Source organism: Mugil cephalus, chromosome 10 (genome assembly GCF_022458985.1).
Source record: "Mugil cephalus isolate CIBA_MC_2020 chromosome 10, CIBA_Mcephalus_1.1, whole genome shotgun sequence".
NCBI lineage: Eukaryota > Metazoa > Chordata > Actinopteri > Mugiliformes > Mugilidae > Mugil > Mugil cephalus.
Window position 1 is genome coordinate 22240775 of NC_061779.1, and position 142441 is coordinate 22383215.

At 41.4% G+C, this 142441-nt stretch overlaps 9 protein-coding genes and 1 non-coding gene across 15 annotated transcripts in view; 3 read left to right on the forward strand and 7 right to left on the reverse strand.

Annotated features, from left to right (window-relative positions):
• Positions 1 to 525: 525 nt before the first annotated feature.
• Positions 526 to 16159, reverse strand: ticrr (TopBP1-interacting, checkpoint, and replication regulator). 2 transcript variants are annotated; one of them, XM_047597345.1, is made up of 21 exons: positions 15063 to 16159; positions 14664 to 14901; positions 13994 to 14226; positions 13142 to 13376; positions 10537 to 10675; positions 10221 to 10348; positions 9877 to 10080; positions 9533 to 9678; positions 9154 to 9254; positions 8926 to 9016; positions 8701 to 8783; positions 7593 to 7823; positions 7224 to 7311; positions 7015 to 7087; positions 5541 to 5672; positions 5295 to 5385; positions 5153 to 5211; positions 4592 to 4860; positions 2267 to 4415; positions 1870 to 1995; positions 526 to 1184 (listed from the first exon to the last, which is right to left on the reverse strand). In XM_047597345.1, exons 1-21 carry the CDS (start codon positions 15735 to 15737, stop codon positions 1063 to 1065), a joined length of 5613 nt encoding a protein of 1870 aa, XP_047453301.1. In that variant the 5' UTR covers positions 15738 to 16159; the 3' UTR covers positions 526 to 1062. The 2 variants fall into 2 exon arrangements, with proteins under 2 accessions (XP_047453301.1, XP_047453299.1); XM_047597343.1 differs by having other exon boundaries at positions 1870 to 1998.
• Positions 16160 to 17103: 944 nt separating this feature from the next.
• Positions 17104 to 19253, forward strand: LOC125015430. 2 transcript variants are annotated; one of them, XM_047597297.1, is made up of 3 exons: positions 17104 to 17209; positions 18108 to 18473; positions 18596 to 19253. In XM_047597297.1, the coding sequence occupies exons 2-3, from the start codon at positions 18236 to 18238 to the stop codon at positions 19138 to 19140; spliced, it is 783 nt and encodes a 260-aa protein (XP_047453253.1). In that variant the 5' UTR covers positions 17104 to 17209; positions 18108 to 18235; the 3' UTR covers positions 19141 to 19253. The 2 variants fall into 2 exon arrangements, with proteins under 2 accessions (XP_047453253.1, XP_047453251.1); XM_047597295.1 differs by lacking the exon at positions 17104 to 17209 and adding an exon at positions 17414 to 17858.
• Positions 19254 to 20205: 952 nt separating this feature from the next.
• On the forward strand, positions 20206 to 20277 carry trnad-guc. Its single transcript has one exon. It is a non-coding gene; the product is annotated as a tRNA-Asp (tRNA).
• Positions 20278 to 23155: 2878 nt separating this feature from the next.
• c10h11orf96 (chromosome 10 C11orf96 homolog) lies at positions 23156 to 24684 on the reverse strand. The gene has a single exon (XM_047597298.1). The coding sequence runs from the start codon at positions 24374 to 24376 to the stop codon at positions 23996 to 23998; it is 381 nt and encodes a 126-aa protein (XP_047453254.1). The 5' UTR covers positions 24377 to 24684; the 3' UTR covers positions 23156 to 23995.
• Positions 24685 to 39662: 14978 nt separating this feature from the next.
• alkbh3 (alkB homolog 3, alpha-ketoglutarate dependent dioxygenase) lies at positions 39663 to 49280 on the reverse strand. Of its 3 annotated transcripts, none has more exons than XM_047595297.1 (10): positions 49237 to 49280; positions 48305 to 48390; positions 47992 to 48101; positions 47861 to 47895; positions 47705 to 47752; positions 46855 to 46958; positions 44837 to 44925; positions 43752 to 43961; positions 42788 to 42886; positions 39663 to 40822 (listed from the first exon to the last, which is right to left on the reverse strand). In XM_047595297.1, the coding sequence occupies exons 2-10, from the start codon at positions 48378 to 48380 to the stop codon at positions 40697 to 40699; spliced, it is 897 nt and encodes a 298-aa protein (XP_047451253.1). In that variant the 5' UTR covers positions 48381 to 48390; positions 49237 to 49280; the 3' UTR covers positions 39663 to 40696. The 3 variants fall into 3 exon arrangements, with proteins under 3 accessions (XP_047451253.1, XP_047451254.1, XP_047451252.1); XM_047595298.1 differs by having other exon boundaries at positions 48314 to 48390; positions 49163 to 49254; XM_047595296.1 differs by having other exon boundaries at positions 49163 to 49254.
• A 937-nt stretch (positions 49281 to 50217) lies between these two features.
• hsd17b12a (hydroxysteroid (17-beta) dehydrogenase 12a) lies at positions 50218 to 67378 on the reverse strand. The gene is made up of 11 exons (XM_047596818.1): positions 67078 to 67378; positions 57930 to 57976; positions 56781 to 56856; positions 55088 to 55195; positions 54077 to 54141; positions 53834 to 53878; positions 53396 to 53430; positions 52542 to 52623; positions 52381 to 52446; positions 51665 to 51814; positions 50218 to 51370 (listed from the first exon to the last, which is right to left on the reverse strand). The coding sequence occupies exons 1-11, from the start codon at positions 67244 to 67246 to the stop codon at positions 51230 to 51232; spliced, it is 984 nt and encodes a 327-aa protein (XP_047452774.1). The 5' UTR covers positions 67247 to 67378; the 3' UTR covers positions 50218 to 51229.
• Positions 67379 to 116538: 49160 nt separating this feature from the next.
• api5 (apoptosis inhibitor 5) lies at positions 116539 to 124453 on the reverse strand. Its single transcript, XM_047597004.1, has 14 exons — positions 124132 to 124453; positions 123147 to 123308; positions 122930 to 123023; positions 122766 to 122831; positions 122453 to 122604; positions 121778 to 121984; positions 121226 to 121330; positions 120657 to 120746; positions 119977 to 120158; positions 119728 to 119821; positions 119561 to 119617; positions 118608 to 118687; positions 118304 to 118446; positions 116539 to 117175 (listed from the first exon to the last, which is right to left on the reverse strand). The coding sequence occupies exons 1-14, from the start codon at positions 124201 to 124203 to the stop codon at positions 117096 to 117098; spliced, it is 1584 nt and encodes a 527-aa protein (XP_047452960.1). The 5' UTR covers positions 124204 to 124453; the 3' UTR covers positions 116539 to 117095.
• Positions 124454 to 124921: 468 nt separating this feature from the next.
• samm50 (SAMM50 sorting and assembly machinery component) lies at positions 124922 to 132352 on the reverse strand. Its single transcript, XM_047595268.1, has 15 exons — positions 132187 to 132352; positions 130534 to 130641; positions 130227 to 130328; positions 130058 to 130145; positions 129315 to 129421; positions 128868 to 128998; positions 128572 to 128659; positions 128052 to 128180; positions 127808 to 127879; positions 127645 to 127731; positions 127249 to 127319; positions 126154 to 126221; positions 125910 to 126056; positions 125523 to 125664; positions 124922 to 125069 (listed from the first exon to the last, which is right to left on the reverse strand). The coding sequence occupies exons 1-15, from the start codon at positions 132205 to 132207 to the stop codon at positions 125024 to 125026; spliced, it is 1407 nt and encodes a 468-aa protein (XP_047451224.1). The 5' UTR covers positions 132208 to 132352; the 3' UTR covers positions 124922 to 125023.
• A 181-nt stretch (positions 132353 to 132533) lies between these two features.
• Positions 132534 to 134577, reverse strand: si:dkey-42p14.3 (EF-hand calcium-binding domain-containing protein 10). The gene is made up of 4 exons (XM_047597037.1): positions 134290 to 134577; positions 133406 to 133570; positions 133000 to 133090; positions 132534 to 132910 (listed from the first exon to the last, which is right to left on the reverse strand). The coding sequence occupies exons 1-4, from the start codon at positions 134390 to 134392 to the stop codon at positions 132865 to 132867; spliced, it is 405 nt and encodes a 134-aa protein (XP_047452993.1). The 5' UTR covers positions 134393 to 134577; the 3' UTR covers positions 132534 to 132864.
• Positions 134578 to 137628: 3051 nt separating this feature from the next.
• Positions 137629 to 142441, forward strand: part of tdg.2 (thymine DNA glycosylase, tandem duplicate 2) — a 5559-nt gene continuing 746 nt past the window's right edge. Inside the window, exons 1-10 of one of the 2 annotated variants that reach the window (XM_047597036.1) lie at positions 137629 to 137706; positions 137918 to 138011; positions 138866 to 139215; positions 139622 to 139821; positions 139977 to 140046; positions 140599 to 140734; positions 141733 to 141815; positions 141918 to 142012; positions 142098 to 142269; positions 142427 to 142441. The exon at positions 142427 to 142441 is cut by the window's right edge and continues 109 nt beyond it. In XM_047597036.1, coding sequence (XP_047452992.1) covers positions 137956 to 138011; positions 138866 to 139215; positions 139622 to 139821; positions 139977 to 140046; positions 140599 to 140734; positions 141733 to 141815; positions 141918 to 142012; positions 142098 to 142269; positions 142427 to 142441 — 1177 coding nt within the window. In that variant the 5' untranslated portion in view covers positions 137629 to 137706; positions 137918 to 137955. Of the gene's footprint in view, positions 137707 to 137734; positions 138012 to 138865; positions 139216 to 139621; positions 139822 to 139976; positions 140047 to 140598; positions 140735 to 141732; positions 141816 to 141917; positions 142013 to 142097; positions 142270 to 142426 lie in introns of those variants that run through there. The other variant, XM_047597035.1, reaches the window with a different exon arrangement.

Here is a 142441-nt window from a genome sequence, read left to right on the forward strand (position 1 = left end):
CAACACTGTCGCTGAGGCAGCGGGCACATTAACAAGTCTTTAAAACTAAGCTGAAGAATAAAATCTGCAGGAATGAACATTCATCGGTGGCACCGAATGTGCCAAAATCAAAGGTCATTTCAGGAGCAAGGTGGCAGAGCGCGAACGCTCGGTGTGTTTGACTATGAACACTAACACAAACACAGCACACCTGAGAGGTGTGTCCTCACCTCAGTCTACAGCAACCAACTGATAACTAATGGAGCTCTGATCCCACCAGTCAAGGGGTTTTAGAACTAGTTTCATCTGAACACATTTGATATTCACCAAATAAATTAAAATAACGCTCAATTCTGATCAGACGCTACAACTTAAAACTGCCAACTGAAAAGTTACAGCTTTCGAACACTGACCCAGAATTTTTGTGTTTACAGAGCAAAGATAAGAAGGATGCAGGCAGCTGATAAAACTGAAATGACGCACGTCACACACGTTCAGTCAATATTTACTCTCCCTGCTAGATTCATAAAGCATTAAACACTTTCAAATGATTAAGAAAATGGATATTTATTTACAAGACTTTGGCAACATAGAATATTTATAAAAATCAACCATTAGGTTTTTCCATTAAAAACAAATTCATGACAAGAACAAACTAATAAATACACACCAATAATATTTACATCAACAAGTTAAGGCTCAGACTTGATTGTAAAATAGCTGATTTGACTCACATTACCATTTTCTAAGGTTTTAGCTGCATAAAGAGCCAAAGCAGGAAATACGGCACATTTTAAATGATAAAACAATTAACAGTAACTGTAGATAATTCTTAATATCTGGCCAGAACTGCATTAATGTCAGTTCAGGTTTTAACCAAGCGATAATCTTAAAATGTCCAGATGAAAACAAAGGCACCAGTTGGAGTAGAAAATGTCAAGGTCAGCTGCATTGTCAGAGCAGTGAAAGGGACATTTATTCATCTACAAAACCTTTCAAGGGGCTGAAAGACGTCTTTCAGATATACCATCAAAAGGCTGACAACTTCAGAGTAAAACACATGAAGGGCAGTGTTTTTGCTGCTCATTGAATTAGTCTCTTCCTGCTGTAGGTCCTTCCAGTGTTCTGGCGTTTGATTGGCTGGCTGTAGGGAGACGGCTCAACTCCATCCACTTCCTCCGTCCTCCTCCCTGATGCCGATTCATCTACAACATGGAGTAAATAGTATGAAAGGCAAGTTAGCTTTCATTAAGAGCATTGATAAGTTTGTTGTATTTATCTGTGTCATACTTTACTTTATTTACATAGCACTTTCACACAGTTCCAAAGTACTTTACATAAAATTCCCAGACAATTGATAAAATGCAATAAATGAGAATCAAAGTACAAATAAAAGATAGAAGGAATGAGTTCAAACTATAAAACGTGTCATAAACTCTCAACCCAGGGCAAGGTAACATAATGAACCAGATATGATCCGGACATGAGCGTGTTAGAAAAGGCTTTTATAAATGAGGGAATCTTTAAAGGGGCTTTAAAACACATGGTTCCACATGTTAAGGGCAAATGTCGGCTTTATAGTTTGTGGAGGGAAGGTGTGAAGACCAAGATTAGAAGAGTGGAATGGATGAGTGGTTGAGTATGGAGCTAAAAGTCTGGTGACGGTCAAGGTCGTGTACTGTATTGACTAATTAATAATCTGGATGATTAGTGGCTGAAAAAGAGACTTGGAAATGTGCTGGGATCTAACTGTAGCCTTAAAGGACAATAAAATAAGTAAACAATTGAGCACTTAAGATCCAGCATTTCACATTTCAGGTTTAAACATGTAGCTCACAGACAGCTCCATTAATAAAAGGACAACTTATAAATGAACAACAAACAACTTACCTTGGAAATGTTGTTTTCTTTTACTAGCAGAACCTGTTTTGCCCTTGAACAGCAGTGGAGACTGAGTGAGGGCCAAAATACCACTGGCTGTGACCGGCTTTCTTTTCTTTGTGCTGGGAGGAGTTGCTACTGACAAAATATACAAAACAGACGAGAATAACCGACTTAAAATCACCCCTATTTTTTTGTGTCTTTATCAAACCTGTATTGAAAAACATCTGAGCTATATTCAGTTTTAAAATATCTTTTAAAAAATTCAATGACAAATTATTTACTTGCTCCCCCCCAAAACATCCTCTCAACATAATATTAAAATATCATTCAATTCAAGTTTATTTTTTGAACTAGTTTTTAAACTTGCTATACTGCATCACATAATGTGTAAACTATAACTTACCTGAATGGACGTCTCCACTTTCAGGAGCCCAGATCACTTCGTCCTCAGCTCTGGGAGGATCTGTGTCAGTGTTTTGAGGCAGTTTTTCCATCCAGTAAAAATCTTCTTCTCTCAGTGGAGAGAGAGGCGATGCTTGGGTTCCAGCTGCAAATGATGGTTTGGAAGTCAAAGCTAATATTTCAGCTTTGCTATCTGAAGGTATATCAGTATCCTCAGTGTCTTGTAACCTGCTAACTCCAAGTTCTGCTTCCTCCAGCAAGTCTTCCAGCTGAGGCTCCCCCTTCAGGACACGATCTTTGCCTGCAAGCACTCCAATGTGAGCTCTCTTCCTGCGAGGCCAGCTGTTGAGGTTGTCTGGGGTCACTTTCCCTACACTCTGAGGGGAAGGAGTCAGGGGAATGATGTCCGCAATTGCCACTGGAGACATTGTTTCCGCAGGATGACGTGTAGGGGTGTAGGACTGGCAAATGTAAGTCTGGACACTTCCACCCTTCCCAGGGGTGGCATGAGCACAGATAGATGGTGAAATGCAACCAGGCTCTCTGAGTTTAGAGAGCAAAGCCACGGGACTTTCCAGATGAGCTTTCATACCTACTAAAGGGCTTTGAGCACCTGATTGAGGACCATCTGAAGCAAAGTCACTTGAATTCATAGAATCAGTGCGTTTTATTTTGAGTCTGGGAAGACCAGATGTCTGCATTTCCATTTCTACTTGGTAGGTGAGAGATTTTGGAGTACCTGAGCCTTTTTGTCGGCCACGTCTCGCTGGGTCTCTTGGCGTTGAAAATTGAGGGGAACCATTTCCGTACCCTAGACGAGCAGCGGCCTCCCGTTGTTGGCGGTCAGGCGTCTTCCGGAAGCCATACGTTCGGCTGGTTGAGCCTTGGGATGGTACGGATGGTTTAGGAGAGACTGTGTTGGACAGAAAGTCTTCACTAGACACTGAAGGCTTCCTTGAAAAGCTAATGTTCATCTTAAGGCCTCCACTAAACTGGGCCTTCACAACTGCTGCCTCGACAATGTCAATGCTATCATCATCTGTGCTTTCTAAGTTGACACGAGAAGAGTCAAACTGTTGTGAATCCGCGTTGCAACTAGAGTCAGTTTCAGAGGAATGAGATGTTTCAGTCTGCTCCTCTTCTTTTTTATCTGAGCGCATGTTCTTTTCCACAAGTTCCCTGTTGTGAACAGATGCCGTGTTTAGTTTAGAGGCAAAACTCTCACTAGAATGGGATCTTAAGTTATGTCTGGTGGTCCTACCAGCTTGACCAGACACTGATCTTAACACTGGCTTTGCTGGAGACGTTCCCATAGTATCTAAACCTTCTGAAACAGTAGTGTCTCGTCGTGGTGTAAATACTGGCTTACATGGAGTTCTTCCAGAGCGAGTGGTCATTTGGTGGGAGGGACTTGGGATCTTAATTTGACTTTTAGTGTTACATTCAGTTGAGTTGTGGGGGTCTAGAGGTGGTGTGGACTGTGAAGGAGGTGTTTCTTGAGGGCACTCAGTGTCAGTTTTTCCAGATGTTTTCATCCAGACGTGAAGTTTTTCTGAGGACCTATTTACCTGTTCAGGCATCCTCACTAGGTTCACTTGACAAGTCTTTTCTGGAGTCTTGAAAATATGTCTTATAGTGTTTGTGCTTGTGGCAGGGCTGTTGGGGCTTTTCTGCAGTCTCAAAGAACTGCGAGTTGCCATAGAGGGTGATTCTGGTACTTTAAAAGTAGCAGCGCTCTCCACCACTCTGCGTTTCTGAGGAGAAGGAGACCAAGTGACACTTTTCTTGGGAGTCCTGGGAGTTGGGCTACTCAGTTGTAATTCAGAGGTGGAGCTGCACTCAATCAAAGCTTTGACTGGTGTCCTGAGAATGCCTTTCAGAGGGCTCATCACAAGGCTTTGCTTAGTAGGTGTCTCAACAACAAGAGACTTGCAGGCTGGAGATCTGAAAGGACTGCCCCTGAGAGCCATACCACGTCCACATGAGCCGCCTGCTACAGGGCTCTCTGCAACAGAGGAAACATGCCTGGATGAAGGTGGCGTTTGGGGAAGTTTAGGAGTTTGAGGCGTCCTGGGCGTCCTAGGAGTCCTGTTCCCAGTAGGAGCCCTCCCACGTTTCCCAGGTGACTTTGTTGGTGTCTTGTTTGGACTCTAAGAACGATAAAAGAAGGTATATGTATCTCATTATACAGCATATTAGGAGGACAAAAATAATTTGATAAATGCATGGCAATATATGCCATGCCATTTGCATTTTCCAGCAATTTCCAGAACTGTCATTTGAAAATATTGTGACAGATGTGTGTAGATTGCAAGTAAAAAGTTACCTCAAATACGCTGGAGTCTGTGAACAGCCGTGACCTGGTGGCCCTGTTTGCACGAGATTGGTCAGAAGGACGACTGGGGGAATCGGCAGCCCCGAAAAGAAGACGCATGGGAGACCGAACGGATTTCAGCTTCAATTCAGAGATACTGAGATTAAGTTGGGACGCAGAGAGAGCCTTGTCCAGGTTACGGGAACGAGGTTGAGAGCTTGAGTAGAAGGTGTTTGAATTTCTTCGAGCAAACTTCTTTGTTCGTGGGCTCCTTCTTAGGTCTGAAAAAAACCCAAAGCACAAACTCATGTAGTGGTGAAAATTGCACGTGCATATTCACTACGTCCAAAGAAAACAGGACTATTTGCATAATATAAATGGCAATAGGTTGTGATGTTTGTTGTCATAAGCTATATTCAACACTATTTATCACTAATTATCCTAGATTCCTGTTGCTTCAGAATCTTTTCTCCGTTCCAAAACCACCTTTATTGTGTACATACAAACAGTGATGCAGATCATAAATTGTTCATGCTCGTGAACTTCATGTGAAAATGGTTATAAGTAAAATACCTTCTCCAGGTTTTACGGGCGATTCTTCCACAATGCAATCTTCATTAAAGACCGATCTCCTACAAAAACATGTCAAAGTAACGTAAATCTTTAATTCACTAAATCATCAATAAGGAACGTTAACACAATGATGGTCACATACCGTCCCATTTTCTGCCTGTACAGGAGGCGACTGGACACTTGCTTGTGGGCAGGTGTCTCACAGACCTTATTTGTGAGAAGCCTGTGCCTCTCTGAAAGGAAGAGAATTTCCAAGTCACTACAACAGCCTTTTTTCAGTCAAGCATGTTTGTTTTTCCAATAAGCTGCTGAAAAACGAAATCTGATTACTCCGGTAGATTAAAGGTACCACATAAATAAATTCTTTTAGAAAACTGTATTCCTTCACCTTCAGATTCATGAGATCGCTTACGCTTGAGTCCCTCCACTGCAGACACAGACTGGCTCCTTGGCAGTTTGGCTTTCTTTGAGGGTGAAATAATCTCTTGGTTGAACAAGTTTCTTCTCACCTTGGTCACTTCTGTGGATCAATACAAGGTATTAGAGATCAGCCGGTATACCGGGACAATATCTGGCTTTGGCATTAGCCGATACATTCATTTTTTTTCCTAGCAAGATTTACAGAGGCATCCACAGGCAGCCCTATGCTACTGGAGATGCTGTGGACCCGTGTGGCACATACATTACCTTTCCCCCACTAGCAGAGGGCATGCAGCTGGAAAGAGGAAATGCTTGTGATTTAGCTTTTTTAACTGTTTATTTTGTATGCATAAGAGCATTGAATATTCTCTTGAATAAATGGTTATGTTTTCGGTTAAATTCAGACTCATAACATTTGATATCCTTGTGTCATTTTTATAATGTAAATGGAGAGAGAAAAAGCACAGAGAAAAACAGCTCAGAAAAATCAGCAGCACTTATCGGCCATTGTCCAAGGATGATGATAATAAAAAAAAACTAAGCAATCTTTAGTGCAATCTTTTCTCCCATGTCAGCGATGAAGCAACCTCTAACATGTCAGCGATGAAACAACCTCTAACATGTCAGCGATGAAGCAACCTCTAACATGTCAGCGATGAAACAACCTCTAACATGTCAGCGATGAAGCAACCTCTAACATGTCAGCGATGAAGCAACCTCTAACATGTCAGCGATGAAGCAACCTCTAACATGTCAGCGATGAAGCAACCTCTAACATGTCAGCGATGAAACAACCTCTAACATGTCAGCGATGAAACAACCTCTAACATGTCAGCGATGAAACAACCTCTAACATGTCAGCGATGAAGCAACCTCTAACATGTCAGCGATGAAGCAACCTCTAACATGTCAGCGATGAAGCAACCTCTAACATGTCAGCGATGAAGCAACCTCTAACATGTCAGCGATGAAACAACCTCTAACATGTCAGCGATGAAGCAACCTCTAACATGTCAGCGATGAAGCAACCTCTAACATGTCAGCGATGAAGCAACCTCTAACATGTCAGCGATGAAGCAACCTCTAACATGTCAGCGATGAAACAACTTTCCCATGTGAGCTTGAAGGGAAGATATAAGTGTATAGTTTTGCTTTTATATTAACAAAAGTATAGTGGCTTGACCTCTGAAAGAGTGTCCCTCTTATGATTAGCCACAAAGCTGCAAGTGATACAATGCATTAAGGGTCACCATTTTAATGGAAGGGTTTGAGGATGTTTTGGTCATAAACTGTGTAAAACTGTTAACAGCTGTTAACAGTCACTCTTTATATTTAAGGAGCATTTTTTTCCAGAGACAAAGCAAAGCTGCACATGTTAACTTTAATCTAAAGAAGCCAAGTGGTGATACGTGTGACCAGGTAAGGTGTAAATCAGGACATACCTTGTGTTTCTTGTTTCTGTGGTTGTGGTTCTGCAACAGTTTTCTCCACAGCAACACAGACTTTTGATCTAGACTAATGTAAATAAATGGGTATTTGAATTAGACAGCTAAAATAAACATTAATTGTATGTGTGACTTAAAACATTTTACAATAAACACATCTCAGGGTAATTTAAGCAGGATAATAATAAAACGATGAATCATCTTACAGCTCTTGCAGACTTTTTGGTTATCTCTATTTGGCGAAGACTCTGTGAGGATTCAGTCATACTGCGATGACGAGTCAACATCCCGCTCCTAAGGGAAAGAAAATTTAATTATGGATCTCAATATCAACGAGTATGAGTCAATAATTATGAATCCATTACAAAGACATTAAAACAGTATCAAATGTTTCTTTCATCTGCAGTACTACTTGTCTGGTAAGATTCAATTGAATATACATAGGACACAGATTCGATTGTTTTGTCGTGTGGCCAACTGAGTTATTGTTATGTGTCTTGATAATAGTAGGTATATAAAGTCAACCCATCAATCTCAAACCATGTCTTTCCAGTAAATGTACAGCCTTGCCTCACCTCCTTTTGTTGGCTGAGCGATTTCGCAGGTCCTGCAAGCAATCTTTGCCACCTGAAACCAAGCTGTGTACGGAGACGGAAGGTGACGAGGCTGACGGGGAAATGCTGTCCTTGGCAATTGACTCGTCGCTGAAGAAGTCAATGGGCAGAACAGCCACTAAAGCCTCAGGGAGCTGTGTGCCCAGGCTGTGGTAGATGTCTGCAAGCACTTTGGGGACAGAGGTCATGAACCTGCCATGTTGCAAGAAAGGTTGTTTTAAGATTCTTATAATTACAGATACAGTATATTTGGCTCCTTTACAATCCGCATTTCATCTTAACATTCAGCATAATTGCTATGATGCCCTAAGCTAGTACCAACTAATACCAAACCTGGCATTAGTTGTTTTCAGTCCACAAAAATTCAGGAAACAAATTGAACACTCTACATTCTTACAACTTAAACTCCACATGTGGCCTTTTCATTGACGCCTACAAATTAAATAATAAATAAATATTGCTTAGTCTTTTATATTTATTCTCATATCAGCAAATAAATATAATTTAGTGTATACAGTTGGGTTTCAATCTGACTTTGCTTGCTATCCCTTATAAAGTTTGGCTAGTTCAAAATATGTCTGCAGTCGATTCCTTTAGGTTTTGATCTACTCTCTTTAAATAATTGTAAATCTTTAAATCAAGAGCACAAACATCAGGTAATTTTTTTAATAGCGAACAACACAAATAGCTTCTTGTGCTATTTGAGTTGACTGTGCCATTTTCTTCATCAGGTTAGATTCAGAACAGAACAGGTGAGCAATTGGTATATGTGGAGGTTTCATGGACAAAACAGCGCAACCACGACATTGTTTGAAATCAGCAACATTATTTCAGATTTGTTATGAGACCATTGTGGAGCAAATTAGACCCTGACAGGCCACCACAGTGTTAACAATTGTATGAGAACCCCTGGAAGGTGTATCCCCCTATAACTTTTGCTATGATTGAAGAAGATCATCCATAATGAGTTATTAGACATTAACCGAAGTATGGGAACCATGGATTCCTCTTCATTTGTATGATGCTCAGGGGTAATACAAAATAAAGATAGAGTTTTTGCTGCACTTACCCTGGAAGGACATCATCTTGGAGGAACCTTGCAAGACAAACTGGGTCTTTTGTCAGGGAGATTATCCTGAGCATTTCAGCCGCCTAAAGAATACAGAAGGAAAAATTCAATAAGAAAAACAAAACAAACACAACACACAGATATTCTGTAGCTCATAAGTTGCACGTGAAAATGAAACAAACAAAGTAGAACCATAGAAAAAAGGACAAGTAACATGGCTCTTACCTCCTCTGCTACCTGATCGACATCAAGTGAGTCAGACATCTCCAAGGAAATTCTGCACAACTCGAGCCTCAACACCACCTGCAGCTGGCACCTAGATCAGACAGCCTGCGTTACCGACACTGACAAGTATTATAAATCTGACTTTATACCAGATTGCGTTACTGTTTTCAAGCAGAGGGGGAACATATGCATTCGTTTCTCATCAATGAAGGATTTGAATTCGCTCACTCTCTGACTTTGCTATCAGAATCATCAGCCATGCCATAGAGTTGTCTGATTGATTTGCTCGTCTTGAGGAGGTGCTGCTGGATAAACATCGAAGTCTTTACCTAAAAAACAAAAAACAAGACAGAAATGCAGTCACATGCAAATTATTTACTGTCAAATTGCTGCATTTGACTTTCATAATACAAACATTATCCATGATATTATTTCAATCCTATAACAAATGTGACATATAGTTCCGATCAAGCAATAAGCTATCAAGCTTTAACAATTTATCAAGTAATAACTTTTTTTTTTATGGACAACTGAAATCATAATGTACTGTGTGTAAGCAAAATGCATGTCCTGAACGGAAGTGATTATGAGTGGACAAGTATCTCACCTCAGGATCTGATTCAGCAGAAAAGAAAGTTTTCACAGCAGACAGAAGCTGCTGAACACCTGTCAGGACAGTCAAGTCTCTCTCTGCCAGAGCCTTTTCATAACTGGACTTCAAATGGGAGAGCAACTCTGCCTCACTAGTAAAACCTTGGCAAAGAGAGGGGGTGCATTACTTGATTTCGTAGCATATAAAATATGATATAATATAAAAAGAACAGTTTAATGTGCATTTAAAAAAAAAAGATATATATATATATATTTTTTTTTTGCTGTCTTGCTGAATTGATTATATTATACACAGTGAATATTTGAGCAGCTGTATTGTATGTCTTAATGGACACTAACTGATGGTGCTGGTCCTTCCAGATTTGTTCCTGTCACTTGACCGTCTCTTTCCTGGTTTGTCTGGCGGCCTCCCATCAGTCCCAAGCTGCTCAGCTTCAGCCTGGTTCTTTTGGGCTTTGACATTAAGGCGTGCCACATTCAGCATCTGCAGTGAACGGCTCATAGTCTTCATCTTCTGTTTCACAGGTGTTCGATGAGCGCCACCTATTGATCAAGGCAGTAAATGACAAAGAAAAAAAAGTCTACTGTTAAGTAAATGGCAACACAGGCAAAACAAATAAGTAGAAAAGAATAGTTGTGATTTCCAGAGATTTAAAATGTGACTTTTTATGGAGTTTGCTTACGTTTCTTGCCCCTCTTCTTGTCTGAGTCCTGGGATGTCTGGTACAGCTCAGCCAAACCACTGATCAGTTCCTGCTGCAAGACAGACAACTCCTCCTCTTCTCTCTGCTCTGGCACTGCCTGCAGCAACCTGTTCAACAATGTAATAATGACATAATGTGGTCTTTAATTATTTGTACTACACTTTCATTATTTGTACTACACTTTAAAACAAAACAGTGATTTCATTTAATAATATTAAACCTTTATATACACCTACTTTCAATAATGATATTTTTTATAGGAATAGAAAAATAGTGAAATTTGAACTAGCCGTACCTCATTGACTCCATTAGATGAGAGCTGACCCCTGACTGGTCAGACTGAGGGAACCAAGTCTCCAGTGTGCTTGTTGTCAGTGGACTATGGCTGAATTCCTGTAGAGCCCACTCAGGAACTGGATGATCATTAAGCTTTTCTGAGGAATAAACAAATGTAAACAAAAACACAGATGATGAAAATAAAAAGGGGGTGCCACTATTAAACAATATCCACTGCTTCAAGTAATAAATAAACCATAGTTTTGCTTTTTTAAAAACTCCACATGTTACTGTCATTTTTAAAACTACAATCAGCAGGTCACATCAAAAAGAAAAGAGAAGAGAAAGAATTATGGACCCTAAAAACAAGCAGCAGTGGACTACTGAGGAGACCCAGCTATCTGGTACTGTGGGCTTCATCCTAAGTCTAAGACAAGCCTATCGCACAAGCCAGAGTTTGAAAAAATACAAAAAAAGATGGCTGCTGCCAGCTACGACCGGACCCTGGACCAGCTTCTGAACAAACTTTTCTTCACTTTTGTTAACATTTTTACAGCATTTTTTAAATTTTGCCAATTTATTTATTTATTTATTTTTTTTTTTACTTCTGTGTGAATAAACACATTTGAAATGCAAAAAGCTCATTTTGGCTGTGTTTTCTTATGCCTCACTTAAACTTAGACTAAACTTTTTCAGCAACACTGACACACCTACACATAGTCAGGTAACCACCGAAAAGCAAACCGACTCTTTGGAGGTACCAGGTACCAGCACTGAACTAGCACTTGGTTCTTTTTGGTAGAAAAGGCATGCCCACTGGAGAGCTCGGAGAACCAGCATGAGGAATGAAAGGCACATAACTGCTTACTTGGAGATAAACAAATTTAATTTAAATGACTCAGTTCAGCATCTCAGCTAAGAGATCATTTCCTTAACTCTCTATTTAGACTCACCCATAAGGAATATATCTAGTACTTATTGGGTAATCACTTCTTTAACACCATCCTTAAGGTAAAGCTTGCTGATGCTGTACTGGACTTCACAATAGGAACTGGTCAGAACTGAGGGAAGGATCAATGCAGTCAGAGACCATGCACCAGAGTGAAGCAACATGAGGCCTGTTTTTTTTTTTCAGTATGACCATGACTTTAACAATACATTAAAGACTACACTGACTGACTTTTAGACAGCCTCTGATGCCTCTTATAGGCCACATAGTTCAGAGGGTTGTAACTCATTTCTAATTTCATTGTGTTTCAACAGCCACTTGGCCAAGAAAACTGGTTTCAAAGTGGCACCAACACTTTGCCGGACAGGAACCAAATACCACATATGCCAGGGGGATGACTCTGTTTGTCATGATCAATAAGCCCGCTATTATTTTGTGACTGCCCTTCTTCAAGTGAAGAACCATGTGCCTGCACTGTCCTTGACAGAAATTTAGAATATAGTAGAGAGAGCTTCAAAGACAATTCGAAGACAAGTGGAGATGTATGAATTGACATAATTGCATGGCTGTATGGTGGCTCTTTGGCCTGTGGAAAATTAAACTGGTTCTTAGAGGATTTGCAGGTTCATCCAAATCTAAACCTGCATGACCATCATCACAGAACTGATCGACTGAAGGGAGGACTAACTATTCACTTCAGTTTTCGTCTACAGATCTGTGAAGAAACCTTAACCTAAAACACAACAAGAAGCAATTTAACACATTTACCGTATTTTCCGCACTATAAGGCGCACCTAAAAACCTCCAATTTTCTCAAAAGCTGACAGCGCGCCTTATATATGGACCAATATTGAGCCACAACAGGTCTCGCAACTACGGTAAGCAGCCGCCGACTTCATTTTCCCCCGTAGAAGAAGAAGCACGCGGTGCATGCTGGGATATATGACTGCGCGAGGCGTGCCGTTTCATTTCCATTTGTGTGCTTATGTAAAGACCCCAAAATGGCTCCTATTAAGAGACACGCTTACGACGCAGAGTTTAAACTCAAGGCGATCAGTCACGTAGTAAAATACGGGAATAGAGCAGCAGCGAGAGAATTTAACATTAACGAATCAATGGTGCGGAAGTGGAGGAAGCAACAAGATGACCTGCGCCAAGTAAAGAGGACTAAACAGAGTTTCCGAGGGAACAAAGCGAGATGAGTGAACGGAGTTGTCAGAACGCTGGTTTGTAATCTATTAATAAAGTTTGACTGGCCTATCTGACTGTTTTTTTGACATTCCCTTTAGCGCAGTTCCATCTAATGGATGCATAACGTAACCCCAGCCTCTACTGTAGCGTCTATTCTATGCGCCGTATAATGCGGTGCAGCTTATATATGAACAAAGTTTTAAAATAGGCCATTCATTGAAGGTGCGCCTTATAATCCGGTGCGCTTTATAGTGTGGAAAATACGGTAATCTGAAAGAATTTGAGAGGATCTTCCACAGAGAATAGGATAAACTGTCTGAATCCAGGTGTGGAAAGTCTTACCTAAGACAAGTTTCTAATAACAATTCTATGGGGAAGACGGTGAAATATCACGTAATGCTCTAGATGACAATTTTTCTAATTTAACTCTATATATAGTGATACCACTTTGTGTGCCGAAATAGCATCCGGCTTTAATTCATACCGTTCACACTGTCACCATCATCCTCCATGATGTCGTACACAACTCCCAGAACACTGCTCACTACATCTGGCAGGTCAGCAGAGGTTTCAGTGGTTGCAGGGGCAATGATTTCTGTACTCAAGATCTGGTCAGGCTGAATGATAACAGGCTGGAGAATGGTGAGCAGAGCTGTACAATGTGACAGAGGGGTGAGGACTGCTGAGGACACCAGCCCATTGATATTAACCTCAGCTAGCTGGAAAACAAGCAAAAGATGAAACAGGGGCAAAATTAATGAATGCATACAGAAAACATGGAAAACGAAGATTAGTATCTCACATATCTTTGACTTGAAAATGACGCAGCTTTTTGAAAACTAGTTCATATTCCAACCAGCTTTCTTTTCCACAGCGAAAAATCTGTACAGCCCTTTCACCGCTCTATAATCCCTACAAACTGTTAAAAGTTTCACCCCTACAAACATGCATTAAATTAAAAACACTTCAAAATGAATTAACTTCAAGGTATTTCAAATGTATTATTATGGGATGATGGATTGACATTAGATTTGTTTGTCTGTCCTTCAAATTGCCTTCTTGTATTCTATGTTAGATGATTTTTATGCTTTTGATAAGCTGATGGTGGCATCTGAAAAATTTGGATTACCAAAATATGTATAATACACACATTTATCTTTACTATGTCAAACATTTGTTGAAACAGAAAGCACATTGTCACATGTTCTCCTTATGTGTACAAAAGAAATTGACACTGCAAGAGAGTATTTACTGTACTGTGTGAAAAATAAATACCCACATATGCATATGTGGGTATCTCTTGAATACAATAAAACTGCTGTGTTGGATGTCTCACCATGTGCAGAGCATGAGAAGACAGTTCCATTAAGAGATGCTGGAAAACTGCAGCTCCTTGTTCACCGCTATTAGAGCCCTGAAGCACCCATGACTCTGATGAGGTTTGTGCCAGTGATGAGGCATCCAAGTCCTGCAGCACTCCTTTGAGACACACTACAATAGACTCCGGGAGAAGCCGCTGGTTTCGAGAGACCGGCTCCATCGTGACACCACAGCTCTGCATCTCATGACCTGATTTGGTGACAAATAATACAACACAAATTAATATGGCATGACTTTTTCAGCTTTCATCTTTTAATGTGCTTAAAATTTCGCTTGACTGACATCCATGAATCATTTTCTCTATTGTGTTCAGTTCATATACATGAATTTGTAAAACACATAATGGTTAGTGGCACAGCTAAACATGGACTTAATTATTGCTTGGAAACAAAAAAGCATCATTAAAAGTTAACCTAGTTTTGAGTATGTATATTTTAGATTTTAGAAGTGTTGTAAAGCCTGCTACAGAGGTAGTTGTGATCAGCCTCAGTAAAAATGGAACATGACTATTAAGTCCAACTTTAGGGAAAAGGCTTGATTGAGTGGCATGACATCTCAAAGTCATTCCACAAATGTGAGAAATAGATTGACAAAAGAAGACTCTGAGATTATCTGTGCATACCAACCTTGCTCCCACTGCAGAACACCACCTACGACAGGAAAAACCAGGCGGTAGAGCCTTTCAGAAGACAGCATGTATCCAATACTGGACTTTACTGCAAAGGCCTCTCTCATGACTCCTGAGTCTTTCTTGTGATGGCAGGAGAGGTTCAACAGCGTGACCACAGGGATTACTCTGCCACCGACCTGAGCTAGGACCTCAGACAGCTTGTCAGAGCCAAGGTTGTCCTCATACCTCATAACCTGCAATAAAACAAAGGCAAAGCTTACAAGGGACTCGGTAGATGTTTATAGCTATTCCAAAATTCATACAACTGGTTAGTGTTTGTAGTAAAAGACTTAAGTTTGGGTTCATTTCTTAATTGTGCAACCTTTGAGGAGGTATCTTGTTGATTTTTGCTCACCTGGATATGAGATCTACTGTCGATCCAGTGGAGGACCACTTGTTGCTGGACCAGCATATCATGAAGTCCCTTGGATAAGATGTGATCTGTTACATCTGCTGGGAGGTCCTTGGCTCTGCTACATATGTAGTCCATAAGTTGAGTCCCAGAATGAGGACACTGTGACACAATAAACACCACATTCCTCCCTTTGCTTGAAATGTCATCTTCCTGTGACAAACTAGCCTTTACCCCACGGGTCACGTTCCTGGGCCTCAGGGACAGTTTGGTGGGAGAGGTGATGTCTGGTCTGTCCCACTGAAAGTCCAGCAGGGTTTCCTTTAGTGCGTTTTGAACTGAAGCAGACGGGTTGGATTGTTGCTTCGGTTGAGAAGCACACGTTTTATCCTTCACGTCAAATTTCGCTTCAAACTCTTGCTCAAAGTCCTCAAATGTTTTATGCCGCAGCTCCTTGAAGTCGGACACTCTTGATATGAGACTGGCATTACGACCAGTCTTGGACTGAAAGAATTTATGACCCCACCGCACTTTATCAAATCCATATTTGTAGCCGAAATGCAGAAGAATGTGTAATATTCCCCGTTTGACGAAATGATTCCTGACATCCAGTGGGTCGTCTGAATCGTAATCTCCACAATCCACATCGATAACAAAAACCAAGTTGTGTAAAGCCATACCGTTAACTGCAAGTCCTCGGTGACAGTCGGTGGCTCCGGAGCCCTTAACTCAGCGATATGCCATTTAAACGGGTCTGTCTCGGTCAAATGTAACCAAGCCCACAGCCACCAGCTTGGAGTGGTCCAGATGACTGTTCACTGTGTGTGGGCACGCAGACGCCATTTACAGTGAACGTTAGCCAACTTCATGTTTCTGCTAACAGCAGCTAACTATCATAACGAACGCTAGTTAACACAAGTTACAGGTTAGCTTCAGAAATACAACTGAGTAGCCTCCGGTAAGAAACAGCGTAAATAATTAACGAAATATGCACGCTTAAACGTACTTACGTACAAATAAAAGTACTTAAAGCGTCCATATAATGTCAGTCAAACACCTCAACTCAACATTTCGCCATTTTCTTGTCGCCGTCTCCTTAACCGTTGGCGCTCCTTGGCTGAGAGCCCTCCCCTTTCCTCTGATTGGTTACATCCTTCAACAACAGTAATCTCATTGGTCCAAATGTTGGATCAAGAGACCCTGACGTTATTTGTTTATTGGACAACAGTTCAATCAATCAAATCTGGACAAAACAAAACACAACAGGAGAGTGGCTAGGACTGATGATTGGCAGGCGCCGCTTCCTTTAAAAGTTAAAGCAAGTTGAACCATCACATACATAGGTTTTTACTACTACCGTTTAATACTATTGTTCAGAAGTAGTAAAAACCTACATGGTTAAATTCAAAATAATTTTTCAAGTATTGGTCATCTCTTCTAAGAAAGCCACCTGAACAAATAAATAATCCCATCCACTACAGCAAACACTAGAGGGGCAGAGGAGCTCATTCTCCAGCAGATTGATTAAACTCCGCTCCCACAGCGAATGCTACATCATTTATTTTATTCCTTACTCTATGCAGCTGTATAACAGCTTATGTTTTTGTAACAACTAAGCTACTATGACCAGGTAATATCCCTTGTGGATCTTTAAAGTCTGTCTAAGTCTTAGTCTAATTATGTAAATAAAGCCTCTGTGGAAGACTTGGTAATGGTTATTATCAGTAACTGGCTTGGTGAAGGGTGGTTGAGGAGAAGGCTGTGAAATGGATCAAATCTGCTATAAATTAAATATTGCACAAATCTTAATCTGCGTCTCAAACTGCTAGTGCAGTCTACTGCTGATAAAATCCAGATTTGCCAAGAACTGAATCAGTTGCTATATGTTTTGAATTGCTCTCTATGTGTTACTTGTATTTGATTCCCAAGAAAGGGTCTTATCGCCATCATTTTGTAAACAAGCAGGTGTAAAGTTCTGGAACCAACATGTGTGATGTCACACTGAGAACAGAACACACATTCTAAGAACTTTGCTCGGATATCACACACTACAAACAAGACAAGACATTGCATCTATCTACTTCTGATACAGAAACAACTCTGCAGATATCTGTGAGAGACAAGCCAAACTTTCTTTAGTTTAAACTCAGGTAAGTCTAGAGGCAGATACCGACTGAACACTGTCCACTCACAAATGACTTTCATGAAGGGAGATTACTGAATCACTGGTTCACTGTTAAATTAACACTCCTGTTTGCTTTTAACAAAGCTACACAACTACAATGACATTTTGCTATTTTATTAGATGTTAAGTGTGTTCAATAACGAAGCTGATACTGTTATGCTGTGAATTGTTTATTTACTGGTTTGACTTGAAACAATACCAGTTGTGGTACAGGTGATGTTACTGTTTTGCATTTTTCTTTTGCTCTGGCCCAGTAGCATCATCAGATTCTTACAACTCTACAGTAAATTTAAAAGTATTACCTATTACAAATTATACCAGTAAACCCTGAGGCTGCACATATATACTGCATTTATTTCGGATATTTTCAAGTTGGAGTCTGAGAAAGAGACCGAGGGTTTAAGAAGTCATCTTAGAAAAGCTGAGCAGCAGATCAAACAGCAGTTATACTATGAGAACTATGAGAGTGTGAATTAAGCATTCATGATGAAGACAGCCTGACTCTGACTGACACTTAAATAAGTTGTAGACAATACAATAATGTTTAAGAAGTTTATGTTTTGTCTTTTTAGTTCAAATGGACAGAGACGGATCCCGCATGAACTCCCTTGATGGTAAAAAACAGACTCATCATTTCACACGTACCTTTTTGATAAAAATCTAATCATTTATCACAACAAGTCACAATAAAGTCTTGGAACAATAGGTCACAACATGTGAACTTAGGAGACTCATCCAATCTATGGAATATTAATTTATTGATTAGTTTTTAATGAAAAGAACCATGTATAGGCTACTGAACAGTGTATGGATGATTTTTTTATCGTGTCAGAGGTAACACAACTATGTGAATGATCTTGCAGGAGACGAACACCTCCACCAGCTTGATTTGGTGGAGGCTGTTGCACAGAGCGGTAGGTTCCATGAAGAAGAGATCGCATGGCTGCGGTTCTTCATCAGTAATGGACAGGAGCATGAAGCCATCGCTTATATGAGGCATATTGTTGCTGAACGTGACTATGCCAACTATGACAGCGCTGTCTTTCTTGGAGACAATCTTGACAGTGAGGGTGAAGATCAAGAGACTGACGATGAAAGTTACACTGACAGCGAGGATGAAGCTCCAGTGTTTGCTCCTTTCTCAAGACCAGTGCCTGGTGGATACTATGAAGGGTCTGACATCTCTGACTGGGAAAGTGACACTGAAGAAGACCCAGAGTCAGGAGAAGGTAGCAAACACACACACACTGACAGTTAACAAAAAAGAACATTTTGTGTTTTTTTTTTTTGTTTTTTTTTTTGTTGTTTTTGTTTTTTTTATGAGAACGCAATTGTGTGAATGATCTTGCAGGAGAGGAACACCTCCATCGGCTTGACTTCGTGGAGGAAATTGCACGAAGTGGTCGGTTCAATGAAGGAGCGATGACATGGCTGCAGTTAGTTATGAGTCATGGACTGGAGTATGAAGCCGTGGCTTATTTGAGGAATTATATTGCTCAGCGTGACAACCTTGTCATTGTTGAGGAAGATCTTGACAGTGATGATGAAGATCAAGAGTCTGACGAGGAACTTCAGGGTTACATGTCTGACTGGGGAAGTGACAGCGACAACAGCACTGAACATGAAGCTCCAGCATTAGCTCCTTCCTCAAGCCGAGGGCCTGTAGGATCCCGGAGGAGGTTGAGAGAAGAGGAGAGTGATGACTGGACAAGCAGCAAGCAGTTCAGGTGCTGTAATGCAGTTCCTCAGGCTGTCTCCAGCAGTGACCCTGAAGAGAAAGACCCAGAGTCAGCGCCTTCCTCCAGACCAGTGGCCGAAAGCTCCAAAAAAAGAGCGAGAGATGAGGATGAAGAAGAAGAAGAAGATGGGAGCGATAGCAAACGGTTCAGACCCTGACAGAAGTCTGCTGCCAAACTTTACACCCCGTCTTCACAGAGACTTTCATTTCACTGTCTTTTAGTTCTTTTCCTTCTTGTGCAATTCTTCATAATAAAGAAATAAAAACCGCACATTTTTCTCATTTGGTTTTAGTGTCATTTCATATTTGGAAAAATATGTTGAATAAAGTGTTTGGGTTTCTGAGTGTTTAAGCAACACTGAAGAAGATCATCTCATCTCATCTCATCTCATCTCATCTCATCTCATCTCATCTCATCTCATCTCATCTCATCTCATCTCACATACCGCTTAATCCTCACTAGGGTCGTGCTGTCGGTTGCTGGAGCCTATCCCAGCTGGCATCAGGCGAGAGCCGGGGTACACCCTGGTAAGGTCGCCAGCCTATCCTATCACAGGGCTAACACAGAGACACACAAACATACGCAATCTCACCTACACCTAGGGTCAATTTAGAGTCACCAATCAGCCTAACGAGCATGTCTTTGGAGGTGGGAGGAAGCCAGAGTACCCAAAGAAAACCCACGCAGACACAGGGATGGGAGATCATCTGCTGAGAATTTCTGAGGCCAAACGATGAAATGTTTTGTGGGTGTAACTAAACCTGTCATCCAAAATTTTTTATATAAGAACTGTAGTACCCACAGCATCACAACTTCCCATAGTACATCTGTGTGTAAGTTTGATGAACTTGAGGCAGAAGTTAAAAGTTCCAGTTAAATCTCCAGTCATCACTCCCCTCTTCTTTCAACCTCCAGCTAGATAATTTTTCAGACTAACTGTGTGTAAAAGTACCATCTCTCACTAGGGCTGGTGGACAAACCAGAAAGTGAGCACTGGGAGGGGAGATCCAGCATCAGATTCTACAGCACCAGGGGGCGATGAAGAGCTAAGCAATACAGCTTTGATAGACACAGGCAGAGAGAGAGAGAGACCCATATGTGAGAGACCCATAGTGATATGAAAGACGCCTGCTGAACGTTCTGGACTTTGTTTTCTTTGACAGATTTTCTCTTCTCCAAGTCATGAGACCACGATTAGGTCGGTCAGGGTCATAGCCACCGCTCCTCGTTAGTATAGTGGACAGTATCTCCGCCTGTCACGCGGAAGACCGGGGTTCGATTCCCCGACGGGGAGACATCGCATTTTTACCTAATTTCCCCTCGGGAATGAATATAGTAATCTATCTATCTATAGTTTTGGTGTATGCAGCTGCCAAGATAACAGACAAAAATGCATACAAGTAATGGATGTACAAATATTGTGCGTACATGCATGATCTGTTACCACTGTTGGTTGTCTATGGGTGGCTCAATAGTGACCTCTGATAGCGTTATAAGGATTCATACATGCATAAGCAGAATCAGGGATGGTCGTGGTAATAGGAATTCAATTTTCTGTCCTTGAGAGCAGGATTTTCTGTATTATTTTATTTTTTAATTATTATTTCTTATTATTAGAGCTCCATCTTTACATCTCCTTGTCTGTCTGTAGGCAAGCCCTGGCTGCAATAACACATCTGAACAACTAGTGAATGAAACACAATCACTATTGGTGCCAACATCCCCAGATGAAGTATCTTAACAAAACTGGAAGTAGCCTATAGAGGTTTTTGCAGGTACTATTTATTTATTATTTTCTTTTTATGAAAAAATGAATACACTTAACCTAGCACAGATGTCTGATGCTCCACATCAGACCACTCAGGTTGAATCAGGGTGCTTGTGGATGTACATCAGATATCCATTGACATAAATGTCAGTAGATTCATAAAAATGCAATTAGGATGAGACGGAAACAACACAATGCCATGAACATGTTGCTTACCATAATTCTCTCCAGGCTGGGGGCGGAATCAATGAGCAGATGCTTTCAACTTGGCAGGGAGGACTCTTGTTCCAGAGCAAATATTCTAGCAGATATTATTCATACTGACCCCTCCAAGAGTGCACCTCACGAGAATAGCCTTTCCAAGATGCAAATGAAGTCTCTTTTACGTCACTCAAGTGGGACAGTCTTCATTTGGTGCCAAACCTTTTTTGATCTTAGTGATCATAAAAATAAACCCTATGTCTGTACAGACCAGTTTCCTGGCTGCTGTTTGTACTACAAACAAGGCAATGAACAAGCTTGGGTACATTTTCTTCTTGTCATGGGAACGTTTTATAATAGTGTGGACTTCGAAATTAATTTAATTTAATTTATTTAGGAAAACAGGTTGGACTCAGAATAAAATCACAATATAACAGACACATTCTATCATATAATATAAAATTGCATGCAGAACCCACGGGGAGTAGAAAATATATGGTCCTAAGAAATTAAAATGAATACATTAATATTGATAAATAAACTGGTAGGATAAAGTTTTACGTAAAAGCAAGCAGCTTATATTTTTGGGGCATTTCTTACATTCATCAGCTGTTTCTCTCCCTGAATACCCTGATGATTCATTATGTAACACTGTTTTAAGTTTTAAAGTTAATATGAGATGGAAATTAGAACTGCCCTTTCACGAATTAGAAAACTCTTATTAAGACTAATATTTAGAATTATGTCAATTTTACCCCTTACACTTTAAGTGCTGACTGCCAGACAACTTAATCAGATTTAGTAAAGTTGGAAGGTAATGGAATGGATTAAAACTCCTCACAAAGCCGGACTTCAAAGATCTTACTTTGAAACACTGACTACATAGTAGTCGGTATAGTTTTATTGGCTGTCTTGATGATATTGTTGGAAGCATATTTAAGCGTATTAATTTTTCTCCTGGGGTGTACCACATCCTTAATTGCACAATGTGCACTGCTCTCCAACATTCTTAAGTGGTCCATCCCAATCACTGAACAAGAAAAAATCTGTACTCTTACATTGGGATGAATAAAGGACAGTTCTGATTTCACTCTCATACGTCATTTAAAGTGAAAGCAGTGTTACACAATGAATCTTTAGGGCAACAAAACGAAACCAAAAAAAATTGTCTAAGGCAACATCATTACAAAAAGACAAGTAAAGAAAGTGGTTGAATTCTAATCAATCCTGTATCAGTGTTTCCTTTAAACAACTTAACTGCATCTGTTTTGCAGACAGAGAGTGAAACCAATTAAACAGGGAGTCTCCTCATACATAAGATTTGGTGCACACTCATTTATCTCCTCTGCAGGATGAAAAGTAGGCTGCTGAAGAAAGAGGGCAGAAAGCGGAGGAAGGAACTGAATCGGTGTCACACCAGCACATTTTGACAAATATGATTCTCTTATCCCTCTTAGCTGCGTATTCACTCTGTGGACGTGCTCAAGTGTGACAGCGCTACAAGTACCAGAATAACAGTGACTGATGTGAAGCGTTTGTGTGAGGGATGAGAGGAAAGATATTTTTCCATTTCCATTTGGCTGGACGACTGGAAGCAGTTGTGCTTTGTTGCTGCTGTTACATACACTAAAATATGAACGAGCAGAGGTGTGAGTGCATGTAAATGATGGAGAGGTGAACGTTACTCTGCGAGAAGTTATGGGATTTTCTGAACCTGTAAATGACCTCTTTGTGTCTCACAAATGCTGGTGTCACTCCGTGATTACATCTCCTCCCCACACACCCACCACAATCCAGCTCTTAAGTCATTATACACCAGAAGAGGACGTCTCTCTCTAATCTTGCAGATGTACTTCATTTTTAGTCAAACTGCATGAAATCAGGTTTTTTTTTTAATATAACCCCCACAGCAAGTTCTCCATCCACACCACGCACAAGGACAGAAGTTAGGGATCATGCGTTACTTGTCACCAAGTGGATTATTAGAGGAGGGTCATTAGCAACATGGCTGCAGTGGCTCTGTGTGTGTCTCCAGAGAACCTTTTCTCAAAGAGCATGGGGTAGTTGACGACATTACTAACGTTTATGTCACCAGCCAAGCAAGCACGCGGCACACACATGTCACGAATGTTGTGTGTGATCATGTGGTTCAGTACTCTTCAAGTACATTTGAACATTTTGAAAAGAAAGAAAAAGACTTAAATGTACTTGAAAATATTTATTAAAGTACATATGACAAACATAGATGTTTATATATAAAGTCAAATAAATTCAAAGTATAAAGGTTCTAATTTCTCTTTGAAAAAAGGTCTTTGAAAACCGAGGCGGCTTTAGAAGTCGACAAGAGTAGTACATCTACAACTCCACATGGTTATGAACAAAATATGAGAATAAATAAAGACATTTCGAAAGGCAATTCGTTTTGCTCAGGAATAGAAGCAATAGAGCAGAGATTTAATTTTCTGTGAGGCTGGAAAACAAGAGCTCCAACCTTTGACAAAGCTTTGTAATGACACTCCACTACTTCAGTGACGGCCAGGTCACGTCTGACGCTTTGCTTGGTCAAAGTATTAACAGTGTAGTAAGTCACAACACTAGCATTTTTAACCGTCCTTTCTATGAGGACTGGTCAAGTACAAAAATCTGGATTGAAAACAAAAATAACTATGCAGTTTCAAACTGGAAAAATATCAACTATTGTCCGTCTTTCAAGTTTTTCTTATAGACATCTACAGTAGAAAAGGAATACATTTGAAGAGTGGCGTGTTCAACACTGTGTCATCTGCTACCTTTACGCGCATATATGTACAGCAATATGACCAGCTCGCGGTAGAGATCTTCACAGAGACTCAGGAAGTGCACCTTCAAGCGCTATACTGTACGCTGACATGTTAGTACATGTATATTAAATGCACAGTCTCAGCAGCAGCTCACACACAGGCAGGCTGGCAGATGGGCCAGTTTGGTTCAGTTCAGTTGGCCTCCGTCTGAAGCGGCGCCAAGGTGAAGCGAAGAACATGGGCACCGGGAGAAGATGGGAACCTCACTGGGTGGAGTCGGAGTCGCTGGAGTCCAGGCTGGCATGTGTGGTAGTTGGGGTGCAGCTGTGATGGGCAGCTGGCGGGCAGTGGAGGGTCTGCGTGCTCCGCCTCAGGTTCTCCAAGGACTGCAGGAAGGAGCGGCGTGCCCTCTCCTCTTCCAGAGGTGAGGAACCTTCCTCCTCTACTTCAGCGATCTCGGCGAAGGTGACGGGTTGAGTTTTGAAGCGAGCTTCCCGAGGTCGGCGGGAGCGGCTCTTGCCCCTTGCTGGGCCCTTAGGGACAGGCAGCTGCTGGGGGAACTCCTCCATGGCAGAGGCCATATAGTGAGCCGGGAGAACGTGGAAACCAGAGGTTTCCATAACCATCTGACGCACAGCAGCCATGGTGGTAAAAGATGAAATTAAATGTGGTTGAAACAAACGTTAACACCAGGTGCAAAAAACGACTCAAACTTGGTGCCTTGTCCTGTTTCAGGAAAAATGTTTGTCTCAGGAGCAACAAGGCGAACGTCTGTCCAAAGTCAGGCCGAACGAGCACTCCACAAAGCCTTGAGCCACTTTCAAGCTTCACTGCTCAGCTTCTGCTCTTCACTCCGCAGTATGCTTCAACTCAGCTGCTGCCTGCTGTCTCTATCCTGCCTCTCGCTTTGTGCCTGTGAATCTCAGCCTGCCGAAGCTATTGCCACAAACAGCCCCGGCGATCTCTTTTATAGCAGCTCACAACCCACTCTCTCTCTCTCTCTCGCTCTCTCCCTCCTCCCTCTGCATGCCAGGTCCCTCCCACTCCCCTCCGTCACAGTTCCGGCCTCTGTAGCAGTCAGCCCCTCAAAATAAAAATATGAGAAGACAACATCAGTGTGTACACTGTGTGGGGGCCTTGAATATTTTGTGGTGGAGACATGTGTAGACACAGGGGGAGAAAGGGAGGGGGAGACAACTGAGACAGACAGAGACGATGGGGTAAAAAGACTTAAATGCCACGACGGTCCTTCAGGTTGTCGCTTGTTTATAACTGTATCTCTATTTCTAACTCCTGAAATGGCACCGTGTGTAAGTACACTGAGAGCCACTAGAAACCAGAGTCACACACTCTATTTAAACACACACCTGGTCAATAAAACCAGCTTCTCATATTTCACCGGCCAGCGGCTTTACTTGCCAAAGTAACTGTGAACTGATCATGTAGACATAGTCTGTACGGAGACTCAAACGAAAATGTTTAAAGAGGACCATTTCCCCTGAACTCACCCTGACAAGTGCAAAGCGTGGCAGCTTATGCTTACCGTGTTCATATTGTGTATATGTAAACACGAAAACAGGAGAGACAAACAGCGAAAGATATCACAGGCCCTGTGTTGATACAACAATCCCATCTCTTACCTTGTGACAGCCACATGTGTGTACTTACGCACACAGACCGAGCTACGTGTACTGTGGATTCACTCCATCCATCTGTAAAGAGTCACATTAGTTATTAGTATCAGGCTGTACATTTTTAAAATTAAGGTACAAGATTCCTGATATCATTATCAACTGAGGGTCATATGTTTCAATGCCACTGTTTTTAGTGGGGAAAAGTGGGGACGACCTAGATACACATTGCAAGAACTTGCAACATATTTTCTATATGTAATGCAAGCCATTTATGTTTTGACACATCAGTGCGGACACAAGTTGACATCTAATAAGTATTTCCATTAACATGTACGCCCATCAGACATAACATTATGACCACCTTCATAATATTGTGTAGGTCTCTCTTGTGTCTCAGTTGTGACTCACACTGAATGGACATGGACCTTCTGAGAGTGTCCTGTGATGACAACATAATGTTGCTAGTGGGGTCTTTGTGTCCTACGGGTTGAGGGGAGGGGCCTCTGTGGACTGGACTTGTTCTATGCATCCCATAGACAGCCAGTTGTAAGTCAGTTGTAAATTTTCCACACCTCGTGCTATATATATATACATATATATTTTTTTTTTATTTTATTATTATTTTTTTTTTGAGTTGTTCCTAAAGCATTTTTGTGTGTGTGTCTCTGTGTCAGGCTGCATCCTGCTGGGGATAGCTGCTGCCATCAAAGAGTGTCATTGCTATGAGGTGGGGGAGGTGGGGGAGGTGTGGGTGTCTGGTCTGGTCGGGTCTGGTCTGGTCTAGGTGGGTCTGTGTCTAAGTAACATTCACATGAATACTAGGTCCAAAAGTTTCCCAGCAGAACATTTAATTATCACAACATGGTCAATGTTATTCACTTCTCCAGTGGTTATAATGTTGCGGCTGATAAGTAATGTAAACAACCAAATCTTTGTGGCAACAATTAAAAATAAAATGTTCTTCCAAATTAATCTACAAGCTTTCAGAGTTTACTGGAATAGCAGACAGTGTTAGACAACATTCCCATGAGACATTTGGCATCCACCACGTTCATGGACAACCACAAAACACTGTTGTGCCACCAATGTTGAGTCCCACAGTGTGAGTTTCTGTTTCTCTTAAGGCTATTAATATATTATGTTTACTTCTTGATAACTGGGCTATGATCTCCCACACCAAATCCCTAATGAATACAAAAAGAAAAAAAAAAAGTCTTTCACAATAAACACAAGCAGTGATAGGGAGGTTTTGATTAGGGCTGTTGTCAAAGCAACATTCATCATTCTCAATATGGCTTGTTTCTGGTAGTCACCTTAATTAAGGATATTTAAAGTTACACAGTTCAAACTGAGTCCAGAGTTTTACAGAGACATCTCTAATAACACTAATCAGATCGACCATAGCACGCAATTTGTTAAAGAGCAGCAAACAAACACACTCTCGTACTGTAGGTCAACACACATGATAAAAGCCTGTCAGTGTCTGCAGGCAAGCTGAGAGTCTGTGAATTAATCTAATTGAGTATTGTGTTGAGCGTAAAAATGTGGAAGATAAATAAAAGCATTTGATACTGATTTTCTTCTTTTCTTCTTTCCTTCTTTTCTTCCTTTTTTAATTACTATCAACATATATTAGACATACATCAAACAACAGATAGATAAACGACAGATAAAAGACTGGAATCAAAATTATGTGTGCTTGTGTGCGTAGTAGTGATAACAGTGATAATCATATTTACAATTAAAACAATGAAAATATAGTAATATAGTGGTAATGGGAATTATAATAAGGCTTGTGGAAGTAATAACGGTAACTTCAATGACTGCAAAAATAGTAACAATAAAAATGATTCTGATAATAATAGTAAGAGGGAAGGAGGGAGGATGGATGAGGTGTGCGAGAAGTAGAGGATGCATAAAATGTAGCAGGCAAATTTAGATGCCTCAGGTCTCTACAACTGTCGGCCACCAACATTTATAACACTGCAATAATATTATCATCACCAACCTAACCTACACCGTTTCATCATGTGTAGGGAGAGTGGAATGATAATAGGTTCTCTGGCAAAACAAATGGATCAGTTGTTTTTTACCCCCTTGGATAGAAAATGAATGTTGACCAGATTTTTTTTACCTTTTTTTCTTTTTATTAATCCTGAGTGTGTGTGTGGGAGTGTGAGCATGTGTGTGGTAGGATATCTTTCTCTGTGAGGGGATGATGATGTTTCCAGTGAGATATAATCAGAGAGTAGGTTTTTCCAGTGAGCCAAGTGTAAGGTGATTTCCAGTTCATAAGCATGGTTTTCTTGGTGATGATTACGGCCACAAGGAGTCACAGTCTACTGTGTTCACTGTTGAAGTTGAATGATGAGAAGTTGCCTAGTAGGCAGAGTGATGGTAATATTGAGTGTTGATGATGATGCCATCCTCTCAAAACTGCTGTGAGTCGGTAGTATTATTATTTACACTGCTAATATTCCACTTTAAAAGCAACCGTTTAAACTTTAAAAGGCTGCTTTTGGCCGTAGTTACGCTAGTGGATAAAAATTATGTGGCCAGAAAAAAAAAGTGAATATCCCTGTTTGCGAATCAGAAAACAAGATGAGAGGCCACAGACGGTCACAGTCACAGGAAGTGAAAGTGAAAGTCGCAGGAGACCAGTAAACGGACTCATCAGCAGCCCGAGCATCAAGTCACGTCATCCCAACTGTGACAGTAATGACTAAATTTATCAGTGGCACCGATGACGGGGGCATGTCATTGTCATAGGTGGGATGGCTCGGTTATGTTCAGCCAGTAGATTGTTTGTTTTTACACACTTGACACAGGTCAAATGTTTAGTGATAAAAATCACTTCCCCCGTCATTCAGCTCATTTCTGAGTAATTCGAATGCTGTTGTCAGAAAAAGAAAGAAAAAAGAACAGCAGGAGAAATTTGTTATTTCACCATCTCTGTGAAAGTGCCTGTGCTTCGGGGCACTTTCACATTAACTGCACGCAGCAAGAGAAAAGAAAGCCAGGCCAATGCACCTCCGGGAACAGTTCCAACCGGATTAATCTTGTAGTATAAGACCCAGTTTGATTTATGCAAAGTCACGCTGCAGGCTCGTCACAGACGTCTCTTCACGGGTTGCTGCAGGTCACAGCTAGTGCTGTCACATACAGTAATGTCACAGGCAAAATCAAAGACTGATGCATGGTGAGGGGATAGTTCACTGCAAATTTCAACACTGTCTCAAAGACTGAAGACTAACAAATTAGTTTTATACATCATGTGTTTTGTTCCAGCACCAGTGTTTGAAATCCTCAAACTGCAGGATCATGTATGGTAAGTAAGTATGCCAATCAAAGCAATATTGTGTTTTCCCAATGTAAAATATTGACATTTTGCCGACTCTGGATGTTACACAACTGGAATCCGACTCCATAACTCCACACACAACCCTAACCCTCACCTAACTGACTGCCACCCATGCTTACTAATATTAACTCGTAGTATCATCCACAGGCACGTACCCCATGCATGTACGATCAGTCGCAATGAGGTGACACCTTTTCTGCACTGCAGGCGTTGCCCTCATGGGGTTTCCTCTGCCCTGGTTGCAGTGGTTTTAGGAGTGACGTTACACCTCAAAACAGCTCCCCTGTTCTGTCATGCATTCCACGGATGCCAACATAGGAGAGTAAGATGGAGGCCAGGTTTCTTGTCTCACACATAGAGCTTAGCAACACACACACACACACAGGCACGCACGCAGATTATGACTCCGGGATGTGAACACGCAAATACACCCTTGCTCTATTTTGGGAAGATCTAAGGTCATCTGTCAAACCAGCAGTTGCCAGTCAACTGACATCACAAGACACAACACTTTGTGTTCATGAGTGTGTGTGTGTGTAATGTGAAGGTGTCTTTGCATACAAACATGTTGCATGAGCAGGAATTGAGTAGGGCAAGAGCTGTGTGTGTGTGTGTGTGTGTCCTTGGGGATGACTTGTTTTCCTGAAAGACCCAGACAAGGCTGAATCATACGCGGTACACAAAGACACAGTTTGACAAAAACAACGGTCAGAAAACCTTTCGCCTCACATTTGTCCTCCAAGCCCTCAGTTTAATTTGAAACATGGCGGCTTCAAATGAGGTAAGGATGAAATGATGACAGAGGTGACAGAAGTGAGTCACCCCTCCTTGTGGCATTCACATTCTCGAAAGTGGGAATTTTTCAGAAAGTTCACTTTTCACGGATAACGGAAGTAAATTAATTTCTCTGAGGAAAGTAAGTTTGTGCGTTGCGATTTATTTGTGGGGTTTTTTTGTAACAGCATTGCATGCCTGAAGAAAATGTTGGTGTCCCTAATGGCTTCATCTTTTCACAACCGACAGTGTGTGCACACAACTTTGTGTCATAATAACTTGATAGTTGTATTTAAAGGCAGCATATATCTGATTTTTCACATTTTTCTTCCATGGGTTGAACTTTATGGTATATGTTAGAGAACTGATGTCAAACAGAGTTATCGAGACAAAATGTGAAGTGGTTTTGCTCAATTGACATGTGATTGGTGAATAACCACTGCCTCTTATCCTCCTCATGCCCAAAAAGGAGATTAGAGGTTGGTCAATACAACACAAATGATTTGTGGGTCTTGAATATTCAGCTAGATGTTAGTACTAAAATATAGCCAGTGCAGTTAATCATACCACAATGGCATAACCTATTCTCTATTTAGACTTAAAACAACAACAACAACAGCAGCACTGTTACACAAGTCATCCTGGGTGCTGCTTTTCTCTTTTCTTTTTCTGTATCCTGTATCCAACAGCTGATGGCATTTTGAGGAGAATACTTCCAGCAGAGAGCAAGGAGAGAGGACGCTGAGAAATAATCCTCTCCAATCCTCCTGTTAATCACCTACATCATCCTGGCTCCACCCCAAACACACACACTTGAAACAGTTTTCAATGGACTATTAACTGGGACACCTGAATTTTTTACTTTTTAACAGTGGATTTTTAAAACCAGATTTTGCAGTGATTCCAGACAAACGTACTATTACCGAGCACGGCAGTGTTTTATATAATTTGCCGCTTGATCCTGTTGTTTTACAGCACTTGCTTTATGGCTCGTTTATATGAGAGATTTATGAGAGATGCTAAATCTGTGGTAGCTTTTTAAAGGTGCACGTTAACATCCATTTCTAAATAAGAACTAAAGGTGATACAATGTGTGTATTAATATCACAGAACTGGTTGGGACCCACGGAAAGTCATGGATCGACTTTCATCAGGTCACACTTTATTGGTGTGTAAGTGCGCGTGTGTATGTGTGTAATGGTTATGTGGCAGGTAGAGTTACAAGGCTAAATACAATGGCTGCTAACTTTGTGATTTACATAGATGACACACCAGCAGAGACGTGAGCTACAACCACACGGTCTGTGTAAAGAGAAGTTATAACTCAAAGTGGACCTGAGAGAATCACTGCAACCAGAGATTTTATAGACTAATCACTCATAAATCTGCTAAACAAAAATCTATGGAGCGAGACCATAACTCTAAACATGACAGTAGTATCACAGAATTCATACCCCTCATTCCAAAAACAGCACGACTCTCCAGTCATTTAGATAAAGGCCTGATATTGTTGCTCAGTGGCTTAGAGGACGTTGGATATGAAATAGTCCAACTTAGTCAGGCGTCATTCTATGCACCAAACATCTGTTTAGTTTATTTCTTGTTCATTAACTTGTTTACACTGTAAGATATATAATATTTAAGGATAGATCCCCTTTATAGGTTTTGCAACAAGGTCAAAGGAGGCAGACTCACTAACGTTTTTGTATGTGTACACTGCTGACAGTAAGAATGAGAGAGAAAATGAAAGAAGCAGAAAGCGAGGGAAAGGCACCAAAAAGAAACATCATTCTGAACAGCAATCAAAATTGTAATAAGTAACTTATTAACTTATTTAAAATTTGGGAAGATCAGTGATTAGAGCATATTAGAATACATTTCTTTAGTTGGGTCTCCAGCACTTCCTGGATCAATTTACTAAATGAATGTACAGCATATTAAATCTTTTTTGTGACTGTTGGTTACATTAGTAACCCAGGGTGCAATGTCAGATAAACTGTAAACGTGGTCATGGAGATACACAGTTCAACAGTTCACTATGTTTACAGTGCTACAGTGCTGAGAGAGGAACCACAGAGCCAAAACTCCACGATCCTATATACGACAATGAGACGTGCTCCTGACACTGCGCTGTCCTTTGTCAATTCAACAATTGGCCACAACGCATAACAATAACCTTCTACAGAAATCATCAGAGTTTCATAAACACACATTAAACATGTGTGTAGTGTCATGGTAATTTATCCTTATAGCTTCAAGATGAGAGAAACTTTCTGGCATTATATCTGCAAAAGACGGAAAAAAAATCATTTCAAGTGACTTATAGCTACATATGTTGAAATTTAAGTTTAACATTAATAGTAGTCCACTGCACTTTTTGTATATATGCCAGTGCTTGTTTCTTTTTTATTCTATACCCTACACTTTTTACTCTTGCTATTTTTGCTGCTCTCTTATATGCCTTTGTAAACTGCAGTTTCTCCATTGTGAAACAAATCAAAATGTTCTTAAACCCATGTGTTGCCAATAAAATTTTAAACACTTACGCACGCAGACGCAGAAAGAAAGAAAGTTTATTATCCAGGTCCGCTGGGCCAAAAGGTGAGGTACACACCGCAGGCCACATTCCCGGACTGGCAAATCACCCTGAGCCCACCGTGATGGGACGCCCTCGATGCCATAGCAACCCAAATGTCAGGAGACTGCTGAAAGAAGGGGAAATAAAGGCAAGTCCCACAGTTCACGCACTGTACGGTTCTTACCCGCAAAGAACAATGTGTGCACAATCATTCCAGTCCAAGAAACAAACTCAAACCTGTGAACGTCAACACTATTTGGCAGACTGTCCTGCAGCTGAAGATGTGAAACGGATATACAATATGGACTCAATCTTAGAGACATATAGCAGATCTAATGCATTAAAATAATTGGCTCATCTAATATTAAGTGTTTATGTCAGGTTTACAGGTGCAGCCAGAGATTTATGAACTTTGGACAGTTGTTCTCTGCCTTCAGTCACTTCTTGGTTAAGCTAAACATCTGGGAAAGCAGCTATACTTTTAATAGTTGGCTGCCTCAAAAGGGGGTCATATTTATGGTGTTTTCAAGAAAAGTCCATATGAGCCCCGTTGTGGCATCCTCAATGCGTGGTCAGAAGTGAATGGTAAATCACTTTATTGTAATTTAGTAATGGAGTTTTCTTTGTAAGTTTATACGTCTAAGAAAAATGTGGATATCGAATGCCAAGCATTTTATGTACACAGCTCACTATGTCATAACCACAAGCTTGTGGGTTTCACTTAATGACAAAAAAACACGAGTGCGTTACATAGTATACTGATGACTGCATCGTGTCGTCTTGTTATTTTATTGTGGTTGTTTTATTGAACATGAACTCTGCATCAGGGAGCAGCGGAGGTAATGCTAAAAACAATAAACGGACATTTTCTGGGGACAGCCCGCTTCCTCTCCCCGCCATGTCTTGAGACTGAGTCAGTTAGACACTATAGGGACAACATGGTTATTTATAGACTGAGACTTGGAGACGCATTCCCATGCTGCAACAACACGGTGTCCGTTTATGTGCCCACGGTTAAACCATGTTTTAAGTCGGTCTCATATCCTCACAAGAAAGATTTGTATCCAGTATGCTGTGGAAAGGGATCTGCTGGTTAAAAAAAAAAAAAAAAAAAAAAAGCCGCTGTCAGCGGATCTGCATCTGTGAATTTCTGGTTACAAGGTTGCCACTTGAACCGCACACCTTGTATGGAGCACGTCAAAAGCACAGCAAAATGAATATGTATCTCTCAAAGTCCGTCTGTCATGTGTTAACACATTGGTGACGAATTACAATCAGTTGTAATGCTCTCAAGATGCCACTGATGACGTGTCTGTTAACATGAGATTAGCGCCAGCTGATAAAACTCACACAGGAAAGACGTGGCTGCTCAGAGCAGGGGGTGGATATTGAAAAACAGTGGGAGAGACACATAAAGACCAGCTGAGGTCATGTTTTCCATAATACCAAATTTAGAACAAACCACTGAAATGAAAATATGAAGAAATATTAAGAGACTTTTACCCCAAAACTAGGAAAGGCCGTTTCTTTTTGAGCATTATTGTGTGATTATTGCGTGCTTGTTAGTTTTCATAGATTGTATGCTTCTAACACTTCTACCAAGTGCAGGTTTAAGTTCACCCACCCCTCATTTATCAGAATGTGTAACTTTATCTACTGTTCTGGATGGCCCGGAAAAGTAAATTATATCAATAGAGATGCTTTTTTATTACAGGTGCTACCATTTGGTGAACACTGATCCAAAGTTATGGCACAGCACCACAATAATACAGTCAACTCAATTCAAAGGTCACCCACCTCCCCTGTTGAGTCCCTGCTCCTCCCTGTGCTGTTTACACACTACATCACGTAAAACAGCTACATGTTTGGAGAAGCGTGGACGCATGTTCACTGGGGCATACGTTTACACCTCAGTGGATGGAAGAAACATGGAATGAATATCCATCCCAAACCCTCACATTGAAGGAATAGCATTATGTAAGATGTGTTATGTTAAAAAGCAGAACTAATTTACAAAATAGACCTCGGTGTGTCTACTATATACATGATTACGGGCAACTAAATAACAGGGAAAGACTGTGATCTTAACTGCAGCAGTCTAGCCGTCAGTCTGTCTAGCGAAGAGATATATGGGGGAGAGACTCTCTCAGAGGCTGAGGCTTAGTTGGATAAAAGACGCGACAGAAGACAAAAGTGAAAGGTGGAAGATGAACGGGCTCTTCAGTGAAGAGAGTGGAAGGAGGACACATATTACAGGACAACTAACTGAAGCCATGAAGCCCAGGGGAGAAGAGGAGGGAGGGGAGGAGAGTGGATCTGGGAGGGTGAAGTGAATCGGTCAGCTTGTTCCCAGAGCAGCTTCCCAGCAAATCACAGCATGACTTCAGACTGCACTTACGGCAAAGACACACACAAAATGAGAAAACAGATACACGTGAATGTGTATATGGGTGCAGGTCTCTTTTGATTGCTTCAAATACAGCAATAGTTGCATAGTCTCTGGTGTTAAGATGTTACTGACCTACAAACTCACAGGCTGTTCTTCTCTTTATTGACGCTCTGCTATTGAACTTTATGGCAGTTTGTTTGACTTACGGTTTAGCATTACCAAGACTGACTTTGCTGCACCATCCAACCGGATCATACAACTGTTCAAACATCTGCAGCTATCCCACAACACAAACACAACTGCTTGGTTAAGGCTAGCCCTCACAGTACAGTTAAGGACTTCATAAATAATTGCCAGTTTCTTATCTTATCAACTAGTGATATAATATCTTCAAAATTAATTTGGCTTTATAAGAGCAGAAAATTTGGTAACTGTGACAGTTAAGAGATGTTAAAATGTTATACCCAGAATTGCATGTTAAAATTTCAATACCAGTATTATAGGTGTTTATAGTGACTTTTCAACCAACAGAGGACTGGTTTGAATCTCACTGGCAAATTCACTTCCGCTTATGTGACCAAAAAAAGGATTAGAACCTACAATACAGTTCCTACAGGACTGGAGTGTCACTGTAGTGGTGCAATCCAAATGCATTATTTTCAATGTTGTTTTCACCGTGTGCACTCAGCACACAGTCCAATAACTACACTGTAACATTGCTGATCATCCAGGAGAGAGGTGTAGTCAAGTCTGCGTGAACTGCAAAATGAGTAGTGGATATCGATGGCAAGTGAAATACAATCATATGCTGGTAAAAATGAAATACAAAGCTTTTATGATGCAGTGAAAACCATCCACGGCCCATGAAGCTGCTCAGTCTCCCCCCTGAAGTCTGACGACGGTACAACACTCATCAAGGACAAGAAGCTCATCACCAATAGATGGGCAGAACACTTTGAAGCCCTCTTGAAACAGCCCTGCCCAAACAGACCCGTCAGTCTTGGATGAGCTACCTATCCATCCCACCATCCAAGACCTCAATCTCCGCCAACCTTTGAAGAGGTTAAATATGCAGTAAGGTTTCTGAAGAACGACAAAAAACCCCTGGCCCTGATAGTGTCCCTGTGGAGATCTTCAAACAGAGAGGCTACCTCTGCACTCCATCTGCGCCAACAGCTTGGGCATTTCAACACTGGCTTTTTGCTGGCAAAGTCCTGACCAAAGTCATGCTATACAGACTGGTGAACAACATCATGGAGGAACTGCTGCCTGAACCACAGTGCGGGTTCAGAAGGAGCAGGAGCATTGTGGACATGGTGTTCACAGAAGTGCGGAGAACAACACCAGGACGTCTTCATAGCCTTCATTGACCTGTTGAAAGCCTTTGACACTGTCAACAGGGACAACAGGCTGCCCAAAAAAGTGTTTCAGTCTCCTCCAACAGTTCCACATGGGGATGATGGCACGTGTCACTGCTGGAGGACAGTAACATGAGCCATTCAGGGTGAGCACTGGTGTACGTCAGGGATGCGTCCTAGCTCCAGTTCTTTTTAACATATTCCTCCTGTGTGTGACAAGAAGGACAGTGGGTTTATTGTGGACTTTAGACTCGATGGAAATCTGTTCAACATCAGAAGTCTACAGGCGGTCACAAAAGTGACTTCCGAGCACATCATCGAGCTACAGTATGCACATGACTGTGCAGCACCGCAAGTTACCCTCACAGCTCCCGTAAGTGCCTATGGCAGGCTGGGTCTTTCTGTAAATGTAGAAAAGACTGAAGTACTGTATCATATAAAGACCAACTTAAAATCCTGATGAAAAAGTGCTGCTGGAGGACCCTGCCGTCAAATGCTCCACCTGACGGACGCTCTGACAAACTGGAGGGGGACCGAGGTGATCAACGGACCAGGAAAGGAGACACGAAGCTAGTAACACATCTACACCCCCACTCTGTGGCGTCACCTGTTCTGTCTGTGACAGACAGTGCAGATCATGGACTGATCTCTACAGTCACAATAGCTGTGGCCACAATAGCAGAGGCAGGGCGGTCATCATCAGACGCGATGGACAACCTAAGAGACAGGTAATTGTCTCTGTAGTTTCCATGCTAAACCCTTTTTTCTGCAGCATTATGTGACACCATTGTATCTATGTTTAGTATACATAGTTATACATCGATCATGTATAACATTATGACCATCTTCCTCATAATATTTAGGTTTCCCTTGTGTCTCCAAAATAGTTGTGCTTGTCACAGAATAGACATGGGCCTTCTGAGTGTGTCCTCTGTTGTCTGGTAACAGAATGTTGTTAGTGGGGGCCTTTGGGTCCTGTGGGATGAGGGGAGGGGCCATTGTGCATCATCCCACAGATACTTGATCAGAGTGGAATGTAGTGGATTTGGAGGTCAGGTCAACACCTTGCGCTGTTTTTCATGTTTTCTGAGTCGTTCCTAAACTGTTTTTGTGTGTGTGTCTGTATCAGACTGCATCCTGCTGGGGATGACTGTCATGTGCTACTGGGTGAGGGTGGCCTGGTCTGGGTGGGTGACACATGTATAAGTAACGTCCACACAAATGCCAGGTCCAAACATTTCCCAGCAGAGCACTGGATTGTGTTTATGTCTCCTGTCAGTGGTCATAGTATTATGACTCACAGGTGTATATTCTCTATTGGATTTATTTCAAAGAACGTGTGGACCAGGACTGGAATATTCAAAACAAAATATTCAAAACACTGCAATCAAACAAGGTTTATCACTTTACTCATTGTCTGCTCATGTGAGACTGGTGACTGGAAGTCAGGCGCCCACAGTAAAAACCCCAGGCAGGACTGGGAACGTCACTGGTCACATGGCTAACTGAGTCTGATTCACAGAGAGTCTCCAGTGGCTAAAGAGACAGATAAAATTAGTTAGCAGAAATCGCATCTCTGAGGGAGCTCCCGTAAATCCACATGTTTCCAGCTTTGCACAACAGGTGTTGGGATCTGGAAAGTGCAAACAGCGGCTTATACGGGAATGGCAGGCAGCTTGTCCGTTAGCTATCGTGTCACATTCCAAGTTCCTTTCCGGGCAGCCTGAAAAACACCAACAATAACAAGACTGAACTGGGAACAGGGACTGGCTATGGTAGAAGGTTCTGCTGCAGGAAACGCACTGGTTCAGGAACATTAAGATACTCTCCCAAACCCAAATCAAGCGTTCAGCCCAAACATGATTTGTGTTTAATGATGTGATGTTCCCTTCTTGTACAAAATGTCCCAATCTGTGCCTCTGGACATCTCCTCAACATCAGGCAGCCGTTCAAATCAGGCACAGCGTGGTGCATTTCTAGCCCGTATAGTAGCAACAAAAGGCCTTGGACCTATTATACAACCTGTTGCATTCACTGTGGGTTCTTCTCATTAAGTCACTCAATTCACACATGTTCGCACACATGCACACTTACACACAGAGGTCCCTCCACAGAAAGTGGAACTGCACAATGTGCATAAGTCCACAACCTCACCTATATACACAAAAATCTACTATTAGGTATTTTCTCAATACTTATGGCAAAAGCGTGAGGGGTAAAGAAACAAGATGTCGATGTTTGTGAATGAGGCAGTTGCCGGTAAGGAGTTTAGGAAAAGGTTGTGCTTTCGTGTAATACTTAAAACCATTAGAGGCCCAGCTTAAGGCAGGAGCCATGTAAAGCGGTCATGGACGTTGTCATGGTTACTGCGAGTGATGTACTGGTGGAAAGGTACATGGAAAATTGAGTTAAGCAAGTGCTGCACTGAATTTACAGTGTTTTGTCATTGTTGAGTGGTATTATGTCTGAGCCGTCTGTGTCCGTGGCCACATTACAGAGCAAAAACAGAGACAAAAAAAAGTTACTAGTAGGTTTTTATCGCCAGCAAGTGGTTCATAGCTTTGGTCTTGTGGGACTTTCCTTCCACTCCTTCACAAATCTTGGTCATTGGTCTCTGATGTCACTCTTGACAGTGTTAGCCTAAAATGGTACTCGACGCAAGCTATTGAGTGCCTGGTGGAAAACAGGATAAAGACAAGACTGAATGTACTTTTCAGAAAAGCAAAACAAAAAACATTTTGCTTTTTTCCAAAATCTATCCAAGCACTAAATTCAACTTGAAAAGATTTTTAACTCTTTGACTCTCATCTAAGGCTTCCTCCATTTTGCTGACTGTTGGGGACTCACTCTGCTCTGTTTAGCAAGCTGATTACATAACCACGCAATGATTTTCAGTCTTTAATCCATTTCATTTTGTCAAGCTCGCTTAGCTCTGGTACGGCTCTTTGCACTAGTCTTGGCTGTTAGAGCTCATGTTTACAAAGACCTTGTTTGATCTGCCAGACAGTTTGTTCCTGACAGCTTTTCTCCTCTGCGAGAAAGTAACACAAAACAACTTTCTTCCATTTCCCACTTAAATCAGAGGTGTCTATGCATTTACCAAGGACGTGTTTTGCTATATGAACTGTTTACTTAGAGCAATCCGTACCACATAAACAGCTATGTAGAGAGCAACTGTGATTGGACTTGCACCAGGAGGGTTGAGGTTACATATCCAGTGACCTGATGTCTAAATATACTCACATATAACATAACACCAGGAATCACCCCAGAGATGTAACATTAGTTTCTGCAACTCCACATTTTTTCACTTTAAGGTTTATCCCCAACCTTTCTCTGCACAATTTATGACCAAGTCGCATGTCCAACACACTGAAATAATCTTGCAGATCATCTGACTGTTTAATTACACATCTGACAGTGAATTTATGCCAAGGTGAAAATAAAACGGGATGGAAGTGTAGCACTGGATTTAGAAACAACCACAGTATCATCTGATTAAAAATGTTCCTCTAAACAATTTTATCACCTCTTTTGGGTGCCATTACAACACTGATAACACATTTTTTTTGCTTGCTGTGTTTTGCAAACAATATGATCACATTTCATTGGGTTTACATGACAAACTTGTTATTACATCTTGGTATGTGATACCTGACCCAAATAAAAGTGTGACCCTTCAGAGTCAACACTGGCAAAAATGAATGTTTCAAATTCTGTGTTACTGCCTGTAACGTACTATATAAGGTACATGGTCTTTTTTTTGGAGGCCTGTGTCACGTTAAAAAGCGTTTTGACATGTCGGGAACGAACAAGACAGACAGAACTGTTTCACACAAATTCTCTCCATTTATTTGTTTTCCAAAGAATAGTACTGATCAAAGTTTTAGATCTGGTGCTCATTTTGAAAGGGCAGCAGGCTCTGATATTATCAATAAACAGCCCAGAAACATGGAGAACTTGCATCCCAAACTACAACATACAATGTAATGTCCTACATTCAGGTTCCATTTAGAGACTAAAGTGAACTCTTCAAGAGACGAGTAGAGCAGCCACTCTGCTCCTTCACTTTTTACAGTAACTGCATCCTCCTAAAATACTTCCAAGTTAAACGAGACCAAATATCATTTCCATTTTACAACATTTTAACAAAAGACATTGTGGAACTGAGTTCAGTACTTTGTATCTCACTGATTTTAATAAAGAAACTATTTAGTGTAATTAGTTATATGTGTATACTTCCTAAACAGTTAATCAAAATAAAAGAAACTCACCAAGGCAATATTCATAATAGGAACATGCATGTTGTCTTGGATTTAATATCTAACAAACGGCCGTTATTATGGGAGCGTACCAATGCAAACAAAAAAGTATCACTGCTGATATCCCAACCAGGTTTCTGAAACTGGAGTTTGATTTAGCATCACTGAGAACTCTGAGCTCTCAGGCACAAACAGACTGACAGAAAACTTTTTCAAGTTGTGTTACTGTAGACTGAATAAATAAATAAAATCAGCCTGACCACAGCCGGACCCATTCTTCTGCTTAGCCTCTCTGAGAACACGGTTATGATATAATCATTAGTGTACCATTATAGTGAAATAATGAGTCGACGAATTCCGGTGGAACGGCAAACGTTCCTGTTTCAGTGTGAGGCAGCTGTTATTCAGTTTGTCGTCCGTGACTTTAATGTGCTTCCTGTCTTGTTTCAACAGCTGATATTGGTTACAAGCTCAGTGCGAAGCACAATGTTGTCCGCTCTACTTAGCCATGCTTTTCACAGTATCACCATTCACACTGTCCACATCTCAGATTATGAAAAGAAAGTCCTTCATTTTCTCCACCTTAAGTTCCTCACTGTGAGAGGACTTTACAGGTTCTTGGCTGTAAATCGCATCTTGGTACCCGGCCTGTGGCCCTCTGGCTCTGGGTAGATTGTCCTGAAGGTCAAGTTGATGCGTGGGCCCCTGTCATGGTATTCTTTAGCCACTTGATGCTAGTGGGGACACACAGACAGACTGATTATTACACTCACATATTTTGAAATATTTGTTGTTGTTTTTTATTAAGTTGGGAGGTTTGGCCATTTCAAATGTTCAATTCAGGATTAATGTCAGAAAATAGATATTTTATAGTTTATGTTCGTAACCAAGAACAAACTGCTGGAACGCTGCAAACTCTTGTTTAAGTTTCATCATTTGCTCTTTTTCAGCCTGGTCCGTGCATATTTTAGCCACAAACTACACCATTTCTTCACCTTCCACATACACGCTAAATCTGCCTTTGCAGCCTTTACTAAGCAGTGTTAAACAGTTATACAGTTTGTTGTGCAACAACATAGACAGTTGTTTTCTCCTCTGTCAACTTCAGCACATTCCCATGTCTGGACTTCGCACATAAAACTATGACTGCCTTGATTTACTTGAGTGTCTTGTGCCACACAAATACACACATCCCTCCTTCACCTACATCAGAAAAGGAGGGGAAGGGTTTTGCTTATCCAAAGCAGTGTCAAAGGACAGACTCCGGAACAGGGGGAAATAACCCTGTATCCATTTTCGAAGAAATGGAGCAATGGAGTATTTCAGCAGGGCTGACAGCTTAAGTTAAATATTTAGCACTCGCCTCCAAACTTCTCGGCCTGAGTTGGCTGGTTTTGTTAGGCCGACATGATTGCAATGACAGAGAGAGGATTAATGGCTGCAGTGTTCTTCTCTCTCTGGAAAGGTCTTTAAGAAGCAATAAAGCCTTTGTTGAGATACTTAGGAAGGTGTCGCCATAAAACACCTGTGACCTTTTTTTCTTTTAAGCTTAAACCTCTTTTTCACCGTCTCCATAGTTCCTTCTTACTTCACCCCTCCACTCTTTTGTTTATCTCTCACTATGTTCACTTTCTTTTTAGTAGGAGGGTACTGTGGCGTGAAAAGGCTCTACACGACCATATGATGACATTGGCGGCGCCATGTATAACATTCTTATAGGAATTGTGTTACATACTAGTGAATAAAACAAAGAACACATGTACATTCATGCTAAGTCGGTATTTTACTATAGTCACTGATGCTTTCCACTTTAAGAATACTAGACACTAAGGTATATGTATTTCCACAAGGGTCAATTTACAGCTGGTGGTGTACATGGTATACCTGCAAATAAGGCAGACTTAAGTAGTACGTCCTATTTTAGCTGTAACTTATGCTTTTATCTGCTTGGTCATAATGAAATTCAACCTATTCTAATATGAATAACAGTCGCTGCCTATCATCAACAGAAACTAGCTACACACTTACACTTTCTATTAAATGGGCTTTCCATTCATATACACGCGGCTGCTGTCCCTTATTGTAAAACAGATGACTTTCATTAAGCTGAAGCTCAGCTCTTCTCTCTAGGTCACTCTATATATCTTCCCCGTCTGTTAATCAGTGGAGGAAAACTGCCTTAAATGCCGGGTTGTGTGTGTTCAGCCAGAAGCACTCACAGGTAACAATGTTACGTCCAGTAGCAGTGTGCAGCAAGCTCTTAATGACACTGAGGATAAGCTGAGTGCATAGATTTTGACTAATAGGACTCAGATTTCACAAAAGGAGGCTAATGTATTATATCGTTAATTGTGGCAGCGAATGCAGCTCAACATCGGACGTTTTCAACCACTCTCAACCTTGGTGACAAAATACAGAAGTGGTTTGACCACGTAAGAGGTGATGACCTGAGCCTGCGGTGTGACGTCTTTTCAAGGAAATCTCTTGCGATGGTGGTGTGTGATTTATATACAAAAGCCCTAAAAAGTAATACTGTATTTTGTGTTGTGTAAAAACAGCAACCAACAACTAAAGAAGAAATTCTAAGAAAAAAAAAAAAAAAACTATTTCTGCCCATGTCTGTCCAGTGACTGATAGTTTTATGGATGTCTTTTTTGCCTTAACGGCCGGTCGCCTTTCTTTTGAGTGGTGGCGCCTACCTGCCAGTCGTCCTGTGTGGCTCCTTCCATCAGCAGGAGTGTGCCATGATTCAGAGGAACCCGAATGCGCTCCACGTAAGTGTAGTCACCAATTTCCTCCTAACACATAAACACAAGGAAAAGCACAATGTATCATCACAGGTGTATACACATACAGCACAACTATAAAGCATGGGTTGACAAAGAAACAGAAACAAAAACCCACAAACTAGTTGGATGCTGATTCTGTTACTAGTTGACTACTAAATCTTCATTCATCTCCTCTACATTGTGACTAATAAAGTCTGCTACCTAAGAACTGGATACTTTAACCACTAAAATAACCCACAGCTATGAAACACTGCTCTCTAAATCCTTAACTGAGACTAAACACAACAAGTGACTTTACCATCTATGTCAAGATTTCACTAGTGTTGACTGTAGTTCTGCACTACGCTGCACTCATCGTCCTCTTTGTATTGTATATGTAAGATTTTCAAAGGAACTTTGTTTTTCTCAAGCAGAGTGCAGGAGAGGCAGGAGATCCTTGAGTGGGAGCCAAATCCTACCACGCATTTAACTCAACTGAAAAACAAAGGGTCAGAAAGAGCGCCTGCAGGTTTTAGATGGCCAGAGCAAATATTCCATGAGACCACTTTAATGAACACTGGATTTATAGCAGCTTTTGTTTTATATATTATGTATTGTTCTATTTTTTGTTTCTTTAAAAGTGTCTTGTTTTCCACATCACGCTGCTCACATGTGCCTTTTAAATTGCCCCCCAGGGACAGATAAAGTTTTCTGAATTAGATTTTAAGGTCAAAATGAGAAAAACAACAAACTAGCCTCATTTCCTAAGACAATATCTTTAAGACATTAGTGTTTATAAGAAGTATTCTGTCTGTACCGCACGATACGGAGTCTTAACTTAAAAATAGAGAGATATACACAGAGAACGGGTTTTCATGCCCAACCACAGTCTCACCGGTGGAGGCTGCTTTCGAAGGCTGAACACTCTGGTGTCACCCAGACTGATGGAGGCAATGGTGGGCTTGGTCCCGAGGGAGGCCTCGTCATCGCTGTGCCAGCCGATGCTGTCGTGGCCATCGCGATACAAGTTACACAGCAGCGAGTTGAAGCTGAGTCCGCTCGCTTGACTCACTGTCTCCCGAAGGGTTGCCAGCAATGGATGCCACTATGAGGAAAAAGTGAGAAAAAGAAAAACTGCTCAGCAGATAATACTAGTAAGTATGAAAGACAAGCATACAGAGAAGAGACAAGTATAGACACAATCATTACATGAACAGAAGTTTCAGTATTTTTGCACTTACTAAGAAAATGATAAATTTTCTAATAAGCTGTTTATAGGCTTAGTGAATATGGCAATAATATTCCCCTTTACACGCAGAGGGAACAGATCCTCAAACACATTCTGGAGAAACAGGCCCCTTGTGATTTTTACAAACAAAGACAAATACAATGATAAATGTGCTGGCGTTCAATTCTTTCATTAAGTTTAAGAGCATTTGTGTTTGTGGGTTTTTTTTCTTCTGAACACACAGCTCGACCCACGGTTTGCATACTATTGGCTACTTGGTTTGAGTCTGACACCCAGAGTCTACCATACACAGGAAACATGTCTAAAGAGTGCTCCTCAAATCTAAATAATGTTAGCATAACGCATGTATTAATCAGAAAATATTACTCTATAAACGGGCCTTATTCAAATAATGTTGTTTACATGATGATGCAAATTAGATTTTTTTTATATAGTTGGAATAAAAATGGAAAATTACTGTACATGAGGTCTAACCTCAATTCATTCAAAATATATTTAAAAAAAAATCCATAGATACAACGCTGAAGGTAACTTCCTGTTAAAAGGGTTTTTCCTTGCCACCGTTGCCTTCAGGTTTGCTCTGGAAGTTTCAGGCTGGTTTTTGCATCTTGAGACAATTTGTATTGTTATTGATGCTATATAAATTAAATTGAATTGCACTGTACTCAACTGAATTGAAAAAGGTGTTTTACAGTACTATGTTCTCTTGAGTCTCAGTGCGGTTATCTGACCTGTGTGTTGGCAGCCATGGTGGAGCGAGCGTACGTATAGGGCAACTCTCCATACCAACAGGTGAGCCTGGGCTCCTGGTACGCCTCACCTGAACCACAACACACACAGACAAAATCAATACATCAGAAATAATAACATTTAGCTGAGAAACTCATGTCACAACATGGCAAGAGCCATGTAAATCAGTCATAGAGGTTGTCATGGTTACTGTGAGTGAAGGTACATGGAAAATTGAGTTAAGCAAGTTCTGCACTGAATTTACAGTGTTTTGTCATTGTCGAGTGGTATTATGTCTGCGCAGTCTGCGATCTTTGACACTGTGGGACTTCCCTTCCACTCCTTCACACGTGCTGGTCATCGCTCTCTGACGTCAGTCTTGACAGTGTTAGCCTAAAATGGTACTTGACGCAAGCTACTGAGTGCCTGGTAGAAAACAGGATAAAGACAAGACTGAATGTACTTTCCAGAAAAACAAAACAAAAAACAGTTTGTGTTTTTTGTCCACAAATCAAGTCCTCTGTCTATCCATGTACTTAATTCGACTTGATAAGATTTTTACTCTTTTTACTCTCCATACCAACAGGTGAGCCTGGGCTCCTGGTGTCCCTCACCTCAACCTAAACACACACACAGGGGGCTGGATATTGCTGAAAAATAATATTGAAAATCTATTCACGTAACAAAATGTGGGCAGCTGAGCGATACATCAGAATTAATAACATTTAGTTGAGAAACTCACGTCAGAATTAAACGCTCAAGATAAATGTTTATGAAGTCTGATTCCCTTACCTAGAAACCAGTGGATGTGGACAATTAATTAAAGCAATGACTTAAAACCTTATACCGGTCTCTACAATGGAACCATAACAGCCCTTTCAAAGGGGGGCGAAAACTGACACAGATCTATTCCTACTGCAGCAGAAAGTAACACAAATGTCTAAATTCAATTTCTGCCTCCCTGTCTTTTCCTGAGAGTCTGGGAGCATCTCTCTTTCTTTGCAAACAGCTAGCCTGCTTCCAAGAACCAATTCTATGCCATTAGTGTATTTTGGCCAGCCATCTGGTACGGGAACACGGTGAAACCAAAACAAACTGCCTGGGCAGCCATCACTTTTTATAGTACTGAATTATTTAGGGGCTCTTGAGCTAATATTTATAAATATGTGCAGTCATTTATCAACTTGCAAAAGCTTTGCACGCTCCATAAAAAGGCGCTTATCAGGGACCTTAACCCACCGGTCCTGAGACCAAATGGTCGGAAAAACTGAGTCACTGTATTAAAAGGTGGTTTTAAAGCAGGGGGGGATAAATCACGTGTGGAGGGACATATTGTCAAGTTAATGTTGATGCTCCACTTCTTCCTCAACTGTTCCCCAACCCAAACGTCACATGGACTTTGTTGACAAACTCTGGAGAGTGACCCACCGGGGATTACACAACCCGTCTCTGAGGTCAGTGTTTAGAAATCGAAGCCCCTTGTCTTCCTCATGCTGTTTGTCTGCTCTGGAGCTGTCACAGATTAACACACGAGCTGGATCTGAGCCAGCCGAGAGAAAAGGCTGATTCTGAAGCTTGGCCTCGTGTCAACATGCTCAAAGTGTACAGTCTGAGTACAATGTGTGGGTTTTCTTTCCTTTAAACAAACAATGCCAACTGTTTTTTGATCTTATGCACAAACTGCCATTGTGTGAAAAGAAGGAGCGGCTGCAGTCCCTTTTGGAGCAATTTGAACAATCTTCTGAAATTGTAGTGTACTGACTTGAAGAGAAAGTAATTAACAACATATTCTGCTGTAACATTTAATAATGTTTGGAGTCTTGTCATTATCTTGGTACTTTTTTTATCCGTTCCACAAAAATGACTCAGACATCATTACAATAAGAAGTAAAGCATGTACTGTGATAAAGGCAGAATTAAAATGAGCCCAACAGCAGCCCAGCTGCAGTGGGGAGATTTGTCACCTTCCTGTCTTTACGCCACGTGCTCACATTTCACACTCCTGACAGTATTTACCCACCCTGTCTGTAGTTACTCTTCTGGGACCAGGGGAGCTCTGCTAGCAGTTTGCTGAACATCCAGTCAGCCTCTTCTGGTGGGAGAAAGCCAGGCAGAAGCCGCAGTCTGGACAAATGGACAAAACATGCACACATAACAATAAGGTAAACATACATAATATACACAGTATGTGGCTAATTTGTTGTTTGTTCCTGCATCAATAAAATCCCTGGTTCGAGTATGTAAATCAACCATCTCCTGACATTTCTATTATACGGCAAAAGGCCCCGTCAAAGTAAATAACACACGCAAACAAAACTGACGTTAAAATTTACAGAAGAAAATACTTCAAGACATTTCTTTTCATTTTATTCTTCTTTTACTTCTTTAAGTGCTTAAAGTAACTAAATGGTAATGTATATTTGTAGCTATAAAAAAGTGGCAAGTGAAGTTGGGTGCATGAAATCAATACTTGCTTTTGTGATGACTGCCATCTAGTGGACTTAAAACTCAATCACAGATTCGTCTCAAATTCACTACAGACACCAGCCTGGTAATGTCCTCTCATTTCATCCTCTTTTCCATTTGATTTCACTCTTATTTATCTACACTTCACACTGAAATAAGTTTCCTCTTCACTGTTCTTCAGATCATTATGACCAAGGTGAAGTCGGGTGTTTATTAGAAACATCTATGGGTAGTAATCAACTGAAATTCAAAAGACAAGGATCTATTAACAGCCAGTTACTCACCTGTAATTGGAGGATTTTTTTATTATTCTGTTTTTGACTTTTTGGAAGAAATCCAAAATGTCATGTTGCCTTTGTTTCAGCTTTGTCTTTTGAATGCCCTCTTCTCCAAACTGCACTTACCTGGACACTCCTGATGGCCCATGACTGATCTCATAATCACCCGCCTGCCTGTCCAAAATGTTGGTTTATTAGTCATCTTGTGTGTAGTATACTTGATATTTTGTCACATGAAAGAAAATCTGATGACATCTAGTGAAGCCAGAAACTATGACTTACTCTATCACCTTCTCTGGTGGAACTTCTCTGGTCGGCTGTTACGAATGAAAGACAAATAGATAAGGAATTACCAAACATCCTAAAATTCATTTTGTTAACATGTAATGGTGATTCTGTTTTCTCATGTCTACCTTGGTTGGTTGGTGAAATTCAAAAGTCTTAGTTGTTTTCTGGGGACCACATCCCCAAGAACCAGAGGCTGCGTTGGCATTGTTAGACGGGTTGTTGTTTGGGATAGCACCTTTTTACAAAGAACAAAATGGGAACACATCACACAGGTTTGTAGCGATCAGTAAAATGTGTTTTACATGTTGATGTATTCAATTTAAAGACAAACAAATTGGCTATGGATATGTAAGTGTATTCAAACAACAATGCCTAATTCGGTGAGAGACATGCATAGGGAGCTGACCACTTCACAGTACAGATTACACCTTAAATCACCTGTTGTACCCGAGTGTTTTGGCAGCGGTTTGGCCCAGGAGCCCTGGACTCTGGCACGTTGGCGCTTATCCGACATCACATTACATCTTTCATGGGAGATAGAAAAGAAGCAGAACATTAACATGAGGAAAATTTCTCCACACAGAAAAAAAACAAAAACAAAACAAAGACAACTTTTTTTTTCCTAGATTTCTCTGTACACATTATAACATACAATCCAAACAATTTAACTAAACATCTAAAGGTCAGAACACCACCTTAGGATGTGTCTGTCTTCCATCCACAGACCAAACTTAGTAGTGGAAAGAAAAACACCAAAGAAGAAACTAGCATCTCAAACTAGCATCCATTCAAACTAGCGTAGGCTACGTGTTCTATTTTTCCTTCCCATGTGAATGTATCTCTATGAACGTTTTAGCATTTGGTTTTAGTACTTTAGTTTTGCAACCCCTTGTGACATTTAACCAGCCCTAATGTTAGTTATAATTGCTTTAACTGTTCCATTTAATGTAGTTTTCCAGATTTAGTGTTGCTTCTGTTTTCATCTTTAGTTAAATTTCTAGCTAGTAGCATTTCTGTAGTCGTAAACGTCTATTTGGTTTTAAGCTACAGTAAACTATGGAGTGGCTGAGTCTTCCTGAATTATTTCAGCACTGAGGTACTGTTTTCTGAAGCAATATCTAGCAAGTCTGACTGAATAGTCGGCTACCTACAGTATAAGTGACCACGTGAAGCAGCTAAACGTCTCAAAGTTAGCCTCCTCACATAAACACTTTGTAACTGCCGTCATCTATTTAAACAAACAAACAAACAAACAAAACGGTGACTAACACTAAATCAAAACTTCCAATGTCTTACCTAAGTGACTGCTAAACACAGAAACCCACCGGTTTGACAGCCATATTAGAGTGTTACAGAAAAATAAATCCTACCCGGAACTGAGATGCGAGTTCAGGGTTCCGGTCTATTGTTTTCCATGTGTCCCCATTTAGACTAAGACAGACTTTAATGATCCACAAGGGAAGTCGCCAGGTCATAGTAGCTTATTTGTTACAAAAAATGAGCTGTTGTACAGGTAGATAGAGTAAGGTGTAAAAAAAAGTTCTATAGTATTCAGTTTGGGAGCGGAGCTGAATCAGTCTGCTGGAGAATGAGCTCCTCTGCCGTTTATCCAGTGTCCTCCCGTCCTTCAGTTAGACAAACGTCTCCACTCCCTACGTCAATTTGTCGATCCTACTGATTTCTTTTTTGCTGGTACTACTCCCCCAACAAACCCAAAGTTTGTACAGGGCACTACAACAAGGCCCTTCTTGTACACCCCTCCAGTCCAGTCTGTTGTTCATGTAGACTCCCAGATATTTGTTTCAGTCCACTACTTCCACCACCAGGCCTTGGATGGGTGTTGACCAAACAACATTTGAGTACATTTACTGTTTATTGCTCAAGCTAAGCTTTGATGCAAGTGTGCTTGTAATGATTTAGTTTGCATTCAAGATTTTTCATTGAAAACACATGATCCATCTATGACATTAACCAGTATATACACTGCCTGGCCAAAAATAATCACCACCTGGATTTAACAAAGCAAATAGGTAGGAACCTCTGACTGGATAATCACTGCATGGGTCCAATGAAATATTACAATGTATGATCTTTTTTTTTTTGGTGGAGACTTTTTTTGTCAAGGCAGTTATTTGGAGTATAATGTTGTTGTCAGCTACAGATTGACTAGTAATGTGCTTCACAGACTTGACTTAACTTACTGAGAAGACACATGACTCATCTGCAGTGTATCCTTTACAAGACAAACGACAAACGCAACACATTCTATTTTTTTTTTTTTTTTATTAACAAAGAGTAGAAAACACAAGTTGTCAACAGCTGGATGAACACAAACTGTGTTTTTTTCCATGTAGCATTCAAATTTTTATTTGCAAGCATATAAAAGCATTCACTAAACCGCGCAGTTGAGGTCAGACAGCACAGGTCAGATCTTGTCATACAGGAACTGATATGGGAAACAACTAAAGAGGAGCACTTTCTCTTTCATACAACAAACAGCTGGTGGTTTGTGACCCAGTCAGCACATAATTCTTTAAACATAGCTGGTGATGTAAAATCTTTCTTTAAACGAGATTATTCGCCTTATCTGTGGAATCTTCTCAAAGAAAACGGAAAAAAATAGTACACCAAAAATATAACACCAATCACAGTAAATGAAATCACCAAGTACCCTTTCACGGAAACCGATTATTTCCAGCATTGGTGCCAGGAGAAAAGTACTTTACGACTAAGGCTTAGGATTGGCTTAGAAGAAGTGATACATTGGTGCAACAGCAACCCACCCCAAGGTGTCATTTTAAACACATTGTAAACATGCAATATCATAGAAAAGACAGAGGAAATATCAAATGCATGACAAGCAAGTAAACTGGCATGTTAGAAAGCAGATATTGCTATTATTAAATGTCTGATTTGTAAACAGGACCGGCTTGGGCTCGTGTGATCATACAAATATAAAATAAATAATTATATTATATATATGTAAAAAAAAAAAAAAAGATACCCGCCACCATTTTCCACTGCTTATAACAGCAGGGTTAACAAATCACTCTTTTTTTTTTGGTCATGTTATTGCTATCATCAGTGTCAGAGGCAAAAAAATATTAATGTCCTTTGCCAAGAGCAGCATTTTATTTTTGCATCACCTCCTGCCTTCTTTGGCCACTTCACAACCAAATAACCTTGGTTGTAATTTTAAACGCAAAGTCAGCACACATGATCTGACGTGTACTAAAAAGGCACAAAGGTGAAATCTAAGGCACGCCTGGAGGATCAATCCTACAAATACACGATCTCTTTCTTCCTTAAATGCTGCACTCAGTCAAAGCCGAGCAACCATGTGCATCACAGTTCACCATCCTCCTAGTCACTCTTCAAGTTGGTCCCATTCTTCTGCTCCCTCAGCCTCCTCCTGTGCAGGTATCCAGTACGCTGGAGACGGTTCATTCTGGCTCCAAAGAAGATGACAATTCTGCTCGGCACCAGCTTGGTGGTCAACCAACCCTATTATCAAAGACAATGGTGCATTCAATTAAATCTGTACCTTTCAGGGATCTATCTTTCAGTGGGAGCTGATAAGTAAAACGTTTGATGAAAACCACTTTTCATGTCAAGACAAACTGGTACTACAATAACTAATAGACAACAGATATTGACAATGCAAATGATATTTTGGGGTTTACCGACAGAGGGAAGTATCCATGAGTTGCTTAAATCAACTAATGAGCAAGATTGTTTTGTTTCTCATAAGAGCAACAAGATAATTGACAATGCAAATGATTATATTTGGGGTTTTACCATGACAGCATGGGGAAAGTAGCCATTGGTCTGGCTCTGCAGACCCACAGTGCTGAGCTCAGCTGCCACGTAGCGCTCTGGGGTGGGCTTGTCCAAGGTGGGCTTCCTGATGCGAGTCATTTTAGTGGCGACGAAGAAGGGAAGCACACTCTGCAGAAAGACAAACAATGAACATTGGAGATGAAAAAAAAAAATCCTCAGCTTAGCATAAAGTTTAATAAACTTGAATTAAATCAGCTAAATTTAAATGACACCACTGCAATGTCCACATAGTACATGAAGACATGCTACCAACTAGTTATGAAGTCACACTGATTTAAACTGAAACTCTCACACACTTTGACCACAAGGTGGCACATAGTAATTGTACTAGGTCACTAAAACAGAACACAATGTATCCATTTCACTGGCCTTCAAGGAAGGCTGGTTAAAATTTGATTTTGTAGTTTTCTTTAAATTAAATTGGGAAGTGAGCCAAGAAGCATAAGGGGAAACACTGTCACAGAGTCATCAGCCAATGTTTTGATAAAACCACAAAGACATAGTTAAATTCCACCACACCACACACTTACTGTAACTTAATTTGACTCTGATTTATGGTATCATCAAGTTAGGGTAGGGAAGCAATGCTGTAAAGTTGTTTGCTTCTTCTGGTTTCATTTATCATCTACAGCAGCTGAAAAAAAAATAAAAATCCCCACCGGCCCCCAACTCACCTGGATGATGATGCCCTGACGCCTGTACTCCTCCTGAAGGCCACGGGAGAAGAAGTCTACAAAGGCCTGCACACAGAAAGATAAAAGATTTAACACGACATGCTTTCCAGAAGGACTTCTTGCTTGTTTTCAAATAAAACACATCCAGATATCACACATACCTTGGTTGCAGAGTAGACTGTGAGCAGAGGGACGGGGTACATGCCGCTGGCAGAGGAGATGTTGAGGATGACACCTTTGGACCTGAGAAACACACAAAACTTGGCTTTTAGTTGAATAAATCAAGTTTCATAAGTTAAACAATCATCACAATTACGTTACAGGCGTTTCAATTCTATTTGGAGTTTTTCCACTTCAGAAAAGCCTGGTGAAATCCTCAGTTTCAACGCTGCTGCCACACCACCACAACTCCGCATCACGAGGCTTTCTTTGAGCACTGATCTCAGAACAGCGCATAAGTGTTTTTAGGTCCTATTTGTATTTCCCATCACATCCACCAACTTTCAATGATTTTCCAGACCAGTGGGAACCCTGTGTCTACACACATTTAGCACACTGACAAATACACACAAAGTGATACCGCACACACACACTAAAACAGTGTGATAGTGGCCGTGTGCGTTGCCATGGCAGCCTGTTGCTGCAGTGATGTAGTGGAGACGCTCCAGCCTCACACGGCACCAAATGTGCCTCGGCTGCTATTGGACGGCAGGAATCACATGGGAGCAGAGCAGCCAATCGGGTGGGAAGAACACTTTGTGTGAATTGAAAGCTTGTCAGCATTGCGAACAAAGGAGGAGAGGGGAAAAGATGCGGTGATGGAAAAGGCTCAGTGAGGATTTCTCGTCCCACTTCTCCATAACAGAGTCACCTTTCCCAAGTGTCGCCCCCCAAATACGGCTTTTGTTTGATTCTGAGATTCCCTGTTGGGCTCAGTGCCACCTTCTGCCGCTCACTACACTGATAATTGACTGCAGTCATGTCGCAAAACATGGAAGCCCATCATTTAACTCACCTGTCAGTCATTCTGGGCAGCACAAGACGGGTCATCTGAAAGAACAATAACACAGGCTCAGTAAACAACAATCACACAAACACAACTCATGGAGGGAAAACAAGGGGACAAGAGAACAGAGGAGGACTTTTATTTAAAAAAATAAAATAAAATAAAACAAGACTAAAAGTAAGAGGGAGAGAGAGCCAGAGACCAGAGGAGAGAGAGTTGCGTGGGTGGCATGTACAGACAGCGTTGGTGTAGTCCACCGTTGCTTTGGGAACAACTGAGACACTGCAGGTACCATGGTAGGAACAGCAGAAGAAGAGAATGAAAAAGATGAGGAAAACAACAGAAAGGGGGGGAAAGTGATAGACATGAACCAGCTTTAAACAAACAACTGGGGCCTAATAGAAATCAGAGTTAAATTATGAGGAGTCGTTTCAGAGATCAGCTCACCTGAAGCACTGAGGTCATGTTGACATTGATCATATTGGTGATGAACTGAAACACAGAAACATCAGTCAGATAAAAACTTAGGTACAAGATCAGATGTCTACCACATAAAAGCATAATTAGAAGCACAGTGGTGGTATACTGATGCCATAAAGAGGACACTTGTGTTTTGATGGTATCTCTACTTCAGTAACAGAAAAACAAGCATTAACACAGATTTTCCATCTACAAGTTAAGATTGCTCACATTGTCCAGATCAGGAATGTGGAGGAAGTACTCAGGGTAGGGATAAGACACGCCGACATTGTTGACTGTTGAAGACAAAAGGGAAGAAAAGAGCAATTACTCTACTGTTTTCATAAAGTAACACCGGGTTCTCTAACATATCTGCCACAAGGTGGCAGCAAAAGCAAACAAGCCAACATATCTTCCACACTAGACACAGCCACACCTTGCAACCAGTAGAGCATAACTGTTATCATAAAAAAAAAAAAAGAACAAAGAGTTCCTTAAATGCAGAACAGAAAAGTACATTGTGAACTCAAGTATGAAACATCTCCAAATGACATCAGCAGCTGACATTTTAGTGCATCTCCAAACACACGGCGTACATGGCGTACAAATAGTTTCAGGACAAAAACGGACAAGATGAGAGGAAGAGTGCCGATAGTTTGGTTAGACTGTCGTCACTGCCTCCACAAGGAACTTAAAAATGACCAGTCAGTAACAAGGCTAATGAATAACTTGGCAGTGGAAAAAAAAAAGAAAAAAAGATTGATATGTATCCAATTACACTACTTTTTTAGAAGAATCAGGAGATGTCACGGCCCATTACATTTCAGGTCAAGCTGTTCATTTAGAACAACATACAGACATATTCCAGAAGAAGTCTGTCAGACCTGGGTCGGCAAAGTTTTACAGCTAAGGGCAACCCCTCAGCCCTGTGAATTATCTTTATATAATTATGTCTCTGCATTTCTACAATCCTCACATTTCTACCAACATCTCACCAAAAGCTGAAAACAGGTAGTATTTCATTCTGCTTGAATCCACACTGTACATGAGTGTCAAGTGTTTTTTGTTCAAGTGGAATGCAGTTTCTCTTGTAGTTTTGCTTGGCTCTTTGACACGTTTTAAAGAGGAATGGCAGCCAATAAGTTGACATGTAGACTCTGTCTGTAAGTTAGGCAGAAATCTAAAAACACTCCTGTAATCTACAGTCCAGCAAATAAAAATGTTGCAGAAACCAGCTCTTACCAAGAACACCGATCTCCAGACCAGCCAGCCCTGCCTCAATCTTAGGATAGATGTCCGCCTTGCCAAAGTCAACAGCAATGGTCCTAGTCTCCACTTTATACTGCTCCTCTGTGAAGGACAAAGCAAGTATGTGTTAGTTGTAGTCACAATGACATGAAGGAATGTGCATTAGCAATAAGGGGTTTAAACTGCAGAAATAAAGTTACATTGTACAGTTCAAGTGCTGTCTGGATCAAAGCTAAGAAGGATCCATGGTTAAGGTCACTCTTCCTAGTGGCCGACGCTTTTACACCACACATTCTTATCATCCAGCACTGAGCTTATTACATGCCCCAACAGCAGAGCAATATTGCGTTTCAGAAACCTTGAATCCGTTCACTGTCACTGTCGCGCTCCAACTGAAGAGGGCACTGCGTACCAACGAACCAGCAGGACGGTCTTCTCCCACCTCCCTCCACTCCCTCGTCATGTTTGACGCGCCTGCTGCAATTAGAATTTATTGTCCAAAGACTCGTTTGGCTGATAGGTGGCCGAGGGAGTTATAAGAGGAAAATTCCTGGGATGTGCCTCGGCAGAGACCAGGACTGTGTCAGTGACCTCAGTCAGAGTTGAGACAAGATAGAAAAGAGGGGGACCCTAACAGGGATGTGAGGTAGGGCGACTACAATAAATATAAAAATCAAAACGACTTAATGGTTGGAGCATCCTTGGAATTTGTCATGATAACTGCTGTTGAGTGGAAGAAAATGATAAAAGGGGAAAAATGTGGAAATATCAAGTCTGAGGTTACTAAACTGTGGCAGACATTTGGTGAAGACGGTCTGTGCGATCAAGACACAAAGAGACGTCTGCACAGAACGAGTAAAGAAACACTGAAATCATAGCTGGGACGGGGTGGGTTGCCTGTTACATGGCAAGCACGGTGGTTTTGCCAGACTAATCGTGAGGGAGGAGTGCCAGATTTCGGCACGCCGCACCCTGCTCGTGACTACCCATCAGCCCCCTCTGTGGACTTGAAGCACGACAGGGGAAATTGCGCTGTGGGAGACGTCACAGACAGATGGAAAGAGAGTGAGCCGGGGAGAGGGCACTATTAACAGAAGGAGGGGGGACACTCGCCATTCAGTCTGTGTTAAAAATCTGGAGAAAAGCCAGCATGGAGGAGGACAAAAGTTTCTCCTTTCATGTAGATGCTCATTTACCACTCGTAGTCTCGAATAAGAAAGCCCTGCTTTTTGTTCAATATCTCAGGATAAACAGGTTGAGCCACAATTTTTTTTTTTTTAAAAAAACAAGGCCAGAAATGTAATCTGTTTTTCTCCGTACCAACAGCGAGGAAGTAAAACACAGCCTGCTTTGTTGGCTGCATGCTTTCAACTACCATTTTAACTGAAGGAAGGATCAACTTAACAGGTGATCAGGTGATCCTGGAAATAAACACTAGCAGATATTCTATTTTCTACATGATGCAACACAATGCTAAACTCGTCCACATGGAAACTCCTTGTGTTAAATATATTCCCTTTAATCGAGAACTTGAAAACCAATGAGCCAAAGGCTGATGGGTGCCACGCCACTGCCTGCCCACACAGACACGTCATCATGAACCAACTCACTGCACTCTTAAGCCCAAACAGGTTTCCATGATGTTGTGGAGACGAACACGCGCACACACACATTTATAGACACTTACGGAATAGGTTGGCCACGTCATCAAGCTTGTCCTGGGAACGACTGATCAACATTAAAGCAAATCCTCGACGAGCCAGCTGGAAAGAAAAAGAAAAAAATAAATAAGTTAACAGATGCACAGATTTAATCACAAATGAATGACACATACAGTAAAGGAGCGGCTCCTCTGTGCCAATTTTCTGTTGATTGGTGAGGACATAAATCTTTTGTAAGGAAGCACTTTGCGGTCACACATGCATGACGCCCACAGATTTGAACACATAGTTGGCAACCATGGGTCACAAAAGAGACATGTACATGCACATGTACAGTATAACCCACAAATGTTGACAGCAGAAACAGATTAACTACTTAGACTATTTCACAACTTTGACTTAGGAAACAAGAGTAGGAAAGACTTCCTAAGGACTGTGGTGGCAGACATTTTGACTTCACAGTAGAGAAAGGGCATGTGTAACTACTACGGCTACGTCACAATTCCTCCAGTCCTACGTCTGTACATACTGGTCGAGTGCCATGGCTTGCTGGGTATTAATTCCATCCCTACAGTGCCAAGACGAAATGCATTCCCACCAGGTCAGTTAACATGAGTTCAGCCAGGTCGTGTCTTGAGTGTGTGACCTATTCACGGTCACAGGGACCAAATCTGAACGTGCATAACAGATATTTGGAATGTTCTGAGTTTTCTCCAAGAACCGTAACACCCTCTTGAAATCCAGCACAGATACGCTTGATAAAATGGTGGCGTACCAGTGCGTGGCGAGCGGCTAACCCCGCTGTAGCACCAACAGCAACAACATGAGTCAATGGCCTTACATGACTATATTATACAGCTAGCACGCCCACACTGGTACGGGCCAAACACGTGGCAGGGTAGCCCCTATTCAACGTGTGCTTGTTACCTCTGTATGAGTTCTTGTTGGTAAGCCTGCCCTGAAGTGTGTGTGTGTGTGTGTATACTGTATGTGTGTGTGTGAGTACTCTTGTACACGTTAATAGGCCTGTAAGAGCTCCCCTAACGTGGCCTTTGAGTGAACATGGGTGGGTGGGTGTGTGTGTGTGTGTGTGTGTGTGTGTGTGTGTGTGTGCACACATGAGTCATATCTTTTCCCTGAAAGAAATGAAATAAATAAGGGTCCAGGAGCCTCACCTCCTCCGCATAGGATTTCCCAATTCCGTCAGTGGCTCCCGTCACAACTAGAGAGAAACAGAAAGAAGAAAGGTCAGTATAGGTGCTCTTGACACACACACTCACAGCAAAGGAGTGGTCAAATGAAACTCTGCTCAAATAATGAGGGACAAGGATTAACTAATCTGAATTTTACAAGATCTGATTGCAGTCTGAGAGATTGTAGATATTCTAGCCATTTACACCATCACTGAAGACTCACAAACACCATGTAATAGGCAATATTCCTGTTGTCTTTATTCCCGTTACAAAACGCACAATGCTCATCAGTCAAATATAATTTCTTTTGTGTATGCGTTAATTTTGTGTATGGACACAGTGAGCCTCTTGTCCAAAAGTGAGGAGAGATGCAAATAATACAACACAGGAAAGTATAAATTATACTTTGAAAGACAATAGAGGGGATAGATTATATAGAGTTGGAGATAAAATGGAAATGATTAAAGCAGCACAAAATCTGAAGACAGTATAAGACTCACAAAGCCCTCAATGCCCACCGATACGTCAGTGAGAGCTCCTGTGATGTAAAACGATATCATGAACGCACGCGAAACGCAGCCCTGGATCACTTATCAGTTCAACATGTGGACAAAAATCTCAGTGGCAAGCTGGAATCGGACGCTGGCAAATCAGGAGAGCGGTTTGGTAAAAGCGAAGGGACCGTTTCTCAGGAGCACAACGTAAAGATGGTGGAGAGGCCGAGGCGTGAGGAGGAGACGGAGGCAGGGGAAGGAGCTGGTGTTCTTCTTGTGTTCAGAGTTCTCCTCACCTTGTCAAGCAAACAGGGCTATTTTTAAACCTTCACTGCCCATCAACCCCAGCCCCTTCTTTACTGACGGGGGATGGTGGGGAGAAAGGGTGGATGAAAGGAGGAAGGGATGAAAGACAGGAGGAGGGAGGTAGAGAAATAATAGCACACACACACACACACAAAAAAAAATGTGGTGATGAAGGGAGGATTAAGGATGCCGGCGATTATTAACGCATATACACAGCTGTGAATCATGAATATATAAGCAAGGCTTGATGAAAGATTAATAGAGGTAGAGGACATTCTCTGGCAAAGAGCTGGAAAAAGAGACAAGATGAGAGAGGGGACGCAGAGGGGAGGGAGTGATGACGTACATGGAGCAGGAGAAAAGAGGAGGGAGAAGCGGGGTGGGGAGGGCGGGGTGGGGGAGAGACAGGGGGAGCGAGAAGGGATCCTAGGGGCGGCTAAAAATAGAACTGGAGCAAAGCAAGAGAACGAATGAGTGAAAGAGAAAGACGCGGAATGGAGATGGCGGTGGAGGAGAGAAGGGGAGAGGGGCGAGGGAGAAGAACAAGCGAGTGAATGAGAGCAGAGGAGTGAGCACGAGTAGCACAAAGTCAAAAGTGAAAAGAGAGCAGAATCCCTGGTTATTTTTAAACCTCCCCCATGTTAAGAATGAAACGCTCCGCTGCAGAAAAGCCTCAATGGGCGCGGGCTGTACCAAACCAGGCTCTTGGTGCAGATGCAGGTGGGGGCAAACGGCGGCGTGGAGAGGCTACCGTCGCTGCAAAGTAAAATGGCTGGGGGGTGGGTGGCAGCCCTGTCGGCACACAATTTGCTTTTCGTACTACGTCTTTCGTCTCACGATGTGAAATGGATAGGTTTTGTTTTATTAGCTTTTTTATTAACACAAACGCATGTGATAAATATATTGTGCAAACACTTCATATTTACAAAAATGTTAGCTTATCAAGAACAATATAATCTGTATCTTCTCAGACAACTTCAAGAAATACAATGAACAGAATTGAGATGAGCATGAAACCATTTAAATCTGTCAGAGCTAGGGAGTTTGCTAATGGTAACAGCAACAAAGCTTTTTCTGATAAACCTTGAAACGTCATGAGAAGAAACGCCCTGACCTGGAAGCTTGTATGACTTTTAACCTGTGAAAACCACTGAGGAAAAAAAAGACAAGCAGCTAAAACCAAGAAGAAGTGCAACGGGCCACAAGTTCCCATCGCGTGGGACAGCAGATTTACCCCAAAGAAAGGCCAACGAGAAAACTGCACCTGCAGTGCGGTGCATCAAGGCGGCACCAAAAAACAGGTAGAGCGTCACTGCCTGAACTTTAACCTGAAAGACGACGACGTGAAAGAATGCACCAGGTATGGCAAGCATTAGGCCACCTTGAACATCTTATCTAATCTCATCTGTATGCTACATCTCAGACACACATGTTTAGTTTGCACATGTCATGCAATTGAGGAATGGGAAAGAACTCTTTTGGTTTCAGGTTTCGTTTATGAGCCAAAGGGAGAAGAGGAAAATTGTAGCTCTGCAGGTTTGAGCCATTTGAGTGAGTGGAGATGTTGCTGAAAACCGTATTTGAAACTGTCTGTTGTTTTAAAACAGGGGACGTAACTGAAATATGCACTGCTGAGGTGATTTACGTCAGTTTTTATGAAGGAAGTGTGCAAAACTGACGAACTGACGTAAGTAGAGAGAATGAAAAGGGTTGGGAGAAAAGAGCATACAAACTCACATATCACAACATACTTTTTTTTTTTTTTTAAGCACACCACTTTGATTTTTGACGTTTCTGCATTTTGTGCATTAAGCAACCAATCTCCCCCTCATCCCCAGGCGTAATACCCCTAAACGCACTCCCTGCATCCTCGTGCTGTACTTATGAATGACTACACTCCTCCCACCCATTATATAATAGTAACATTTCCTCAATAAACGTTGTCTTGGGGGGTGAGTGAGAGTGTGTCTGTCTTCGGACAATTCCTTTTGTGTATCTCGAGTTGGCTTCATGAGCACAACAGATAGAAGAAAGAAACTGTTCTCGGTTGAGACCGACCCGGTACAATTTATGGATTTTGCAGTACACAATGTCCACAAATCCTATTGTTCAGTTCAGTCACACACGCGCACGCATCCCAGTGCTCCCAGCACGGCATAATTCCCGTCACGTGAGCAGCATTACATCAGTGACACACAGATACAATGTAACAAAGAAGAGCCTACGCAAGCAAGCACGTGAGTGACAACAGCACTGACGCTCTCGTATGTGTTGATGGGGCAATCATGTATGAAAGTGCTGTGTGCAAAAAAAAAAAAAAAAAGACTTTGCAGAGGCTTTTTAAAAGTAGTGCGTGAATCCATGAATGCATGTGCGTGTTTCCAGAGGGGAAGTGTGCGCTGCTGCCTCTCGTTCATCCTAGCAACGCCGCTCTGTACCCAGCTTCCCCCATTTCCAGCACCTCTGAGAAAACCGGTCCACCGTGCCGACTCCGAGGCGCCCTGACGGGGGCGCATTTGCACTGCAGCTCCGCTGCGCTTAGTGCTGCACATCACGTCCAGAGGTATTGACATCCCCCAGCCTTTTCTGTCTCCCTCCCTCCCTCCTCAGCATTGGAGCAGCCCCTGCTGCTGCCTGCTCACTATTCCGAGGGTCTAAAAAAAGCAGCAGGAGGAGTAAAAATAGCAGCGCCTGCACTGCCTCGTCTGGGAGCTGCCTGCTTGCCTGCCTGCCGCAACACCTGAATACCAACAAGATCCCCCACCATCATCGCCATGACAGCCAGGCTGCTGCTGCATCTTGAGCCCTCCATCTAAAACCCCGATGCATGCTAGAGAAAAAAAGAATACACGCCGGAGATATGATGGGCAGGACAACCGCGGATACTAGAATCTTTGAGTTTAACGCTCGCAGCAGGAGAATGAGTTAGAATGATCATATTATATTAGGGCACTGATCATTTACTCAGAAAATGAGGGTAAACTGGGTGAACTACAAATGTGTAGAAATCTGGCATGGTTGTGTAGATGGTGAATTCCCTTATTTTATTTAGTTTATGCAAAGATGGGGACGGGCGCCAGAACTAAAATTAGTGCAAAAACCTCCACCCACCCCACCACCAAACCCGAATTAAGATTCTCAGTGAGGAGAGACTGCGGTCCTTGTATGCCCCACACTTGTTACGTACCGTTATGTAATCTGTCGCACCCCAAACTCGCCTATCAACGAGCAGCCCCTTCTACCTCAGAGGGAGGGAAGTGATGGAGAAAGGGTTGCAGCAGAATAACCCCCCTCCCTCCCCCAATAAGACATCGTATTCTCCATCCACCCACCTTCCACATTCACACGCGCACACACGCTGCTTTAAATAGCTTGATCGGGCTGGGGAAGAGGGGAAGATGAGGAGAGGGAGGGAGGCTGAGTGAGACAGAGAGAGAAAAAGAGAACATGTACTTCAGAGGTGCCCAAGATAGAACCAGCATCTATATTTGGGTACAGAGCTAAAATAGTCCTGCCCCCCCATCCCTCTCTAGTCGCATGCCTCGTTTAAAAATCAATTTCCTTCACCACAACTGCTTGGTTAGAGACAAGGTGATTTTCTAGCACAGAACAAACTTTGCCATTTGACCGTGCGCTGTTGAGGACAGACTGTGCTGTGTGGAGGTTTTCATTTCAAGCAAAGCATGCGATTTCACTTATTAGCCCGTCCTTTGGCTGAAAGGGTGTTAATCAGTGAAATCACCTGTCTTTGGTGGTAGGCATGACAACCTGCATGCATTCAAACCACAATGGTGCATGACTGCAAAGACTTTGTTGCATTAGTGACATAACAAAGTGGTGGCTGAAAGCAGTGCGGAGTTCCTCTACAAATACAACCAAAGCGTGGATTTAAAAGACGTGTGGCCTTTTGGTTTCTATGTGAATTTTTTTTGCCAACCCCTACACTCCCAGAGTACGTCAGGTGAGAAGTATTTGTTTGCACAGATGTTAGGTAACGACAGTAAATCAGAACATTCTTCTGCTTGGGCTGATCCCAGAAAGACTGACGTCCAACACCTCGAGATACATGTCGACTGATACTAACTACTGAACAAACTGCTTTCCTGGCATGTTGGACAGGAGCCAAAGCAATGTGATAATTGACGACACTTTATACAGGGTGATAAACGTTGAACTCCAAAAATGCTGATGGTCCGGTATCATATCTCGAAAGACATACTCAAATTGCAATGTTCAGTTAAGAATGTCTGGTCAAAGGTCAAGTAACTGGAAATTGGAAATATTTCCAGGCCTGAATATTTGCTTCTTTTGTCTAAAGCAAGACCTGTTTCAAATCGAGAACGTCAGTTTGGGATATATTTTCACGTTTCGTAGACGAGCCAAATTATTATATATATTATATGCTATAAATTATACATCCTGAAAATAACCAACAAGTTAATCACTCGTGACTGCTCAATGAAAAATATCCCAGTGTTCGTGAAATTAAATGATGAACGGGAATTCTGTAATGAAACTGGGAGACGGCCTTGTGCGCAAAAAAATACACGAGACTGATGGACAGCGTAACAAAAATTAAACCGCAGAACGGAAAAAAATGCTCAGAAGAATATGGTACTGTAGCTACAAAGAGAGTCCTAAAATATAGACACTGGCACCCACATGCTTGAAATGAGATAGATGCAGAGGATTTTTTCCTTTTTTTCTTTTTTTTTTTTTACCCAGCATCCTTGGCTCCAGCACGTGTCACAAAGCGTGCTCATCACATGAACAGCAGTGTTCACTTTCTCTCCACACACACGCACACATATGTATTCATACACACACTCGCACACAAAGCACTAGGGGGAAGCACATTCAGAAGGATGAAGTGGAGACCCTGCTTCAGTTGAAACACACACACATATACACACACACACAGGGATACATTTCATTCACATGTGTGCATTTTCCTTACCATGAATGAAGTCTAATGCCTATTCATAAAAAAAGGTAGAAGATAAATGAATTAACAACGCCATGTAACTCCGATGTGACTGCAGCTTGTCTTGACAAACGTACACGCCCCAAATGCTCATTTCTGGAGCTGAATCAAACCTCGGCTAAATTCTTGCGTAAGTGTTGATGCTGCACTGATGAACGGCTGCATCCATCTTATATAATAGAACCATTTTCTCAATAAACTCTAATGTCAAAGGGGGAGAGGGGTCCAAGGAACATGTCATACCGCTAGTGTGCCCCCACCCGTGCAAAAAGCTGCCTTTGGTCTCATTCCCCCCCCCCCATAATAGAGCTTTATATGCACGCAACAGGACAGACACTGGCTCCCTTATATAATACAGGATGCTGGGGGCTAAGACTGGAGGAGGGAATGGAGAAGAGGAAATCAAGGACAAACAGACTGAAAAGATGCTTCACTGGATATAAAAACACTGCATCATTTAAAAAATAAAATAAAATAAAATAAAATAAAATAAAATAAAATAAACACATATACACATACAAGCTACCAAGCTGCAGACAATGGTTCGGGCTGGCAGGAGGAGGGGAGGGCGGGCATGTGGAAGTGCAGCAGAAAGACTGGGGAAGCCGCCTTGACTCACGCTGCAGTGCTCCTTTTCTGCCACAAGGAGTCCCATCCACTAAGGGGAAGACCAGTCACTGGCAGAGGAGCTCCAGAGAAATCCCTGCTCTGCTTTGCATGTGAGAGCTGCAGAGCTTAAGCTCAAGGCAGTCAGAGACAGTGTGGTGAGGACATTAAAAATAAAAATAAAAAATAACTCCAAATTCCTAGAACTGAAAGTCTTACAGCGCAAATCCAACCTTGTACTCATTTATCAAAAGCTAAAATTAAATGGCAACTTTGACCTCAGTCACCTGCACAGACTCAAACCAGTTAGACCAGGAAATACCAGTTGCCTCAGCCACGTGTGTTGCAAATTAAAGGATGAGAATGGCCATCAAATAAGGCAAATTCTTGCAGAAAGAATGTCCACTGAAGAATTATTTTCTATGGTTGAATGAAAAGTCATATTTTGTTTTTACCGTGTGAAAAATGAATAGCTCCACATTATCATTAACTATACATTGGAAGGGAAAGACTGTTGAACTTAAGGTGCATTTCCATTTCCCCTTGTTCAATCCTAAAACCGCTATTGAGCAAGTGTTTTCCTACACAACGTCAGTGACTAATAACCATCATTCAAAAGTTTATAAACTAGGGTCTCTGGAGTGTAAGAATGTATATTATGTAGAAGACAATCATTAAATGCTAGAAACAGATTACCACAGCTTAAAGCACACCAGCATTTTCAAATGAAGGGACAACCCAAGTATATTCAATAGTCTGAGGAAGCACTCGTCAACATGTTGCAACAGGTGACTCTGTCCTATAAAAGGTGGAGACAGGGAGTCTCACTCTTTCTAGCCGGTGTGCTGTAAGAGAAAATCACACCACTGCCTAAACTGGTCAGGCCTGCACATCTGGTACAACCAGCTGAGGAGGACACCTCATCATTAGCACACATCAACACCCTGCCTCGCTCACACCTGTTCACTTCCTGCCATCCCCAGCCGTTGTGATTAGAAAGGACAGTCAGACTCGTCAGACTAGTGGGCAGCAGTCAGTTACAGGGAGTGGCATGCAAGTTCAGATCTTATTTAAAAAAAAGGGTACAGAAGAATAAACGTGGTGACGTGGAAAAGTTGGCTAATCGTTTTCCTCTACCTCTAGAGGAATACTTTTCTAAAACAGTCATCGGTAAAACTGCCAGCTCAGAGTCCCTTCTACAGTCAGTGCTGCAGCACAAAGTGATTATGCAAAATAAATAAATAAATAAATTACATAAGTATGAAGAGTAATTTGTGCTAAGAAGAATCATAAAATAAACTTGTGCGAGGTAAGTGCTGTAAGCCATCTGAAAAAGATATCAAGGATGGTGGAGGTGGAGAGAAGCTAGTGATCACAATTTCTATATAACCAATGGATGACAAAGCCATGAACAAGCACATGAGTCATCGGTGTGCACCGGTATTCCTCCGCATATTCCATCAGAATCACAAAGAAAAACATGTATTAGTCATTCCGAACGGCATTCGACCTCTGCGTCACGCATTTCATTCCATCTTATGGCGCACTGGGCAACCGTTACACACATGACTTTCTTTTTAAATATATATAAAAACAACGATTTGAAGGTTAAGTGCGTCATGGTGTTTAGATAAACGTACACACACACACACACACACACACACACACACACACACACACACACACACACACACACAAAGACAGCGAGTATTCACATCATCCGCCTTGTTTTTGGATGACAGAAAGAGGGATTTCGACCTATCCCGATGCGAAGGAGATCGCCTAGCAAATTGCGCAGCAAGAGGCTCCAGACGCAGCAGTCTTCTCCAAACAGGAGACTAGAGAAGTGGGTCAAGCTATGGCAGGGCGATTCCTATGAGACTAGTCTCCACAAAATCAAAATACAACGAAGTCTAACCGCCACATCACACATACATGGCCGAGCACGGTTTTTCTTTCAAAAAAGTACACAAGTCAAATCCAGTTAATGACCAAACATGTAGGACAAAGGGAATGGGACAGGGTAATGTGACAAGAATAAATGACTAGAAAGAAACAGACGACACGAAAGAATGTCTAAAACATCACCTGGATATACACAAATAAAGTAAGGGAAAAGGTTTCTAACACGTGTCAAAACGATGGACAAAGCCCTCCAATGTGACATAAGTCAAAGGCTATGGAAGCGATCAAGATGTAGGTCACGTTTTAATTAAGCATATGGGTTTGTCCTACATCATGCGGATAGGCTAATGTGGTTCAGTTGTGCTCCGGCTGAGAGCTCACCCACATAAAACAGCTCTCTGAAAAGTGCGCATAGCCTGCGCAATTTGGCTCCTGGCTCACCAATGTGAGGCATCCCCCAACCGCTCCAAAATGTGGGTGAAAATGCTGATTGGAGCCACTGGCAGCAGACAGTGCTGTGTGTTTGACGCGGATGAAAAAAAAAAAAAAAAAAAAAAAAAAACTCCAACACAATTGAGCTAATAAGGACCATTATCTTGTGAGTCAATCAGCTGCTTACCTGCGCCTGTTACGCAACACAAATCTCTCCTTGAATTAAGCCACAGAAAAAAAAACGCACCAGGATGCAGCTTTTCTTTGTGCCAAAGTGAAGTTTGAGCTCACTAACCCTCATTCTGGTGTTTGCACGTCGAGTCCACCTGCCTACTTCTGTACTGCCCTCTTCGTGACCGTGATATGGTGTAGGTGGCGTGAAAATTGATGCGACCCAACTCACCTGCCCATTTGCCCAGCTTCGGAGACAGCAGCTGCCCATTTCCCAAGACCCAGATCCTAAAGCCTGAGAGCAGCTTGTAGAGCAACCACAGCGTCAGGGAGGCCACAGTGAACGCACCGACCCAGAAGAGAGGCGTCTCGGCCCTGCGGATCGTCTCCTCAACGTTCATGGCAGCGGTTCTTGGTGACTCGGCGTGTGTGAGAGTGTGTATGTGGAGACCTCAATTTTAGGCAATGTGCTCTAATTTCCAAGCCACAACGTGAGAGAGAGTCCCTTTATAAGGAGGTTGTAGCATCACACACACTCCCCCAACACTTGTCTAGCCTGATTTAAAGTGCGCCGCCCACCTCCGTCTCTGCACCGCCCTCCTCTACTCCTCACTGGCTGCCGTGGCTGTCTCTCGGCCAACCAACTCCGCCGGTTGGCACATTTGCATGTCGATCAACTCCAGAGTTTCTACCATTCATTCGATTTTCTGTAAAAAGCAGGGTGGGTTAAAGGGAGACCGGGATGAAGAGCGATTGGGCAAAAATTACGGCAGCTCCCATCCGGAGTCAGTCATTGGCTCTCCTCAGAACAGGTTTGACGGGTTCAGTCAGGATTATGAAACCCTCCAAACCCACGCTTTCGGAAAAAAACTGCCCACACCACTTTATGAATGAAAGGATGCTCTCATTGGTGAAATATGCGCTCGTCCTCCCGCCCTACGGAGAGCGTTTGGAGACAGTCTATTGGCTAAAGCGATGTCAGTCTGTGAGGTCAGCCTGCTCCAAGCGAAACATGAGTCACTCGGCTATTTTAGACATTCTCTCTGCATCATACTGCTGATGAGCCCCAGAAAAATGCAGAAACGGGTGCAGCGAAGCGTCTTGGTGACCAGTTTCGCCCGTCGTGTGCCACATAACTCTTCTGCACTCTCGTCTCTTGCAACACACCGGTGTGCGCTCCCCGAAAGCAAAAACTACAAACCCCGGCACAACTTTTTTCCTTTCGCGCTCTCGCGAGATCGCCCCACCATAGTAAGTTCCCCATCCAAAACATTGAGCAGGGGGGAGATGCGATGTATGTGTGCGTGCGTTACATAAACACTGAGACAGGCATGTCATTCCATCGCTTTATTTCACCGTTATTTGAACATTTCCGTGCGCACGAACAGGCCAGGCACGATCGCACATGTTGTATGTCTTACCACAACCGACTGTCAACGATTCTCTCCTCGCCAGCGTGTGTGCTCCCTGCTCCCCACACCGACCCAGAAAGTGTATTTGCAACAGCATTTTGAGACTCCTGCACACCCCATCTGCCGCCATGCTCCCCGTCACTCTCTCTCTCCCCTCCTCTCTCTCTCACACACACACAGGCAAACTAAACATGAAATTCTCACAAACCAAGACACTGTGCCACAAAGCAAAAGCTGTCATGTACTCTGCAGAGGGAACAGAGTATAAAAATGTGTCTACGTGCTGACAGCGATCACGCAGCTGCTCGCATTCTTTGACACAAGCAGAAGAATCGAAGTCGACGTGACACAGGGAACGAGTTGTGTAACAGTTTCAAACGGAATGAAAATAAATGTATTTGCTGCAGCTGTTTCACAGTCATTAGTACAAACTATCACAAAGTGAAATATATTTACAAAAATGTTATCTTTTACAAAATGAACGTCTCAAAATATAATTTAATGGCACATGTTGTATTCTGGCATCATTGCACAGCCAATATTTGACAATTCATTAATATTATAGACTCTGATGTGGACATGTTTTTGAATGTAGACATTTGCTGACAGTTTTCACAATTATAATAATAACCATAATAATAATAACAATAATAATAATAATAATAAAACGTTAGATAACATTTAGGAGGTAGTGCAACAGAGCAGGCAAAATTACACGTGTTTTGTAGGAGTTTGCAAAGCAGTCTCAAATAGTTTTTAAATCCTTTATAACAAATACCCCCAACTATTTATGAATGGCACACACACACACACACATTCCTGACGTTTTGAGAGTCCACTTTCACCATACGGTCGCGTCCTCGCAGCTCAACACCTGAAAACAAGAGAGAACATTTGGATTTAGTCGTGACTAACTCTCTGTAAAATATATATACAATTGTCTGTGTAATCTGTGACACTTTAGTCGTACAGAGAAAGAGCACACACGCGAAAAATATCCGCTCGTCCAGAACCTCGTTACGCTGAGTCCGCATCATTTGGGGATATTTTAATTTCAAATATAACAAAAGTTTGACATGTTCCTGTTTCTGCTTTTTTTCAACCTTTTTTTTAACCACCTTTCTGTGGTCTGCATTATTTATTTTGTAAGTAGTCTTCACAAAATCTTCCCCTTCCCCTCCCAGTATCGATAGTCTTGAGCACACACGCACCTCCCTTACATTCTGTAACACAAAGCCTTTCTCGTGTTTAAGCTTCTACCCCCACTCTTTGTTTGACCTTATCGAAGTTTCCCCCTCACACACACACACACACACACACACACACACACACACACACACACACACACACACACACACACTCTCTCTAATCCCACCGACCACTTTGACACAGCAACACTGCACATACACCTCAACCTTAGTGGGTACAATTTTAATTTAATTTAAAATTGATAGTAATAATAATAATAAACGTCAATTCGAATAATACAGTATTTAGATGTATAAATAAAACGACATGTCAGCAGCGTTCAGGACAAACGTTTCCTCTGGGTTGATCATTTCAAAAAGTATAGTAAAATACCCCGACAGTCCCAACTGATTTCAACAAAATTCTCTCCAGAAATTAACTTAATATAGGATGAAATATTGCCGTCAGTATTGTGTTTTGCACACAGACTTTGCCAGAGTTTAGAGTCCAGTCATTTAACGTGTCCCCCTTTTCTTTCATTCCCAGCCGTTTCTGCGTTGCTGTCCACCTCCGTGGTGCTGAAACGTGCATTCCAGCAACACACAGAGCCCATCCTTTGACACGAAGAAAACTTTACAAATTGATATAATTGGCTTATGCCCTGCACAGTGGTTTCAAAAACTGTCCGAGTATCAGACACGCAGATGATAGATAAGAGCGTGTATATTCCAATGGCACGTATGTTACGCACAGCTGTCCATTCAACTGCCTTGCGCCATTTTACTCTTTTAACTCATAATATTCTCTGATTTAACCACGGTATATTTGTAAAACTCTAGGCTCGTTCCAGCCTTAAAAAAAAACAGCATTTGTGTATAAGTAACCAGCAACATAACGGAGCAACTTATCACAACAAAACCACTGCGTGATTCATCCTTTAATGTCTACCGTAATAGTCGCAATATTCCCGAGCTACAAAAGACTCCAAACTTTCCTTTCTGATCTGTAAAAAAATTGACAGCTCCTTTCACTAATGTCTGTCCGGTGAGTCATGTTCACAGCCTTAAAAATATCCGACGACTGACACAGATTCACTGCAGCCTCTCAACAACGTTACAGTCAGCGTTTACAGTTACGTGTTTGGATTTTTCTACATACCTACAGACGCCTTTTTTTAACCGACGACAACAACCTCACAGCAGCTGCATCTAAGGACACACAACCGAGAAGAGTTTGACTAAATGTCCAGCTGAGAAAGTGCAACACAGTCTAACGTTTCCACCTTTTCTACTCTCACGTCTTTAAGAAATGGCTGACAAATACAACTGAAACATTACGGAAAATATCAGTGACTTTACAGATCACTACAGATTCAATAGAATATATCGTTGTTTTTTATCAGGGAAAAAATACACTTATACAATATATAAAACAATAGAACAGAATATTTCTCTCTTCACGGACTGGCTACTTCACAAACACAGAAATACACACTTATTTGTCTGAATGTGTTGAAATATGGAAGATCAGTCATTCATTAGGTCCTTAACTTATTTTAAAAAGTCAGGAAATCAGCTGTGGTCTCTAAATAAATACCGTTCTACAGTTTCTCCTCTTATTGGTCACTTGGAGTTAAAATACGATTATGATTAAAAATTGAACACGTTTTAAGTAATTTCCTGCAATTAGACTTTCTGTGTCATAATGTGAAACATACATGTGAGTACCTGTGTGTGAGACGTCCAGCTGAGTAGTCAGTGCTGAGCATGGCTGCAGACGTTCTGTTCATCCTGCAAGAAGGAAAAAAACGAGATCACGTTACAAACTATTTAAACATACCATCGCATTGTAGACTTTTTAGAACACAAACATGCTCATGCACACTCTGAAGGATAGAAACACCCTCTGCCTTGTACCGATTTAAAGATGCACACACACTCACACACACACTGACACACACACACACGAGCAAATAACAAAAATTTGAAAAGACCCTCAAACACAGATTTGATCAAAGTCTCAAATTTCCAGACAGAATATGAAAAGAAATCAAGGTCCACAACACAATCCAACGCGCACACACAACTCTGGACCACGCTCGTATGAAACACGGACACACACACAGATGAGCAGTGTTTGCACACCTCACACACTCATGTATATACACACACACACACACACACACACACAGTGCCCAAAAGCCTATCTGAACATATAAACTGCAAATCTGACAATAAAAAAAAAATAAATATGTTAAAGTTATCTTTCTTTCTTTTTCTCATAAATACTTTTTCTGTCACATATCAAACAAGACAAGAGGAAAATAAGTTTTACATTTATGCGCCATCTTCTCTGTGTTGTGTGTGTTACAAGCAGCTTATACGAATGGTTGCTAAAATACAAAGGTGTATTCATTTTTAATTTATATTTAAATATACTCTCATGTAAATGTTGTATGTTCAAATATTCGTCTTTAGTTATTGTGAATGATACATGCACATACACAGCGGGGCGTCTCACACTTTCAGCTATGACAAACGTGAATAAATCTTTGTAGGTGTATATGTGTGTGTCATGAGTATGTGCAAGTTTTGGGATATTTTCCCACACTTTACATGTGTGATTTTCTATCAGTAAATTAAATTACTCTCTATGTTGTTATATGTACCAACGTCACAAAAACAATTGGACCCATACACACACTCTCACACACACTCTCACACAGACAGACTCTCAGCATTTAACACATATTCCTTTAAACTACCAACAGTCATGTTAAAGAGTCTTAATAAAATTAAATCAAAAGCAGGCCTCACACACACACACACACATTTTGTTTTCATCCACAACACCCATGCGCACAGTTGCTCAGAAACATAGTTGGACCCATGCACACGTTTTCTCTCTCACACACACACGGAGGTGCTCACATTCCTGTGACAATAAGTCTGGCTAATTACAGATCAAAACCACCACATGTGAGCTAGTCTTGAATTTAAAAAAAATCTTGCGTAGTTTGAAACTGTAGAAACCTACATAACGTCAGTCAGAACCTGCGTCGTCATTTCTCTGCCTCAGCTCCTCCTCCTCCTCCTCCTCTGGCGAGTTTTCAAAACGGGGCATATTCCGTCCATGGTCGACACCTCATCTCCAAGTCAGCGAACGCAGGTTTCTAATGCACCAACAAATACACACACAACAAACAAGCGTCATAAAACACTGGGCTGTTTTTTTCTCTGGTGTCTAAAAAGTCACCTCACATTACTATGAAACGTCCATATTGTCTTGTGTTTGCCTTTTAAAGAAGACCGGTCTGCTGGTGTCACCTTCTTTAAACTTGGTGGCAAGTTGGACTTTATTACCGGGTTTTTAAAGGTGTCACTCTGCTGCCATCGAGGTCCATCAGTCTCGGTTTCAAACAGATTTCTTGACACATGCAGTAGGACTATGTGAGTGGCTGCACAAACATTAAAGTTGGACTCTTGAAAATTATTTAAAATTAAAATGAATGATTACATTTAAAGGTGTTCAATATACTCTTGGGACCTGGTGCAACTGAACTAAAACAGCTCAAACATTGTCAAAGTATGTGGTGAAGATTCAACTTCATGATCATTTCAGAGGTTGTGGTTTGTGGTGCTGAATTACGCCATATGGACTGTTTTTTTTGTTTTGTCCACCCCTGAGCGTTTAGGTTTTGATAACTCTACCCAACCTATCAGGGGAATTCATGTTGGTTTTTTATGGTCCAAGCTCTCAACACAGATGTGAGACCTTTCACACAAGATGTTTGTCAATTGAATACGAGGGAGGGACTAAAAGAGTCCCTTTAAGGTCCTCTGATGATTTGATTTGAGCACCACTGAACTAAAACAGGATTCAACCAGCCTGGGGCGCTGAAAAGGGGGGAAAAGGGAGAAGGATTCTAGGGGCCCATGATTGAGAGGGGCCCAGAGAGGCCCTAATAATATTATAATACAAGCCTGGCCGGCTGTTTGGGGGCCCAGTAAAAACTATTTTCACGGGGCCCAAAATCCCTAGCGACGCCCCTGCAACCAGCCCTCAACACAACTGTTACATCAGGATCTGACAAAGTTTTAGTGACAACAAATTCAAAAACCGGTCCAGCATCTGCCATAAACATTGCATCTTGTTTGTGTGGTGTTTTCAGATAATGTTCCCACAAACTAATTAAAGTTCATGATGTTCAAATATCCTGTGTTTGAAACTGCTCATGTCAATGTGTGTGTGTGTTTGTTTTTTGTTTGTTTTTTTTTTTTAAGTCTGCTGGAGCCAAATGTGTCTCAGACGGTTGGTTCATTGTTGGAGAAACAACACAAGTTATATCTTGGAGCTCAACCAGCCTTTCTCATTTCCATGTTCCACCTCTCTGCTTGTTTTTCCAACATAGTTTCCTTATTTTTCACCTGCATGTTTACAAAATGTGTCTATAGATTGACAATCTACGTAATATTGTGTGTGAGCCTTCACTTTATTTTTTTTCGACTATGGTTAACACGGTTTTTAACAAGTCATAACATGTTCTTTTTTTTGTCGTTTTGGAGCCTCTGTATTTTACATGTAATTAGATATTTGTTCAGAGGTATGGATACCTTTAGTTTTCCTCTGAGATGATAATCGGCACATTCAACAGAGCTTATTTATACTGCAGCAATAAAAACGTCACACCCCTTTACCTTTCCATACTGGGATTAGACGACTCTCGGTGGCTGTGAGTGCAGAGGGGGATGGATGTGTTCCAGTTAAACCTGCTCGACTCTCACGGTACCAGGTGGCGCTAATAGAAACAAAGGTGTTGGTTGATCTCTGCTTCCTCTCTGTTTATCCTGCTGCCTCTTCAGTCCATGCTGGGCCCAGCTGCTTTTATTCGAAGTTCCTCTTCTTCCGCTTCGTGTTCATGGACGTGTTAGTGTCCGTTCTCTGTCTTCGCTTGGTCCTAAAAAATACACACACGCGCAGATTTTTAAAAGAAATTTAAAAAAACACAGATCACATGCTTGGTGGTTCTCACACAGTCTTACCCTCAAATGAAGTGTGTGAAATGACATAAAACACAGTGTGGTGCTTGTATGTGTAAAAAGGCAGAAAGCTGGGAGTGTAATTAACAAAGGAACAGTTTGTGTGAGTGCAGGTGACAGGGGCAGGATTCCTTCTTGGGGTGGGACACAAACTGTGGGTGTCCTGATTGCTTCCACCCCTCTGGCCTACAGGACAGCCTGCTCACAGTCCCCCCCCTTTTCTTTTTTTTTTGGCAAAAGTGATTCTGTGTCTGTTCCAATGTTATGGTGAGATACACACACACACTCACAGCATTTAAAAATAGTACACGACAATGAACTTATGCAATAAAACCCGTTGTAAACAACATAGAAGGGAGGTGATGTCACAGGAATCCACATGTGAGGAGTCAAGTTGGCAATCACAGCGACAGACACACACAGTCAGTCTCCTTTCTTCCATTCCTATTCCTATTCCAACACTGTAAACGTAACACTCACCAAATTAAATGGAGCTTAATTTACAAACTATACAGTCATTGATCACTGCATCTGATTTGTAGCCCTTCATATTTATCCATTCTTTCTACTACACCTGCTGCAATTACTCACATCTTTAAGCACGTACAGTATGTCCTATCACAGAGAGCTTTAAGGCACTTGTATGTATTTGTACACTTTACGTAATCATATCAATACATACAGTGTTTTTGCTGTGCCTCTGTGACACCTTCTACAGTTATCTAAGAGTTTTTCTGAACATTGTTCTAACAGCACAGATTCCTTGTGTACACTGATCTCTGAAGATAAACATTTTCCTCATAAAACTCCAATTTCATGTATCTTTCACTGGTCCCGTAATGACGGAAAACATGAATGATCATGGGGTGAGTGAGCGTGGATTTATCACTTTCTGCAGTTGTCACAGTTTCTAAACGGTATCTCCGTTTCATTCACCGCACCCTTCTGCACATGAACACTGTTGTTCTGTGTACCTCATTGTAAAGCCCACCGAGTTGCTTGCAACATAATGAGCAAGACAAATAAAATGACTTTTCTCTGCGAAACAAAGGCTGCCGTGATTTAATTTCGCAAAAAAAAGAGAGTCGCATAATCCGTGTGTACGTCACATATTTCCCGCTTAAATTCCCCTCTCGTACAACGTGCGCTCTCTGAAACACCATTAGTTTCAATTTCTGAGACTTTAACATCCACCTCTCTGATAAAAGTTTTCCTAACAAACAACCTGTGAGAGGTGTGCACAGAGAGCTGCTTTGCCTCTGTGGGGCTCCCTGCCTTCAGCTCTACAGTCAGCCATTTTCTGTCTGACATGAGGAAGCTTCACTGAGGATGCGATGCTTATTAAAGGCTTTTATAACTGCTGTTGCCTAAAAACAGCCCTACGAGCAGGCATGGGAAAATAAGCACGCAGCTGAACAACCCTGATCACTGCTAGGAGACATTTTTTGTCATTCACAACATCCCCAGCACAAGTTCTCACCCACCCCTCACTGCCAACCTATTGAGTAGACACAACAAAATGGCTGACCAGCATCTTAAAGAACACCTACTGTGTGCATTAGATAAGACGAGAGATCAAATTAAACTGCAGAGAATCGAGTCTCCCGGGTATTTGTAGCTTTTGTCTTTAAGCAGTGTTTGAGATGACTGAACCGACTCAGTTTATTAGGGGCAACTGTGAGACACATGTTGTTGTTTTCAGTGTTTCAGGTCAAATACGTTAAACATGTTGATATTTAAACCTGCTTTTCTGTCAGCTGTCATTAGATGATTTGAATACATTCATGTGTATTTATTTTTATTTTTATCCAGGATTTAACATTTTCCATAAATAAAAAAGATAGGATTTGACACTCTGAAATTAGAAGTTTTAGTATTTTTCTATATAAAAAAAAAACAATCCCCTCCCTTCTAAAATCACTAAAATCCCCACAGTCATGTCTAACAGCATTCAAGAGTTTAAGGAACAGAAACATCATCTCTCTTAGATTGCCTGTAGATTTTAAATTAAAGTTTTTGTGACTTGATGATAGTCAGTATTATCAAAATACCAAATAAAGAACAGAAAAGAGACACTGGTCATTTATAAAGGATTGCATTTAGAGATAGCTAATTTGGGCAGTAGCTTCAACCCACAAATGCTAACACAGATACCAGCCTTTAAACACAGTCCCAACAATAAAATGTCAAACTTAACCTGTTTTTGTTTCCTTGCCACACCAGTTTGAATATCTGTCGTTGTTACACTCTTCACAATCAGCTGAGTTTAAATGAACTAACGCTGAGTGGGGACCTGTGAAATATATGCACTCAAACATGCTCCATATAAAAGGAAGAAAATGACTGAAACCAAATACATTAATGTGGGGATGCTAAATCTACTAGCTTCAAGGAGCTGACACTGCAGAGGTTGACCGATTCTCACCTCCTCTTCAAAAAAGCAAAAATAATAACAACAATAGTAATAATAATAATATTGTGGATTATCTGGTGCACATGCAAACACCTGGAAGTGTATAAGGACCAAATGCAGACGGCTCACTGGTTCCCTGTCTCCTGTTTGTGTCATGCAAAATATGAAAGTCCATTAAGTTCTTCAAGTGTAGTTTGGAACACAGGTACTCCCTGTGATTTTCTCTCTCTCTGTCCATGTCGTACAGAAACACACACAAACAGCCTAATCAAACCTGAGACCAGCAGGTCAGGAAGACGTGAGAGAGCAAATCATGCAGACACAGATAAAGACACTTTTGAGTCTAAAAAACAAAAACAAAAATGAAGTTATAGATTGTGGATTTGTTGTAAGACTATTTGTATTTTCTTCATTTTCTATATAGATATTTTTAGTTTGTTCTTCTTCTTAGTAAATGCATTGTAGCAGTGTGTGTGACTTGTTTCTTGTTCTTGTAACTGTCTTTGCATTTTTTGTCCTTAGAAGCTGCATAGTAACATGCATACAGATATTAATTGTGTTAATACCATTTCATAACTCTACCCTACCATTTCAAGTTTTCCACGTGTGAAATGTATCATCATCTTCATGTATCTAAAGATTCAATTCAATTTTCTTTATATAGTGCCACTAATAATACAAATTGTCTAGATGAAGTTCATTTTTGTAGATACTTACATTTCCATGATGATTTTTTTTCTTTTTTAAATTTAGGAAGTGAAATCTTGTCTTCACTTATATGAAATAAACAGTACAATGCAAGGATACGTATCAGCAGGAGAGACCTCGGGTTATCAGTCAAGATAAAGATCAACAAATGTGAATAAGAGCAAAAGTCTGTACTAAAAACATATAAGATGTGATAAGTATGGAGGAGGTTTAGGTTCACAACAATCCAGATGAAACAACTTGACACACAGAAGCCATGCTGGAGGCTCTGTGGTGATCTGGAAGATAACCCTTACTGTGGCGCCGCACTACACTTAAAACCTTCTGGGCTAATGTAAATATTAAAACATTACGGGATGTTTGATCCGAATAGCTAAGCAGTGACGAGCCTATAGGGAATATCAAAGAGGCAGTAGGAAAAAGAGACAGCTGACACAAAATATACAATAATTGGTGTAAAGTGGGTGCTATGAGAGCAAAGCAAAGGTTTTTAGATTCTCTGTGAAATATACAGTTAAAAACATATGTATGTCTGCGATAGAGTTTTGTCAAGAAGTGTGAAAAGTGCATCATTTATATGAAACATGAACGCAAACTGGACAATGCCTGTTGTGTGTAATATTGTGTCTGTGCTAACGCTGCTGTGTTCAGACAAACCCACACTTTAATATTAATATTAAAGTGAATTAAAAAAAACACTGATACTAAATTAAAAATCTACACATATATTTTAAATTCGTTTGAATCACGTTCAAGTGACTCTCCACATATTTAGAAATGCACCTCCACTTAAATGTACATTCTTGTTCAGTCTCCTAGATTCTGAAAGTTATAATAAATATGAATAAAATCATGAAACCCAACATTGTCACGATCTAAAACATGAGACAACAAGAACAGCTGGTTTGGAGTAATCTTAGAGAGACGACAGAAAAGTAACTTGTCCTAAACCAGAATCACGGTAAAGTTTTCCTCCACAGATTTAAGTACTGACAATGTGACATTTGTCCAAAGGCAGCATAACTTTGATTTCAGGTTGACTGGATGTTGCTCCTGCTGGAAAAGCAATGAAAATATCCTGCTGCATCTGCACTTAACACTACGCTAGTATCCGTAAGTCTTTCGGTGAAGGAACAGTCTATTAAAATGACGCACTCTGCAGCCTCTCAAAACAAAGAAATGGAAAAGGAAAAAAAAAGGTCTGACAGAAGCTGGAGGTCAGAAATAACATGACCAACATGGAGACAAAGTCCCACATCACATGGGTTTGTTGAGGGAAAGACATGAAAAAGACAATTTGTTGTGTTTAAGGGAATTACCTGTACATAATTCATATATATATGTATATATATATATTTTTTTTTTTAATACATGTACGTATACATGTAAGTATGTTTCTGTCCTTGTTCTCATACTGATGAGATACACTGATGAACTTCTGTCTGCCTGACATCTGACTGATTACTGGGTTACAGTCAACACTCTGATCATGGTGCCGTTACTGTGGACAGATCGTAGAGGAGAGTAGATCCGTCCATTTCCAATTAATTAATACATTTTAATGCAGATGCTATTTGCAACTGGCACAACATGTGGGTAATGTTTTTAAAGCGTCTATTTTAATCCATGTTATGAAGTATGAAAGCGGTCAGCGTAGACCTTTGGCTTCAAATGGGACAAATTTTTCCACATGTCCTCCTGAGGACTTTGTCAACTTAGTGAGGGCAGCTCTGAATGCTCTAAATGTGTGTGTGTGTGTGTGTGAATAGGAGAACACCTGCTATGTGAATATTTTCAACTGGATTTAATAGATGGTCCTAACGGTCCTAAATTGTACTTAAAGCTATAAACGTCTATTGCTGTTACAGTCAGGTGAGTAAAACACTCAAAAACAGTCACAGTCATAGCAAAACAAATGTTGTTCATTTCATAATTATATTTTGTGTGTGTGTGTGTGTGTGTGTGTGTGTGTGTGTGTGTGTATTGCACTGTAATCTAATTCTAAGACGGTATACTTGAATTGTGCTTATCTTCACATTTTTCTTTTTTGTTTGAGTTCATCCTAAAATCCACATACATACACACATACACACCCACCCACACCCACACACACGCACACACACACACACCAACTCTTCAAATCGTATTTACAAAGATTTTAAGTTAATTGATACTTCATACTATTTGTGCATTGATCAGGTAAGTATAAATAAAAACAGACCTCCAGTGTCCACTGACTGTTAGGACACCATTTGGGATGCAGTGCGTTCAGTAGGAATCATTTTCACATTTCGGCTGTGTTTTTTCTGTTCCAGTGTAAGGTGCTGGTTTTTTGCTTATGAAACCGATTGCATAAACCCAATCAAGCCCACTGTTACTGACCACAAACAACCTGATTACATATTTTCCTTGAAAAAAAAAGGGGGCAACTTGTAAGTACCAGAATTTCTAATGAGAGCTTTATGTTTGGTTCACATGTTGTGGTTTTGGCACACACACCCTGAGATTTAAAACCGGTTGTGCATTTGAATTTAGTTTCCTTTTATATTCACCTCTTGTTTGTCTACGTGTGGAAACTTTTTGGCTTTGACTTTAGGACTGTGACATTATTTTATTTAAATAGGAAGGAGAGTGAAATACAGTAAATGTGTACCTCTACTAGCTCAATACAATCCATCTACTATCTACTATCTCCAGAGTTTATTTACAGTAATAGCTGTAGAATATTAAGTATGTGCCTTCATTGTGGCTTTACCAAATATTATTTAATCTAAACCTACATTTCTGTGAACCACCTTATTGAATATGTTCATACACAATATACATGTGACACTGACATTTCTCCTTCTAAACACACAGACAGCATAAAAATATGTTACAGTGACACTGTACCATGTAAATCGTCTCAAATGAACTACTTTGGTCTATTACAAAATAAGAAAGTGCCACTATTTAACTGGAATGAGAAGGAATTCCTCCAGTTTAGTAGTGTGTGAATTTGTTAACCTCACTCAGAACATGGTCAGAACTGTCTAGACTTTTAATTTGCACTTTTTTGTGTCTCCTTTCTAATTTGATGATAGTCATTTACTCTTACATTTACTTTGCTTTCTTGCATTTCACACTGCGTGAGTTCTTAAAATAATCTAAGATTTAGTGGTGTGTTTAGTGGTGTGTTTGCACTTATACACACGGTGCAAAAACTAATGTTATCTACACTGAGTGTTCCCACCGTGTGCAAGTGAGTAAACATGAAATCTTAAAGATAGATATTAGCCCCTTACCTGAAACATTCAATACTCTCCTACAAGTGATGCAAAAATACAATATAAATACCTAAAAAGCACATTTAACATTAATTGAAGGTTTGTAATTTGGGGAAGTTAATATAAAAGTCACACATTTTGACACTCTTCATTCAGACACTGTAGTATTTTGTGGTGGTACGACACATTTTGTCTTGTACAATAGATATTACTATGTCATAAATGGAAAGTTTTCCACTTGAAAACAATGAATCCCTTCTTTTGCTCTATGTTTTCAGGTCATGCTTGATTTGGCGTCTTTAGCAATATACGGTGAGGATTAAACAGATCAATATGTGGTCCACTATAAATCAGAAAAGGGCAAAGTTCAATACACTTAAAAGGTTAAACCTAATGGAGAAAAGTTCCAGTGACATCCTGGTCTCTGTTGTTCCTCTGCATTTTCTTTTAGTAAAAGATGGAGGACATTCTTCAGAGCACAAATGTGATGTTTCTATGAGAAAGATATATCACATTCTAACCTGTAGTCACAAGGAGACAAAACTGAGAACCAAAATTTTGGATGCAAGTGCAAAGGAAAACTGCTGTTTGAAATATGTACTGTGATAGCTACTGTTAGTTTTGCTTTTCAATGTAATTGATTTTCTGGTCTTCAGATGAAAAGGCCTCGTTTTAAGGTAGTTGGCAAATAATGATCATTTACATTCAAAAGGTAAAGGAGGATGTAAATGACCTGATGAACGTGGTTCGGTGGTGTTTACTCTGTCCATGTGCATATTTTATATTAACACTTTTGCATTCGTGTGTTTGGATGTTTATTTAGATATTTGCGGGTTGATGGAAGAGACAGATTACGAAAATGACTTCATTTCTGTAAAAAAAAAAAAAAATATGACAATGAAAAGTGAAAATTTTTCATCAGATCCAGAACTGTTTTTGCAAATAGCAAAATAAACGACTCATTAATGATCTATAAATGTAGTGACTGACACTGACATTCTGTGTAAATTCAAGAGAGGTTTGAAGAAAATTTTGTTATTTGAGTTCAGTTGTGTGTGTCCATGTACATCCATGAGAAAAAAAATTTAAAATTGATCAAATCCACGTGTCCAATACTTTCTGAGAAATTTAAACAAGGTGCAACTGTACATTGTGTGTGTTTAAATGTTAAGAAACAGACAAAGAGACTTAAAAGAGAAAGTGTGATGTTGAGTCATTACGCATCAGCTCGAGCTCCAGTTTACTTGTGAAACTGTGAATTTCTGACATATGTGTGTGTGTGAGACTGGGCTGTTTACCGCTGTCCATTAACGGTGAAGACGATGCGAGGAGCAGTGGATTTTCAAATTTGATCAGATCACTCCTAAAAAACATAAATAAAAATAAATTAACAAAGAGAAGAGAAATAGATACATACAGTATATACTTCTATTCTCTATCTAGAGACATATTTCTTCTGAATTTAAATAAATTAACGGGTACCACTGAAATATTTTTGCTTCATAGTTCGAATTGACATAATTAAAAGTCGAATCAAAGCAGGACGAAGCTATTATTGGACCTGCGTATGTGAATGAGTGTGTGAGTCTTTGTGTCTGTCTGTGTGTGTGTGCGCGCGTGTGTCTGCTCATTCATGTGAGCCAGAGAAACATCCCAAGAAGTCATTTTACCCTCTGACGTGTGCGCAGAAGAGAAAGAGGGAACAAAGGATTTATATTTGTATGTGCGTGTGTGTAGCTGTGTGTGAATTAAATGGACTGTACACTGTGATCTGCTGCAATGCTTTATTCACCTACGTCTATGAAGCCACAGAGACGACCGTCATAGCACTGTTGACGTCCGGACATGCACTGCTGTGTGTGTTTTTGTCTGTTAAGTGTTCGCCTGTATGCGCTTGTGTATGCGCTTGTGTGTGTGCACGCATGTGTGTGTGCTGTGTCCGGGGCCACAGAGTTTCCCCTCACCAAACTCTCCTGAATTATTTTCCACTGCCACCACCCATGGGACGAGTGATTTTTTTTTGTGACTCATTCACCAAATGAAGACGTGTGCGTCTCTGTTTTTTGTATGTCTGGTGTTTGTTAGAGGAGGACATTTTTGGTTGGGCTGAGTGTGTGCAAAGTACTGCTCAAAACTTTTAGGCGGATGTGGAAAATATGCTCAAAAATATAAGTAATGGTTGTTTATTTTTATCAGTTTACAAAATTCTGAATGAGTGAACAAGAGACGAATCTAAGTCACGCCAATATTTGGTGTTAACACTCTTTTCCTTAAAATCAGCATCAACTCTTACAGGTACACTTGCAAAAAGTCAGGAATTTTATAGGATTGTAGACGCAGTGGAAACAGTGAAGAACACATCAAGTTCATTTCCCTTCCAAATCAGAAGATGTCCAGCAGAGTCATCAGCTCAGAACTGTTAGAAACCAGTGGGACCCAGGTACATTCATCTACTGTCTGGAGACGTCTGGCCAGAAGTGGTCTTCATGGAGGAGGTGCAGCCAAACACTCATCCCTCTGACATGGAAACAAGGCCAAGATACACAACTACAGGTGCTGGCCAATAAATTAGAATATCATCAAAAAGTTGAATTATTTCAGTAATTCCATTCAAAAGGTGAAACTTGTATACTGTATACTTTCCTTCCACACATAGTGATATATTTCAAGTGTTTATTCATTTTCATTTTTATTATTACAACTGACAGCTAATGAAAACACCAAATTCAGTATCTCAGAAAATTAGAATATTCTGAAAAGGCTCAATATAGAAGACACCTGGTGCCACACTAATCAGCTGATTAACTCAAAACACCTTCAAAGGCCTTTAAAAGGTTCCTCAGTCTTGTTCTGAAGGCTCCACAATCATGGGGAAGACTTCTGACTTAACAGTTGTCCAAAAGACGACCATTGACACCTTGTACAAGGAGGGCAAGACACAAAAGTTGATTGCTAAAGAAGCTGGCTGTTCGCAGAGCCTCTGTGTCCAAGCACATTAACAGACAGGCGAAGGGACGGAAAAAATGTGGTAGAAAAAAGTGTACAAGCTCTAGGGATAACCGCACCCTGCAGAGAATTGTGACGACAAACCCATTCAAAAATGTGGGGGAGATCCACAAAGAGTGGACTGCAGCTGGAGTCAGCGCTTCAAGAACCACCACGAAGAGACGCATGAAAGACATGGGATTCAGCTGTCGCATTCCGTGTGTCAAGCCACTCTTGAACAAGAAACAGCGTAAGAAGCGTCTCGCCTGGGCCAAGGATAAAAAGGACTGGACTGCTGCTGAGTGGTCCAAAGTTATGTTTTCTGATGAAAGCAAATTTTGCATTTCCTTTGGAAATCAAGGACCCAGAGTCTGGAGGAAGAGCGGAGAAGCACAGAATCCACGTTGCATGAGGTCCAGTGTAAAGTTTCCACCGTCAGTGATGGTGTGGGGTGCCATGTCATCTGCCGGTGTTGGCCCACTCTGTTCCTGAGGTCCAAGGTCAATGCAGCTGTCTACCAGGAAGTTTTAGAGCACTTCATGCTTCCTGCTGCTGACCAACTTTATGGAGATGCAGATTTCACTTTTCAACAGGACTTGGCACCTGCACACAGTGCCAAAACCACCAGTACCTGGTTCAAGGACCATGGTATCCCTGTCCTTGATTGGCCAGCAAACTCGCCTGACCTTAACCCCATAGAAAATCTATGGGGTATTGTGAAGCGGAAGATGCAATGCGCTAGACCCAACAATGCAGAGGAGCTGAAGACGACTATCAGAGCAACCTGGGCTCTCATAACACCTGAGCAGTGCCACAGACTGATCGAGTCCATGCCACGCCGCATTAATGCAGTGATTGAGGCAAAAGGAGCCCCGACTAAGTATTGAGTGCTATACATGCGCATGCTTTTCATGTTCATTCTTTTCAGTTGGCCAACATTTCTAAAAAAAACATTTTTTTCATTGGCCTTTTCAGAATATTCTAATTTTGTGAGATACTGAATTTGGTGTTTTCATTAGCTGTCAGTTGTAATAATAAAAATGAAAATGAATAAACACTTGAAATATATCACTATGTGTGGAAGGAAAGTATACAGTACACAAGTTTCACCTTTTGAATGGAATTACTGAAATAATTCAACTTTTTGATGATATTCTAATTTACTGGCCAGCACCTGTATGCACGAAAACATAGGGACTGGGGTGCATAAAAAATGGCAGCAGGTGCTCTGGACTGATGAGTCAAAATTTGAAATATTTGTCTGAAGCAGAAGGCAGTTTGTTCACCGAAGGGCTGGAGAGCGGTACAATAATGAGTGTCTGCAGGCAACAGAGAAGCATGGTGGAGGTTCCTTGCGAGTTTGGGGCTGGATTTCTGCAAATGGAGCTAGTGATTTGGTCAGGATTAAAGGTGTCCTCATTGCTGAGGAATATGGGCAGATCCATCATCAATACCATCAGGGAGGCATATGATGGACTCCAAATTTATTCTGAAGCTGGACAAAGAGCCCAAACATACAGCCAAGCTCATTAAGAATTATCTTCAGCCTGAAGAAGAATGAGAAATCCCCACAGAGCCCTGGTCTAAACATCATGGAGTGTGTCTGGGATTACATGAAGAGAGAGAAGGATTTGAGAAGGTCTACATCAACAGAGGATCTGTGGTTAGTTCTCCAAGATGTTCGGAACAACCTACCAGCAGAGTTCCTCCTAAAACTGTGTGAAAGCACCTTGGAGAATTGATGCTGCCTTGAAGGCAAAGGGTGGTCACACCAAATATTGATATGATTTTGATTTTTCTTACATACATTCACTGCAATTTGTTAACTCACAACTCACACACACACCTGCGTAAAACTTTTGCACAGTACTGTAGGTGTGTGTGTGCAACCTGTGAACCTTTCTGACGTGGCATCCAGTAGGAAAAACACATATACAACGCAACACTACAGTCCAGGATTGAGCACCCTGCATAAAATACAGCCTCATATTTTGGTGTACAGTTCCCCAGAGTTCTCGTAACGGTAACATGCACTGTGTGAACGGAGCTGCTTCCAACAATGAGATTTTTGAAACTGAAACTGAGACTGAAACATCAGTATTAGGTGTCATTTCAGAGATCTATCAAACACATGTCAGTGCAAATATTTGCCTCAACTGCTGAAACACATTGCTTCTTCGAAGACGATGGTTTCTCCATTATCAGTTTTTAATAACGCGTTGACAGTTCTTAAGCCCATTTTAGTAGTTTCTTCAGCCTCCTTAGATGTTTCCTCAGCTTGATGCATGCCAATGATTTGACCCTTCTCAAACAGACTAACATTTTTTTCCACGACCACGGGAGGTGTCTTTCTGCATGGTTTTTGAAGAAATGAGAAGCTACTCATTGCATCAGTTAAATAACTTGAAAGCTAACTGAAAGATAATCGTCCATGCAGTGATTATCCAATACGAGGCTCGTTTGCTTAGTAAAAACCAGGTGGTGACTTTTTTGGGCCAGGCAGTGGATAATAATAATTATTTTATCCATGTGCATTGGAGACATCTGAGAAATGACTCCCACAACGCCACGTCACTGGAACTCTGTACAATGATACTTAAACATATGAATCTGCATGAAGAGCATTTACAGTGTGTGGAAACTGGTGAAAGATGGTTATTGAGATAATGAGTCTCAGTCACATGTGCGCAGAAAAAATTGGAATGTGGCATTTAGGGGTGTGCAAGTGCAAATCTTACATGATTAAAACTGAATAGCTAAAGTGGAAATCCGAACATGTGGAAAGTGTCTCTAGATTATGACAATACCACAGCTGAAACAGCTGGATGGTTGTTACGGCAACCAAAACACTGACAAAGACTGGCATATTAAAAAAAAAAGTAGTTTTACTTAGTTTGTCTGTTTGTCAGTTTGTCTACAGTTTGAAAAGATGTAGTTGAATCGTTTTGTTTGTTTGTTTGTTTGTTTGTTTGTTTTTATAGATTTCTTGGGCCTTGTCAATCCTTGCATGACAAAATTTCCTGTAATAACAATAGTCGTTCACCTTAAGCTTAATTGAGGTGACTAGCACCCGGCACTCACACACTTAATTTTGAGGCACCTGTACTTTCCTTTCTGTGCTACATTTGTCTTGCAGTGGAAATAAAGTTCATTCAGATTAGTCATTTAGTATATAATTAACAAATAAGTGTCGATTTATTACACGTAAAACATGAATAAATACAATGTCATTTAATAGTTGAGATAATTGTTCAATGGGCCATTTTAATGACTACTTTTGCTGGGATTAGGGTTAATTTGCGTGTATACATGTTTAACTTTAATGAACTTAATGTCACTTTCAGCCATGAATGAAAAAACAACACCGAGGGGAGGAAGTAGGAAATGAACAGTGGTTTGCTGTGATACAGGTGTCTTATGTTTATTAGGTACAGTCGCTCAATCTAATGCGATCCAATCAGTGTTACACTATTCCACAATTCAGTCTTTAGTGTCCATTTTTATAATTGAAACTGTCACGGGGCTGTTATATTTATATGTTTTAGCACTGGGAGTGTGTACTGATCTGGATGTGCTTCTACTCAACTATGTAAATGGAAGGCCAAAAAATCTCAAATAATTCCACTAGAAACCACTGCACAGATCAGCAGAGTTAGAGGCTGGTGCATGTTGCATTTAGTCCCCCACATCACATGTACCCATCCAAAAGAAAACTTGCATTGAGAAGTGTGGATGTACCTGAATCCTGCAGCACAAAGCCAAGCGAGGGTGATGAGGAGAAGGAAACGCACAGGCTGGAGAGAAGGAGGACGAAAGCGTGAAGAAGGAGAGTGAGAAGAAAGAGCAAGCGTTCCAGGTGGAGAGATAGAGGAGTTGAAACTGGGGAAGGGGGAGGCAAAGGAAGAGAAAGAAGTGGAAGAGGAGCACTCATCAGCCGGGTTTCAGTCAGTCAGGATTTCCCCTCTGTCAATCCTCACCTCGGGCCCCTGAGACAGTGGAGTGAATGAGGGAGGAGGATAAAGACGGAGAGAGAGAGATGGAGATGGATGAGAGAAGAGTGGAGAGAGATTCACAAGTTATGCAGAAACGTGGAGGCAGAAGCAAAGGGAGGCAGCAGATGAGGGAGCGGGACAAAAACTGATTGAGAAATTAACAGATATAAATGAAAGGAAACAAACCTGCAAAAAAAACAAAACAAAAAAAAAACAGGGAGGCAGTGACAAGAACAAATGCATCAGATGGTAGGTGCAGTTTATGTTAGCGAAACCAGTAGATGAGATGATGTATCTTCTGCTAATGTGGAGATTGTGACCAATTTATAGCTGGCAATTTCCTGAAAACCACTCAGTGAGGTAAAACACAATACATCTCATCTTGGTGAAGTGTGTCATTGCGGCGCTGTATTCTGATCAGCTTTTCCAAATTTATCCTGAAACTAAACTCAGGTAGAATCAAACAGGTACAACCAGAATAGTTTGCCTTAACCATAAATGGTTTGAAGCGGATCATCTGATCCAACAGAAACTCTAAAATGTCATCAATGTGTGATTGTTTATCGAAGAGAAGAAGAAGAAGAAGAAGAAGAAGAAGAAGAAGAAGAAGAAGAAGAAGAAGAAGTGTAACTATTAAGTGGTGACTGAAACTGAAAAAGATAGCAAAATTTTTTATTGTTTTCTTCACAAAAATTTGTCCATCAGTGTTTTTTTAAGTGGCAGGGGGGATTAATGCATTAAGACACCAAACTCACACCGTGGTAAAGCAACACTCATGTTCTCTGAAGTCAAAATACTGGTTTTGTCAGTGGAGTATGGCGGCTTAGAAGAGAGTGATGTAACAGCCTCAGTGCCCCTTCGTAAAGGCGCTCTGACAACAAAGTAAAGAGGGGATAATATTCTAAATATAGCACGCACTTAAACTCATATTGATTTTTAGGCAAGCCTCGTTTGAGGTGTTTAAAATATGTTTTGATGCTGACACCATCCACAGCGACTCATTGCTTGGCTTTCATGTCGGTACCTCTGCCTGCTTCTCCACTCTGGATGGGGGCGAGCCGACCGCTATCTACAGTGGGTAATACACTGAGGACCTCATTCAGCCCCACTGTATTCATTTATGGGTAGTGATTTTGTGTGTGGGGGTTCTTTAACTGAGTGAAGTTCTCTTAGCACATGGGACTCTGGTCGCTTCTTAGGTGGACTTGGAAAAAAACAACCCAACTTTTGAGCAATTGTTCAAAAACACAATTTATTTTTTAACAAATATTTTCCAGCCAAACTATAGTTTGTGTTCACATCCTGAAATAACTGATCAGAGGCAGTTGACCAAAGAACAGCAAGGTTTGCTGGGACATGCACAATGAGAAAATGTGAACTTGGTGTGTAGGACAGGAAAAGCTCGCTTGACTTCTATTTGACTGATGAAAAAAAAGTCCAAATTTTTTTTTTTTAAATAAATAAAAGCTTGTGGATGAATGCATAATTCTTCATCGCATGTGCTCCTGTGCGCGCGTGCGTGCGTGTGTTTCATCTTATGTGCAGGCCTGCAGCTTGGGTGTATAAAACATTGCTCAGCTAAAAATAAATAAAGGGCTCGGGAGAGGAGCGAAAAGCATTGTGCGCTGTGAGTCACGACCAGGAGTGGTGGTGACGATACGCCCTCCCCACCAGACACGCAGACAATCACACCCTCTCCTCCCCATTCAAATGCTGAGAGGGATCGTTCCATCCGGAACCTCAACACCATGTCATCAAGACCTCTGGAACTCCAAAAGGCTCTGCTCAACACAATGACACACAGACAGACAGCGCACAGGAGGATATAAAACAGCCGACTAATCGAAGAAAAAAACAAATATGCCGAATAATAAAACACATTTTCAATTTAAAATAAAAGGAGAACAACTTTCTCCATGAGATGCCCCCATTAAAATAAAACACCTACCACCTTTATGGGAGTTAAAGTAATTTATAACATAATTTCATATTTTATACAAATATAAAAATAAGTAATTCTAAAAAAAAAAAAAATGATGCAACTACAGCAGCTATGTGTATGGATGTAAGCTGATAAATGCAACCAAAGTTAACAGAAGGCAGAAATTATATTACTCTGCATAAGTTGTGTACTGCAGTAAAGTAAAGTGAAATTCCAGCTCAATCTAAACAATTGCTGTGCTTTAAATTCTATTCAATTAAAATTTTATTCATACAATAACATAACAATATATATTATCTCAAGATACTTTAAAGAATCTCGTCTGAAACGCCCAGGAGCTAGAGCTAAGGCAACGGTGCTGACAAGGAGAGTACTTCTATCACAGGTGAGCTGGCTGATATAGTGACTGAATATAAGAAGCATCATGGGCAGGTTGGGGAATTATACATTCAGGTAGGAGTGGATATGAAGACTGGGCAGGGCGCAAAATTACATAAAGTGTGGAAAAAGTAACGGAACATATTTTGTCCTTTGAATGAAACCAAGTCCGTGCATTTCTCCACATGGCTGCCTTTAACAAACAGCTGTTCGCATAGGTTGGGTCTGGTCTGCACAAACTGTCAAAAGTTTGCTTTGCAATACAATAATAACGTCACAGATGCCTGAGAGGAAAGTGTCGACTGGAAATCTGAAGGTGTGAAAGTCTTTGAGATGTGAACGGAGAATGAAATCTGTCCCCGTCGCTTCACTTTCACCCAGCACATGATGGAGTTTTTAAGCATAATGAGACACTAAAAGACACTGTGTGTTTTTGTTCATTTTGGTAACAAAACACAAAGATAACTAGTCGACTCCATTGTGTGACTAAGAAAAAGGTTTGTCTCAGGTCTGGTTCAAGTCAGGCCCGTGAAAAAAAAAAAAAAAAAAGGGCAAGCTCTGTGACTAAAAGCCTCCACTTCAGAACTCCTATTTTCAAAGTACTCATTCTCTGATTTAATAGCGAAATACCACTCACATGAAAAACGAAAAACTCATTTCTTACGTAGTTATTCCTGTTCTCTTGGAAAGACCAATCTATATTTGTCAGCATGCACATCTCAAACCCAAAACTAGAAGGGAATATAAGAGTTGGCTAATTAAAAAAAAGAAGACGAAGATGATGAAGAAGAAACGTTTTTCCTTCTTTTAATGTCTTTAACATGTAAACAATTTAATGTCCATAAGGGAAAACTGGCAGTAACCATTTTTTTTTCCATTCTATGCTTTTGTCTCCAGTATATTACCTTTAACTCTAACAAACAACTAGTCCAAAACAGGATCGGAAAAGTAAATGCACTCTAGCTACAACTGGAATTTAATTATATAAATTTCAACACTAAAGCTGAGTGGTCGACATCAGCACCTCATCTAATGCAAAAGATGCAAACCTGCTGAGAAGAAGATTTTCAGTCCAACAGTCCAGCGATGGAGCCAATCAGGAGTAAGCTGCATTTAGTCAACCCCCGATATATGGAGCCAACTTCAACGAAGATGTGCCAACAAAGAGTTACATCATGAATTTTGTTCAGGTCTCGTTTGCTGACTGCTTTCGCATTTAGTCAGAAATGATGGGTCTTACCAAATGGTACAAAGACAAACTAAAGACTAACTTATCATTGTCATCCCTTTTTGGATCAGTTTGCAACACTCGGGTTGGCATGGTTGAAATCTGGATAGAAAGTTGCCGCTCTAAGGCTTTGCCTGGTTTCGTCACACCATGCCACCTTGCTTGGGGAAAAAAGTTCACTCACTGTCTGCCCACAGTGTGAAGTCAACAAACTGAAAAGTGCCAGACTAAAGACCTTCAACATAATATTCAATATTTTGGATATTATTTATTTCTCAAAAAAAGAGGGAAACCATTTGAGTTCATTATATCAAATTATGAAAGTAATTTCAGGACATAAATAGTCATTCTGCTCAATGGACTTTTTAAGATGATCAGTCGAATAAAACAACACTTCTGACTCTGAAAATAAATGCATATACATGTTGTGTTCTGTTGTCTCCGGCCCATTACAACTATGTAGCAAAACTACACAGCAGCACAGTATAGTAAGTATGTTAACAGAGGCTTAATGAGATCATAAGCGCCTGTCTCTTAGAAATTGTGTCTTTCTTACAAAATTGTTCCAAATTACGTCATTACGGTCCGGCCAATGTGATGTCCGCCTCGATTATGTACACGGCAACATCTTTGGTTTATTTTGCGCTACATGTGAACCACGTACAGCAGACTTGGCTCTGCACCAGACCAAGACTAGATTTGCCATGAGTGGATATTATATGGCATATCTTGGTGGAAAATTGGTGATGTTCGCATTAAAAATGTGGTTTTAGAATTTTTTTCAATTTTATAAAAGAAAAAGACAAAAACAGTCACTCCTCTAATTTAGAACTTGTGTTTTTTTTTTGTTTTTGTTTTTTTTTTTTTATCCACATGGATCTCAGATATTTGTCCATTCTTTGCAAAGAATGAAAGAATGGGGGAAAAAAATTGCCAGACTGATTTGGAAATATCTGTGAACTGTGGGTCTCTTAACAGATGTTCCATTAGGTTTTTTAAAGTCTAGACTTTGACGGAGCTGCTCGGGGACAATCAGAGTCTTGCCCTGAAGCCACTCCTGTGTAGTCTTAACTGTATGTTTGGGGTCATTCATTGCTATGCTGTCATGCCAGTCTCAGGTGAAACTAGAGCAGGTTCATGAAAGATCTCACTGCGTTTGGTTGAATTCATACTTCCTTCACTTCTGGCTAGTTTTCTTGTTCTTGCTGTTGAAAAGCAGTTGCATGCTATGACGCTGCCAACCCCATGCCTCACTGGAAGGTACTGCAGTGTCCATGGTTTGTCAGGTTTTAAATGTTTCTACATCAAGCAGGCTGTGCTACCTTTTACTCAGGAGTGTTTTTCTTAGGCCCATACAGAACTGGCATGGTCATTATTCCTGTAAAGGACTTCTGAAGTGTAGTTAGAATGAGTTCTTGGTCAGACCTTCATTTATCACAAATTCAAATCCATAAGATCAGTGGCTCCAGATCAAGTGGCAATATTCAGAACCTCTTCACGTGTCTGGTGAAACCACTCTTATTGTAACCTATGACACCAAGATAACCTATGAAGAACTCTCTACAACCGTTAGATAAATGGAGGAGGATGTCCCTGAGGAAAGCAAGGGATTTAAAAAGATCTCAAAAGTCTTTCAAATAAATCATTGCATTGTAGGAAAAAATAACTGTCAGTTTGTCCTGAACTGGCTGCAGCAGCAACTTCAGTGTGAGGGCAGATTGTTTCACGAAAAAGAAAGTTCCCAAGAATCCTGAGATTTCATCCCAGATCAGCAGGTAACTATTGTTGACTGTTGGTCAAAGAACATGTGACTACAATCAGAAAGAGATGCCACAAATATGAGCTTAATGAGAGTTGTGGCAGGAAAAGGCGCATTCAGTCCAAAGACAATATTAAAACAAAACTACAGTTTGCCAACTAATATACCAGATCAGGGACCAGATCATTTGGAAAAATGTGTTTTTGACAGAAAAAGGAAATTTAATCAATTGATTAATTGAGTTAATTGGCCCAAGTAACAGAAGACATGTTTGGCGCAGATACAGACGGCTCTCCAGGTGAAGAACCTCATATTGGCCGAGGAGGAAATGCTATGTTTCGAGGTTTCTTTGCTGGCTCAGGGACCAGGTACTCTGGAGACAATGATTCAAACTGGAATGCTGCATCATATCAAAGAGCACTTGAAAGTTGTACAGAAAGAGGGGGTTTGAACAGATAAGCACACTCATCTGCATGGGAGGTTTAAAACGGGACGTAGAATTAAATCTGCAACAAAACAAACAATTTGTTTTATCAATCCTGCATGTGTATAAAATGTGTTCTTCTGCCACAGGAAAGATTGGCTACAACAGTAATTGTATCTCACATGACCAATATATGCTAACATACTGCAGATACAAACATACTTCATATATATTGCAACCAACAATACCGCCATGTCAAAATCTGATTAAGCGAGGCATTGATGAAGTTGATGTTGAAGCTTTGATCATAAGGATCGTTTTATGCATCACCATTACACACTATTACATTATAAATAGGGAGGTGGTGTTTCCCACTCATATATTAGTGGTTATGTCCAGATGCACCATACATACATGACATTTTTTTTATTGAAGGATCGCATTCATAAAGGTTCCTGTGGTAAATTGATAAGTGCTCTGTCAAATTTACCCAAGTAGGCTAACCTCTGCATCACTGCTATATGAGGCTAATATCATTGTCACTGTGGTCATAAAAAACTTAAAAGGCTTTCTCTTGGGGCCAATGGCGTTTCACTTAGATTTTACAAAGACCTCACTCCCTACTGCTATTTCAGCCAAGGTTGTCCTCCCAACAATACAAAGGGCGTTTTCTTCACAAGACGAAGCAGACAGCATAAGTAAGCCGAGAGTGAATGAGGACATTAACGGACTATGTCATGGAGTGAAAACAGGTGGTCGTGGTAGATGGATGGGCCAACAAACCACTCTAAAACTGGAAACTAATTTTTTTATTTTTTTTATTTTTTATTTTTTTTTTTACAAAATTTCCCCCTAAACAAATTTTTAATGTTGAATGACTGTAACAAAGCAGTAATTTTGACCTAAATACAACATTTGCAGAAGGTCAGCAAAAGCACTAAACTCAACCTGACATGAAATCTTTCGCAAAAATTAACAAAACGTTTCAAACAACAAATGAAAAGTCAAAGAAACGCTGTCCTAATGATGGGGCATGAAATCAAAAATGCTTCTATATGTCTTCTTCCACATGTTGGAAGCCAGTGAGGGATCTTGAGCCCATTCAATTCATTGTTGGTTTGGGTCTTATCTTAATTACACAGAAAAGGAAAATGTAGAGTCAACCAGCTGCTATAATCTAACGTGGAGATTTCAGGTGGACCGTTCCAAATGTGCTGATGAATATGTAGTGGACACACCGGTGTAGTTTTTTTCCCCCCACTCTGGTTAAGAGCAAGACCAACATGGATTCCCCGGAGAAAAACAAAAAATAAATAAATAAATAAACAGCCATGAAAGACAAGAAAAATCCACTCCACACTGATTAGCAGATGCCCTGTCTCTTGAATAAAACAAAACGATCTCTGATAAGTCCATGAAACATACGTTGAAGCAATAAATCACTGCAAAGCCACACTATGTCGTTCCTCAGCCTACACCAGACAGATGCTGCTCTCCATGGGATAATCCATAACAGTAAATGCAAAAAAGAATATTTTATGTTTTATATCATGTTCAAATTAAGCACGTGCTTCCTGTGTCACGCTGTTAACATTACAAGCCATTCCTTTTTGGAGCTCACGCCTTCGAACCCACTTGGTCTCAGTTTTAACCATGACATCATCTCCCTAAATATAGCTTTGCACTGGTACGTTTAACAAGACACAGAATCGTCAGTGGATATTTGGGAACATAATGTGTTTTAACACATGTGGGGTTATGTGACGACAAGCTTTCTTTGTGGTTTAACTCAGGTAAAACATATTGTGTTATTCTTTAGAGGGTATGTATGCTATCGAATGATGGACATGTTATTGAAGAATTGTTTGTGCTTCAATCCCCTAAAAGTTGAAGGGAAGAAAGGAGTTTTGTTTTTGCTCTTTCCACAATAGAGGATCAAAACGTACTATACTATATGTTTTCTAGAAACATTATTGTCAAAAAGAGAGCTGTGAAGAGACAGGAGTCAGTTCACTAAAATTCCAAGGAAATGTATTTTTCTCCAACCTCACATGTCACTAATGCATAGATAGTTTGGATGTTTTTTTCCAGATTTTGGGATTTGTCTATGATTTCTATCACTGCACAAATACAAAGTCTAGGTGAATGGAGTTGCGCTGCGCTCACAGTACTGGGAAATTTCAATTAGACGTTGCATTGCAAGAACCTTCTACTGAAAAAATAGAGCATTCTGTGGATTACTGTAATGAATGTGAACACTGTAAATCTGTCTTTGCAAAGCTGTGAATACTACAAACTAAATTCCATTCATTCAGCTCCATTTTGTTTTGTTGTGGAGGCAAAAATGATTTAATCTCAAAAACTAAATCTAAAGACATCTGGAAACCACCAGAGGAAATACATTTTAAGTTATTTAGGTGAACTTTATATAAATCCTGAAGCACCACAAAAACTCCCAGCTGGATCCAGGATCAATTACTGAACCCAAAGAAATGACCCAGAACGTGTGGCATACAATTTTATCCTTGGAGCAGGATATGTATAGAAAATTCTCATTTGCAGTGCGCTACAAGAAGAGTGTTATCTTCTTTTATAACAGAACAAATAGATTTTATTTTCGCTTTGGTCTTTTTAACACACGCAGCACCTAAACGCACATACACGTGTGCAGTACGTCAATATCCACCTTGCAGCTGTACTAAGTCAAGAGTATGAGATTGTCCAACCTACTGCGATTACCACTCCTGTTTTAGGGCGTGGAGCATCTGAATGCACCATCAAAGGATCTATAACAGAGATACAAAATAGTTCCCGTGTAACGTCTCCAACAGGTAGCAGGTAAGGAAGGACCTATCGATCCAACTGCCCCGCATCAATCATCACACATCAACGTAAGATTTTTTATTATTATTCTTATTATTATCATTTTTCTTTTTTACTTTTCCTCATCATTGCCTCATAATGAAAACTGCAGTAATAGCAAAGCATAACGCAAAGAACCAGTGACCCTTTTGGATTTAGCTGGGGTCGTGGGAGCCATCGCCTCTTTACTCGTCCCGGTAACCACAGCGTTATTACAAGGGCAAGTAAATCTGACGTGACGCCGAGGTGTCTGTCTATGAAATGATGACTCAGACTGAGGGGTGACAAAGCAGGTAGTTGGGAGAAGACTTTACATTTCCTGGTGCCCAAAACAAAGACTACAAATTAGACATACAGGGCATGTTACAGTCGGACACTCTCCCACTTGTTCAAATGCCTCCAATAAATTTTACAATCACTGCTCATTACAGGCCTGTGACGGAATATTCAGGAGCGCGCTGGGACCTAACAGAACAAAGTTAAACTGCAACCAGATGACTGATTTCAAACATTTGAGATGATAAATTCAGAAAATATGACATCTACAACAGAGCACGACTGAGTTGGAGTCACAACACAACCAGTTAGGAGTATTATAACAAGACTACAAGAAAAACTATTAACTCAATAACTAATTCTAATGAATTGCTTTAGATATATTGTCACGTGCGTTTAAGATAGATATTCACAGATAACTAACGTTTCATAGACTCCGTTCTTCAGTTTATACGTAGGCTAATTTAAAGAGACCCACAAGAGAATGAAATCCAGCACCACAAAACTCTGCACAGACGCAACTGCTCACATACACCGAACACTCATTACTAGACTAACGCAAAATGCAATTTAAAGGGTGATTTGGGTTTGACGTCATCCTCAAACACATTTCAGCCCGTGCAATTACCTTTCTCGGGATGAAGAAGAGAGGGAGGAAGCGGTGGTGGTGAAGGAGGCTGTTCGGTGTCTTTCTTAGCAGCGCATCGGCGCAAACCTCCGAAACTTGGGTAACCTTTCCTCTCCGGCGCACAGCTGGAGGTTCCAACAGCAACAACAGCAGCAGCAGCAGCAGCAAGAGCAGCAGGGCCCACGACTGACACACAAGTCACCACGTTTCGATCTTTGTTCTCGTTTTGGTTGCCACCGTTCCCTTCTGCAAGACAGAAAGACAAGACACGCGTGGCTGTGATTTAAAAAGTTAGTCAGCGAGCGTCTCGTGCAGGTTACGCGGACAGGAGAGAGATGCGATCCGAGATTTGAGGAGGGATGGGGAAGCTTACTGACCTACATGCGGGGGTTATCAGGGGGGCCCATGCCAACACAACTATTTCATAAACTATTTCAGGAAACTGTCCAGACGCACCAGGTGACACAAATACAATGCAGCAAGGACGCCATTTTTATGAGGTGCACCGGTAAGTTTCCACTTAGTCACATCCACACCCAGCTACGCCAGGCAAGTGTACGGGTCAGGGGTCACGGGGTTCATTAATCCGTCGTGCTGCTTCTGTTTACAGGCGTGTGTTTTTTCTCTGGCTTTCAGCTTTCATACGCCCCTGGTTTATCCTACGTTTCGGACTCTATGCTAATCTACAGGAACCCACAAAGAGGAAGAGAGCCGTTCCCGTTTTCCTGTCCCTGTAATTTTTCAGCCTCGCCAGGTCTCTACTCTGACCGTGGTTTGGGTCGCATGACACTTTCTCTTATATGATATTTTTTAATCTTGCTGACCCCACGTCATGAACTTTATTGTTTCTCTCCAGTTACATCTCTGGCAAGCCGTGACCAAAAGTCGACCAGTTTTCCTCATAGGCTGTAAGAGAGATTTTTATTATGCCATTTTCTGCTCCCTGAAGTACACGTTTTCCCTTCTGACAATATATTTTCTTGTCAGGGTTAAAGTTTACAACTGGCAGAGTAAAGGGAGGCCCATATTTCATGTTCTACGTCATTCGTGAATCGACTCCCTCCGTTTTAGGACTACACCTGACTGATATGTTGACATGAACGACAGATATGTTCAGTAAATTATGGTTATTCATTCTAATGGTCCCTTAAACTATGACTGGGTACCAGAAAAAAAACTTAACATAAAGTTGCGCCTGTTTTTCTTCTCGAGGCAACACTCAACACAGTCGTTTTTTCCACTTTTTACTCTGTCCTATAAAACAGGTGATGCTCAACTCTGGCTTTTATTTTCATCGATACGGTTACTTTGCCTGCGCAAGCCATTGAGAATCCACATAGAGCTTCGGAAGCCAGTTTCGACGTGCTGCAAACCTTAGGAGCTTTATTGATCGAGTTGTTAATCTGCAGAAATTTAGAATTGATAATTATTTGTTCGTCTTCCTCCGCGTCTAATCTGGTAGGTCAGGCCGGGAGGACGTGGTCGTGGTCGGTTCTCTGTGTTCTCTTTGAGGGGAGCGTTGACAGGGAACAGTGGTGGGCGATGCTTGAGGTGGATTAACTACTATTCACAAAACTGGGAGGGAGACACGTGTGCGTTTACAGAGAGAGGGAGAGAGTGTGTGCTAAAGTAGAGGCTGCGTGGATGCTCGCACGGAGGCCACACACACACACACACACGGAAAAACTACTCGGTCAGTGTATGAGGCAGGGATTGCAGCTGTTCCTTATTCCTCTCCATCTGCCAATTTGGGCTTCACCTCGTGTTAAAATGGCCTTGAAGGGGAATCCCTTGTGCACTTTGCTTACAGGTGTGTGTGCGTGCGATTGTGTGTGTTAGTTATCCACAATCGCGTGTGTACACACACACACACACACACACACACACACACACACACACACACACACACGACCCTCCACGTGCCAGTTGCAAGGGTCTCCCCGTGTTTACATTCTGCTCTACTGGGGCCCAGTGTCACTTGTTCAGTGTGGGACGGGGGTGGGGTTTGGGGCCGGGTGTTTGATTTCAAATAATGACTTTGTCTTACATGGCCCCAAGTTTTTGGGGCGGTCGACGTGTTTGTAAACGGGAAATAACAAAACAATATTGTTGAGGGGTCTGTTTGTGGACACTGAGGCACGCAAGAGTTTGAGCCAAACTTGGGTGCGACGTGGCTGCAATGCTTCGCGACAAATTCTAACAAAGAAGAAAACTGTTGACTAGGTGGGGGGAAATGACACACGTATAGGGCTTAAAAGCAACCATGACAAAAACGCCAGCGCTCTCGTAATGACGAAAACAAGAAGAGTAAATAATGTCAACAACAAATCAAACCAAAAATATGAGCAAAAAAAGGAAACAAGTCCTTTAAAAAAAAAAAAAAGCTTGTAAAATTCCACGAGTGGAGCCGTCTTCTGGTGTCGAGGTCTCGGCGCGGCGATTGCGCCCTCCGCAAATGCTTTTTGGGGTAAGGGCTTCCCAGATTAATAGTTATGAACAGCAAGCCCAGACCGCAAAAAGATTCGTGAAGGACATTATCTGCTGCTGCTGTTGCTGCCGCTGCCGCCGTCCGACGGAGACTCCGTGACACCAGGGTAGCCTGCTCTCTTCTCGCTTCCGTGAATTTATCTCCCCATCCCGGCTGGGTTGATTATATCTCCAGCCTTCGGCAACCCGAGGCGAGTGTGTCCCTTCAACATACACACACACACACTAAACACACACACACTAGGAGGAGAGGATGGAAGGAAGGAGGATAGAAAGGAAGATAGAAAGAGAAAGAAGGGGGGTCTCCGGATGCCAAGGCTGCTGCTGCTGCAGCCGAGAGCTGTCCAAGGTCCTTTCGCTCTGATTCCCCTCTCCTCCTCCAGTTTAAATTCTCCTCTATCTCCCCTCTCGCCTCTCCTCCCTCAACCATTCCTTTCTCCTCTCTCCCTCTGACTCTGCCTCATATTTTCTTCTCCTTGCTTTTCCTTTCTTTTTATCCAAACGCTCGGATGTGCAAAGCCCGTGTGATCACTGGGAGCTGTGCATCGATGCATTTTGTTGTCAGAGCTCTCTCTCTCGCTCGCTCTCTCTCCCTCGCTCTCTCTCTCGCTCTGTCTCTCTCCCCACCTCTCTCTGTGTTATATTCCCTGGTCTGTGGTGTGTCTTCCCTATAGTGAAGCGCTGGCGCTCTGCAGCCGCTCCAGAGCTCTGGGTGAGGAGGGAGCAAGGCTGTAAACTGCTGGCAATAAATAGAGAACAGGGAGGGATCTCATTGGAGCAAACCAAACCTCGTCATCAACCAATCGGTGTCGCGCTCATATAGGGACCCCCCTTTTTGAAAAAAAAAAGGGAAAGAAATGAAAAAAAGACGGCTAACCAAATTGTGATCTATACCAGAGAGTGTACACATGCTATATGCACTGATATAAGGATATAAGGATATGAGCATTTGATGCGTGAATCGATGTTTTCTATTTTTTTTTTCTACTATTTTCCGTTGGGCGTCAGCGAGGCTGCAAAGCTGACTGTTCTAAATGATTCATATCGTGATAAATGACACCAAATTATGATGATTGCCATAATAAGCAAGATATATGGCAGAGTCAGCAACAAGCGTCATGAGAAGATGGCCAGTGCAAACACTAGGCGAAAAAAATTACATTAATAAATGACAACTGCATGTCGAGCAAGTGTGGGAAGCTTTGCGCGGTCCTCCACATCGCATCACAACACAGCAAGAATCATCTGAGGCGACTCATGGTCACCTATAGAGTTCACCGGAGGGTACCACTGCAAAAAACGGAACGGGGGGGTCGAGCTGCAAATTCAGTCTCGGAGCCACGATGGTTCAGTCATTTCCAACTGTTTTTAATGTTGAGCCCAAAACAAGAATGGCAAACACATCCCCACCTCGACGCACTGCAACAAGTTTACAGCTTATACAGCAAACTTCAGAAAACAACAGCGCGTCGCTGAGAGTCAATTCAAGAGTTAAAGAGTTAATCACGACCGTAAACGACTCATTCTCACACAGACTTTAGTCTTTAATATCTTTGTAAGATTAGCAAAAGAGAGAATCAGATGAAAAGGAAGAACTTACCTCGTGTTCCTGAAAACTGCCCCATTAGTTTTTCAGAAGCCGTTGCAATACCCCACTAACCCTAACCCCCCCCCCCACCCCACCCCAAACACGCTTCAGAAAGCCCACCATGCAAGTTACTGTACCAAGGTGGGGGCCGGGTCACGATCTGGTTCCGGCTCCGAACTAACATACCACCCCACAGCATCCCCTTCTTCCCCTCCTCCTCTCCCTTTCTCACCCTCTCTCTGTCTCTCTCCCCCTCTCCCTCTCTCTATCTCTCTCTCTCTCTCTCACCATCCACACCGCCCCACTATCACTGATCAAACTCGTCTGCATTCAAGTTGGCTGCCAGCATGCCAGCAAGCAGCAGGGCTCACACCAAAAACAAGCTTAGGGGAAAATATTTGAACAGAACAGAGGGGACGTGGAGGGTTAGGGAAATGGTTAATGGGAAGCCCGCACAAGACCCCAGAACCCCCCTCCCATGCCCCTCGCCCCAAGCCTTCCCTCCCGGTGTGGGTACACACACACACACACACACACACACACACACACACACACGCACACACACACACACATTTTTTTTTTTATTGGGTGGTCTTTTCATTTGCAACCCAGTCAGTCACGATTCTCCCCCACCGTCTGCACTGCACAGTGACTGCCTCTCCTGACGCAGCCAACGCGCACATTACTCACTTTAGCAGTCACGACTCGAGAATCCGTGTTGTTTCCACCGAAATTACACGCTCGGTATTGAATTATTGAGTAAGATCCGGTCCCTCGAGTCTGTATTTGCTGGTTTTGACCGACGACGAATTACAGAGCTGCTGTTTTTTTGTGTGTGTGTTTGGAGAGGAGAACAATGTATCGCAGGTGCAAACGGGATTTTGAATGACATAGACAGGTGGTTGATGTGTTTTGTGTATGTTTTTTATATATATCCACGGCAGCCAGAGATTTTTTTTTCCAAAGTCGTGCACAGACTGGAAATTGTTGTGCGCGCTTCTTGTGTCCCAGTCGGGCTGCAGGACTGTGCATACGTCTGTAGCCTGACCATCGTCTTTCCGTTCCGGGTCGCCAATTCAACCCCGACACCCCTTAAACTGAAAGGGTGATTCCTACAAACTTGTTCTTGGAGTAGATGCCGTAATACAGCAAGCTCCGTTCGCCTCATGTGTTCCTTCCTCTCGGTAGGACGCAAAGTTATGGTGAGGAGTGCTATTCGAGCCAAAAACACACTACTTTTTCGAAGGCGCACAGGAAACAAGTCACCGCCTAAGTCAGTTTTAACGCCACTGCATCATCGCTTCTCTTTAACGCTGGATTGCTACAGAAATCAGTCGTTTTTCTTCACGAGTTGGTCTGGCACGGGAGGAAATGACGGGACTGACGTGAGCAGAAGAAGAGCTGATCCAAGTCGGTACAGCTGCTCCCTCCTTCCCCCCCAATCTATCCATTTCTCCGTCTGTCTGTCTGCCTATGGCGTCCAGATGAAGCCGTTCAAACTATACCGGCGGGAAAAAACAGCTCAGCTACAGCATTTTTTTCTGGTGCCAAATGACTCCGATCAGTGGGTGCAGGCAAGATAAAGGAGGCGGGGGCTCTTCAGCATTGTCGCTTCAGGAAAGAGAATTGGCTAAAGATGATGCTGGCTTACAAACAGGAGTAAATAAAGCTTTTGGCTATCAGGAGCAACACCAACCGGCTCCGCACACACACACAAATGCATACAAACACGCACAGGCAAACACGCCAGCAACAGCCCACTACTGCCACTTGGTGTGGTTTCAGCACCATTGCTGCTGGACAGCTCCCGGGTTTCCCCATGCGGTGCGCCTGGTCTCTGCTGCAGCAACAGCTCCTTCACTTCACTTCATTCCACTCCTCTCCTCTCCTTTCCTCTGCTCTTCCTCCTCCTCCTCCACCGCGGCTTTTCTGTCAGTATGACTCCTCTTAAAAACAAGAAAACGGAGGGAAAGGCGTCCTTAAGCGCTCATCAGAGAAGGGTTCCCCTCGCTCTCGCGGTTAAGCATAGAGATGGGAGGGGAAAAAAAATAAATATGTGATAGAGACTCAACAGCGCCAACAGACAAAGGGAGTTTTTGCACTAGCTTATTTACTAAAAGGGGTGATTCCTACTCTGCAGGAAGGGTTGCTTCGGCTCAGACAAACATGGCTCGTAAAGCATGCCAATAAAATCCATGCTTACGACCCTCCCGGTCATAAGCGTGGATTGTATTGGCATAAAATCAAGTGATTTCGTGTGCATGACACAGAGAGTGAGGTTGAATTGGGAGAGGATAAACGGCGCAGGCACTCGACGGCATGCACTACTAAAATACATTTTTTAAGTACACGGAATCAAACATTGCATGTGCAAATTGTCTCACTCACCGTGGTGCAGGTGCGTCCTCGTCCTAAACTGCAGAAAGAGAAACACAGGGATAGATTGAGATTTTAGTGGAAAGTCGCAACAAGAGTCTGGGAGAAATGCAACAGATTAAGTCTTCCAATTGTTATTATGCGGGCTTACAGTGGCACGTCCAAGTTTGCTCAGGATCGCCTCCTTTTTATACAAGTGATACCCGTCTGTCTATTTCTGGCGCACAATCAAAACTATGATGCTATTTTTAGGTCAGCTCGAGGAAGGGGGAAAAACACTCACAAAAGGCATCGCTTAGGATCGTTACGTGAAGAGCATGTAATGTAAATTAATTTTGCTTCTCCAACTCTGCACAAGACCCCCGATTCCCCTCCGTTGCATCATTGCAGTGATTTTTTTTTTTTTTTTTGGGAACCCAGTGTGCTTTCAACAGCACCACCTCGTCCTTCTTATCCTAAAAACACGCTACTTTCCCCCTTAAGAACTCAGAGCTGGAACTCGCCGACATGCTGCCATTATCTCCGCCAATATTTGATGTCTTGTCGCCCTCTTCAGAAGCTTCTCGTCCCAGTGTCACTTCAGCAGCTGAAACTCATGAACGCTAAATAGGTCCAAATGCTGATGAACACGGACTCCCCGGCGCTCCCTGAGGGACTTTCTTTTTTCTCTCTCTCTCTTTTAGTCGACGGAGAACTGTAAAATTTAGTAATTAAGCTTTGCTGACGAAAAGAGGAAAAATAATAAATAAAAAGCCTTTTTTTTTTGAGGGGCTGCGTCAGTTACTAGGCATTGACGTCACGTTCAGATTCTCTCACTTTACAGCCCGTAGAGCCTGATTAAAGGCTGTCTCTCTGTGATCAGCTCTCCGCAAATGTGCCATGGAAAAAGCGATTGACAAAACAGGAAAATATACGGGTGGATAATGTGCTGTGGACTTGTGGAAACTGCAGATTTGGAGTAGGTTATCTCCTGGTAAAAACCCTCCTCTAACGCTGGAGCATCTGGGTTTCCAGCCAGCCCTCCTTTCCCCTCCCTCCCACCCTCGCTCTCCCTCCTCCCTCCTCCCTCGTCTCTATATATCCCCCCACCAAGTGTTGGTGCTGTTTTGGTCTTGGAGAATTTATATCCCACCGTCCAGTGCATTTGGCGGGCACAATGCCGTGTCTCTAAGCAGAGGGAGAGCAAAACGCGGCGAGCTGAGCCCGCTGCCTCCACCATCGCCTCCTATATTCACCGGTCGTGCACACGCCAAACCCCGATCACCCACGGAATAGGCCCGCAGGGTGCGCACACTTCTGCTAAGGCGCACAAATAAGCCTACCTCAACAGTATGCTCTGTCTCTCACCCTACCGTCCCCCAATATAACCCCTTTACTGTAAACCATCTCAACGCACCCCACGCCGTCCTGCTCTCGCGCGGACATTCTCAGACTGTGCGCAGTGGGATGGGGTGTGCTAAGGTTTAGAAACCGAGGTAGTGATTATCTACTGAGTGGCAGCTACCTAGAAAAGTCGGCTCTGAGAAGGGAAAAGGGCTGCGCCCGTCGCATCGGTTTGTGCTATTTTTATCCCTGCCTGTAGGCCAACTGTATGTCCGTGACTGCTGGCGAGTGCATGTATAGGGGCACACTCAGAGAGCAGACTGTAGATGTCCTCTACACTAAGATAATAATAAGCTACCCCGATAAAAAGAAAAAAATAATAGTTTTGAGCTGTTGGTATTTTGATGTCTGTTGCTGACTCCCTCTCTTTTTTTCTTCATAAAATCACACAACTGGACAAAATGAATCCAAAGTTCCCATCTAAGCCACGCACACACACAAAACTTCACCACAAGCCACGCTACATATACTGACACGCAATTCTCTGTAGTCCACATAATTCAATCAAAGAGGATGCAGTATCAATGGGAGATGCAGCCGAGGTTTTTCGGGGCAGTACACAAAGATCACCGCGTGGCGTCGACAAACTCAGTCAGCGATCCCCCTTCTATCCACGCCCCCAGCCCCCCTACACCCCTAATAAAAAAGTATGCACTCGCGATTCCACCAAGTTGTAAGCCAGGTCTTTTATTTCTTTTGTGAAGCCTGTGTCAGACTTCTCTTAAGAAAAGGACACAGCACGCGACACAGATGCCGTTGTCACTAATAAGTAATCGCATGGGGCGTGTCTTTATTTTTCTTTTTACTTTTTTTTTGTTTACTTAAAATCAAGATGGACATTCCCAGCCACCTACACTAAATGTAAATTGCCCCTGAGGCTATGGGAACGTTTCGTTCACACAAGTTTATTCGATTGTTAGCCATTCAGTAACGCATGTGCTTTCACCCAGGTTCACCTTGTAAGACAACGAAAACAAGGACTGGGCCAGAACCGCAAATAATCCCCTTCACCACTAGAAGAACAATGAGTACTGCAACAGATGGCGTGGCCTTCTGAATCCACAGAAGAATAGTAGCAACATCTATATATATATATATATATATATATATATATATATATATTAACAAGCCTATTTTTGCTTGGGTATTTTTTCTGTTGGCAGCACTTTATACCAAGTTAATTTAACATATCTGCATCCCACTTTTAAACAGTAACAGTATGCGCCACCACAGCACCGATAGTCACATTTAGTTTAGTGACATGAACGCATTGGACATTTATACTGAACAAAATTTTAAATGTGCTGTCCTCATTTGTCAAATTGTACAATTTCTCAGAGACTACAACTGATTCCAGCGTCATCTAAGCTACACGCTTAAATGCAAGTTGCAGTCAGAGGACATACAGGATTTGGAAATGCAGTCACATTAATTGATAACAAAAGAGAACGCGTGACTCTGAGGTAAAAGGCAACAGGTGATGACTGTTGCAAGCCCGCTGCAGAAAGTTGTTTGTAAGTACATGAAGTGCTGAGTTTTGTCTGGAATAAATATACAGTATATGATTGAAAGTCTGTATTCCTCTATGCGTGTCTCTGTGGAAGGATGAGTGTTTTGGATATAGGCTACAGTAAAATACAGATGGGAAGAGACGTAGGTAAGAAAAAATAAATAGTGCTCCCTCTCTCCGTCTCTTAGTTGTTACTAGGCATCTGAGCAGAGCAGCCAGCCTAAAGCAGAGGATCCCCAACAACACGTGAACACTCCTACGCAGTACCGCAGCCCGCTCTCTTTGAGTGTCTGCAAAATCCCGTCCACTGGCACTATGCACGCACACACACACAATCAAAGAACTCGGAATACAGTCCCACTGCTATGTTAGTGTGCTATTTCGATCCGTCCTCCCAAGTTAGCGGCGTTTACATGCGCAGACAAAGTCGCTGGGTAATTATGATTAACAAGAATGCATGCAAAATGTATGCTCTCGCCTTAAATTACTTCTATCTCGATTTAACGTCCTGTCAGAAATATCTAGAGACAGCGGGCAACCACATCTTGGACGGCATTTCCCCGCTACTAGACAGAGATCTTCAGATCAACCGGTAATCACCGGGGTTCAAAGTGCCAAAATATCTAGGCATGGTCTACCCGCAAACTTCCCTGACTACAACTGAGTCTGGGTCGTGATTCGCGCCACCTACAAAAATAGTCACTTACCTTTCTGATTTAGAATTGTTTCTCTCTCTTTTTAAAACTCTTTTACAGAAAGGATTTGTGCAGGCTGAGACGGAACGAGACATCGTTCCTGTCTTTCCTGCGTCAGGATGGAGAAAGCAGGTCAGTCCGATGTGCGCTGTCTCCCTGCTCTGTTGGAGAGTGAGATATTTGGTGTTGCCATTCAGGATTCAGGGAGCCTGCTTAGAAGAAATGTGGACTGATGGGGTGCTGGTGGTGTCGGTGGGAGGGGGTGAGGCATTTGGGAGTATAAAGGTGGTGGTGGTGGCTGAAAGGGATAGGAAGAGAGTGGAGTTACAAATGTGAGCCTGCTGATAGAAAGAGCCCGCCAAATCAGAGGGACTTTACGCATTTGGGGAGGCGCGCCACACGATTCACCTCTCAGCACTCTCTCTCTCTCTCTCTCTCTCTCTCTCTCTCTCTCTCTCTTTCTATACCTCGTTCACTGTCTGTGTGCGTGTGTCTGCGTGTGTGTGTGTGTGAATGACTTCGCGACAGAGACGGAAAGCATGAATGGGACAGGGGAAGCGCGTCTGAAAGTCCACGTTATTATTGAAATTCACACAAAAAAAGGTATGGGAGGAGAGCAACATTCGTGTCACAACACAGAGAAGGGCTTTGGGTGTCTCGACGACGACATCTGCAATCATTTCCCTCTTCGCTCTGTTATCTCCATCTCGGCGTGTTTCTCTCAGTCTCTCTCTCTCTGGTCCTCTTCTCCAGCAGTGTGCTATTGACCTGCATTGACGTCATTGCGTCATTAGGTATCCCTTAGAAACACTGACTTTCAAAAATAGTATCAAATTAATTCAGCTGGCAAGAAGAGAGGGGTGGAGCTTGTGAGTGTTTGGGGTTGGGGCGTTTGGGGTGACGGGGATTTGTGGGTAGCTGCGGAGGAGATGTGGTAGCACGTTTCGTTCCGTGATTATTTTTTACTCCCATTTGCCACCATGTCCAAGCTTGTTGAAGTGGACCAGACACATCGATGTCTGCGGCCTAAACACTTCGTGCTCAACGTGGAGACCCACTGCAGGGAGCAACACAAAAATAACTCAAACTGAATTTGACATAAGCATGTTAGTCATCGTTGCCAAGCATAAACAACGAGCATGATAAACCTAACAGTGATTAAGGCAATGGTAAAAAAAAAAAAAAAAAAAGAATAAATAAAAAAAAGGTTAAGTCACAGCTTTAGTAAGGAGGTCAAACGGGTCAAAATGGGTTTGTCTCTCTTTCTGTCTCTTTAGCTCTTGTAGTCTAAAAATATCCTCCAGTCTTCAGCTGACTGTGTTAAAAACCTTTTCCACGTTTAACCTGAAACCAAGGGAACCATCAGACCAGGCAGACCGACAGAGACTGGCTGCAATACTTCTCTTCTTGGCATACCCAGAAAAACATGTTTTAGGGGTTTCCAGTTACAGCAGACATGTGGTGGCCACAATTTGATTCTCACAAATACACAGAGAAATATAGAACCCAGGGTTGTTCTTAAATCAACATTGGGACAGGTTGTGGGCTATGCTGTCAGCGTTACCGGTGGAGCCATTAAAATCAAGTTTGAGCATTATTACGTTTGCACGTAGAAGCGGAATAACCAAAGAAATAGTTGTATTACTTTCAGGTAACAACAGTTCAATTTGATAGGTCACTGTGGAGACAGTGGATTAGGATTAGCCTACAGGAGCTGTCTATGGTGCTGAAATGTCATTTCAAGATGGAAAACCCTTAAGATTTTTCCTTTTTTATACATTAAGTCCACATTCTAACTAATTCACCCACTGTCCTGCTTAAATTTTTGCAAGAGCTGCTTTAGTGAAACTGATTAACTGATATTATTTTGGCAGACCGCTGACTCATGTGCAGCCAAAGGAAAATATCGTGACTGACAATAATGAGCTGATGAAATGTGAAATGTGGCAAATAGCTCACTGTTCACATGTTGTGTTATAGATACTCATGCAGCTTTATACCCATACACCGCAAAAACAACAATAACAACAACAACAAATTAAAGATTTAAGAATGGAATGTTGTCAGGCTACATTCAGGTAAAATAAACAAACAAGTAAAACAAACACACAGAGTTTTTAGCTGCAGTCATCAAATCTAACTTGCACTTTAGCTCAATCATGGCAAATTAAACTGCAACTACATAAAATACGTGTACAAATAAATGTACAAATACATGTTTTTAATGTCTTATATTATTCACAAATGTTGATGCATGTAACATTATGAGGAAGACAACACTTCAGCCACGAACACTATCATGAGAACAATCATTAGAACTTACCTCCTGCTGACAGACCTTTGGAGCTCTGAGGAGTGCTATCCTGGTCGGACTCCTGATGCACCTGTTGACTTGAAAGCAAAATCCACTTTTCCAGCGTTTATTATTTTCCACTTGATATTCTTCTGTCTTTTGGTAGTTATTTCACTTAATGTAAAGGAACAACCTTTGGGCCTCTTCACAAGTGAGGGAGACTCTGCTTGAATGTGTGATATAGAAGAGAAGTGGAGTGAAGGAGATATATACAGAGAGGGAGGGAGAAAGAGTGTGTCAAAATACTACATCATTAGGACTGAATTAGGCCTCATGATTCATCCTCTTGAATTGAGAAGCACACATTTCAAATATCGTAGGAGGATCCACCTCACGTCTGGGAGCCATTTAGCACTGCACCTTTCACTTCACCTTATTGCTGTGAGATTTCTGCAACAAATATCCTAAAAATGGGGTGTGAGCGCTGTTTGGGAGGAGGTAGCATAGTGTGTGGTGAAAAAATAAGAAGAAGGATTTGTCTGTCTATGCTCACACACATGAATTTGCCACTAACGTGTTCAGATTACTTCAGAGGGGAGAAAAAATGAGATTGAAAATTCTTCACTGGGGCTTAATCCAACCTCAAGGCCCGTTGAAGCCTCCGAGAAACGCCTTGCTCTGGAGATTCAGGAGTTGCATCTGACCTCTGACCTGTGTGGGAATGAGCCGAAAAGATTTCTCACAGACGTCAATAAAAACTTCCCAAAGAAACGAGAGAAGAATAAGACTATACATAAGCAAGGATTGTTGCAGGTACAGGGCGTGGGACTCAGATGTGTGATCACAGGACACGGTGGGGAACCCACATGGGGGGAAATGTATCACATAAGACGTCAGCAGTGGAAGTCACGCAGCATTCAGGGGTCAGTGCCAAGGCTGATGACAGAGTTAGAGAGACAGAGAGAGATCCTGGGTGTGACTAAGACACTCCAACCATGGAAAAACAGTGTGCTGTCCTTTCCTCCTCCATAATAACATAAACACACCAGGCAGGCTGTTTGAGAGGAAACGTTGATAACAAAATGAAAATATCATCTCTCTCTCTAGGGCCTATTGAGCCCCCACCCTCCGCCTCGTCCCTTTTTTAGCTTGTCAATACAATAATAATATCTTCCAAAACATTTGCCTTTGGTGTACGATGGCCCCCGTGGCTCGTGTGTATGTGCATGTGCGGTTGTTGTATACACACAGGTCCTTTTAATTTGTTTGATGTCCCCTCCCATTTGCCTTGTGGCTTTCCATTCTGACTTGTAGGCTGCATCTTTCTAGGAAACAGTGCCCCGGACAACGAAGGCAAGCGCACACGCTGAAAACAGAGGGGTTCAAGGTATCCTTCAACAGGATGATGAATTTATTCAAACATTACAATCAAAGGAATCCCAGGGGTGGGTGCTGTGTAGTGATGTGTTGTTTTTGTGTGTGTTACTGGGTTTGAACTTTGATTTTCATAGTTGTTTTGTGGTGTAGGTTCACATAAATATAAAAAGAAACCCCAACAGTTAAATTATAAATTGAAATAACAAACATAACATAAATATAAATAGGGCTAAAAAACAGACAAGAAGAGGAGAAGAAGGTTTAAGTAGTAGATAACGACCAAATAATTCAAACTAAAACTGTACAAAAAACAAAACATTTTTTTTTTTTAAATGAAAAAAAAATGAAAAAACAGTGGTTTGTAGTCTGTAGGAACCATTGTCATACTCACTGTGTAGAACCATTTTTGTTGAGAGTGTGTACAGAGGGATGGCTGGCCAGGTTTTGTTTGAATTTCAAGCCCAGATTAAGGAACCCTGCGCCCTTTCCTCCCTCCCCTACCCTCCACCTATTTATTTTTCCATCTCTCCTGCCTAAATGATGTCAATGGAAGCAGAGCTATAGTGCTATTTATAGTACACCCCCACCACACATAAACACACAATCCCGAGACACACACACACACACAACACGAAGCATCACGCGTGTGTGTGTGCACTGTAGACTATGTGTTTGTTCTCCATGCTTGGTTATTGCCCGTGCAGCCGTACTTCCCTCCGCAGGAGAGGAAAGAAAAAACGGGGAGAGGAAAAAAAAAGCCATTGAGAGGGAACGTGCGCCCCCTGCGTTCTTATTCTTCTTTTGCCGCTGCTCTTCATTCACTCATTTCGTGCAGCAGTCGTTCATTCATTCATTCATTCATCCCTTTCCCACTCACTCATTCACACAATTCTTCCCGCAGAGCCTTTGAATGGACGGACAAATAGATTGAAAGCCACCACTTCTGCTGGTGCTGCTATTCTAGTTGTTTTTTGGATTTTTTTGTTTTGTTTTTCTTTTCTATACAGTTGGAATCATCAATTTGTGCGCGTGCACGCAGGTGAACGCGCACGGTCGCGCGTGTGTGCGTGTGGATGAATGCTGGGGTAAATCTAACATGTTACGACGCACGGGACAACAGAGTACACAGTGTTCCCTGGGTATGAGTTTTGGGAGCTGTATGCACAGACCAAACTCACTCTCCTCTCTCTCTCTCTCTCTCTCTCTCTCTCTCTCTCTCTCTCTCTCTCTCTCTCTCTCTCTCTGTTCTGTCTCTTGACATTCACATGCTAGATTACGTAACTCAATTGGGGTGGGGTGTGTGTATGTGGTGGTGAGGGGTATTTAAAGTATCCTTCCTTCACAAATAAATACACGGTTTGCTGCACAAGCGTCTTCGATTGAGAAGAACTCATGAGTTATGCTTTTTTAGACTACCTTCTATTTCTGAAAGGCGGTCGTGATAAAAATAAACCACCACCGCCCCCACCCCTCCTCTTGGTAAAAGAAAAATAAATAAAGTAAAATAAAAATGCTCCAACCCTTCCACTCAGAAAATCTGAATTTCAAACCCGTCCTTCTTTGACGAAGTCGGGCGGACACCCATCCAGAAAACCGCAGCTGATGCGGCTGATCATCGTTTAAGGTTTATTGGCAGTTTGGGTTAAAGCGGAGATTTCGGGGATCTCTGGGGGAGGGTGGCAGCCACCACAGAGAAATGTGTTAAATCACCTCGTTTGACTCCCATAAACCCTTGCTACTTCTCTTCATATATTTTAAAATATCCCTGATTAAAGTGCTTATTATTCGCCTCCATTGCCTTTAAAGGATAAAACAGCGGAAAATGCAAATTGAAAAAGCAAATATGTATAAAAATGAATATAATAGATTTATTTGTTTATTTACGGCTCGGTGTGCATTTAATTCATGGCATCAGAGAGAAAGACTGGTTATATTTATAGACGAACTGTGTACTTCCAGAGCGGTCACACGTGCAGCAGCCGCTTCCTTGCACTCCTGCTGAAGTTGACATGTTAACACTCACTGGCTGCTATATTTAGCCCAGCCTCACAGTGCTGTTACTATTCCCAGCATTGTACATGAGGGGGCGGCCGCGGTGCGGGCTTTTTTCTCTCTCTCTCTCTCTCTCTCTCTCTCTCTCTCTCTCTCTCCCTCCTTCTCTCTCTCTTGTAAAAGGGAAGAAAAGTTTCCTTTTCACAACTGATTTATTTTTGCACGTACATTCCGGCCTGTTATCTGCCACTGACACCTTATTAGTTCAGGGACGCTGCAGTTAAGGTTGTCACGATTTTACGAATGAAGGGCGATGAGGATAGAGAGAGAGAGAGAGAGAGAGTGAGAGAGAGAGATCTGTGATTGGTGAACTGAACTGAAGTGTCCTTGAGCAAAACACTGATGTCTGCTGTTGACATTTGAAAGAATCTTGTCAAACTCTTCTAACTCTTCTATAAAACCATTCAACATTCAACATGTATGTTGTCATGCTCCAATCAAGTGCTGCTGCTATTCTCATTAAGTTAAACAGCAAAAAAGAAATAAAAAATTAAAAAAAAAAAAAAGAAACGTGTTTGCCTTGGATGTGGTTTAATGCAGTTCGAGCCTTGTCTGCCTTCAGCACCAAGGACAGCCCCCCTTAGACCTGATCAACACAAGTAGAAGTGTCCAGAACCATGGACAGCTCCGCTCTGAAACGGCCGTTGCGGGAGGGTGGTCCAGTGCTGGAAGATCCGGTGCCTACCTTCAACTTTTCATTTGGCGTGAGCCTTTAATTATTGCCCAACCCACCTCTGCTGCCACTCTTCAACGTCTCTGAAAGTCAGACTGGACACAGGGGTGATAAGATATAGCTGCACATCCCTGCAAAAGCTTTTGGAATCTGAACTTGGCCTGTAAGCGTGTCATTAAAGCAAAGCATGTATTGCATTCAAATAGAAAGGCATTAGTCTGCCATTAAATTCCCAGGTTTGTGTGGTACATTTCAAGACACCAATCCAGTTGTTGTGATGTTGTTTTTCAATCAAAGCAGCAGCAGCGAGACCATCAGTTACAGTAAATTTGAGTGAAACCCCTGGCGGGGGTAGAGTGAAGGTCCTGTCCCCCCACCCCCACCCCAATAGCTGTTAATAAAGTGAGGAAACCCATCGAGTTCCACCAAGTGCTTCAGGACTATTGATTTACCTTCACTTCTACTCTCACATGGGCTCGTACAGTCGCTCCTTCCTTCTTTCTTTCTCTCTCCGAGGGTCGTCTTCGCTTCTTCTCCCGCTGCTGCCGCCCACTCCTCCTCCACCACTTGATTATTTTCAGCACCGCCATTCGTGTGTGCGTGCGCGCACGCAAATGGATGTGCCAGGCATTTGCTGGCTGGCTGACTGGCAGGCTGGTTTGGGAAATACCTGGTCACGATCAATGAGGGGAAGGGTTTATCCTGGTCTCCAAGCGCCCCCTTCTGTTCTGAAACGAAAACTTAAATTTAGACCATAAACGTATCACGGTGTTTGTGCCAAAATCTGTAGACTACAGTGTGAAGCGAAAATGGACCATAATCCTGCAATTCTGAGAGTTCGCACTAATAAAAGGGGAGGGGAAAATGATACGCCGCACGTCCAATTTTAAGACCCAGACACTGAATGACAAAATATATTATGACTGTTTACGCAAAAATCCTGCAACCATCTCATTTGTGATGCGTTGCAAATCGTTTCAGCACAACACTTAGTAGCCTAATAAATCATCTGACCAGCACATTCGACTTAATTCGACTTTTCTCTGGCTCATGAAAAGGAGGAGGAGGGTTGATTGAAGGATTGATGAACCCCTCTCGTCTGTGCATTCCGCGCCCGGGTCGGAATATTCCTCTGTGCGCCTTAACCTGAGCAGAAATGCAAAGAGAGACAAAAGGACATCATGAAAGCTTTAAGTGACTCGTTCGTGCTGGATAAAAATAGATCTGGTTGCTTCGAGAGGAAAACCCTGGGCTGGATCGCCCTCTAGAGGGGACACTCTGCCAAAGAAAGAGACGATGAGTGGACTATCTGCTTTTGTCTTAACGTTTATTTTCTGTAGTAAATATGCTGAAATCAGTCGTAGCACATCGTAACATCTAGTGCATACCAATAATACTTTTATCGAATTAAACCTATATCATATGTGTTTTAGACTTTTTTTGATCCTCTCCTTAATAATGTTCTGTATATTCCTAATTTCTTCTGCAGCTTGAGCAATTTATACTAACGCTGCTTTGTGCTCTTTCAAAATAAATAGATAAAATAAAACGATCGGCACTTCACTTTTTCGTTAATATCTCCCTCAATAAATGGTTCAGAGGTTCTTTTTTTTTCGAGTTGCCTCTGTAAAAGTCTGCCACCGCCGATTGAGAAAATTGAGTTTTAGCGCCCCTCCGCCCACAAAGCATCCACCTACACACACACCAGCACACGTGTCTTCACATGCAAACCTGTGGCGCACACAGAGAGCTTATTTTGTGTGTGTGTTCTTTATAAAGAACCGTTTTGGATGTGTTGGAGGATTTGTGTTTGTCCCGTCTGGAAAAGGATTAAGACGTGAGTTTAAAGCCAAAACACCTAAAATGTATCATCAAAACAAGTGAACTTATACCGTCAGAAAACAAAGGAATTTGTCTCTCAGGGTTAGGTTTGTCTGTACATGTAAAAACTGGGCATGTCACTATATATGGATGGTAATATTCCCATGCAGATTTTTGACAAATTAAAAATACTTTGACAAAAGTGCAGAAATGAGTCTTCATCTTCAGCACATGAATTACATTAAACTGCTTCGGCACACAGCTTCAACTCCCCCATGTTTAAGCAGAATGAATGCAGCTGATGGAGGGACTTCACTATATCATAGGAATGTTTGTGCAGGGAAATGTGTGCGTGACTGAATGTACCCAAAACAAGCAGCACCTCCACCACCGAGGTGCAAAATAAAGAGCGCTCTAAACGTGGAAGCAACTATTTATAACCATTTCAATTATTGAGAGCCCGATTCTACTCTTTTATACTTCAAAGCAGACGCAGACGCGCGCGCGCGCGCGCGCACACACACACACACACACACACACAGGACTGCGGGGGAGACCGATGCAGGCATGTAGACAGCAGAGAAGGCACGTTTGAGTTTTTTTTTTCCCAAATGTAGATGCCAGAAACCACAGGCTAAAATTACCCTCTCGTCACTCTGCCTCAGTACAGATATAGGTGAACACAAATAGAAGGAGGAAAAAGGAAAGACAGGAGGGTGAGAATGATAAATGAGTTGAATGAGTGGGTGAGCAGAAAGAATGAGAGGGGGAGAGAATGTTAAGTTCGGAGAGGGTTTTGATTACCAAGTCGAGTCCCCCCCCCCGTGAAAAAAGGAAAATCGGAAGCAGCAAGATGGAGCCGAGCATTGTCTTCATTCCCCACACAGGTTTGCAACATTAAACATAACCACTTGATTTGACATAAACAAGAACAAAAGTTCATAGTTCCAAACAAGTTTATGATAAAAATCCAATGAAACAGCATCATTGATTTATACAAAGTAGCATAGTCCGCCAATTCAAATTAAGCTCTAATAAAAAAAGAAAATAAGATTAAATAAAACGGTAGAAACAAATCAATTCATCAATATGTTGCAAAACACGAGGATCTTCATCTTTTTCCTACAAACATCTGACAAAATATTCATCAGTTACAACTTAGCAGTTTTTTGTTCCACAAAAATACACAGAATAATGTTTAAAATTTAAGGAGAGAGAGAGAAAACGTATTTAGATTTACTATCACCTTGGCAAAGAGGAATACAGGGAGTACATGTTGAAATGGCAGGTAGAAAAGTCAGAACCCGCAGTTTGATATTCTGAAACCATCATCCTCTCCAAAAACAAACAAACCAAAAATTGAGGAGACCAGTTAAAAAAAAAAAGACACAAAAAAAAAAAGGAGTAGTTGGTAAATAGTCCATCTCGGTAAGGAAAAGATCCTGATGTGATGCAGTTCAATGAGCAATATGCCAAGAGTGTGTGTGTGTGTCTCTCAGAAGATTCGGCCTCGGCTCCTGTTGCCTCTCGCCCCGAAGCCTCGTCCCCGTCCTCCTCTGAAGCCACCGCGCTGCTCTGGAGGTGACAAAGCGTTCAAAGTTCAGCAATAATGCAATAACTTCTAAATGCATCTCAAACATCAAATCATCTTCAGCATTTCTGTACTGTAGTTTCTTGTAAGGCAAAGACGCCAAAAACACTGAAGCTGCACAGCGCTTGAGTTTTGAGTAGTGATGCGTGAGGTTGTTGGCCAGATCAGTCCAGACTGAAAGATCTGATCACCTGTTGAATTGATCACCATCCAGATGTTCAGAGGTTCCATCCCAATGACTCTGGTGAACAAGTTTTCAGTAACATCTATTCTACCTGACGTTACGTTCATGGTTTGTTGCGGTGCATCGACTAGTTCCGCCGTGTAAATGTGTCAGTTTGTGTGGAATAGAAGAAGCTAGAAGAAGGTCTTACAAATGAGGCCTACTAGAATGGACAGTGTAAAGCTGAAATGGTCTACCACAACATCACAACTTATGCGGGAAAAACAACAGACTACAGCAAAGACGCAAATGGTTGAATGCCAGTGCATTTGCATCATGCAAGTAGCTCGTTTTTGCAAATATCGATCTGTAAAACTAAATGACGCAGATTTCCATCAACATTGCAGTATCTAACTTGGGGTAAAGTCTGCTGCAGATAAATAATACAGCTGCATTTCCAATTACAATGGCCATTGGCCAAAGTAGTTCACTCTCAATTAATAGCAGGAGCAAGAATCACATCTTTTATGAACCAGCTTCTCCACTCAGACATGTAATGTCACAATGTGTTATGACCCCATCGCTGAATAAATGCTTAGTAATAAATTAATCAAATGAACGGACTATTTCAAAAATAATCTATAGAGCAAAGGGAAAAATAGTCAATAAATGAATTGACTGAAAAGTCATCTCTCACTGAAGCCCTGGTCTGCAGACACTGAATCAGAATCTACTTGGGTGTTTCTTGGACCTTTTCCTCCACAACTGCCATGAGGTCACATGTACATCTCGTTAAACATTAGAATTTTTAAATGTTTCATTTTTTTGCTGCGAGGTTGAGCTGACACTAGAATATAATAATCTACAGACCTATTACAGGTATCAGAAACTCAAAGGGAGTAAACAAAAATGGACAATAAAAGAAAAAAAAAAAAAAAACACTACTCACCATAGGTAAAATTGCCAATGGTGGCGCTGTACTTTCCGCTGGGTGGGTTGTAGATTTGCCGTGCGTCCCTTCTGGGCTGAGGAGAAATCTGTTTTTTTGTGCTGCCACCGGACCCCATCTCCTCACTTGACTGACGCTTGGGCCTACATATGAGAAAAAAATAAATTAAAAAAAGCAGATGAAGAATAAACAGATTAACACAGGAACACCACATGTACAGTATGTCATGGACTGGCAATTTAAAGGTGTTTATATCCCCTTTGATTAGAATAACATCGGTGGCAAGAAGTGGGAGCAGACTTACGCTACTGCCTCTGCCTTTTGGACAGGTTTCCAGGACAGAGTGACTGTGCTCTTGTATGATGGAGGGTTGTGGAAGAGATCCTGTCATGAAAATAAAGGTTATAATATTATTTTGAAGAAGGTATATTGGTTCCAACCCCATTCAACGGAGGTTATAGCCGACAGAAATGTGCTGAGTTACTGAATTTAGTATTAATGGCAAGAAAAGAAAATGTTTTAACTAGGGCTGTCAAAATGAACATGTTAATGCAGATAATCCATCATCATAATTAATCTGTTTAAAAATTTATCTACAGCGCAGAACGCCTGAACGTCTCTGCACGTTTCAGGCATAAACGGTCAAGGTATTATGCACACTCAGCAGGAAGTTTTCTTTTCACCGAAACACTCCTTAAAATACACTTATAACACCACATTAAGAAAAAAACAAAGACAAAACAAAGACAAGCTGGCAATGCCGGCTTGCAAATACCTGGGCACTCCTACAACAACTGTTCACGTGAGAGACTTCTCAGTTGCAGCAACATTGTAAATAAGTGGTCAGCTCTCCTCTCGGACGATGTCAACATGTTAGTTTGTCTTAGTAATGGGCCACATTAATGTGGATAAATGTTTAAAAAACATTTTGTTGAAACTGTTAAAAGTGTTAAACACGTCAAGTGCACATAAATTGTTGTCTTTCTTGTTTGTTCATGCAAAATGAAATGTGGCTGATATTTAATCATGATTAATTCACAGCAACCCTGTGATTAATCTGATTAAAAATTTGACAATCATTTGACTTCACTAGTTTTAACATACGGCAGCTTACAGTAACTACACAACAGAGTGCAGACAGTCCCAAACCAGCTAAAACTGCAGCAACTTTGAGGGGAAATCATTTGACACCATGTGAAGTTATATAGCTGTTCTTATTTTTCCGGCCGCCCAGTGTTAAAGAGCAATCCCCAGTACCTTGATGAGGACGTTGATGTTGTTTGTGATCTTGAGGGCCACGACTTTGATCTTGTTCTGATTGCATATAAAAAGACAAGTTAGTCGCCGACATGTTTCACAGGCGCACAACTTGTGATTAAGTCATACAGGTGAGAGAATAATCAAATGACAACCGACACTGTTACCTCTTCTGTCTTAAGAGCATCTCCTGTCTTTCCTTGCAGTGCTACTCGCAGCTGTCTGATGTAAACCTGCAGACCTCTGGCAAAATACTGCAACCTGTTGACACAAAAAAACACACTGAACTTCATGTGGCAGTTTTAAGACAAAATGACCAAACCAAATTTATCTGTAGGCTCAGATTTGATCATCTAAATCAACCACAGCATGGATGCAACAAGTTTTTTCTTTTTCAACTGCGACCACTCCCTCACTTGATCTTGAAGTCTTTGAGCCGCTCAGCATCGACTTTGTCGAGGAGGAAGTCTGGCAGCTTCTTGCCCAGTTGGTGGAAGCTGAAGAGCAGACACTCTACGTAGCTGAACTGCAGTTTGGGTTCCTCATTGGCAGCGTTCTCACCGTTCTCCGCCTCTTCTGGTGGCAGTGGCATGAATTCCTTAAAAAAAAAAAATGTTAAAAGGTGTGAGTGGAGTCTTTGATACCCCCTTTTTGTGGCAGATGGAACGAACTAGAGTATGAGAATGTACAGTTGTTTTCTAGCTGATGATTACTACAACTTCTGTATTTTATAGATGACACTTGTAAAAAAGTGAGATTTTCAAGTCACACCCACTACACTATGTTTAGGTTTTCACTTCTCTCGTATGTTAGACCATGACTGTGCAGTTTGTTCATATGACACAAAGTGAAACATTTGTCTCAAGAATAAATAAAAAGTCATAACACAAAGTTGACTGCTACAGTTTTTTGATGACTGGTGGGTGCATTTACCCAATCAAACATTAGTGAACCGGACAGTATTTAGGACGCATGTGTGCAAAAATTTGAAAGTGCAAAAACAAAATGCTAAAAGAGCAATAAATCTGTCATTGTGTGTTATGATTCTAGTGTATTTCCACTTCCCCTGCATTATAATAGAATAAGTTATTCTTACCAGTAGTTTGGTGAAAAGCATGTTGAGGTTGGCCTCCAGCTTTTCCATGTCTCCACAGAACGGACTCATCTCAGCCAACAGCTTCAGCACCTACGTACATACAGAGAGCTTGGCTGAGTGCGATGTGCATGGCCGATGAAAAACAGTGTTGTGTGGTGCAGACTCAAGACCCATTAACATGCAGTTGGCTGACACCTAAGACAGGTGGCTGTTGTGCCAACTTTGTTTACTACTGACCAAATGTCAAATGTTGGGAGTATTCATCAAGCTTCTCTCAGTACTCAGTCAGACTGAATGAATCCAGGTCAGGGAGATAGTCTTACCCTGAACATTTAACATCTGCAGTGTCAATTGGGCATCTATCGTTCTATACCTTCTTAACTTGACTGGGGTACATAATATATGATGCCATTTGAGGTGAAAACACTGCTGATCTGATTTTGTTAACCTCCTAAGATCAAAGTCAAGTAAAATAAAGGCTGGGAATCATAATACAGTGTATTTGGTGGAAGGCAGTATTGCAAAGCATAGTATAGGACAACAATCAGAGTGGAAGCAGAAAAACTCACCTCGAGCTGAATGTCCAGCTCAGCTACAGGACTTGTCAGGGAGCTGAGGTTGGGCAGGACGTGTTCACAGAAGTAAGTTACAAAGCGAGTGGAATGGACATTTTTCTACAAGACAGGAGAAAGAAGTTTACAGTATTATTACAACATGATCGCTCGTAAGAGGAATGTGATGGTACATGGTATATGCAAGAAGTATTCAACAGAATGGAAATACAAATTTTTCTACTATTTTCACCAGATTCACTATGAGCTTAAATTTGTTACTTTAACGCAAATGTTGCATTTCCTCGGATTCTGTATAAAAACAGGCTTCAACACAGCAGCATCTATGGCATTTAATAGTACTCCACGGTGTGTTGAAACATGGGATAGTGAAGTTGAGAGGATTTAGACCGTTCCTCTGTTAGCGTCTGTGTAACCCCTACTGTAATGTTAACAAATGATCAGCTCTTATTAAAAATATTACATTTCAATGTTTCATGAAACCTTCTGTGGAAATTTTTTATTTCTGGCGTTTTCGGATGATTTCATCTTTGCTCTGGTTTTACTCACGGAGAATAATGGAAGGGCCTGGCGGGTGCACTGCAGCAGGCGGTCCACGGTGTCGGGGTCGGCAGGGTTGAGGGCCTGCTCCAGGAAAGCTTGCTCCACCACCAGCTCCACCAGTTGCTGTCGGCCATTTACTGTCTGCAGCACCCGCAGACCCGACACAACACGCATCAAGAGCACAAACTCCTCTCCTGTCACATCTTCCAACACCTTGGGGAAGAGAAGATAAATTTTATCACCGTGCATCAGCATTGTCTGTTTTTATACACATAGCCTAACATCTAGTAAATGTTTTAATATTATTTTGGTGATCTAAGTGAACACGCCAATAAACACGCTGCAGCAGACAGCGTGAAATGCAATTGATAAGGAGAAAATATTCTATAGACACATGCTCAGCATGACAATATATTACTACCCAGAGGAGCTCCAGGGAGATGGGCGATGCGTTCACATTATCTGATCGATCCGTCTACTTGTAAAGGCTGTCCATATAAACCAACTGTATGCAGGGTTATACTTTCAACACAAAAACCCAACAAATGTCCCTGTGAGGAAGAAACAGATCAGCTGAGCCCCAACACAGCCCAATTCAAATCCATTAAAAGGTGATTCAATACCTCTGATGAGACTGACAGAAGAGTGAGAAATCACTAATGATAAAAACTATTTGCAAACCTTCTTTGTCTCAGCAAAGACGTAGTCCTCCACCTCCTTTGTCATGATGTCCTCTGGTAGGGTTTTCAGTTTAGTGGACAGAAACTTGATGGCCCTTTCTCGCACTATGTCTTCTCCCTGCAGGATCTGAGAGAAGAGGCCTCCGAGAGTACCTAGATGACAAAAGACATCGAAATGAGGGATTAAAAAAAATAAAACTTGTTCCAATCTGTGTCTATGGCCATGAGCAGTTACTTGAAAATAAACAACATGAATAACTAGATTATTTTTCATTTACATGGCCAACATAACTCGCCAGTAAATAATCACTTACCCTTAGCATCCATCTTGAAGATAGAAATAAGAGCTGCATTGACTTGGTTGAACTCTGCTGTATCATCTAGAAGAACAAAGAAAAAGACACGTTACCACAAAAAATCATTAGTGATTAACCAACAGCAACTCTGAATGAGAAGGGAGTATTGGAAAGTCTAGTACCTGTCTGAAGGAGCTGGGTGAGAATATCTGCAACTCTGACAATGTTCTCGCCAGTAGCAAACCGCGGGAGCTCCTTGATGGCTTGTCGTCGAATCTGGACAAAAAAAAAAAAAAAAAAAAAAACAGAGTTAATTGCCACATTGGAATAGAAGTGATGACTGTGGATACATTCAGTCAACGGGGGCAAATCTTGTGTTTCGTGTCCATTTATACTCACAGACACATCCTCGTCTTCACAAAGATCAAGCTGGGCATTAATAGCTGCATCGGCCAGTTCTGGAAAGCTGCTGAAGAACTTGGGAATAAACTGTGCTGCCAGGCGCTTCTCCTTGGGGCCACCTTTCACACCATCCAGGATCACCTGGTAGGCATCTTTGTGCTGCGGAAAAAAAGTACATCTATAAATAAAAGTATTTAACAGTAACATTACATTTCAAGCCTAACTTCACATGATAATGATGCGAGTCTTGCGGCGCTCACTAGAATAATGGCACATACTGATAAACCTCGAAGCGATAGGTGCTTCTTGATGCAGTAAATTCACCTGAGTGTTACCAGTCTGTGGATATACTTTGAAACAAGTTGGTTTGGAGACATATTAGCCCCTGCCTGTGTTTGAAATCCCTTGTGCGGGAGTTTTAACAACACTGAGAGGAGACGTTTGAATCACAAAATCTGCACAAGGAGAGAGCATGAGAAAAAAGGTAAGAAATCAATGTTTTCCTGATTTTTGGAATCGTGGGGTCTCCTGTGTTTCATTTGCCTATAACTGAACAACTTATGTGTAAGAAAGGTACTTAATGTGAAGTCAATGATAACCCATAGTGCGAAATAACAAGAGTCAAAGCTCCTATCGACAAGAATACGTCCTTCATACGAAGTATGTGTTTGAATCAACCTATGCTAATCAGAGTCCCAGTTGGGTTTAAAGTGTAGGTAGGCAAACAACAGAATTAATACTCTAACTAACTTAAAAATGACCAATGAAGTAACGTTACCGCCTGTTATAGGGGTCCCTATAACAAACCGATCAACATTGGCTAAAGCTAGCTATAGCTAGCTTAGCATACAGGAACAATGTTATGTAAGTCAGCTAAGTTAGCAATAATGAATGGTAAAATGAGGCATGGTGGCAGGGGAGCAGAAATCCCCGTTCCGTGCGATTTAATTTATTTATATTTTTAAAGATGCCCTTTATTTACCTGACTGAGGTTGTCCTTAGCATCTGCAAGGACCCCGTAGCTACGGTAGAGATCCTCGATAGTGACCGCCATCAGCGTGCGTCCGACTGCCTGCCACTCACAGATAAGTGCGTTGATAAAACCACAGTAGAAAACCCTTCTCGGGGCGCGTTTGCTCCGCCTCAAGAGAGTCTACAACAAACAACGCCGTATTACCGAGAAATATGTTTTGTGAAAAGGACACGGCAAGAAGAAATTTCGAGAAACCCGTGAATGAACAACCCCCTACTGCCCGTCTTCCCGCGACGATCTGTAGCGTGCTAATTGCTTCGGAACAATGAGTGCTGCGCATGCGCACGTTTAGCGAATCACGGGAGGGCCACGACACACCTGACACAATGTGCGCAGAGTGGGTGCGCAATCGAATCACCAGTTTCGCACACGTTCGATGTTTTTTGTGGAATACCAAATCAAATAAACTGATGCAGAAAATACTTTAAATAAAATATTTATTGATATTCTACTCTTCATGTGTAAATCTTTCTCGTAGTTGTTTATTTTAGGAGGACAGCTTAATGCCTGTTGGATGTTCAACTTTACTTGATGGTTGTAGTACTGGGTCTTGAAGAAGCCTACTTCAAGAGGTTTCAAAATGTTAATCTCTAGATTACATATTTAACCATCGATTAATTTCACTGATATTTACTACTTGTCTTTCTTCTGCCAGGTTCACCTTCTTCGTTTTCATTTGTCTTGTAGGTTATCACTGACAGCTAAAGATACAAAAGATGCAGACCAAAACAAAAAAAAGTGAGAGCAAACTTTTTATTTGAACTATTTCATCACAACAACAATTCTGTACAAGCAATTTCCCCTTCCAATAAAACGTATCTGGCATGAAACAAACATTGTTTCACAGGAATCTGATTCCTGCTCCAAACTGGAACCCATCACATATCCTGAAAGGAAAGCAGAAAATTTTAAATTGCTATCAAGCCAAACCCAAAATTTGCAGAGGGCGGGAGCAAATGCATTAATACCTAATGCATTTGCTCCCACAACATGTCACCTGAAAGAGTCACTATAATGTTAGCATGCTTGTGCTTATTGTTTGAAGTGAATTACTTTACAAGGTTCACAGAAAAAGCTGGTACATTGCTGAGTATTTACTGTGCTTGGTCTGTGCTGTTTTTTTTTGTTGTTATTTCTTCACTTAACTAACAACAACTAACATTCAGCATCTATATAAAATGATGTTTTGAGTTAACAAATGTATCTTAAATTAGATTCAACTTTATTGTCACTGCATATGTACAGGTACACACATTTTAAATGTAGTTTAAATGTGTTTTAAGTAAATCTAACAAGTGAAATTCAAAAAAAAAAAATCTACCTAAATCAACCAGCCTTACCTGTCTCCACTCTGGACTCCCATGGGAATGCAGTAATTAAGCTCCAACCTGGCAATATTCCCCAAACGCAGCACAATACCCAATCCGTATGACCAACGGATGCATTCTGCCAATTTCTTCAAATGAGCATGTGGCCCCTCACCTGACGAAAACACAAGAGCACATGTGACCTCAGTGAAACAGAAAATAAGGGAAACTGCAAATGTATGCATAAAAATTTGAGCTCTAATTTGCTCAAAGACAAAACCATGAAATTCATACTTGGATAAGATAAAAGTTTCAACTGATCCTATCGTAATTATAACATCTTAGTCTTAAATGTCAAGATCGGATCAGTAACACACAAATAACACAGGAGTTAATTTTATTTTGGCTCCAACTGCTCACCATAGTTGAGGTTACAAAGGTTTCCAGCATTGAGGAAGAAGTGGGTCCTGAAGAGGTCACCGAAGCCTCCCCGGCCTGGCCTGAAGGGTAGAGGGGTGTATAGGTGGAGGCCTCCAGCCCAGTAGGCCTCTCCTCCCAGGTAGTCACCTGCCATACCAGTAAAGTCAGCGCACTATTCTTCAATCAACAATCAAACTTTAGTGTGGTTAGCAAGCACCTAAAAAAAGAAAATCTAAAGTCTCACCTTCACTCTGTGGGCCCATACTATACATACTGAATCCCCGGACACTGGTGGGGCCACCAAGGTAGAACCTACCAAAATAAATAAATAAATAAATATAACACAAAGAAAAGTTATGAGCTGTCTGTGAATCGCTTAGTTTTAATAACATAGTTTTTATGGCTACAGCTTGTCTAGTTAAGAGGTTTTTAATCAGTTAGGTATGTTGCAGAGTTAAAGCAGCGTCATGGAGGCACATTGTGTTAGGCAAACAGGTGAATACTGATGCTCTGCAGACACGTGGAAGCAAGTTGCTGTAGTTTGGACAGACAAATTCATAATAGTAATATGAATATTTCACATTGTATTTGTCCCAAAATGGGGAAAATTATTTTTCTGCATTTGACCCATTCATTTGTTGACACAGTAGTGTGTACACTTGGAGCAGTAGGCTGCCACTTGTCTACTGCGCAGGGCGCAGATTGAGGGTTGGGCATGAATTTGGCCACCTCACCCACAGTCAGCACTGTCAGCAACAGAGGCAGAAAAGTTTGATCCAATAATATCAATAAAGGATGTGATACAAATACTTTAAGATTCAGTGTGACATAACATGTGTAGGGGGTTATGCTGTCGAAGGCATTTATGCCTGTGTTTTGGTGTGTCTGTATCGTTATGCAAGTACGCCACTGAAACACTGGGCGGCGACTGGCCAGCTGCGTTGGGTTTCACTTCACACTTCACAAAGTGCCGACTCAAACTGAGTGGCTCACGTTGGAGTTGAACCAAATAAATGCAGATTAGCTGTCACCGCAGCACAGAAAATAGAGAAGTCGTCTGAGAAGACGGTGTGTATGAGCCTGGACAAAAGAGAACTGTCTTTGGTCACCTGGCTGACGAATCACTTGAACAAGGAAATGCATTTCAGACCAATCACAGATGTCACAGTCCATGTCACCACGATGTGTAGTTACACTTTTGGTGCATGTCAGGTTATGGCATAGGGTCATACGTAGGAAGTAGGAAGATGCTGTAGCTATGCTGACTAATTGAGGCAGTATGTTAAATCGTGCATTTGACATAATAATGTTATTGGCCTTTTGCACTGTATTTCCATACCTGTCTGCTATACTTGTTGGCCTGTCACCAATGGGTAGAAGCAAACCGCCCCACAGTGAGGCAGAAAGCACCTGGAGGAAAAAGTCAAAGCATTCAGTGAAGCTGACTTGTGCAAATCATGACAGTAATAGACATAAGGAAAATGTGTGCCTGAGTAAATAATGACTGTACCATTCATTTGTTTCTCATTTAGTTCAATCTTCTGCCAACAGGCCATTTTCACAAATGACTCAGTGCAATGCATAACCGGAAGTCTTTATTTGGCATTTAAGTATTGCACATTAATAATATAACACTTGTGTTCTTGCCTGGTAACACAACTTAAAGTAAGCCTGTGTAAGTGCCTTCCACTCCAAAATTTGCAAAATGGTTGAAATGTAGAACTCTTAATCTCACCGAGTCCCAGAAGAGTGCTTTGTTGAGCTGGATCTCAAAGTCCTCCTTTAGGAAACTGGCATCTCCCCCAGTGTATCCAGCGAGTTCCTGCACAAACAGAAAACATTAGACTTGTGTACAAGATGAGAGATGTTGTTTTTAGATCTGGAAAGGAACAACAAACCTGATGGATCTTCAACAGACCACCTTTCCTCGGGAGGATGGAGGAGTTCCTCGTGTCGATGACCATCGCATGCTGAAAAACAAAATTACTCTATTAACAAACCTGCTGTAAATATCGTTTTATTTCTATTCCAAGGAAATCAGTCATTTTCTGCATTTAATAATTTAAATTTACAGTTTGTCATCTTCAACACAATGTTACTGGAATCTGGTTTTCACTGTAAAATATATAACCGGACAAATACCGAAAGTGAAGACTTCAAGGAGTGGCCGCTCTCCTCCCGGACGGCAAAAGATGCAGTGCGAGCCAGACAGCCCAACTCTCTCCACACTCCTTCCCACTTCAGGGTTTGGTTGGTTTTCCACACAGGGAACTGTGAGTGGTGAATTGGTCATAAGACACCATTTCACCATTTTTGCTTTATTACAGATGTCATTTTTTAAAAAAAAAAAAAAAAAAAAGAGCATACAATACATCAAAAAAGATAGTTGTTGTTTTACAAAAATGTGAATGTCTGCCAGTACAGTTTTCCCAAAGATGGATTAGTATTTTGCCAAAGACAACTTGTCTATATCAAAGACAAACTATTTCTTTCTTAGGAAAAAGCTAATAACCTACCAGGACATTTCAATGCTTTGGATGTGCTTTCGTATTAAAATACAACCTAATTGTCTAATTTCACTTGACAAATTCACCACAACTCATTGGAAATAATCATTTGAACGTATAAAATGTGGAAAAGACAAACGTAAACGCATATTTACGCTCATTTCTGCAGAGATGCCTCGATCCGTCTCCCTCAGTGAACTCCACGGAAACTGACCTGTTACTTTGTACACGTTGAGTGAAATACTGTTGAAGTTGAAAGAAGAAAAGAAAAGTCAATATCCTGCTAGGACCCCTTTGCAATTATAAGAAACACGCACAACTACTGCATATATTTGTGTCCTTTGTTTCTGAAATGTGCCACGTTGGTTCTCAGTGGTACTTCATAGCCTTCATATGTAAATAAAATGTTTCTAAAAAACTAAACTCTTTAATGAAGTTTGTCACATCTTACTTGCGTTCAAAGCGTCCTGGTTGAGGTTTGAAGAAGGACAGGCCGTAGGACGTTTCTTTGGTGCCATAGGAGAACTGGAATGTCACTTTTTCTGCCCGACCAAATACATTGGGTAACTTCAAGCCCAGTACCTGAAATGAAAGAGAATCAATGATCTAATCAGGGTTTTCTTAATATTAATATAAACATTAATATAAAACTTCACATGTAAAATACATCAAATGTAAGACAACTTTGTGCACAAACAGATTTGGTTCCAGGTAAAAAAAAAAACAACAACAACTGAATAAGCAGCTTCATTGAATGAAAGTATCTTGCTGAAATTGGAAATTATTTTTACAGAAGAAACTAGAAAGTCATTGTATTGAAGCCACTGTAATGTTGAAACTAGATTAGGTTCAAAACATCTGGTAGCAGATGATGGTAATAAGCTATTATGGCACCCACCATGCTTCCTTCATTATTTCCAACCATGGTGTTGTAGCTTCCCGTCATACGTCTCAGCTCTGTGACTTCAAAGGTCACATCGAGGCCGTTAGGAAGAGCATCCTCACCTAAAGACAAGAAAAAAATAGGCAAACTATTGATGAAATATGTTTAGTCTGAAATAATGCAGCTGAACCAAAATAAATAAATAAATGAATAAATAAATAAAACTTTATGAATCTGTGAAAATGTCCTGCTCTGATGTGTGTTAAGACTCTCAGTCATCCTGGTCATGGTATAGCCAGTTTCCTAGGGTTAAGCAATAAAATCTGGTCTGATCTACGTCCCGTAGGTTCAGGCTCAGCTGGCAAAGTAGACTGTTGCAGGGATTTTACCCAGACAAGACACCTAACCCGAAACTGGTGCCCAGTGGAGTGTGTAAATAGGTGAATGATAAATAACTATTATTTTAGACTATATTGTAATCCTTTCCTGATGACTGCAAACCACTAACTTTAGTCTAGGTATGAAAAAAAATCTACTTGGACAGTGAATGTCTGAACAATGTCTTCAGCAGGGACAAGAACGGTACTGTGATTGCAATTAGTTAAAAAAAAAAAAACTTTTGTTAGTTTGAAAGTTAAATGAAGACAATTTTTACATACATAGACACATACAACTGACTTCATTTTTACTGCCACAGTGAATCAAAGTGAATGAAATGAGAATGACGTGGGCAGAGAACACGCAGTGACTGACAGTACCTCGTGAGGTGTCAATAACAACTTCAACCTTTCTGAAGATACCAAGACGTAGCAGCTTCTGTCGGGCCTCGTGAGACTTTCGCATCACCTGCACGATAAAATGAACCATGTGTACACGGCCACTCACAACTTGAATAAGTACGAATGAGCCATTTTAACGTGCCCCTACATCAATGAGGTTCTTTGCCTGGAAAACTTCTGAAATTTCATAAGTCAACAGGTCCTCCTTGGTTCTTCCAAGTCCATCTATGTGCACTTTTTGAACTACAACCTTTAAAAAGACAGGAAACACAAAAAAAACAACACGATCATAAATGGTTGGATATGAATGGATGGACACAGTCAAACAGCCAAAATAAAATAAGGCAGTGTTCCACATATAAAACTATTTCAGGTCCAAGCTAAACCATTCCTGCTGAATCTGTGCTGCATTTCAGATTTCATTGTCTATCATACTGCACTAAAATAAATCTTACATCCTTATTTTCAAGAACTTCTTGCTTTGGCTCCTCAATTTCTGGAACATCAATATCATCTGGTTGGACTCCCAACTCTGGCCCGTGCATGGGCAGAGGGTCGAGGCTCTGCAGAACAAAAGGTGAGAAAAAAACATCAAAATCACAATTGCTGATATTGTGAAAAAAGGGAAAACATAATGGCTGTAAGAGACACATAATCAGATTAGAGGAATCTTGACTAAAGTATTCAATGACCAAAACCTGTAACTGATTGATTTTTTATAACCCGACTTATCAATTGAGCGTGTTTCAGATGTACTATACAAGGCACCGTGATGAAGGGAAACAAGTGACAATCCAATCCAAACTTTTAAACCATTCAAAACGTGTTTTGATTCATGACACACTCATCAAATATACACTGATCAGCCATAACATTATGACCAACAGGTCATATCATGGCACTTGTCAGCGGGTGGAATAAATTAGGCAGCAAGTAAACATTTAGTGTTAGATGTGTTAAAAGCAGGGGAGAGCAATGTTGACAAGGGCCAAGTTGTTGACGCTTGGGTCAAAGCATCTCCAAAACTGCAGCTGTTGTAGCGTTGTCCCTGTCTGGGGTGGTCAGTCAGTGCTTATTGAAAGTGGTCCAAAGAAGGAAGATCTGTGAACCATCACCAGCGCCACTGATGCACATGAGGAGTGAAAGCTGAACCGTGTGGTCAGATCTAATTTAAGTTACTGTAGCTCAAATTGTTGTCAAAGTGACTGCAGGCTCGGGTAGAAAGGTGACAGAAAACACAGGGTACCTCAATTTGCCAACTCCTATCCACTACTGAAACAAACAGAGGAAGAATGCATGGTCTGTTGAGTTACGTTTTCTATTAGTTCACTTGGAAGACTGGACATGTGTGTATCGCTGATCTTGGGAAGGCATGGCATTAGGATGCAAGGCACGACCCCTTGGCACTGCTGCGGGAGTACGCTTGGTCTGCAGCAACGTTCAGGTGTTGGTATGTATCAAAGTAACATCAACAGAAATACCACGCACTAGGTTTCTAGAGGAAAATTATATCATGATGAAACACATCACAGGCTGGTGGTTTAAATTTTGTAGCTGATCGGTGAATACATTAGGATCAAGGGAAATGGTGCATGAGGAAAGAGGGATTAAATACAGTATATGTTCACACCACAGCAGGAAAATGAAAGGAATGAACAATAAAAAGAGCAAGAGAAAACTAATTAAGAATCAGGGGGAAACTGGGTATAATGCAGACGTTCAAGGCTTTTCACTTTATATGTAAACCCTTCAGATATGACCTCAGTATTTGTGAAAGCACTGCACTAGAAAATAACGACTAAGTAAGACTGTGTTTACACTAATTACAGAGAGAGCTCTGACGACGAGACAGCGTGGGGGCTGCAGCAATACTACAGTGAATAGACACCACTAACATCACGTATTAACATTGAGTCGTGAAGGAAAACGGAAACTACCACTTTTTAGCCGTAGTAAACGGAATCTCGTGTCAGAGAGCAGCATGCCTGAGCCTCGCTGAATGTACAGCGTTGGCCTTTCCCTTCACAGTAGCCGCTCTGTCAGATAACTCACTGAACACACTGAGAGGTCAAAGTCCTAGCTAACACAGTCACTGGACTTTTTCTTACCCTGGCATGGACGGTGCCCATGCTGAGCTCCGCTTGGTGTTTTGCCGGTAAATACTACTGAAACTGTGAGTGACAAAAAAGACGAACTAATTTAACCTACAAGTAACCGGAGAAAGGCGAGCAACCTCCGTATAAGGAAGCGGCCATGTCACTTCCTGGCCACGCCTCCTGCTGCTGCTGCGCGTTCAACATCACAACGCTGCAGAGAAGAGAAACGATCAAATGCACAACACCACGATTCCTTTATTTCCTTTTCACGATTTCTGCTACTACATAATACATTTAAACAACAACGAGACAACAAGACTGTAATGTTTTTGTAACAGACAAAGGGGAAAACATTGTGCTTTGTTTTATTGTTCTTAATCAAAAAAAAAAAAAAAGTAAAAATAAAAATAAATGGATACAGAATATGAAACATTTCCACTGGCAATTTGACCATGTTGGATGGCTAAACATTTCCCCATAAGAGCAGCAAAGGGGGACGTATCCTTCAAAACTGAAATAATAGACTGTAGGATATAATGACGTACCAGCAAAAAAGTTTAGTAGCAACTAAAATATAACATTCTTATATTATAAAATACATTTCTCTACATAACATAACATAACATAACATGACATAACATAACATAACATAACATAACATAACGTTATAACGTGAGTAGAAGGGATCGTTCACGATTGTGAATATGTTGCTGAGTATCTCTGGAGACCTTGCATCCTGTAACAGCAAAAAGAGACAAAAAGTAACCTCACAATATGGCAAATTTAATAATGTTAGTAATTAGTTTCCTGTCAAGCTGCTCTTACCCTTCTGTTTTGAAGGTCTCATGGGTTATTTTGTCTTCATTAACACCTTCAGGACATTCATTAATGTCTTTTATGCCCAGTGTGGTTAGAGCTGTATAGGGAAAGAAGCTTTTATGACTATCTGTATTAAGTATCATTATTTTCAAAGTAGTATTTCTGTAAAGATGTTATGATTTCCTATAAGATCTTATATGTAATAATTTACAACATAACAATGGATTAACAAATAGGCTTACGTTTGACATATTGTAAGTATAATCATCTCAAGATATAGACTGAAAAAAATAAATACCACAAATAAAAACTGATTGATTTGCCAGTATGAATAACCTTGTACTTAACTGTACCGACAGTGTGTGCTGTGTCAGTCCCTGTAGCCAAAACAAACAAAGTTTCAAGCACTCACCCTGCTTATATTGAGCAAAAGTAATGTATTTCTGATTTGCGGGGTCCATTATTCCAAAGACTGTATCCAGGTTTGAGTTGTTGAACAGATTTGGTCCTTTCATACCATTTTGCTGAGAAATCTTCAGTTGCTCCAGCTGTTCGATAAGAAACTCCCTGGGATTATCTGAATGAAACAATCAATAACAATGCATCAAAATCATTGTGTTTAACAATGATAGAGGTGAAATCCTTGAATACCGGTAATTCAGGGAGGAAGGGAGGGACGGAGAGACAGATAGATAGATGATAGATGTTGTCACCTCTTATTGTATGTTTACAACCCCTTGTTATTATAATTATATTTTAGGTTATATACCTCTTTTCTATGTCTTACAGAATTATACAGTCAAATGCCATTTTATTAGGATGATCTAGCTAAAATGAATTAAGACTATGTACAGTCATGTAGTGAACTCCATAAATTAGGTTTTGTGCAATAGAGCACCACAAAGAATAGCTTAAGGTTGAACCAACGCCGCGATTTTGTTTCAACATAACTAATTTACGGATTACAGATTTATTGCTGTGTGACAACATTGAGTTCATTTCACCCAATAAAGAGATTTTCTGCGTGATCCATGGATAGTGTGTAACCATTTCCTCATCTTTTCTAGACTCCTCAAGAAGAGTCAAGCAGATGCAGTCCAACAGAGATCCAGTTAAAAAGCTATGGATTTATGTTAAACCGAAAACTAAAAACAACAGAAACTGTTATTGTGTCATTAGCGCTTCAGACTAGTGAGAGCATTATTTTATATAAGCTAGCAGGCTAACTTTCCCAAAAAGTAGTTTAGCACAGGATGATAGTGTTTCTTCTGTAACAGACATGAAATAAGCTCTAACCAGGTCTGTAAAAAAAGAGCATGCTGGTCAGGTTGTCCATCATCTCGATAATTTTGTGTTTCTTCAGATATTCAGCGGCGTCTTTTTCTCTCTGCGTCGCCATCTTTCCCAGTTAACTTCTGTTTAAGCGCGTTGCTATGATACACCGATTTCAACGGTAAATGCGCGTGCGCACCTAGTATATACAGTCAATGGCGCGCACACGTTTTCTTCTCGTATATATCATGTATTTATCTATTCTTGTAAAATGTGATCTAGATATTTCCTTTTTTATATATCCAAGAGTGTAAAACTCACTTCTATTGTTTAAATAGATATTTTTGCAAAAAAATGGTATGTGACTCTGTATAAAACACCACAGACTGAGTTAACTGAAAAAATTTTAGTTTGATATTTTTAATTTGAAATACATTTTAAAATTATTTTCTGCTTGATGTAAATCATCAACTCTTAATATGTTTATAATACAGCATAGTTACTTCCTCGACCCCTTGGAAAACACATACACATTCAAAAAGGATAAAGAGATGTATTTACAACAGACAAAAATGATTGTGTTGCACATAAGCTCCCTATACTGGAAGGCTAATGGCAACAGTGGTGTTACATTTCATTCGTTGCCTCTTTTTTTCCCATTAGAACAAGTGCAAACAGAAAATATTTATTTCGAGATATCCCAGAAGCTCTGCGATAGGATGGCGACCTGTCCAGGGTGAACCCCGCCTCTTGCCCGATGCCAGCCGGGATGAGATATCCCAGAAGCGATTCCAAGGGAAACTGAAGACGTAGGTGCTGGGAAAATTTGAACATTGTCTGTTGTGGATATCACACAGAGGAAGTTTTCAGTCTGCATTTTCTTGTGATCTAAGCTTCTGTATGGCCGCAGCACCATCTTCTCTGAGTTTGTAGCCTCTCAGTTCTGTCCGAAGCTCACCAGGTTTTGGTGGGACTTCTGGTATACTCTGAAAAATAAATAGGAAGCACTATTAAACACATATTAAAGATGTAGGACATTTTAACATAAGTCTTCAGTAATGAATGTGATTGGTTAATTAAATTACCAACAAGTGCACTAGAGGGTCAACAATGAGGCGATCCCCAAAACAGGGATGATTTACAGGTGTAGGCTGCTGACATTTCTACCCCATCATTTCTGACTATTTTCGCACGCATTTGGCTAGAGTCAGTATCCCTACTGGTAGCATGGGGCAATACCTGGACTCTACTGGAAGGTTAGTGGCCAAACAATCAGAAACAGACTTCATGAGGGTGGCCTGAAGGCCTGATGTCCTCAAGTGAGCCCTGTGCCTACTGCTCCTCACCGTGGGGCTCGACTGGCATTTGCCATAGAACACCACTATCAGCAGGTTCGGCACTGGCGCCCTGTGCTTTTTACAGATGAGAGCAGGTTCACTCTGAGCATGTGACAGATGTGAAAGGGCCTGGAGAAGCCATTGAGAACATAATGCTGCCTGAAACATCGTTCAACATGACCAGTTTGGTGGTGGGTCAGTGGTGGTCTGGGTATGCATATCCATGGAGGGATGAACAGACCTCTACGGGCTAGACAACGACACCCTGAGTGCTATTAGGTATCAGGATGAAATCCTTGGACTCATTGTCAGACCCAGTGCTGATGGAGTAGGTCCTAGGTTCGGCCTGGTGCACAACAATGAGATCATGGAGGCAGTTCCTGGAAGATGAAGGAACGGAAACCACTGACTGACCTAAATCCAAGAGAACACCTCTGAGACATTAGCTTTATGTTAACGTGGCACTCTCATATCTGCAGTGCAGGGACTGAAAAATCTATTGGGAATGCAAGAAAATAAAAGCTGACTGGACTCAAGTGGACACATGACACACACAATACACAGTGCTAGCAGATATGGCTGCTTCATTGTAGGTGAGGTTTTCTCAAAAACAAGTACTGATCTTTTTGGCACCCCAAGCTTTTGCAGAGTTGTTTATTGGTTCAATCTACAGAAAACTCAAACCATCAACTGTTTAAAAAGGTTTATTCTCTCTCTCTCACCAAATCAGGTAGGTAGTATTGGTGGACGACCTGTGCTCCTGCAAACATGGCCAGGACACTGGCTGCAAACAGCCTGCCGTACCGAGGCCAAGGCACACCAGCTGGCATCTTCACAGACTCAACCTGGACACAAAGATGAGTGCACAAATCTAACAACATCATTAAATCATCTCATAATTCAAATGCGTCTGAAATACTGCAGCATATTTGTATTGTATATGACACAGAGATTTTATCAACTCTTTTATATATAATTGATTACCTTTATAAACACCTGACCTCAAGCTGTTACTAGAGATAGCTGCCAAACAATGTCAATTAAAGTTCTTAAATTAAATAGAAATGTTATTCTTAAGGTGATCACGGTCAATCACGGTGAATTAGATTTTCTAGCTAATTAACCGTTAAACGTTGGTGCTTTGATACCACAACATGCTAGACTACAATGTACTGTGTGTGTGACCTACACATGAACTACTGTCAAGAAGGCCACTGTCAACAATTAGCATTGGGTTAAGAGCTGCAAGTTTAAACGCCTGTAGGACTCACACTTTAAACATGGAACGAAATATAACCTGACATGACGTGAACATGTAAACCCTTACCTTGTTTATTTCACTGACAAACAGGCAAATGGAAGTAGCATGAAGCCTTTCCCATCATGTAACACAAAATGCTGGTCACTGGGAAGCACCAGCACGTAGGTTACCGTGTTTAGCTAACACGATTTGAAAAAAAATCGAGAGTTCTCACTCCGCCCTTATTTACTGCTGCTAAGATGTAATGAGAAACATTAGCTTACAAAGAGCGTGGTTAAAATGTTTGACACAAGCACACTGGGGAAATAACCCTGTATATTACACAAAGTGTTGTTTGTTTGCTCTTGGTAATTAGGACTTCGATTTTTCGCAGTCTGTGTTTATTTTCTAGATGTTTGTAATGTTTCTGCGGAGTGACGAGCGACACCTAAACACACCATCTTCGGCCTCCACTTTCTTCTTCTACTGAATAAATTTCCGTTGGTGCATTTATATCAACACGCCTTTCGACATCTAGCGGTACTTTTGGTGAACTCACACAATCTGTGTGTAAGGTTCGATAAACCTCGGTGTGTTTATAAGAGTTCAGAAATGCTAATTAGTCGGTACTAATTTGTTGATCACATACCAATCGTATAATTAATGTTACAGTCGTTTTATTTTAAAATGTTAAAAATGTACGAGTCTGACTTGTGCAGTTCGCCCGGAGGCCATGAGGTGGCGGTAAGCTTCCAGTTAACCCGATCAAAGCGAAATGTTGAGCGTTTAAATGGTCTTTGTTTTGGGAGGTTTCCCTACCCCCCGTTTCCTTATTTGAAAACTAAAGAAAAAAATGTATGACAGGTATGTTACTTTGTTCATTTCTACTTGTTTTTTGTTCATATAGAGCTCGTTTGCTTTATCAAGACAGCCGTAGGTCTATGTAATGTTGTTAGCTAACCCTTCGTATAGCAGCTTCCGTCCGTCTTTGTGCCAGCAGTGAGCTGTATGTGCTACGGCTTATATTATATATACATTATATATCATATTACATGCGGCTTGTATCTGGCAACAGAATGAATTTTAATGCATTGAAATAAGTCAACAGTTAAGATGGAGGAAAAGCAGTTTACATCACTGACGGTTCCCACGGATTATTTTCAGCAGTGGTGAGTTGGTGCTGGAGGTGGCAGGAGGTCTCGGGAACTTCTCATGTTATCTCGTCATTTTCATGCATGGTGGAGGAAGAATATAATCATCCGACACATGACATTACCCACTCAATATTCAACATTGTAGCAAGTGATAGTGTAAATATGAAGGATTGTAAATATACTGTCAAAAGAGAATGCAATAGGTTTAATTTTTCTCAATGGGAATACAGGATCATCAATTAGTTATGATGGAAGTTATGGACCATCAACATTTGGTAATTACACAATGTGATTATCATGTTTTATTGTCTTTACCATAGAGATAGTTTGAAAATTTTAAAGGGACATTTAAATTAAATACAAAAGTGTTCATGTACGTTATCCAGCAGTTATTACACCATTATTTGCTACAGGCCTTATTAAAGCACCTGCAGTAGCTTGTAGTCGGATCGAATGAATGGTTGTAGCTGTAAAATAAACACATGCTTGATTTCGCATCATCGTATTTGCACAGTCACAAAGTCCTGTTAAATGTTCGTATACCTTCATTCCATTCTGGTCAAGTAAGTTTCAAAGTGAATATTTGTGGGTGAAGTGAGTGTTTGATGCAATACGCTCAAAAAAAAGAAAGAAAAAGAAAATAGTTTAGGAGTCAGATTTGTTTAAAAAGCAGTAAACAAAATGCAGAGAATGTGAACCGTTGTGTACCAGTGCATGTATGTTTGTGAGGATTGTGTCTTGTGTGCGTAAGTTTTCCTCACCTCGCTTCCTTGCACACCTCACTGAGCCTCATTTCTCCTCGTGTCTGGGCCCTTCTTTCTCTCACCCTCTTCATTTTTTTTTCTTTCTTTCTTTCCTCACTTTATCAGGTACCAGTCCAGCCAGCAGCACCCCGAGGCGCAGCATGTGATGTCATATCACAACATGGGCCATTACACGGAGGGTCCTGCGGATGAGCCCGTCATGACGGAGCTGTCTGTCCACAGAGATCCGCCTGTTTACCAGGAGCCTTTTTACCAGAACTACCCTCAGTTCCCAAATCACTACCAGGAGCAGAACTGGCAGCAGAATTTCAGGGAGCAGCAGCAGCAGCAGCAACAACAACAACAGCAGCAGCAGCAGTATCCTCCAGTCCTGCACCAGCCACAGCATCAACATACGACGCAGCAGCCGGAGCCAAGTGTTCATCACCAGCTTCAGCCCCCTGGTCCCCCTCAAGGTAATGGAGGAGTTAATCAATCAGAGTAGTTTTCGTCAAGATGGTTTAATCTTTAATCTTACCTGTTTTCTTTGAGCTCATTAGGAAGAGTGTCATGTTGTCTTATTCTGTTTGAGAGCAGGCAAATATCCTCAAAACTCATTGCATTAAAACCAGCTTGATGTATAAATATCCCTACGAGTGTATTGTCTGATTTCCTGTCGTTTCCCGTCAGGATCTGCTAGTTTTGTGTTGTACATTTAGTTACAATATGAAATAGAACTTTCCTAAAAGTACTGTGTTCTGTGGACTGCACTAAAGACTTCTTCTTGCTGTTTAAAAGAATAAAATACACATCACTCATCTGTTTCCGCCTTGTCCTTTGAGCCGCCGTGACACCTTAACGAGTCTCCCCTCTTGGTCGCAGCCGTGACACCAGTGAAGAAGAAGCGAGGTCGACCTCCCAAACAGCAGACTGAGGATGGTGAGACACAGGAGGAGGAGGACGAGGCCGAGGCAGCCAAAAAAGCCAAGAGGGCTCTCAACCGCTTCAACGGCATGTCGGTGGCCGAAGTCATGGCCAAAACTCTGCCAGATGTTATAACCTACAATCTCGACATATTGATAGTGAGTTATTTACTGGGAATCTCTTAAGAATGTATAGATTTTTCTTTGTGATTTTTTTTATTTGTAATATGGTTTAGGTTTGAGGAACAAAAAAAAAAAAAATGCAGTTTTTACATATGTTGTCATGGAAACTGCTCTGTTTTTTCCCCCCTCAGATTGGAATTAACCCAGGACTATTGTCAGCCTACAAAGGACACCATTATCCAAACCCAGGAAATCACTTCTGTATGTTGAAATTCAATTTCATTATTGACTACAGGGAATACCTGGCAGCACTGTCTTTTCATTACTTCTCCCCTGTCGCACCCAGCATGGCTCCATCATTACAAATGTGTGACATAACGTTGTACCTTTCAGTCTGATGAGGTTCAGCCATAAAAAATATGTCTTGGGTTTTAATATTATACGTATCTGTGTACATATCATGTAGAATCAGTGAAGCAAGCTGACCACAGGTAGCACAGTATTCATGAGAACCATCGTTGAGATACTGCTTTTTAGAATAAGGGCCAGAGATCGTTGAAATCCACACTTTGTTCTTCTGAAATATTACTTTGTACTTTTTTTCTGTGATTTATATCATCTTTTGCATGTATGATGTTCATGTTTTATTTAGTATTTGTGGTTAGGCAGGCTGATTCTTGTTCTTTTTGTTTCATCAGCTCACTAAAACCAAGCTTGCACTGGTGTCTGTGCTGACATATTCCTGTCGATTCAGTGCAGCTTGAGTCTGGACCGTGAGGAAAGTTTAATCTCCACCTATCGTTGTGTGTGCAGGGAAATGTCTGTTTCTGTCTGGTCTGACTGACCAACAGCTCAACTACACGCACGACCAGAGTCTGCCTGAGCAATACAGCATCGGCTTCACCAACATGGTGGAAAGGACCACACCCGGCAGCAAGGACCTCTCCAGGTAGTAAAAACAAACACTCAATGTGCTGTAAGAAGTAAAAAAATTAGACTTAGGATTTATTTATGGGGCAAGTTCCAACTGATATAATGAATATATACTTCTTCACCAACTGCATAGTCCTACAACCAAGGTGAACAATTTTGAACAAATTTAACTCCACAGATGACGTGTATCCCCACGGGGCTGTTACTGATCTGATCACCACATAAACACATTTAGTTGTTTTATTTTGCGAACTGAAGCCACCGTAGACTACGTCCACACCAGTATCTCTGTCTTTGAGAGTCTTTATTTCCGTTCTAACAATCCTGAAAACACATATTTTGAATCGGTCATTGAGGCTGATCAGGGCTGAAATGGGTATTCAAAAGTTTTCTCACAGCTTCAGAAGGACCCCCATGGTCGTCCCCACCAGTCACTGGCTGTTTCAAGCCTCACCAGAAAATATAATAGTGCCACTGGAATCTTTGCAAATAACCTGAATATTAGCGTGGATCCTGTGCCTGTACAGTAAGCATTAGTTGCATGATAAAATGCAGAACAACTCACAGACAATGAGGGCATGAACCCCCTGTAACTATTTATTCATATCTATATACATTTACATATATATCCATTAAATTAACTCGTGGTAATGGTTCCGTAAAATATTCACATAATAAGAGGAAGAGTATAAGTCAGGGAAGGATACGCAGAGACTGACAAATCCAGCCAGGAAGCAAACGTCTGTGTCATTGTCTCCAAAAGTCCAACCTGTCCAGACTAAAACTAAAGTGAGGACGGACGGTTTCTCAGTCTTAAACGGGTCCTAAAGAATAGCATGGATGCTAAATAAATGCTAAAATAAACTTTTGTATCATAAGTGAGCACATAAGTGAGGCCCTGGCCTCTGCCTGAATCCCAGATCTACTGTATTGTAATACAACGCATCACATGAAAAAAAGAAAGAACAAATTGTTTGCTGTTGAACTTTTTTTTGAATCCTTTTTTTGTCCCAGTAAGGAGATTCGTGAAGGAGGACGACAGTTACTTGACAAGCTGCAGAAATACAAGCCATTAATAGCAGCTTTTAATGGAAAAGGTAAAAATAATTCCTTCAAACATGACACCACTGGATTTCTGTCTGTTCATTGATAAAAGCTCAGCGTGCATTTGGCGGTGACAGTGTTTGTGCATTTTGCAGGTATTTATGAAATCTTCTGCAAAGAAACCTTTGGTGTGAAGGCCAAGAACCTCGAGTTTGGTCTGCAGCCCTACAAAATCCCAGAGACCGAAACAGTATGTGGAGACAGAAACTGTGTTGCGTTTGAACCGCGCTCCATTCTGTGGCAAAAATCCTGACAGGGTATTTCCTTTTTCTTAGGTGTGCTACTTAATGCCATCTTCCAGCCCCCGCTGTGCCCAGTTTCCCCGCGCGCAAGATAAGGTGCATTTCTATATCAAGCTGAAGGAACTGCGAGACCAGATGAAAGGCGTGATACCTCCACAGGAGGTGCAAGAGACTGAGTACTCCTTCGACCTTCAGCTCGCTAAAGGTAAATAACGTACTCCTATGCAGTCCGACTGACACACCAGGCGTCAGTCGGCTTTTCCTTGTGTGGCTCAGCCGAACATAAGGATTCGCCTGTCATTGACATTTTACAGTTTTGATCTCTGATGAACTCACTGCTGATGATTTTGATGATTTTGCAGAGGATGCTAAGAGGA

Excerpts from the sequence above, each read along its gene's own strand:
- ticrr (XM_047597343.1), bottom strand. The coding sequence starts at position 15,737 with ATGGCTTTACACAACTTGGTTTTTGTTATCGATGTGGATTGTGGAGAT. Across the intron at positions 9,679-9,876 it reads TGGAAGGACCAGCACCATCA|GTTTTACTAGTGAGGCAGAG; the intron begins GTTAGTGTCCAT and ends CTCTTTGCCAAG. Across the intron at positions 4,416-4,591 it reads CAGACTCCAGCGTATTTGAG|AGTCCAAACAAGACACCAAC; the intron begins GTAACTTTTTAC and ends TATCGTTCTTAG.
- LOC125015430 (XM_047597295.1), top strand. The coding sequence starts at position 17,822 with ATGGACAGAGACGGATCCCGCATGAACTCCCTTGATG. Across the intron at positions 17,859-18,107 it reads CCGCATGAACTCCCTTGATG|GAGACGAACACCTCCACCAG; the intron begins GTAAAAAACAGA and ends ATGATCTTGCAG. Across the intron at positions 18,474-18,595 it reads AGACCCAGAGTCAGGAGAAG|GAGAGGAACACCTCCATCGG; the intron begins GTAGCAAACACA and ends ATGATCTTGCAG.
- c10h11orf96 (XM_047597298.1), bottom strand. The coding sequence starts at position 24,376 with ATGGCTGCTGTGCGTCAGATGGTTATGGAAACCTCTGGTTTCCACGTT.
- alkbh3 (XM_047595297.1), bottom strand. The coding sequence starts at position 48,380 with ATGTCGGATAAGCGCCAACGTGCCAGAGTCCAGGGCTCCTGGGCCAAA. Across the intron at positions 48,102-48,304 it reads AAAACACTCGGGTACAACAG|GTGCTATCCCAAACAACAAC; the intron begins GTGATTTAAGGT and ends CTTTGTAAAAAG. Across the intron at positions 46,959-47,704 it reads GGGCCATCAGGAGTGTCCAG|ACTGCGGCTTCTGCCTGGCT; the intron begins GTAAGTGCAGTT and ends CCATTTGTCCAG.
- hsd17b12a (XM_047596818.1), bottom strand. The coding sequence starts at position 67,246 with ATGAACGTTGAGGAGACGATCCGCAGGGCCGAGACGCCTCTCTTCTGG. Across the intron at positions 56,857-57,929 it reads GGAAATCCTATGCGGAGGAG|CTGGCTCGTCGAGGATTTGC; the intron begins GTGAGGCTCCTG and ends TTTTCTTTCCAG. Across the intron at positions 54,142-55,087 it reads TCTGGAGATCGGTGTTCTTG|TCAACAATGTCGGCGTGTCT; the intron begins GTAAGAGCTGGT and ends TGTCTTCAACAG.
- api5 (XM_047597004.1), bottom strand. The coding sequence starts at position 124,203 with ATGGCGGTCACTATCGAGGATCTCTACCGTAGCTACGGGGTCCTTGCA. Across the intron at positions 123,309-124,131 it reads CTAAGGACAACCTCAGTCAG|CACAAAGATGCCTACCAGGT; the intron begins GTAAATAAAGGG and ends TTTTTTCCGCAG. Across the intron at positions 121,331-121,777 it reads AGGCCCTTCCATTATTCTCC|AAAAATGTCCATTCCACTCG; the intron begins GTGAGTAAAACC and ends CCTGTCTTGTAG.
- samm50 (XM_047595268.1), bottom strand. The coding sequence starts at position 132,207 with ATGGGCACCGTCCATGCCAGG. Across the intron at positions 130,642-132,186 it reads TGGGCACCGTCCATGCCAGG|AGCCTCGACCCTCTGCCCAT; the intron begins GTAAGAAAAAGT and ends TTTGTTCTGCAG. Across the intron at positions 127,880-128,051 it reads CCTTGAAGTCTTCACTTTCG|CATGCGATGGTCATCGACAC; the intron begins GTATTTGTCCGG and ends TTTGTTTTTCAG.
- si:dkey-42p14.3 (XM_047597037.1), bottom strand. The coding sequence starts at position 134,392 with ATGGCGACGCAGAGAGAAAAAGACGCCGCTGAATATCTGAAGAAACAC. Across the intron at positions 133,091-133,405 it reads TTTTGCTCAATATAAGCAGG|CTCTAACCACACTGGGCATA; the intron begins GTGAGTGCTTGA and ends TTCCCTATACAG. Across the intron at positions 132,911-132,999 it reads GAGACCTTCAAAACAGAAGG|GATGCAAGGTCTCCAGAGAT; the intron begins GTAAGAGCAGCT and ends TTGCTGTTACAG.